This window comes from Hordeum vulgare, chromosome 4H (genome assembly GCF_904849725.1).
Source record: "Hordeum vulgare subsp. vulgare chromosome 4H, MorexV3_pseudomolecules_assembly, whole genome shotgun sequence".
In the NCBI taxonomy this organism is placed as follows: Eukaryota; Viridiplantae; Streptophyta; class Magnoliopsida; order Poales; family Poaceae; genus Hordeum; species Hordeum vulgare.
Window position 1 is genome coordinate 501,809,336 of NC_058521.1, and position 144,179 is coordinate 501,953,514.

The following is a 144,179-nucleotide window of genomic DNA, read 5'->3' on the forward strand; positions in this document are numbered from 1 at the left end:
CTTTATGCTCTCTAAAAACTCTACGTTGTTTCCAATCAGCAATATGTCATCCACATATAATATTAGAAACGCCACAGAGCTCCCACTCACTTTCTTGTAAATACAAGATTCTCCAACCACTTGTATAAACCCCAATGCTTTGATCACCTCATCAAAGTGTTTGTTCCAACTCCGAGATGCTTGCACCAGTCCATAAATGGATCGCTGGAGCTTGCACACCTTGTTAGCATTCTTAGGATCGACAAAACCTTCGGGTTGTATCATATACAACTCTTCCTTAAGGAAACGCATCTGGAAGCACACACGTTAGTATAAAGACAACCCTATGGCTCCTGCCGGTTGCTGTACCATCGACGTGCAAGTCGATATTTCTATTACAACATGATCATCTCATACATCCAATATATCACATCACATCATTGGCCATATCACATCACAAGCATACCCTGCAAAAACAAGTTAGACGTCCTCTAATTTTGTTGTTGCATGTTTTACGTGGTGACCATGGGTATCTAGTAGGATCGTATCTTACTTACGCAAACACCACAACGGAGATATATGAGTTGCTATTTAACCTCATCCAAGGACCTCCTCGGTCAAATCCGATTCAACTAAAGTTGGAGAAACCGACACTTGCCAGTCATCTTTGAGCAACGGAGTTACTCGTAACGATGAAACCAGTCTCTCGTAAGCGTACGAGTAATGTCGGTCCAAGCCGCTTCAATCCAACAATACCGCGGAATCAAGAAAAGACTAAGGAGGGCAGCAAAACGCACATCACCGCCCACAAAAACTTTTGTGTTCTACTCCAGAAGACATCTACGCATGAACCTAGCTCATGATGCCACTGTTGGAGAACGTCGCATGGGAAACAAAAAATTTCCTACGCGCACGAAGACCTATCATGGTGATGTCCATCTACGAGAGGGGATGAGTGATCTATGTACCCTTGTAGATCGTACAGAAGAAGCGTTAGTGAACGCGGTTGATGTAGTGGAACGTCCTCACGTCCCTCGATCCGCCCCGCGAACAATCCCGCGATCAGTCCCACGATCTAGTACCGAACGGACGGCACCTCCGCGTTCAACACACGTACAGCTCGACGATGATCTCGGCCTTCTTGATCCAGCAAGAGAGATGGAGAGGTAGAAGAGTTCTCCGACAGCGTGACGGCGCTCCAGAGGTTGGTGATGACCTTGTCTCAGCAGGGCTCCGCCCGAGCTCCGCAGAAACGCGATCTAGAGGAAAAACCGTGGAGGTATGTGGTCGGGCTGCCGTGGAAATTCGTCTCAAATCAGCCCTAAAACCTCCGTATATATAGGTGGGAGGGAGGGGACCTTGCCTTGGGGCTCAAGGAGCCCCAAGGGGGTCGGCCGAGTCCAAGGGGGGAGGACTCCCCCCCCAAACCGAGTTGGACTTGGTTTGGTGGGAGGGAGTCCCCCTTCCTTCCCACCTCCTCCTTTTTTTTTCTCTTGATTTTTTCTTCTTGGTGCATAGAGCCCTTTTGGGCTGTCCCACCAGCCCACTAAGGGCTGGTGTGCCACCCTCAAGGCCTATGGGCTTCCCCGGGGTGGGTTGCCCCCCCCCCCCCCCGGTGAACTCCCGGAACCCATTCGTCATTCCCGGTACATTTCCGGTAACTCCGAAAATCTTCCGGTAATCAAACGAGGTCATCCTATATATCAATCTTCGTTTCCGAACCATTCCGGAAACCCTCGTGACGTCCGTGATCTCATCCGGGACTCCAAACAACATTCGTTAACCAACCATATAACTCAAATACGCATAAAACAACGTCGAACCTTAAGTGTGCAGACCCTGCGGGTTCGAGAACTATGTAGACATGACCCGAGAGACTCCTCAGTCAATATCCAATAGCGGGACATGGATGCCCATATTGGATCCTACATATTCTACGAAGATCTTATCGTTTGAACCTCAGTGCCAAGGATTCATATAATCCCGTATGTCATTCCCTTTGTCCTTCGGTATGTTACTTGCCCGAGATTCGATCGTCAGTATCCGTATACCTATTTCAATCTCGTTCACCGGCAAGTCTCTTTACTCGTTCCGTAATACAAGATCCCGCAACTTACACTAAGTTACATTGCTTGCAAGGCTTGTGTGTGATGTTGTATTACCGAGTGGGACCCGAGATACCTCTCCGTTCACACGGAGTGACAAATCCCAGTCTTGATCCATACTAACTCAACTAACACCTTCGGAGATACCTGTAGAGCATCATTATAATCACCCAGTTACGTTGCAACGTTTGATACACACAAAGCATTCCTCCGGTGTCAGTGAGTTAGATGATCTCATGGTCATAGGAATAAATACTTGACACGCAGAAAACAGTAGCAACAAAATGACACGATCAACATGCTACGTCTATTAGTTTGGGTCTAGTCCATCACGTGATTCTCCTAATGACGCGATCCAGTTATCAAGAAACAACACCTTGTTCATAATCAGAAGACACTGACTATCTTTGATCAACTGGCTAGCCAACTAGAGGCTTGCTAGGGACGGTGTTTTGTCTATGTATCCACACATGTAAATGAGTCTTCATTCAATACAATTATAGCATGGATAATAAACGATTGTCTTGATACAGGAATTATAATAATAACTATATTTATTATTGCCTCTAGGGCATAATTCCAACACGTATGGTGAACCGCTATGCTAGGAAGTCGGAGCATGATGCTTTTATTGATTGTCATCGTTTGTGTGGCGGTCGGGATCGCGCGATGGTTAACTCCTAACAACCCTTCCCCTAGGAGCATGCGTCTAGCACTTTGTTTTGATTACTAATAAAACTTTCGCAACAAGTATGTGAGTTCTCTCTGACTAATGTGAGTCCATGGTATATACGCACTCTCACCCTTCCACCATTGCTAGCCTCTCTAGTGCCGCGCAATTTTTGCCGGTGCATAAACCAACCATATACCTTCCTCAAAACAGCCACCATACCTACCCATCATGGCATCTCCATAGCCATTCCGAGATATATTGCCATGCAACTTCCACCGTTCCGTTTATTATGACACGCATCATCATTGTCATATTGCTTTCCATGATCATGTAGTTGAAATCGTATTTGTGGCAAAGCTACCGTTACCTTTCATACATGTCACTCATGAGTCATTGCATCCCGGTACACTGCCGGAGGCATTCATATAGAGTCATATCTTTGTTCTAGGTATCGAGTTGTAAGTAAATAAAAGTGTGATGACCATCATTATTAGAGCATTGTCCCATGTGAGGAAAGGACGGAAGCTATGATTCCCTCACAAGTTGGGATGAGACTCCGGACTTAAAATAAAAAGAAAATAAAAGAGGACAAAGAGCCCCCCAAAAAAATGAATGAAAAAAAATGAAAAAAAGAGGCCAAAGAGCCCAACCAAAAAAAGAGAGAAAACGAGAGAAGGGACAATGCTACTATCCTTTACCACACTTGTGCTTCAAAGTAGCACCATGATCTTCATGATAGAGAGTCTCATATATTGTCACGTTCATATACTATTGGGAATTTTTGTTATAGAACTTGGCTTGTATATTCCAATGATGGGCATCCTCAATTGCCCTAGGTCTTCGTGAGCAAGCGAGTTGGATGCACACCCACTTAGTTTCTTTTTGAGCTTTCATAGACTTATAGCTCTTGTGCATCTCTTGCATGGCAATTCCTACTCACTCACATTGATATCTATTGATGGGAACCTCCATAGCCCGTTGATACGCCTAGTTGATGTGACCATCTCCTCCTTTTTGCCTCACAACCACCACCATATTCTATTCCACCTATAGTACTATGTCCATGGCTCACGCTCTTGTATTGCGTGAGTGTTGAAAAAGTTTGAGCAAGTAAAAGTGTGAAAACAATTGCTTGGCTAAGACCGGGGTTGTGCATGATTCAAATACGTTGTGTGGGGAAGATGGAGCATAGCCATACTATATGATATTGTAGGGATAAGTTTCTTTGTCCATGTTATTTTGAAAAGACATGATTTCTTTGTTAGTATGCTTCAAGTATTATTGTTCTTATGTAAATATTGAACTTTTTGTCTTGAATCATATGGATCTGAATATTCATGCCACAATATATATTAGGTAGCATTCCACATCAAAAATTCTGTTTTTATCATTTACCTACTCGAGGACGAGCAGGAATTAAGCTTGGGGATACTTGATACGTGTCCAACGTATCTATAATTTTTTATCGTTCCATGCTATTATATTATCAACTTTGGGTGTTTTATATGCATGAATATGCTATTTTATATTATTTTTGGGATTAACCTATTGACCTAGAGCCTAGTGTCAGTTTCTGTTTTTTCCTTGTTTTTGACCTTTTTCAGATAGGAATTTCAAACGGAGTCCAAATGGAATAAAACTTTCGCGATGATTTTTTGGACCAAAAGAGACCCCCGAAGCTTTGGCAGAAGGCTAGAAGAGCCACGAGGGAGTCACGAGCCCGGTAGGCGCGCCCTACCCCCCGGGAGGGCCTAGCAGGCTCGTGACGTCCTCGTGGGCCCAACTGACGTAATTCCACCACCATAAATTCCTATAAATACAGAAACCCCCCAAAAGAAACCTAGATCGGGAGTTCCGCCACCGCAAGCCTCTGTAGCCACCAAAAACCAATCGAGAGCCCGTTCCGGCACCCTGCGGAGGGGGAATCCATCTCCGGTGGCCATCTTCATCATCCCGGCGATCTCCATGACGAGAAGGGAGTAGTCCACCCTTGGGGCTGAGGGTATGTACAAGTGGCTATGTGTTTGATCTCTCTCGTGTTCTTGAGATGCCATGATCTCGATGTACCGCGGGTTTTCCTACTATAGTTGGATCCTATGACGTTCTTCCCCCTCTCCCTTCTTGTAATGAATTGAGTTTCCCCTTTGAAGTTATCTTATCGGATTGAGTCTGTAAGAACACTTGATGTATGTCTTGCACGTGTCTATCTGTGGTGACAATGGGATATTCATGTGAGTACTTGATGTATGTTTTGGTGATCAACTTGCGGGTTTTTTGACATCGGGAACCTACGCATATGGGTTGGCACACGTTTTGACTCTCCGGTAGAAACTTTGGGGCACTATTTGAAGTTCTATGTGTTGGTTGAATAGATGATTCTGAGATACTGTGATGCATATCGTATAATCATGCCCACAGATACTTGAGGTGACAATGGAGTATCTAGGTGACATTAGGGTCTTGTTTGATATGTGTCTTAAGGTGTTATTCTTGTACGAACTCTAGGATAGATTGAACGGAAAGAATATCTTCGTGTTATTTTACTACGGACTCTTGAATAGATCGATCCGAAAGAATAACTTTGTGGTGGTTTCGTACCCGACAATAATCTCTTCGTTTGTTCTCCGCTATTAGTGACTTTGGAGTGACTCTTTGTTGCATGTTGAGGGCTAGTTATATGATCCAATTATGTTATCATTGTTGAGAGAACTTCACTAGTGAAAGTATGAACCCTAGGCCTTGTTTCCACGCATTGCAATACCGTTCGTGCTCACTTTTATTATTAGTTACCTTGCTGTTTTTATAATTTCATATTACAAAAACCTATATCTACCAACCATATTGCACAAAAACCTATATCTACCATCCATATTGCACTTGTATGACCATCTCTTCACCTAACTAGTGCACCTATGCAACTTACCATTGTATTGGGTGTGTTGGGGACACAAGAGACTATTTGTTATTTGGTTGCAGGGTTGCTTGAGAGAGACCATCTTCATCCTACGCCTCCCGTGGATTGATAAACTATAGGTCACCCACTTGAGGATAAATTGACACTGTCCTACAAACCTCTGCACTTGGAGGCCTGATGACCCACAAGTATAGGGGATCAATCGTAATCCTTTCGATAAGTAAGAGTGTCGAACCTAACAAGGAGGAGAAGGATCTGACAAGTGGTTTTCAGCAAGGTAAAATCTGCAGGCACTGAAATTGTCGGTAACAAGTGATTGTGTGGTGAGATGATTCGTAGCAAGCAAAAAGTAACAAAAGTAGCAACGGTGCAGCAAAGTGTCCCAATCCCTTTTGTAGCAAGGGACAAGCCTGGACAAAGTCTTATAGGAGGAAAAATGCTCTCGAGGACACACGGGAATTTCTGTCATGCTAGTTTTTATCATGTTCATATGATTCGCGTTCGTTACTTTGATAGTTTGATATGTGGGTGGACCGACGCTTGGGTACTGCCCTTACTTGGACAAGCATCCCACTTATGATTAACCCCTCTCGCAAGCATCCACAACTACGAAAGAAGAATTAAGACAAAGTCTAACCATAGCATTAAACTAGTGGATCCAAATCAGCCCCTTACGAAGCAACGCATAAACTAGCGTTTAAGCTTCTGTCACTCTAGCAACCCATCATCTACTTACTACTTCCCAATGCCTTCCTCTAGGCCCAAATAATTGTGAAGTGTTATGTAGTCGACGTTCACATAACACCACTAGAGGAAAAACAACATACAACATATCAAATTACCGAACGAATACCAAATTCACATGACTACTATTAGCATGACTTATCCCATGTCCTCAGGAACAAAAGTAACTACTCACAAAGCATAATCATATTCATGACCAGAGAGGTAATGAGTAGCATCAAGGATCTGAACATAAACTCTTCCACCAAGTAATCCAACTAGCATCAACTGCAAAGAGTAATCAACACTACTAGCAACCTTACAAGTACCAAGCGGAGTCGCGAGACGGAGATTGGTTACAAGTGATGAACTAGGGTTTGGAGATGAGATGGTGCTGATGAAGATGTTGGTGGTGACGAGTCCCCTCCGATGAGAGGAGTGTTGGTGATGACGATGGCGACGATTTCCCCCTCCGGGAGGGAAGTTTCCCCGCCAGGATCGTCCTGCCAGAGCTCTAGATTGGTTCTGCTCAAGTTCTGCCTCGTGGCGGCGGCGAATCCACGAAAAAGCTCCTCCTTGATTTTTTTTCTGGACGAAACCCTTCATATAGCAGAAGAGGGGGGCCAGTGGGCCAGCAGGCTGCCCACAAGCCCTCATGGCACGACCTGGGGGGGTGGCCGCGCCATGCAGGCTTGTGGCCACTTGCTGGCGCCCCTCTGGCGCTTCTTCGGCCCAGTATTTTTATAAATCCGGAAAAAATCCTCGTTAATTTTTACGGTGTTTGGAGTTGCGCAGAATAGGCATCTCAACTTTGCTCCACTTTCAGGCCAGAATTCCAGTTGCCAGCATTCTCCCTCTTCATGTAAACCTTGAAAAATAAGAGAGAAAAGGCATAAGTATTGTACCGTGAAGTGAAATAACAGCCCAAGAAGCGATAAATATCAACATGAAAACATGATGCAAAATGGACGTATCAAGGCCCAACAACGTCTACAAGGAGAAGGTTGCGTAGTAGACATCAATGTTCAACCTATAGAGATCTTCGTAGAATATGTAGGAACCAATATGGACATCCAGGTCCCGCTGTTGGTTATTGACTAGAGAGTGTCTCAGGTCATGTCTGCATAGTTCTCGAACCGGCATGGTCTGCACACTTAAGGTTCAGTGACGTTTCGGTATAGTTGAGTTATAAGTGTTAGTGACCGAAGTTTTGTTCGGAGTCCCAGATGAGATCCCGGATGTCACGAGGAGTTCCAGAATGGTCCGGGAACAAAGATTGATATATAGGAAGTTGGTGTTTGGATTCTGAAAGGTTTTCGGGCATTGCCGGCAGTGTACCGCGAGTGAAGAATGGGTTCCGGGGCCCCACTGGGTGGGCCCACCACGCCCCAAGGGGTCCACGTGGGTTTATTGGATGCACAATAAGGTATAATGGGCTGAAAAAGTCATCCAAGGAAAGCCCATGAGGAAAAAGTGGAAAATCCAAAAGAGGTGGGAAAATAAGGAAGGAGTCCTAATCCAAGTGGGATTGGAGGACTCCTCCCTTCCCCACTTCGGCCGACCCAAGGAGGTCTTCCTTGGCGTGCCAAGGCTGCCTCTCCCCTCCTCCTATATATACTAGAGGTTCAGGGCTTTTGAGACACAACTTTGCCACGTGCTGCCCTCTCCTCTAGATCATAGTTCTTCCTCTAGATCGGTTTTCTACGGAGCTCGGGCGGAGCCCTGCATGTATAGATAATCACCATCACCGACGCACCGTCACGCTGCCGGAGAACTCATCTACTTCCCCGTCTCTCTTGCTGGATCAAGAAGGCGGATATCGTCATCGAGTTGTACGGTGCGGGACGCGGAGGTGCCGTCCGTTCGGCACTTGATCGGGACGGATCGTGGGACGGATCATGAGACGGTTCGTGGGACGGTTTAAGGGATGGATCGTGAAGAGGTACCACTACATCAACCGCGTTTATTAACGCTTCCGCTTAGTGATCTACAAGGGTATGTGGATCCAATCTCCCTCTCGTAGATGAACATCACCATGATAGGTTTTCGTGTGCGTAGGATTTTTTTTGTTTTCCATGCAATGTTCCCCAACAGTAATATTCTCCAAATTTGGCTTGCGATATACCGTTTGAAAGGTACGGACACCCTGGTAACAACCTAGGTTGAATTTTTGTCAAAATGTTCATGGTTTACGAGCAGTTTTGAAAACCGTTTTTGTTCATACAAAAAACGTGAATCGTATATTTCATCCTATTTTAAACCATTTGTCGGAATGAGGCAAATGAGATGGCGTTGAATAGCTGCTGCAAATCCCCTCATTTCATACATTGAAAGTTTTTCCAAATTCCGTACGGTTAAACAAGGAAATTCAAAAATGGCGAAATTTCTAAAACCGGACAGCCGGGTTCGTATTTTAGGGTTAATTTGAAAACGGCTAGTCCAATGAATGCAAATGATATGGCGTTGAAAAGCTTATGAAAATGCACAATTTTTCATATAAAAAGTTCCTTCCAACTATGAACGGTTAGAAGTAACTTAGAAAACGGCAGAAGTTGTACCGAGTTTGTATTTTCGCGCTAAATCTCAATGGTTTCTCGGAATGGAGCAAATGATATGGCGTTCGAAAGCTTGAACAAATGTGAAACTCTTATATGTAGATTATTTTTTCCAATTGCTCACGGTTTGAAGTCAGTTTTAAAAATGGCTAATTTTTTTGGCTATATTTTTTACAAACTTTATCAGAATGGGGCAAATGATATACCGTTCAAAAGCTACGAAAAATGCGATTTTTTTCATGTAGATGGTTTTCTCGGATTCCTAGCTGTTTTTAAGCAATCTCAAAAACGGTGACATCATGCATTGTGCCTTTATCGCGAAACAAAGCCTGAAAAAATGCACCGCGTTAAGAATTCGACCTTCTCGCCATGTCCACTTGAACTTCACTCTATTTTACTTTGGGTTGCTTTACACGACGAACTACTCCATTATTTTATTTGGACCTTCTTAGTTTTTTATTTTGAACTTCTATGTATTTATTTTATAAACAAGGAATATAAAATACCAAACTGATGCATCTTTTATAGTGGGACTTCTTCTTTTATTTCTTTTAGTAACAAAAAAACTTCCTAGGTTTGTAATAAACATCGAGCATCTCCTTTATTTAAATGTGATCTTCTAGGTTTTTTTGAAATGGGAAAAATCCTAGTTTTGTAATAAACATCAAGCAACTCCTTTATTTTAATGTGTTATTTTAATCTGATTTTTTCATAAACTTCGAACTTCTTGAAAGGAGGTGTGATAGCTTCAAGGGGCGATGCAACATTTGTTATGTTTTTTTCATACTCACGACGCTTCAAAAGATTTTCATATGACATTCATGCAGTGTAGTAGCTGAACTTCCTTTTGTTTTCACGTTGATCTTCTATCACGTATTTTCTTTTCTAATTTCAAACCCATTCGTTGGTGTTACACAAATCATATTCCTTTTGTACAAACTTCCCTCACAATATTTTTTTAACTTTCTTTGACCGAGGACTTGAACTTATAACAACAAAAAATTTGGACCTTGCCTTTTATTAACCATTTTCAAGTTTATTTTTGCATAAGTAAATACAATGTGAACCTCCTTTACAAGAATTTTTGAACTTCCTAGACTGACCACCTGAACTTCTAGCAAAACTCTTCCTTTTATTTTTTTTCTTATATGAAACACATTCTATGTAGTAGTTGAACCGCTAATTGTTTTCAATTTGAACTTCTCAAACACTATTTGAAATAACCATTAGAATCCATCAAAAGGCATAACCATGTGTGTTGATTTTTTTCTTCTAATTCTTGGGGTTTAGAAGTTTTTTTGTTGGCCCTTTATTTTAGTTGAACCGTTGTGTAATTTAAATTTGAACTTCTACTCTCTTTTTATAAACATGGAAATTTGGTTTACGTTATAAATTTCCTTGAACTGCTCTATTTTCTAAAATTGACCTTCTTTTTAAAACCACGAAAAATGTTTTGTTTTTGTAAAGGAAAAATCCTAGGTTTGTAACAAATATTGGACCGGTCCGTTATTTCAATTTGAAATTCTTGATATTTTTTATTTAGAAATGGTGCAAATTCTTTTTGATGAATTTTGAATTGATCTATTAGTTAAATTTGAACTTATTATCATTTTTATTTTTGAACTTCTTGTTTTTCATTCTTTAATAATGAGGAAAAATTGTTTTTTTATAAACATCGAACTCCTCCTTTTTTTAAGTTGGACTTCTTGGGATTTTTCAAGTTTTAATTTTAACATATAACCGTTCATATTTATTTATTTGAAGTTCAACAAAAACTTAGTTCTTTTTTGGACATCAAAGTTATGTTTTGTTTCAATTTCGGCTTCTTGCTTTTTCATGATACAAATAATTCACTTTTTATAAACATTGGCCTGCTATGTATTTTAAATTTGAAATTCTTGGTTTAGTATCAGAGATGGAAATGTCTACTCTTGTGTCTTTTAAATTATAAGATTTTTTGGGTTTTGTGAACATCTAGGGTTTATTTTTGGGCAAACCCTTTTTTATAAAATGCCTTTTGGCTTGTTTTTTAACGTCAATTTTTCTTTTCTCTATTTTTCAACCTTCAAAATTTCATATAAGTGAACTTTTTCAAAACATATTGTTTGAATTTCTTGGAGGTATTCCTCGTCAACAATATGTATTTATGTTTCTGATATTAGAAATAACACGCACTGTGAGGGAGGGTCAAATTTTGTCAACCATGAATTAGATGGACCTTGTCCAGCGCAACAATTGGACTTCACTTAATTTCAGATTCCATCTCCACCATCATTACGGTTGCTGAAGCCACCACATTGACGGGGAAACATCATCGCTTGCATGAGGCATGGTTTCCATTAGTAGCTAAGAGAGATTTGTGTGTTGGGCAGATCTACTCAGAAGATCACCATTGCTGCTTTTTGTTTCACCCTGAACGTGGTTTGGCTAGAGCATAGGACGGAGGAGAGGCGAACTTGTGCATGTCAGTGAGATTTGTAGAGGTCGGTGACAGGAGCCACACCAGGTAATAGGTAACACACGAAGGATGGCGACCATATGGTCGGCTTGTGGTGATTATGATCTTGGGGAAGCCGAGGCTGGGGCTGGAGGGTGGCGATAGTGAGAGACCTCCACAGAGGAGCACGAGCAGCTATAGGTAAAGGGAGCCACCGCTGGTTGTGTGTCTGGAGGCCGGGGATGGCATTGGCTCGTGGCAGCGCCGGAGTTGAGGTGCAGGAGATCACGATGATGGGGAGGAGAGGACGAAGCCATGGCACACCAAACGGATGCGAGCAGGCATGACGTGGTTGTCGTCAATGAGTTGGTCGACGGACGAGGAGGTGGAGACAGCCTGACCCAAATATAGAGGGTCGAGTGGGGGGGGGGGGTACTTGGGGAGACCTGCGGTGGTGCTTAGGCTGTGTGGGTGTGGCATGTAGCGGTTGAATGGTTGATACGTCTCTAACGTATCTATAATTTTTGCTTGTTCCATGTTCTTATATTATCATTCTTGGATGTTTTAAATCATTTTACTACAATTTTATACTATTTTTTAGATTAACCTATTAACCTAGGGCCTAGTGCTAGTTTCTGTTTTTTTCGTGTTTTTGAGTTTTACAAAAAAGGAATATCAAATGGAGTCCAAACGAAATAAAAATTTACGGTGATTTTTATGGACAGGAAGAAGCCCAGGGAGCGTTGGAGTTGGGCCAGAAGAGCCATGACGCCACCACAAGCCTAGGGGGCGCCCCCCTAGGGCACGCCCCTGGCTTGTCCTCACCTCGTGGCCCACCTTGACTTGTTTCCGACGCCAAAAATTCTTATAAATACCAAAACCCCCAGAAAGAAACCTAGATCGGGAGTTTTGCTGCCGCAAGCCTCTAGAACCATGAAAAACCAATTGGGAGCCCATTCCGGCACCCCGCCGGAGGGGGAAACCATCACCGGAGGCCATATTCATCATCCTGGTGGTCTCCATGATGAGGAGGGAGTATTTCACCCTCGGGGCTGAGGGTATGTACCAGTAGCTATGTGTTTGATCCCTCTCTCTCGTGTTCTTGAGATGGCACGATCTTGATGTATCGCGAGCTTTATTAATATAGATGAATCATACGGAGTTTTCCCCTCTCTATATTCTTGTGATGAATTGAGTTTTCCCTTTGAAGTTCTTTTATAGGATTGAGTCTTTAAGGATTCGAGAACACTTGATGTATGTCTTGCGATGGGATATCCGTGGTGACAATGAGGTGTTTTATTGATCCACTTGATGTATGTTTTGGTGATCAACTTGCGGGTTCCGTGACCTTGGGAATCTATGCATAGGGGTTGGCACATGTTTTTGTCTTGACTCTCTGGTAGAAACTTTGGGGCACTATTTGAAGTTCTTTGTGTTGGATTGAACATGATGAATCTGAATTTGTGTGATATATCATATAATCAAGCCCATGGGTACTTGTGGTGACATTGGAGTATCTAGGTGACATTAGGGTTTTGGTTGATGTGTATCTTAAGGTGTTATTTTAGTACGAACTCTAGGGTTGTTCATGACACTTATAGGGATAGCTCATAAGATTGATCGGAAAAGATAACTTTGAGGTGGTTTCGTACCCTACAATAATTTCTCGTTTGTTCTCCGCTATTTGTGACTTTGGAGTGAACTCTTTGTCGCACGTGAGGGATTTATATATGACTCAACTATGTTAGTATTGTTGAGAGAACTTGCACTAGTGAAAGTACGAACCCTCCGCGTTGTTTCTAAGCACTGCAATACCGTTTGTGCTCACTTCTACCATTTCTTACATTGCTATTTTTATATTTTTCCGATTACAAAAACATATATCTACCATCCATATTACACTTGTATCACCATCTCATCGCCGAACTAGTGCACCTATACAATTTACTATTGTATTGGGTGTGTTGGGGACACAAGAGACTCTTTGTTATTTGATTGCAGGGTTGCTTGAGAGAGACCCTATTCATCCTACACCTCCCACGGATTGATAAACCTTAGGTCATCCACTTGAGGGAAATTTGATATTGTCCTACAAAACTCTGCGCTTGGAGGCCCAACATGAGTTTACAAGAAGAAGGTTGTGTAGTAGACATCTATGGTGCGCTGGGCCGGTAGTGGTGACTCGCCAACGGTCTATGGGTGGAGGCACATGGGGTTTGGTTGGCGGCCATGGGGGCGAGGGGAACGGGAGTTTTTTTTTGAGAGGTGGAAGACGGGGTGGTTGGGCTGGTTCTTGGGAAGTTTGGGTACGTCTCAATCGGGCCCTATATAGGCCGCTCGGATCGGAATAACTATTATTATCCTAGGATTAGAATAGTGCTACCCTATATATATACACATCTTTTTCTGTGCATTCAAAGAGAAGAAGTCACTGGTAGCTGAGCTATCATGGGTTAAAGGAAGGGAGGAACTCGCCTCGCAAGCAGAGCTCCTATGATGTTATGAAAGGAAGAAGATTTCGGTGTTGGAGTCTAGTTCAGGGGCTACTGAGGGAGTCCAAGATTAAGGGGTCCTTCGGCCACCTGCCTATTCTCATGGGTCGGACTCCCATGATTGTTCGACCATCAGTAGAAGCATCCAAATCAAGATGGACTCTTGCGAAGACTTGGAATAGAATCCAAGGCGGTATAGTAATCGACATTTTCCTTCACGGTTTTAACCAACCTTTTGTAAACCCTAGTACCTCTAGCGTCTATATAAGACAAGGGGTCGTAGCTCGTAGCACACATTAAGCTCATTATGATTATGGTTTAGACCACAACATCTGATCGCGTAGTAGATCAACTTTGTACTCTATATTATTCCATCAATAACAACAAGAGGAGGACATAGTGTTTTACCTCCATCAATAGGGCCCAAACCTGGGTAAAACACAATCTTCATCGTCTCTTGTTACCCATCGACCCCAGAACCACAGTTCGGACCCCTACTCGAGATCAACTGGTTTTGACACCGGCTCCCCCCACTAATTAAAATGTTAGCTAATTAAAATAATTATTTTAATCTAATTACTCACTAGCATGTGGGCCCAATCCCCTAATTAATATGTTTAGTTTAAGTTTAAAACTCTGTTAACCCCACTGTCTATGACAAACGGGATCCAGTTGTAAGGTTTGACCTGAGCCAGCTGGGTTGATGATACTTGTGATCTACGTTGGGTCTTCCATGAAGACGAAGGGGTTATAGCATCACAATCTAGGTAAGTATTTCCCTCGCTTATTAAATCAAGGTTTATAGAACCAATAGGAATATCAACCACAACCGTCTTTAGTGGCTGCACACAAAAGAACAAACAACTTGCACCCAACGCGGGCAAGAGGGTTGTCAATCCTCTTGCTCTTGTTATTTGCAAGCGAGTGAGGTGTGTAGATATTTGTAGATAGCAAGATAAAATAAAAACAAGTAAATGGCAGCATGGTATGAAGATTTTATCAATATGTTGTGAATTTTCCCCGGGGCCATAGTTTTCCCCAATGGCATCTCTCATGAAAAATAACATACGGTGGGTACACAAATTACTGTTGGGCAATTGACAGAAAAGTGGATAGTTATGTGATATTCACGACAATGATCATGTGTATATAGGAACCACGTCCATAAACAAATAGGCAGACTCCTACCTGCACCTATTACTATTACTCCACTCGTCGACCGTTATCCAGCATGCATCTAGAGTATTAAGTAAAACAGAGTAATGCATGGAGAACAATGACATGATGTAGACAAAGTAAACTCAAGCAATATGAATACACCCCATCATTTTGTCCTTAGTAGCAACAACACAAAGATGCATATTGTCCCCTTCTGTCACTTGTATATAGAAATTCGCCAGGTTGAACCTACGACAACACACCTCTCTCATCAAATAAATATCGATCTAGTTGGCCAAACTATTTCAATAAACCGGAGAGAATCATGAAGCTATCATATCATGCACATAAGAAGCATATAAGTATTCAGATGAGACTCAAATATTTATCATGAATAATCTGAACATAAACCCACAATTCATCGGATCCCAACAAACGCACCGCACAAAAGGAATTACATCATGTGGATCAAAGTGAAGATGCGATGATCATTGTATTGAATATTAAGAGAGAGAAATTGCCATCTAGGTACTAGCCATGGACCCGTAGGTTTGTGGTGAAATATTCACACATCATCATGAGGGCAACAAGTTTGACGAAGAGGGCCTCCGTGATCGATCCCCCCTCCGGCAGGGTTTCCAGAATAGAGCTGCAGATGGCCACCCATCAGAAGAGAGACTTGCGGTGGCGTAAAAAGTGTTTTGGGACTCCTTCTGATATTTTTAGGGTATAGGGCAATTTAGAAGCTAGAAAACAAAGCCAGGAGGGCCACGAGGGAGGCACAAGCCATCAGGACGCCCCCAGGTTACATCTTGTTTCCTTATGGGCCCCTCGTGCAGCCTCCAGCCTTCTTACGATACTCCTCGGTCTTCTTTTGGTCTAGAAAAAATCACCAAAAAGTTTCAGGTCAATTGGGCTTCATTTGGTATGGAAAACCTGAAAAGTGAAAAACATGGAGAAAAGAACAACTCGCACTCGGCACTTGGGTCAATAGGTTAGTGCTAAAAAAATATGAATTGGTAAATAAATGCCCAAAAAGTGTTCTAAAATGATAATATATCAACACAGAACAATAAAAAGTTATAGATACGTCGGAGACGTATCGAGCATCCCCAAGGTTAATTCCTGCTCGTCCTTGAGTAGGTAAATGATAAAAACTAAATTTTTGATGTGACATGCTAGCCATGATGTAACCTTATGCATGTATGCTCATTGAGAAATGATGAATTAGCAAATATTAACACATGATACTTATAGGTATAAGAAGCAAAATCATTGATCTTTCAAAATATACGATCCTCAAAGGTTGTTTTACCCCTATCCATCTTATTATATTAGCAAGGCGGGGCTCCATATTCACCACATTAATACAAATGTCAAGCACCACGGTGTCCAAGTCAGGCGATTGAACCATAATTTTTCAATATGCATCAACTTTTTATTGTTCATGCAATACATGATTGTGAACCATTGGACATAGCATAAAGGTGGAATAGAATATGGTGGTAGGTTTCAAAGGGGTAAAAGCGGAGAAGATATTCTCACATCAATTAGGTGTACCAACGGGTTATGGAGATGCCTGTCGATAGATATCTATGCAAGGAGTAGGGATTGCCATGAAAATGACACACTAGAGATATAAGTGTATGAAAGCTCAAGTGAAGCTAAGTGGGGTGTGCATCCAACTTTCTTGCTCATGAAGACCTCGGGCATTTGAGGAAGCCCGTCATCAGAATATACAAGCGAAGTTGATGAAAAGGTAATTCCCACTAGCATATGAATGATATAACATGACACTCTCTATATGGAGAACAAGGTGCCTTTTTGAGGCACAAGTGCGGTAGAGGATAGTAGCAAAGTCTCTTCTCTCTCTTTCTCTCATTCATTTTTTCTTTTTCATATTTATTATTATTATGGTGGGCTCATTTGGCCTCCCCCATTTTTATTTTCTCACTGGTAGAATGCTCGAATAAAGATAATCATCACACTTTTATTTATTTACAAATCAATATGAAAACTGATAGGACAATATGACTATGTATGAATGCCTCACACTATACCACGATGTGCAAAGATCTAGAGTGACATGTATCAAAACTATGATGAACAGTGTCCTTCCAACAAAATACTATGTCAGCTCTATATGATCATGCAAAGCATTATGATGATGAACAAACTAGTCATGTGAAGTGACGATGTCATTGGCATGGCAATATATCTCGGACTGGCTATGGAAATGCCATGATAGGTAGGTATGGTGGCTGTTTTGAGGAGGATATAAAAAGGTTTATGTGGAACAGAGCGTGTCATGTCATGGGTTTGGATGCACCGCCGAAAGTTGCACCGATCCTCAAGGTGAGAACGGGCAATGCACGGTACCGAAGAGGCTAGCAAATATGAGGAGGTGAGATTGCGTATGTCCATGGTGTCACATTAATCATGAAGAAATCATGTACTTATTTCAAAGTTTTACTAGTTTTATAACAAATCAAAGTACTACTCGCATGCCCCGAGGGAGAGGGTTGGTAGGAATTAACCATCGCGTGATTCCGACTCAAAACAACACTTCATGTCATGGGGTTTGGATGCACCGCCGAAAGTTGCACCGATCCTCAAGGTGAGAACGGGCGATGCACGACACCGAAGAGGCTAGCAAATATGAGCAGGTGAGATTGCGTATGTCCATGGTGTCACATTAATCATGAAGAAATCATGTACTTATTTCAAAGTTTTATTAGTTTTATGACAAATCAAAGTACTACTCGCATGCCCCGAGGGAGAGGGTTGGTAGGAATTAACCATCGCGCGATTCCGACTCAAAACAACACTAGGATTTCAACGACGAATGGAAATGCTCACACATCATCACCATGACCTTTAAAAAAATTATGAACAAGAAGTTTAACATTTTTTAATATCGACACCTCTCTAAATTAATAATAATGCACTCACACCTTTTTCCTCTCACCACATCAATGTCATTACCCCACAACTTCTCTATATGTGCTACATGATGGTTTTAATTATCACTCATTGAATACCCATTATTTTTGATCTAGTCTTATGACCCATACAAATTACCGCCACTATTTATATAGCTCTCAAACAAATATAAGTGAAGAATGAGAGCATAATATTTTTATAAAATCTACATGTCACCATCCTCAAAAAGATATAAGTGAAGTACTAGAGCAAGTGCTAAGCTCAAAAGATATAAGTGAAGCACATATAGTATTGTAACAAATTATGACTATGTGATATCTCTCTCAAATAGGCATGTCCAGCAAACAATGATTGTGGTATACTGAAAGTAAAAGCAATGAAAAGAAAATGATGCTCCAAGCAAAACTCATATCATGTGAAAAATAAAAATATAGCTCCAAGTGACATATCGATGGATTGAGACGAAAAGAGGAAATGCCTTCTAGGGCATTCCCAAGCTTAGACGGTTAAGTATTCCTATAATATTACCTTAGGGTGCCTTTGGAATCCACAAGTTTAGGTTTTTGATGCTCCTCAATCCTTTGTCCATCTCGATAATACCCAAAACTTGAAAACTTCAATCACATAAATCTCAACAAAACTTCGAGAGATCCGTTAGTGTAAGCAACATATCAAATGCTTTTAGGTGTTGTATAAGTTGATACTTATTTTATTTTAGCATAGGGCACTATATTATAACTTCTCCATGGCTTATACCCCCAGATACAATCCATAGCATCATCAAAACAAGCAAACTATGCAAGTGAAAACAAAATGTGACTAAAACAGAACAGTCTGTAGTAATCTATAATGAACTTATACTTATGTAAATCAAAACATTCTGAAAAATAGGAAGACCTGAGGAATTTGCATAGAAATACTGTGTAAAATATTCGTCTTGAAAATACATCGAGTAGAATCAGTGAAATTCTGCACTCGACGTCAAAGTTTCTGTTTTTGCATCGTATCAATTATACTCATCAAGCAAATCATCCCAAATGTTTTACTTGGCACAAACACTAATTAAAACATAAGAACACACTCATTACATAGGTAATAATCATGTTATCAAAAACAAACGGCAAGTAAAAAGAAAAAATAAAGATAACTATTGGGTTGCCTCCGAACAAGTGATATTGTTTTATGCCCCTAGCTAGGCATACTAGTCGTCAACCCGTGCTCCTACACGGGCTAGTTATTTTTCCAAAATTCCTAAATACTAGAAGCCATTAATAGTATTTTGATCCAGGCTTACTCAATCAATTTTTCTTTTGTATTCTTAAGTTTACTAAAAATAAATTAAATTTATTTTGTCAACATGATCAGTAAACAAACTAAAAGCATTGCATGTTTCTCATGCATTTCCATGTTATCCAATTCTTGCGAGGACGTATATTGTGAATTCTTCTACATGAATTTAGACATGGGGTACTCGACACATATCAGATTTGCCACTGTTATCAACTGAGATGACCATTGGATCAGAACTTAAAGTGTGATGTGAATTAAAGGCCAAAGAGAATAATAGGTACAATGAAGCTTCATCAAAGTCAAAAATGTTGGAATTACTTACAAACGTGATAGGATAATCGGGTGCTACTTGCTCCCGAGGAATAGCGTAACATGTATAGAAATCTTCATTGGCTTCCCAACAATAGTATTATGATCATAGTCAACACAGAGTAGCATAATTGTGGTGTCCACTGACAGGCGCACACCTATAAGTCCTCATCTCAAATTCATGTGCGCATTAAAAAATCAAAAGAAATAGTTGAAGTAGGTATTAGTTTAGAGTTAATTATAATTAAATGGCACATATATGTTAATGAGGAATAACCCTATCAACCATCGCTAGTACACATTTACATCACTACATAATAAACAGCTCTACAACAGTTTTCAGTTCTCAATCTCTCTAGCAAAAGGTACGTTTAATTGAAGATAATCATAAAACTATATAGATTTTACCATTTGAACTACAAATAATATATCTTTAGAATGAAATGAGAGATAGATGTAGATACAAGGTAGATCTGTGAGATGGAGATAATGCATAAAAAATGTCGTTCGCGGATCAGTAATTGTGTCCAGTATCCCTACCATTTCTTCATATACGGGAAAATCTATTAAGCATCCCAATATGGTTTAGAAAAATATATGTAAAAGAGATCCTCCATGTTTGTTTTTTCAAAACAGCAAGGTCACTAAATATATGGTAAAATATATTTCATCAGCCCATGGCTGCTTCCTAGGATCAAATAACTATGGGAAGCATAAAAATATATGGGAGTATTTTGTTTTTATAAGAAAAATAGTAATATGGTATGGTGCTTGATGAACATATATAAATTAAGTAGGTGTTCTATAATGATTTAATCAAACATGTACTAAAAGCTAGATAAAGTTTTCCTTTTCTCACCACATATAGAAGTTCTACAGAATCTAGATTTGCACACCTATATATTCTTATAATTTAAAATATTTATCATCTAATATGTGAATGAATATACAGGCAATAAGAGATGGATTCAGCAGAAAAATTATCCCATGCCCACGACGAAAATCTTGTGCTTGTCCATCATTTCTGTATATAGATGGTGGGTAAAAATATGTGCTCATTGGGAAGCTGAATGTTTCCTATCAAAGCTCCACCGAGTGATGTGTTGGAGATAACAACTTTATGTAGGGTCATACGGGGTGTTAGCACCAAACTTTGGGAGTAAAATCTATCTAGAAGAGCAGGAAAAACGAACCACAGACTCTAGGTGCCTATATATATATATATATTATCATTGTTGCTGAATGAGTCGGCATTTCCTAATTCAGAACCAATGGGACTCCTTTCCCTGTCAGACCGGCACAAATTATATTAGACATTATGACCATATATGATTGAATTATCTGTTGGTCAAATTAATTAATCTAGAATGTTCTTTTATTCAGCTGCCAGCTGATGACTGTTTTTTTCATAATACGCACACTTATAAGAATAAACATGATGTAAATTTTCTGTTAATTCAGCACCATATCCCATATGATAGTGTAATTGAACATATAGAAATATGTAAAAGGTTCCTACTAACTCATCAAATACTAACCTAAGAGATTCGCAACTTTTTCCAAAGAGGTATATGTACTTGGAAACTGAATGTAGGCGTAATTAAGGACAATAAAACCGAACCCTTTCTGAGCCCTCTCACGCATCCATGGATTTAGACAGTCAGATTGCGTGTCTCGGTCGCCCCTGACCGTCCAATGCAATTTCTCTCTCGCATGGGCTATTACTGGGCCGGTTCGGTTCGTCCTTGTGCAGCTATTCCCGTAGCCAAATCCACAACTTGTCATTCACTGACATTCTTCAACGTTGGATGCAATGAACGTGATTCTTCTCTGCCCCTCTAAACGAATGGTTCTAATTTGTGTATGCGTAGCCTCCTCCCCTTCCCGCACGCGCCTCAGACTCCACATCCCCGATCCTCCGCCGCTGCCATCACCCATCGTCACCGCAGAGAGAAAGCGCTTACGATGGCAATGGCCGACCAAACTGATTGCCAAGCACACCATGTGTGAAGTGGAGCCGCTCGGATTTCTGCCCATCTAAATCGAGTCTCCAAATCTTGTACGAAAAAAGGGATCATGGCGATGACGGCCGCCGGAGTCACTTCCTCCATCATCGACAGGTCTATGTACCTCTCCTCCTTCTGTGCAGCCCTTATTTTCTACGAACTTCTTACTCGATCTGGTCTCCGAGATGGTCTAACCGGAGAGGAAGAGGAGAGGCTGAGAACATGTGTGTCACTATCGTGCAGGAAGGAAGACGATGTATCCAAGCCTGCCGCTGCCGCCCCCACGCAGGAAGAAGTTCCCTCAGATGTTTCCGAGGCCGAAGGAGACCACATGAGAAAGTTCGAGGAGGTCGACTCGGTCGTGGAGGCGAAGGAAGCCCGGGAGAACGTCAACTGATTGTACGTGGAAGGCAACATGCAGGTTAATATCTCTGGCACCCCACCCCTGTATATCCAATATTTGGTAATGTTGATGACCGTTCTGAACATAAGGGCAGGTACTATGTGAACCTGCAAAACCGAATAAGATTATGGCCATCATGTACACTATTATGATTTGGAGAAAGGTGTGATAGCTCCAAACTAATGAAATTTGCAACCCAAACTTATCAAAGAATGGAGATATCACCTCATCCATAAGGTGAAAGCCTCGCTCCCTGTTTTATTACCACGGTCAATTCCGCTGATGCTAATGCCTACATGGACAATATATACTTTGTTTACAAGCCGCCCGACTTGACTGACCGTTGATTTGCTTGGAGCCACAAATTTGTTCATGTTACTAGCATAGAAGATGTGATTTCTGGAACCTTTGGAATTTTTAGAAGCCATTAAGGACAGTAAAATCGAACCCTTTCCGAGCCCTCTCACGCATCCATGGATTTAGGCAGTCAGATTGCGTGTCTCGGTCGCCCCTGACCGTCCAAGGCAATTTCTCTCTCGTTAAGCATACGAGAGAAATAAGAGTAAACATTAGTATATTTTTCTTTGTCGGCTCGATTTTTTATATATTTTGTGAAATATGGAAAAAGTGAAACAAACAATTAAATAACTCACGAAAACATTAGCTATACCACAGGTTCCTGATTGCCCACAACATGCATTGGATCCATTTACCTCTGAAGTATAGAATTAATGGAACAATTAAAGATTTAAAGTTGGACGTAACATGAACAATCAGGGAAGGACATTATAGATAAAATATATAATTAAATAATTAATTGAATTCCTTTGGAATTTTTAGAAGCCATTAATGACAGTAAAACCGAACCCTTTCTGAGCCCTCTCACGCGCGTAACATGAACAATCAGGGAAGGACATTATAGATAAAATATATAATTAAATAATTATTTGAATTCCTTTGGAATTTTTAGAAGCCATTAATGACAGTAAAACCGAACCCTTTCCGAGCCCTCTCACGCATCCATGGATTTAGGCAGTCAGATTGCGTGTCTCGATCGCCCCTGACCGTCCAAGGCAATTTCTCTCTTGTTAAGCATACGAGAGAAATAAGAGTAAACATTAGTATATTTTTCTTTGTCGGCTCGATTTTTTATATATTTTGTGAAATATGGAAAAAGTGAAACAAACAATTAAACAACTCACGAAAACATTAGCTATACCACAGGTTCCTGATTGCCCACAACATGCATTGGATCCATTTACCTTTGAAGTATAGAATTAATGGAACAATTAAAGATTTAAAGTTGGACGTAACATGAACAATCAGGGAAGGACATTATAGATAAAATATATAATTAAATAATTAATTGAATTAAATAATTATTTTTTCTTCTGAATGAGCGTCCGACAATGAATTAACTACTTTTTCCTGCTGAATGAGCATCCGACAATGAATTCATATTATGTCGAGGAGTGTAACAGTTTCGCGGCTAGTCATTACCAAGAGGTTTACTTGAGCATAATTTTTCTGGTGTTTTTTTTGCAAATACTGCTAGGTTGATACCTTGTTGACCTCTTCAATGCATATATGCTCCATGTATGTAAACAGTGCTATCAAAAACAGAGTATAGTTTGTGCTTCTAAGATACATAAATCCTATTGGATCATTGGATGAGCATAATTGAAAGAACTGACCAATGAAAACAAACATGGAGTTGTGCTTGTACTCCCTCCGTTCCTAAATATAAGTCTTTTTAGAGGTTCCACTAATAGACTATATACAGATGTATATAGACATACTTTAGAGTGTATATTCATTCATTTTGTTTCGTATGTAGACCCATAGTGAAATCTCTTAAAAGACTTATATTTAGGAACGGAGGGAGTAAGAAACAAAGAGAAGTATACTGGACAAATCACGTAATGCTAAAACACCTTATCCACTTCCCAACAAAATTGGAGGAGGTCATTGAGTCTGTGCGCAAGTACGTCCCGATATTTGGTGAACTGAATCCCTTAATTGGATGGCACATCAACTACTAATCTCATCTCCTAAAAATAGCTATCTAGACATGCCAGAAATCAAATAATGCACTTCAGCAAAATCACGGAAAACAAAACCTTAAGTTGTACGTATTTGTTGATTAGGGACCAAGCCTAAATTGCAGGACGGACAACATAAAAATCTTGAAAACAAAAACCTACTACAACCTTGTTCCTTGCATAGCTGCAATAGTCGCTTGTTTGCAAATTCACCAACAATGGAGGCTCCCCGAGCTGAAAAAACTACCTCTGCACGATGTTCTGCACTGCGTCGTCCATCATTGTTTGGTCCCGGCATGCATGCTGAGATTGCAAGGCTGGTCATAGTGGGGAGTAACATATAGTAGTATCATGCATATGATACTATTGTATGATACTACCTTCATAATGCATAGTATCATAAACTAGTATCATAGATGACCTCATTTATTGACATGCATGACACATAGTAGCATAACATTTAACATGTTATGGTATCTATCTATGTTACTCTAACCCTCTCTCTTCTTTAATTATCTGCCACATCAGCATGTTTGCTATTCTCAAGTATATGATACCATCTAAGTTACTCCCACTATGACCAGCCTAAAGGCCTTCCCATGAAAGATTGTCCATCGTTGTTTGGTCTGGGCATGCAAGCTGAGATTGTAAATGCCTCCCCATGAATGGTTCTTTGCAGCGTGTTTGGGGCAGTCTGGATTCAGCTAATTTTTTTAATACTGCATTTGTTTATTCTTTTTGAAAAATATTACACAGATTCAAAAAAAATTCAATTATATGCCTACCTCGGCGAGGCGAAGCCGAGTGGAGGCTGTCGGCCTACTCCAGGCCCATAGGAGGTAGTCGGCCTACTCCCGGCCGATAAGTGGCCGTCGGCCACGTGGCGACCGACTAGTAGCCGAGCCACGTCGTTTGGCTTGTCGGCCAGGGCGCAGCCGATAAGGCTATCGGCCTGGACGTGGCCGATTAGTGGCCACCCGAGCCAGCCCGAGCGAGCCCCTTCCTCCTCTCCTTATTCCTCCTTCCTCTTTCTTCCTTTTCCCTTCTCCCATTCTACCTTATCTCCTTTCTCTCTTTCTCCTCCTTCCTTCTCCCCACACAAAAAGTCTACCATTTCCACGTTTTAAACCGTACTTTTATTGTGTAAGGAGGAGGGCCGCCAAACTATCTGTCTCACTCGCGATGGGGTAGTTTGTGGTGCTTGTTTTGAAGCTTTTTTGGTGGTGGTGGTGGAGGTTGAGGTAGAGGTTATAGTGGTGGTGGTGGTGGTGGTGGTGTGGGTGAAGTTGGTTGTTTTGGTGGAGTTGGAGGTGGTGGTGGCGGTTGCTCGTTCGTGATTATTCTCGGTGTTCGTCAAGAGTCGTTCGTCGTTTCTGCGCACGCTTCAAGGGTAATTTTTTTTGTAGATTAGTGTATTAAGTAGTTTATAAACTTTTAGGTGCTCCTTTAGATTAGGATATATTTAGTTTAGAAAATTTAGTTGTTTAACTAGTTTTAGGTGGTCCGGTAGATTAGTATAAATTTAGTTTAGTGAATGAAGTAGTTTAATTATTTTTAGGTTCTCCGATAGATTTGGAAAATATATTTCGGTTTGTCCTTCTTCTAATTTTTTTCCTTGTTGAATAATATGTTAGGTCAGCAGAGATGTCTGATTTAGTGACGTTATGTTTGCACTATGGTCCTGGTACCGTTCAAACAAATGAGATGGGAGCTATCTTAGTGAATTTCAGTACACAGAGGTGCAGGTGTCCTCCCCTAAAACATGGTCTGTTAGTCACTTGACAGAATGGCTTGCACGATGTTTAGGGTTCAATACTGAAACACACACCGTCGGTGTTCATGCATTATGGACCCGGTCCAGTGCTAATATTTTCTGGTATTTGAAGCATATAGAGTGGGACGACCAGTGGGTGCGCTTGCTACAATCTTGCGAGCATAGGGGATGTCATCCTGTGGCCTTACTGATCCCCGTGCTAAAGCCGGTCACTGAACCTGAAGTGGAACGTAGCTGTGAGTATGGTGAGAGCAGTGTAGGGATGCATGATTCACAGTCAATTCATGCGTCCCATGCTGGGGATGATGTTTACGAAGCAGGCCAAAGTAGTCACGTAGAAGGGGGAGATGCAGATGATTATCTCAGCGGTGAGGCGGATGCCGACGAGATAGATGGGCACATGCAAAACAAGATGCATGAAGAAGATATAGCGGGTGATATTTCCGATGAATCCGCCGAATCAGATGGAGAAGAGCACGCACATGAAGTGCATATTCCTGCATCATGGAATCAGGACTTCTCATCTGCAATGTTGGTGAACGACGGTCATGATTCTGCCTGGCAGTATCACCATAACAACATTGCAACAGGTGCCCTCTACCCAAACAAACAAGCTCTGAAGGATGCCATCCTTAATTGGGCAATGTCCACTCAAAGGGTATTTGTAGCTCAAGTTTCTTGTCCGGATAAGTTGACAATGGTTTGCAGAAACCAGGGTTGTCCCGCAAGGGTGCATGGGTATCTCTCTAAGTACGACACAAGCTGGGTCATAAGTGACTTAGTTAGTCATAATTGTGTTATTCCATGCATCCATCAAGATCATCCCAACCTTACTTCCACTGTGATTGCTCGCTTGCTTTGCAGCGAGATTGTGGAGTGCAAGGCGATGGAAGTGAAGGCTATCCAGAAAAAAGTCTTGGAGGACTAAGCAGAAGGCACTGGAGACCAGATGTGGTTCGTATTTTGATGCATATGACTCTGTTGTTCGGCTCCTGCAGACACTGTAGAACCGGAATCCTGGCACGCATGTTGACATCCAAGACTTGTACCTGCCAGAGTTCCCAACAGTTAGGGTGTTGCATCGGTTGTTCTTCTCTTTCGGTGCCTGCATCGAAGCTTTCAGACATTGTCGACTGGTGATATGTGTTGATGGCACATTTCTCACTGGCAAGTACAAGGGTCAGATCCTCACAACCATAGGTCAAGATGGGCAAAATCAAGTTGTCCCACTTGCATTTGCTTTTGTGGAGAGCGAGAACATCGAGAGTTGGACATGGTTCTTCACGCAGTTGAAAATAGCTGTTGTGCAAGATAAGCAGAATGTGTGCATCCTTCATGATAGGCATGTAGGTATACTCAGCGCGATCAAGACATTTTCAAACCCTGCTCCCAGTGAACAAACTCCTTGGCAGGACATTCAGAGTCGTTGGTGCATGCGCCATCTAGGGCAAATTTCTTCTCGCAGTTTAGAAATAAGAACCTCATTAATCTATTTAAGAAACTCTGCAAGCAGAACCAATAATGGAAATATGAGCTGATACATAACAGACTAAATGTTTGCACATAGAGACATGTTAGGGACAGGAGAGCTGCAAGAGATGCTGCTGTCAGGGCACATGTTGAAGCAGTAGTTGCACAACTAGCAACTGGATCTGCTACCGTGGAGGAAGAGCCGGTTGGGCTTTGTGACTTGCCAGGATTTGACCCTCCTGGTACAAGGAGAAGGCTAGCGAGGACGATTAAAACCTTTGATTAGTGGATAGAGCATGAGCCATTGGAGAGGTGGTCTCTGTTGCATGACACACATGGAGCCAGGTACGGTGTCATGACTACCAACCTGGCTGAAACATATAATTTTGTTCTCAGAGGAAACAGAGCTTTGCCACTTACAGCGATTGTCGAGGGAATTTTCTATGGCACAGTGAAGTATTTCAAGGAAATACATCAAATTGCTGCGGAGCATATGACAAACAATCCGAACACACGTTACTGTGAAAGGGTTATGAAGTACATGGATGAAAAGATGAAGAAAGCCCGATCACACAGTGTTGTCGCCATTGGAAATCTAGACCGAAGGTTCGAGGTTCGCTTAGCTAACAACAAATTCGGATGTGCAAATGAGATGAGAACACACGAGGTGAAAATTGGAAATGAATTGTGGCCAACGTGCGAATGCACATGCAACAAACCAAAGTTGCTTCACCTACCTTGCTCGCATGTACTTGCTGCTTGCAGGCTCATAGGTCTTGACGCAATCTTTTTTGTGTCTCCGTATTTTCTGAAAGAGGCTATCCTCAATACCTGGATAGGTGAATTGATGGGTTTCCGATCAATGGGTAACTTCAACACTGTTGAGCCTGCTCAAAGACGATACATTCCACATCCTGCGCATATGCGTACAAGTAGAGGGAGGCGACAGAGTCAGCGCATCCGGAATGACATGGATGAATCTGAGGCCGGCGGGCGCACCGTGCAATGCATTCTATGTAATGAATTTGGGCATAGGGATCCTGATTGTCCCACCTTCGTCACTGCAAGGGGCACTAGGCGTGGACGAGGCAGCCGAGGAAGAAGAGGAGGAAGAGGGAGGGCAAGAGGAGGAGGAAGAGTTTAAAATTTATGTAATAGCACTACATTTAAGTTTGTACTAGCACTATGTTTTAAGTTTGGACTAGCACTATGTTTTAAGTTTGGACTATCACTATGTTTTAAATTTGGACTATCACTATGGTTTAAGTTTGGACTACCACTATGTTTTTAGTTTGTATTAACACTATGTTTTAATTTTATACTATGTGTTGCACTATGTTTTGTATTGTATAGCAATGGAGGGAATGTATCTTCTTAATTCGGACGTTGATAGTAAGCATCGTGCTTCGCTATTAACTGAGCAGAAGCTCATACCACTAGTCACTCGTACTGCTAAGGTGGACTGGAGTATACATCCGATGTGGGTTGAAAGGTAAATGTTTTTATCTTAAACTTTAATCATTGTATTAAATATGCATTGTAAGTAACATAAATTTTTATGATTGGTGGATATGCAGACTCAAATGGGCCGGGCTTTTACCGTTCGCACGTCTAGTTGAGGCCACTGAGACGTCGAGGCACCTCAGCATTGACTCTTCTTTGCTCACTTGCTTAGTGGACCGATGCAGGCCTGAGACCCACACGTTCCACTTCTGATGGGGTGAGATGGCTCCTACTCTGGAAGATGTCTCAGTGTTGCTCGGACTTCCGTTGGCGGGAAATGCCATAGGACCGTTGGAGGACCCGTCATATTGGCAACAAACTTTGGCAGCACGTTTCTTCAATATATATGATGGGGCTCCAATACTGGCGTCAGAGCCGCACGGACTTAAGTATGACTCGTTACAACATTTTAGGGTTAGTTCCTACCTCGCATATCTTTCAAAGGTAAATGTTTCAAGTTATGATATTTCCAGGTTATTCACAAGTCCCTTTCTCCTTACATGATTGCAGATCGAGAGATTTCTAGGTTATTCACAAGTCCCTTTGAGTGCTATACAGATTACTCGTAGCCTGGAGGCGTACCTATTGTGGCTTCTCGGGAAGGTGATGTTCACATAGAACCATGTCACTACTTTGAGTGCGCGTTACATCCCCATTGCACTGGAAATCGCGACTGCTGAGTCGCCGGAACAGATCACACCGAGGAGTTGGGGATCTGGGGTATTAGCTGCTACCTACCGAGGTATGTGCAACGGTTGTCAGCTTTCCACGGCCAAGTCGGCCATTCTTGGTTGCCCGCTGTTTTTACAACTGTGGTCCTGGGAGAGGTTCTCTATTGGACGACCAAACATAGATGTGGACCACAGTTTTCATGTGGGTAACATGCTTGATGGTGATAACACATATACTACCAATAACTTGAGATTACACATATACTACCAATGCTTGATGGTGAAAATATGGCGGGAAAGAAGTACTTATAAGAAATGGCGGGAAAATATGCTTAGTTGGTTCTTCGTGGATAACACATATACTACCAATAACTTGAGATTACAGACAAAGTAAGATACACCTTGCCGGAATTAAAATACAACTTGCTGAAATTAAGATACAACATGCTGATACAACTTGCTGAAATTAAGATATAACTTGCTGAATTTAAGATTCAACAATTTTAGGATACAATAAAATAAATCTACTGAGTCCAGCGTGGATATTTTACTTTTCCATCACCGGCTTCTTCTGCTGCCTTGGCCGCACGAGCCCTTTCTCTCTTTCTCTCCCTCTCAGCTTCACGGGCATGTTCCCGATGTCTGTAAACCTCGTCCAGCCGAAGTTTATCTTCTTGGTTTTTCCTTTTCATCTCATCAATAAAGGCCCTCTACTCCACACAGTACTCTTCCCACTCTTTCTTCTGCGCTTCTTTCTCCTCTGCTTCAGCCTTCTCGCAGCGCTCTTGCAAGTCCAAGCTAGCCCATGCACGACGACCTCTTTCACGAATCTCGGTCACCGCCCAGCCCGGCATTTTCGTGTCAATCCAACGATAGTACATGCAGAGAGGAGGAGGAGACTACAAAAAAAATATATCAAGTAAACAATAATATCAACAACATATTTACTCTCGATAACTTGAGCATACCGGAGGCCTGAGGTACGCAGAAATAGATTCGGGCGGATCAGATTCATAATTGGCACACATGAAAAACTTCATGCCCAACCAATCTGAAAAATCCGTCACCTCCTTCACATTGCAGAGATCACCGCACGAACATTGAACTGCTTCCACCCCCCGAGGGAAACTCGCACTCTGCATTTTCTTAGGCCTGATGCTCTGATCCGAGCAAGGCAAACTCATATTGACTGGATGATGGAGGAAGGCAGTGCTAGTGTTCTCAAGTGAGGCTGGATGATGGAGGAAGGCAGTCCAATGCCTCCTTTTATAGGCTCATATAACCAGGAAGATGGCGGGAAAATGAGGAGAGAAATGAGGCGGGAAAGATATGGCGGGAAATAAGAGGGTAAAAAGTTGGCGGGAAAGGTGGCGGGAAAAGAAACAGGCAAAATTTGGCGGGAAAGGTGGTGCGAAAAATTTGGCGGGAATGGAGAGGTGGAAATATTGGCGGCAACGGAGGAGGGAACGAAATGGCGGGAAAGATTGGGGGAATATGGGCGGGAAATGGAGCCGAGAAAATAGCTAAGGTTGAAAAAAAATTCCGATGCACCTATTGGCTTAGCCAAGACCAATTAGTCCTGGCACGGACTTATTGGTCTTGGCTAGGCCGCTAGGAACGCTGATTAGTCCCTATCATCCACCCACTGGCAGGTTGACAGGCCTGTCGGCCTAGCCAAGGCCGACTGGGACTAATTGGTCTTGGCTAGGCCGATTAGTCCCTATCGGCTTCGCCTCGGTCGAGGCAGGCATATAATTGAATTTTTTTTTGAATCTGTGTAATATTTTTCAAAAAGAAAAAAATGCAATATTAATTTTTTTGAAGCTTGCATAGGAAGGGGATCCCGAGGAGGCCGCTTAGATGAATTTTAGATGATTCTCATGAAGACTCGAGGAGGGACATGGGATCGAATGTCGAGGCCGGCAGAAGGAGAGGAAGGCTCGGGGGAGGAAGTTGCCTACGGGGGAGAGATGTTTCAGGGATATATTTTCTGCATTCCCTCAAAGAGTATTTTGTTTGTTTTGACCAAACCATGACGTGAAGAGTTTTCTAGGAGTAAAAAATAAAGTTCACGTGGGACAACTCATAAGGACTCTATGATATATATTTATCTTTACCTAATAATAAAGAGGCTATCGCTTCTGTCGGAAAACCCGCCGCGGTGACTTTACAAAAAAGCCCTTGTTGTTTATGACATTCAACCCACAGTCCCTTCATAAGTGGATCTGAGAAAACGCTTCATGTTTTCAAAAAGCCCCTATATTTGTAAGAATTTCAATCCCAGCCTCTGTTAAATCTTATCCAGACTCTACAGCCGCGGCGAGGTGAGGGGCGGTGCAGGAGAAGGGAGGCCGCCTCCATCTAGCCGTCGCCGGCCGTGCTCGCGTGGGGGGAGGGAGGCCGCCTCCACCTGGCCATTGCTCGTCGTGCTCGTGCAAGGGGAGGGAGGCTGCCTACATCTCCATCTGGCCGCCACCGGCCATGCTCGAGCGGGAGGAGAGGGCCTCAATGCAGAGAAAGCACCACCGGCCATGCTCGCGCGGGAGGAGAGAGCCTCGATGCGAAGGACGCAAGTCGCGTTCGATTTCGAGGGTGAGATTCCTCCAATTTTCAGTTGCTGCCCACGGTGTATTGACTTGCTTTTTCTACTATTTTTGTGTGGGGAAAAGAAAAATTCAAAAAGAGAATACAAGAGAAAGTGCGAGAGACTAAGATGAATTTATCTGTGTGCTACTTCGGGCATATGATGTTGTGAACTACTATTGCTGCCATTTGTGTTATTGTTGAAGAGAGAAAGTTGGTGATACGTCTCCGTCATATCTACTTTTCCTAACTTTTTGCCCTTGTTTTGGACTCTAATTTGCATGATTTGAATGGAACTAACCCGGACTGATGCAGTTTTCAGCCGAATTGCCATGGTGCTGTTTCTGTGCAGAAATAAAAGTTCTTGGAATGTCCTGAAAATTTACGGAGATTTTTTCTGGAATAAAAGAAAAATACCTGCGCAAAGATCCACCGGAGGATGTGGACCAGTGGGCCACAAGCACACAGGCCGCGGCCACCCCCCTGGCCGCGCCGTGAGGGCTTGTGAGGCCCATGTGGCACCACCGCCCCCAAACTCAGCTCTATATCTTCCGTCTCGCCCGGAAAAAATCAGAGAGAAGGTTTCATCGCGTTTTACGATACGGAGGCGCCGCCACCTCCTGCTCTTCATCTGGAGGGCAGATCTGGAGTCCGTTCCGGGCTCCGGAGAGGGGAAATCGTCGCCATCGTCATCATCAACCTTCCTCCATCGCCAATTCCATGATGCTCTTCATCGTTCATGAGTAATCTCATCGTATGCTTGCTAGACGGTGATGAGTTGGATGAGATCTATCATGTAATCGAGTTAGTTTTGACGGGGATTGATCCCTAGTATCCACTATGTTCTAGATTGATGTTGCTACTACTTGGCTATGCTTAATGCTTGTCACTAGGGCCCGAGTGCCATGATTTCAGATCTGAACCTATTACGTTGTCGCCAATATATGTGTGTTTTAGATCCTATCTTGCAAGTCGTAGTCACCTACTATGTGTTATGACCCGACAACCCCGGAGTGAGAATAGCCGGAACCACTCCCGGAGATAACCATAGTATGAGGAGTTCATGTATTCACCGCGTGTTAATGCGTTGGTCCGGTTCTTTATTAAAAGGAGAACCTTAATATCCCGTAGTTTCCATTAGGACCCCGCTGCCACGGGAGGGATGGACAATAGATGTCATGCAAGTTCTTTTCCCTAAGAACGTATGACTACATACGGAATACATGCCTACATTAGATTGACGAACGGGAGCTAGTTACATATCTCTCCGTGTTTTAGCTGTTACATGATGAATCACATCCGTTATACTCATCCATCACTGATCCACTGCCTACGAGTCTTTTACTACTGGTCCTTGCTACGTTACTTTGTCTAGGCTTGTCCCTTGCTACAAAAGGGATTGGGCCACTCTGCTGCTACTACTGTCACTTTGCTGCTACTGTTGCTACTGCTGTTACTTTGCTGCTGTTGCTACTGCTGTTACTTGTTGCAGGATCGTTTCTGACACTGTTGTCGGGGAAGAATAGTTGCTCGTCAATGTACCTTTTTCTGGCGCCATCGATACAACAGTTAGGAATAGTCTGCCGTCAAGAGATTGTTTCTGGCACCGTTGTTATCATACTACTTTGCTACTGATACTTTGCTTGCAGACACTAATCTTTCAGGTGTGCTTGAATCTGACAACTCAGCTGCTAATACTTGAGAATATTCTTTCGCTTCTCCTTGGCGAACCAACAAATTTGGGTTGAATACTCTACCCTCGAAAACTGTTGCGATCCCATACGCTTGTGGGTTATCAAGGCTTTTTCTCGCGCCGTTGCCGGGGAATCACAACTATATTCTCTGAGTCACTTGGGATTGTCGTCTGCTGGTCACTATGAGGAATCCGAAAGATCGAAGAACTGAAATCTTGCCTTCCACTACGAGGAGAGGTAAGGAACTGCCATCTAGCTCTGCACTTGATTCACCTTCAGTTTTGAGTAAGTTTGTGACTTCGCCTCCTGTTAGAAATCTTGATATGTCGCCTGTGCTTGATGATGCTACTTCTGCTGCCCATGATGCTTATGATGCTATGCTTGATACTATGCCTGATGATGCTATTCTTGATACTATGGCTGATACTGCTTTGCCACTAGGTGCCCTTGATGCACAAATTGCTAGAGTTGCTTCTAGACGTGATGATACTTCTGAAACTGCTGATACTATTGAAGTAGAACCTGCTACTATGCCTGAATTGCCTGTTATGCCTGATATGTGTTATGTCATGGAAGGAGAGATAGCTGAGGGCTTTCTTGCATGTAAGGATAGCTACGATGTTGAGAAACTTCTGCGCAAGTGGAAAGAAAAATCTCTGAACGCTAGGATGAAATACAACCCAGAGTTTGCTACTTCGCCTATCTTTGTGACCGATAAGGATTATGAATTCTCTGTCGACCCTGAGTTAATCACTCTGGTCGAATCTGATCCTTTTCACGGTTATGAGTCTGAAACGATTGTAGCCCATCTTACCAAACTTCACGATATAGCCACCCTATTCACTAGTGAGGAAAAGATCCGCCACTACTATATGCTCAAGTTGTTTCCTTTCTCGCTAAAGGATGATGCTAAGACTTGGTTCACTTCTCTTGATCCTGGTTGTGTGCGTAGTCCCCAGGATATGGTCTACTACTTCTCTGAAAAATATTTCCCTGCCCATACACAGCAAGCTGCCATGCAGGAAATATACAACTTTGCTCAAGCTGAAGAAGAGAGTCTCCCACAAGCTTGGGGGAGGCTTATCCAGCTACTGAATGCTTTGCCTGATCACCCTCTTGAGAAGAATGAAATACTTGATATCTTCTATAATGGACTTGTCGATGCTTCCAAAGACCACCTAGATAGTTGTGTCGGTTGTGTTTTTAGGGAACGAACCGTAGAACAAGCTAAGATTCTGTTGAATAACATCTTATGCAATGAGAATTCTTGGACTATTCCCGAACCACCTCCTAAGCCAACTCCGAAGAAAAGAGGTATTCTATTCCTCAGTCCTGAAGATATGCAAGAAGCCAAGAAATCTATGCGAGAGAAAGGCATTAAATCTGAAGATGTCAAAAATCTACCACCTATCGAAGAGATCCATGGTCTCGATAACCCGATACAGGTAGTAGAAGTAAATTCTCTACGTAGGTTTGATGAGAGTGATATTCCTTTTGATAAACCTGCTAGCTTATGCATGGATGAATTTGATAACTTCGTTGCCAAACAACAGAGTTTCAATGATTATGTTAGCAGACAATTGGAAAAGAATGCTCGTATGCTTAATCATTTAAGTGCTTGTGTGGACAGAAACGTCAATGATCTTAAGCTTCTGAGTAAACATGCCTCTATGGTTACTACTCAGGTAGAACAAGTACTTAAAGGTCAAAATGACTTGCTCAATGAGTTGAATGACAATTCTGTCAGAGTCGTTACTAGAGGCGGTAGAATGACCCATGAACCTTTGTATCCTGAGGGTCATTCGAAGAGAACTGAACAAGATTCTCAAGGAGTTAGCACTGATGCACCTAGTCATCCTAGAAAGAAGAAGAAAGATGATAGGAACCTACACGCTAGCAACCCTGTTGCTGCTACCCCTGAGAGTCCAAACAATGTCTCTGTGTGTGATGCTCAAACACAATCTGGTGATGAACATGAGCCTAATGATAATATCAATAGTGATGTTCATGTTGATGCTCAACCTAGCAATGAAAAGGATGTGGAGATTGAACCTGTTGATCTTCATAACCCACAGCCTAAGACTAAGAGATAAGATAAGAATGACTTCGCTGCTAGGAAGCATGGTAAAGAAAGGGAACCATGGGTTCAGAAACCTATGCCCTTTCCTCCCAAACCATCCAAGAAAAAGGATGATGAGGATTTTGAGCGATTCGTTGAAATGATTAGACCTGTCTTTCTGCAAATGCGTTTGACAGATATGCTCAAAATGTCTCCGTATGCTAAGTACATGAAAGATATTGTGACCAATAAGAGGAGGATACTTGAGGTTGAGATTTACACCATGCTTGCTAATTATACCTTCAAGGGTGGAACTCCTAAGAAACTAGGTGATCCCGGTGTGCCCACTATACCTTGCTCCATTAAAGGCAACTACGTGAGAACTGCGTTATGCGACCTTGGAGCCGGTGTTAGTGTTATGCCTCTATCTCTTTATCGTAGACTTGAACTGGATAAGTTGACACCCACTGAAATCTCTCTGCAAATGGCTGACAAATCAACTACTTTCCCTATCGGCATTTGCGACGATGTGCCTGTTGTGGTTGCTAAAGTCACTATCTTACGAGACTTTGTTATCTTGGATATTTCTGAGGACGATGCCATGGCTGTCATCCTCAGAAGACCCTTTTTAAACACTACAGGGGCTGTTATAGATTGCAACAAAGGCAATGTCACTTTCCATGTCAACGGTAAGGAGCATGCGGTGCACTTTCCGAAGAAACAATATCGAGTACATTGCGTCAATGCTATCGAAAAAACTTCATCGATTCTTATTGGGAGCATTGAATGCCCTATTCCTCGTGTCAAGATGAAGTATGATTTGCTTGTTGGGGAGATACACATCCCCATTGAGGTGACCTAGTGACTATTCAAAAATTCTCCGTCTTCTATTGCGATTCGAAAAGTTTTCTCGAGGGGATTTGATCAACCCCATTGACAGATTTCTTTCGATGACCATGAGATGGATGAATCAAGGAGTCACAACCTCTGTTCCAAGATTTCACCTTCGGTTGCTTAGAAGAAAAATGATAGATTTAGTTTAGTTTTCCCTGTTTTCTGTTTTAGCGTCCGGTAGAAAAGTACCCCGAAAATAAAAGTTCTCCGAACGCTGTGAAAATCAAGTATGATTTTTCCTGGATTTTTTGAAAAATACTGGGACAAAGAGTCTGTCTGGGGGCCACACCAGTGGGCCACAAGCCCTAGGGGCGCGGGCACCCCCTGGCCGCGCCACCTAGGCTTGTGGGGCCCACATGCACCCCCTCCACTCATTCTTGCTCTCATCTGCTTCTCCTACCTCCAGAAAAAATCGTTTCGCAGCTCAAACCCGTGTTCTTGCTCCTCTTGCTGGGATTTTCGATCTCTTTGCTCAAATCACCGTTATCCGAACTGTTTTGGGGAAATTACTCCTTGGTAAGTGACTCTTCCATTGGTCCAATTAGTTTTTGCTCAAGTGCCTTATACTCCGCGTATTTTTTCTGCCTTGGTGACCATGTTCTTGAGCTTTGCATGCTGATTTTAGCTGGTCCCAAGTAGTTTTGATGCGTAATATGGTCTCTAGGAACTTGTGGGAGTAGTTGCTACAAGTTTGGTTTAGCCTTGTTCACCTTTCCTTAGAATCACTGAAAATTTCAGAAAAGGAAGATGTTCAGGAGAAACTTTCATGGTGGTTCCTCAAGCAAGAGAGGTCCTCGTCTTGCGATTCGGGAGCCTGATCCTTACCAACCAAGGGACGCGCAGGTACAACCATGTGAATGGCCTTCTGATGAATTTATGATTGAGGCAGGTTTCAAAGATGAGTTTGATGCACTTGTTCACAACGTCAGACTCGAAGAATTCATCTCCGATAAATGTGAACATTATGTTGCTCTCAGTGCCTCTTTTGTTCGTAGATTCAAATTTTTAGCTGGCCGTGAGACATCAGTACTGTTTGATCTCTATGATAAATCGTATACCATGGATTTAGAGGATTTCAATAGAATTTGCAAAATATCTTTTTGGGGTAGCCTCAATGATCCTCCTAAATCTTTCGTTAGAGATTTTTGCTCTGGTATTACTGTTGGAGAAACTAGAGACATTACGCAAGCTACCATGGGGAGTATTCATTTTCCTGCCTTGCATTACTTTGCCCTTTTCATAGGCAGATGCATTAATGGCAAGATTGAGCATTGTCACCTCTGCGCACCCGACCTTAGTATCCTTAAGAGCGCAGTGACGGGTGACAAAAGCTTAAACATGGGAGCTATAATAGCAAGGAGGCTGAATAAGAATGCTATTGAAGGGGATTTCTTTGGTGGGATCTATGCCACTCGCATAGCAAATTTTCTTGGAGTACCCATCCTCGAAGGAGATCCCCCGCTCCATACAGCTTTCCTTGACCGCGTCGCTTTGACACGTTACCAGTTCCTTGAGAGGGATGACGAATCCCTCCTATACCGTTTGATATTTAACCGGTAGCGTGTTTTCCATATTACCCTTCCTGCTCCTGCCTTCTTTGACTTTCACGTAAAACGGAGATATTACATAACCAGAGGAGAGGTAGAGGAGTATGAGAGGGAGGCAAAGGCTGCTTGTCTCCGTGAGGCAGCTATTCAGGCAGTGGCTACAGCGCTCCCGTATAACCCCCATTATGATTTTGGGTTTCGCCAGGACCATCCTTGGCAGTAGACCAAGTTAGGCCAAAAGCCTAAGCTTGGGGGAGTACGTGTTCGCACCGACTTTACATTCTTGTTTATGCTTTCACTTTGTTAGCTAGTGTTCACACTTTGCCACTGTATCATCCATGCTAGTTTATTTTCTTTTTCTCGTTTTCTTTTCGTGTGTCTGTTTAGTTTGAGAAAAACCAAAAATATTTTCTTTTTCTTCTTTTGCTTGTTGAGAGCTTTCCCGTGTAGATAGTTTTCTTTTTCTTTGGGTCAAGGTAGAAGATATTGGTTACAATGTTTAGTGGCCCTCGCATGCATACCTGTTTAGCTGTTAAAGAGCCATATTACTTTGTCTTCTCCTTTGTGTTTGCCTGCAGATTCCAGCTTTAGTCCAATGCACGAGCACACTTATTATTGTTCACATCATTCGGTCGTGCAAGTGAAAGGCAATAATGACGATATATGATGAAGTGACTGAGCCTGGAAAAGCTGGTATGAACTCGATCTATTTTGTTTTTGTAAATATGACTAGCTCATCATGCCTGATTCAGCTTTGTTGTGAGAGGAAACATGTTTGCAATGACAACTTAGAGATAATAGTTGCTTATGCCATGCTTACTTAGCTAGGAGCTTATAATGGTTTGTCTTGGATGCCCACATGAATGTTGAGATGACTATGATGTAGTATGATAGGATGGTATCCTCCTTTGAATGTTTCAAGTGGCTTGACTTGGCACATGTTCACGCATGTAGTTGAAACAAAATCAACATAGCCTCTATGATGTTCATGTTCATGGTGATTTATGTCCTACTCATGCTTGCACTCAATGTTAGTTAATCTCAATGCATTTTGATGACTTTTGTCACTCTCTAGTTGGTCGCTTCCCAGTCTTTTGCTAGCCTTCACTTGTACTAAGCGGGAATACTGCTTGTGCATCCACTTCCATAAACCCAAAGTTGTGCCATATGAGTCCACCATACCTACCTATGTGCGGTATCTACCTGCCGTTCCAAGTAAATTTGCATGTGCCACTCTCTAAATCTTCAAGAAATAATCTGTTTTGCATGCCCGAACCGCTGATGTGGTGACACGGGGCTATTGATATCTTCCATGCTAGGTGTGTTATCCTCGATATGTGTTTATTCACTATCATTCACGAGAAAGGGGCCGGTAATTGGAATTCCCAGTTCCATGCTCAAATCGAAAAGATAATTACAAACAAAACTCCCCCAGGATTGATGTTGGTATGGACGGTACCCGAGGATTCGGCTAGCCGTGGAGTGTGATTGATTGGTGGGGGTGAGTCAAAACTTTACTTTTCTGTTTGGGAACCGCCTATAGCATGTGTAGCGTGGAAGATGTTGAGAACTCTTAGTCATTGCGTTGACAATGAAAGCATGCCACCCAAAATTATTATCTCTGTTTTCAAAGCTTGAGCTCTGGCACCTCTGCAAATCAATGCTTCCCTCTGCGAAGGGCATGTCTATTTATGTTCCTGTTGAGTCATCCTCCTCTTACAAAAGCACCAATTAGAGAGAGCCTCTGTCATTTTTATGCTTTGCTATTAACTGTGTTGAGTATGACTGTGACTGCATCTTCATTGCCTTGAATTACAATGTTTAGTCAGCCCTTGGTCTTTGAAGGTGCTCTGCATTTATGTTTTGCGGTCTCAGAAAGAGCTAGTGAGATACCACCTGTTCATACTGCTTCATGTTGTTTTGATTGAAGTGTTGACGTTTGAGACTTATTATTATTTTCTCGCTAGTTGATTATGCCATTGATATGAGTTTACCGTGAGACCTAGATGTCATTTTCTTATGTGGTTTGCTTGTGATCTTGCTGAAACTCTGGTTATGAGTTAGACACAGTTGCAACAACAAGATCAAACAGAGTTCGTCAAAGTTTTTCTTTTGTCTCTTTCAGTTTGTCAACTGAATTGCTTGAGGACAAGCAAGGCTTTAAGCTTGGGGGAGTTGATACACCTCCGTCGTATCTACTTTTCCGAACTCTTTTGCCCTTGTTTTGGACTCTAATTTGCATGATTTGAATGAAACTAACACGGACTGACGCTATTTTCAGCAGAATTGCCATGCTGTTGTTTTTGTGCAGAAATAAAAGTTCTCGGAATGTCCTGAAAATTTACGGAGATTTTTTCTGGAATAAAAGAAAATGCCTGCACAAAGATCCACCGGAGGAGGTGGACCAGTGGGCCACAAACCCAAAGGCCGCGGCCACCCCCCTGGCCGCGCCGTGAGGGCTTGTGGGGCCCACGTGGCACCACCGCCCCCAAACTCAGCTCTATATCTTCCGTCTCGCCCGGAAAAAAAAAATCAAAGAGAAGGTTTCATCGTGTTTTACGATACGGAGGCGCCGCCACCTCCTGTTCTTCATCTGGAGGGTAGATCTGGAGTCCGTTCCGGCCTCTGGAGAGGGGAAATCATCGCCATCGTCATCATCAATCTTCCTCCATCGCCAATTCCATGATGCTCTTCATCGTTCGTGAGTAATATCATCGTAGGCTTGCTGGACGGTGATGAGTTGGATGAGATCTATCATGTAATCGAATTAGTTTTGACAGGGATTGATCCCTAGTATCCACTGTGTTCTAGATTGATGTTGCTACTACTTGGCTATGCTTAATGCTTGTCACTAGGGCCCGAGTGCCATGATTTCAGATCTGAACCTATTATGTTGTCGCCAATATATGTGTGTTTTAGATCCTATCTTGCAAGTCGTAGTCACCTACTACGTGTTATGACCGGCAACCCCGGAGTGACAATAGCTGGAACCACTCCCGGAGATGACCATAGTATGAGGAGTTCATATATTCACCGCGTGTTAATGCGTTGGTCCAGTTCTTTATTAAAAGGAGAACCTTAATATCCCGTAGTTTCCATTAGGACCCCGCTGCCACGGGAGGGATGGACAATGGATGTCATGCAAGTTCTTTTCCCTAAGCACGTATGACTACATACGGAATACATGCCTACATTAGATTGACGAACGGGAGCTAGTTACATATCTCTCCATGTTATAGCTGTTACATGATGAATCACATCCGTCATACTCATCCATCACCGATCCACTGCCTACGAGTCTTTTACTACTGGTCCTGGCTATGTTACTTTGTCTAGGCTTGTCCCTTGCTACAAAAGGGATTGGGCCACTCTGCTGCTACTGCTGTCACTTTGCTGCTACTGTTGCTACTGCTGTTGCTACTGCTGTTCCTTGCTACTCTGTTGTTACTTGTTGCAAGATCGTTTCTAACACTGGTGTCGGGGAATAATAGTTGCTCGTCAACGTACATTTTTCTGGCGCCATTGATACAACAGTTAGGAATAGTCTGCCGTCAACAGATCGTTTCTGGCACCGTTGTTATCATACTACTTTGCTACTGATACTTTGCTTGTAGACACTAATCTTTCAGGTGTGCTTGAATCTCACAACTCAGCTGCTAATACTTGAGAATATTCTTTCGCTTCTCCTTGGCGAACCAACAAATTTGGGTTGAATACTCTACCCTCGAAAACTGTTGCGATCCCATACGCTTGTGGGTTATCAGTTGCTGATTGAGATAAAATAGTATGTGGAGAGAAACATATGTGAGAACCTGACCGATCTTGTCACGTTCTTCCCTGCACTATGGAGTTAACATATGAATGAGATACATGGTATGCAGTATTTCACAGGTCCATCAAGAGAATTGATAGAAGGAAGAAGAATAGGTAGCCCAGAGAAACATTTTTGTTCAGGTCCTATTCTATCGCTGCACTCTCTTTCACTTGGTTTAAATACATGCCAACAAGTTAGTCTTTTGTCTAGGCTCTTTCTTGTAGCCATCCCGGTGTCCAAGACCCAACAAGGCCAGGCTAATTCTGGTGCTTTCTTTTTTCCTCCTCTCCACTGTTTAATGGTGGTAGCAAATTTGTTGGTACGCGTAGAAACAACAAGCAGCCTATTGGGTCGTTTCTACTAATACTCCCTCTGTTATTAAATATAAGTCTTTTTATAAATTTCAATAAGGACTACATACACATGTATATAGATGTATTTTAGAGTGTAAATTCACTTATTTTGCTTCATATATAGTGTGATAGCCTGGCTTATTAGGGATGATAGACTACTCATATCAATAAGGAATTCCTTCTTTTCCGGGAGCCCATTTGAATAGAACTCTCAGGTTAAGCATGCTCAGCTTGGAGTAGTTCTAGGATGGGTGACTTTCCGGGAAGTTGATCCCGGGTGCGCATGAGTGAGGACAAAGTGCGCGGAAAAGACTAGTATTGGTATGTGGGGCCAGTCTAGATCCTGCCAGGAGTAACGACTGCCAGGGGGTGTGTCTGGGGCGTTACAAGTTGGTATCAGAGCCGACCCTCGCGATTGCACGAATGTTTGCGGATAGTTGCGCGGTCTTGTTGTTCATGACGTTTGTGACCCGTCGTGGCACACGACATGACGCATGTACTGGTCTGGATGCACAGACGTTTGTGCCAAGAGCGAACGCTCCTGTGGCCCAACGAGGACATCGGTTCCTCTGAGTGGTGGTGTATGTGATAGCCTGGCTTATTAGGGATGATGGACTACTCATATCAATAAGGAATTCCTTCTTTTCCGGGAGCCCATTTGAATAGAACTCTGAGGTTAAGCATGCTCAGCTTGGAGTAGTTCTAGGATGGGTGACCGTCCGGGAAGTGCTACCGGCGAGTGTGTCTGGGGCGTTACATATAGCCCATGTGAAAATCTCTAAAAAGATTTATATTTAAAAATAGAGGAATTATAAAACACTTCACATAGATGCAAACAAATTATCGTGTATGACTGATATGTCGGACTACTAGGCATGGATGTTTCTTTGTGACCGTGCATGATTGACATCAGCACACTTCTGCTCGACCAGCATGTCTCGTGATAGCGAGTATTCCTGACAGTATTGCTTTGAGCATCAATGGCATAAGAAAACGCTGCTGCTTTGCTTGGAATGATGCCTAGGAGCATTGCATCAAATGGGGTGGAGGCAACGTTGAACGCGTCAAGACAACATAGTTGCTTTCCGGTGATGCAATATTCATAATCATTACGGAAATAATTTATAATAGGGGGCAATTTTATTACCCGTTGCAACGCACATGCATGTTTCCTAGTCTTATATTACGGCTAGAAATACTTTTTCTGCTCGATAGATATAGAGGTTGATCTCGACCGTACTAATTCGTCCCCACCATAGATTAATGGCTCGTAAATTCTAATTAATGTGGTAATTTTTTGGGAGTGCCAAATTAGTATAGGTATAAATTGCATAGTTTCAAGTGTTGTCATCTTTGTTCATAAGGGGTGCAATCTCCTTCATAAGCTTGTTTTCCCTAGCACAAAGAACATCAAGCTTTTGTTCTATGGTATCAAGCCTCCTATTGTGTAGCTTGACATTCCCGTGAATCTTAGAGTTAGAATTGAACCCTGTGCCCCCCCTAAAATTAGGCTTCATACTAGTTCTAGCCTCTTTATTAGCTTAGTTTGGCGGTGGCACACTAGCATAGTAGGTTCGTAGTTTGGCGGGTGTGTCTGGGGCGTTACATATAGCCCATGTGAAAATGTCTAAAAAGACTTATATTTAAAAATAGAGGAAGTATAAGACACTTCGCATAGATGCAAACAAATTATCGTGTATGACTGATATGTCGGACTACTAGGCATGGATGTTTCTTCGTGACCGTGCATGATTGACATCAGCACACTTCTGCTGGACCAGCATGTCTCGTGATAGCGAGTATTTCTGACAGTATTGCTTTGGGCATCAATGGCATAAGAAAACGCTGCCGCTTTGCTTGGAATGATGCCTAGGAGCATTGCATCAAATGGGGTGGAGGCAACGTTGAACGCGTCAAGACAACATAGTTGCTTTCCGGTGATGCAATATTCATAATCATTACAGAAATAATTTATAATGTCTTGATTGGTAGGGGCAATTTTATTACCCGTTGCAACGGACATGCATGTTTCCTAGTCTTATATTATGGCTAGAAATACATTTTCTGCCCGATAGATATAGAGGTTGATCTCGACCGTAATAATTCGTCCCCACCATAGATTAATGGCTCGTAAATTCTAATTAATGTGGTAATTTTTTGGGAGTGCCAAATTAGTATAGGTATAAATTGCATAGTTTCAAGTGTTGTCATCTTTGTTCATAAGGGGTGCAATCTCCTTCATAAGCTTGTTTTCCCTAGCACAAAGAACATCAAGCTTTTGTTCTATGGTATCAAGCCTCCTATTGTGTAGCTTGACATTCCCGTGAATCTTAGAGTTAGAATTGAACCCTGCCCCCCCCCTAAAATTAGACTTCATACTAGTTCTAGCCTCTTTATTAGCTTAGTTTGGCGGTGGCACACTAGTATAGTAGGTTCAATGGTTTCTATTTTAGGTCGCCCAAATACACTTCTCATCTTATCATAAGTTTCAAAAGCATTGTTTCCAAGGAAATATTTTTCAAACATAGAATTCTAGACACGTCTATGGAAAAGAGATAGACCAACATAAAAACTTATGAGAAGCAATTTAATATGACTGCAAGGATTAGATCTAGCTTGTATTGTTAGTAATATATCCCAAGATTCTTTCAGAGACTCATCACCCATTTGCTTAAAACTCAAGATTGGGGAACCCTCTACAAACTAAGGAGGAAGATGCATATCCGGAGTGGAGGTAGCCATGGCCTCAAAGAAGTAAACTAGAAAGCGAAGATGCAATCTAGTGATAAGATAACCAAGCAAAGGTAAATATTTTGGATCTTTATTTTTTATGAGAAAAACCAAATATACTAGCAAATAAAAATAGGAACAAGTGAATCAAAATTTATGTGGAGCTATTTTGTAGTTGGTGATGATATTCCTCGGCAACGGCGCCACAAATCCTTCCTGATACTTGTGATCTGCGTTGGGTTTTCCGTGAAGAGGAACGGGTTATAGCAGCACAATGTGGGTATGTATTTCCCTCAGTTATGAAAGCAAGGTTTATCTAGCCAATAGGAATATCTACCACAACCGTCTTTAACGGCTGCACACAAAAGAACAAACAATTTGCATCCAACATGGGCAAGAGGGTTGTCAATTCTCTTGCTCTTGTTATTTGCAAGCTAGTGAGGTGTGTAGATAATTGTAGATATCAAGATAAAATTAAAACAAGTAAATGGCAGCAAGGTATTGAAGGTTTTATCAATATGTTGTGAATAAACCCGGGGGCAATAGTTTTCCGCAATGGCATCTCTCATGAAAACTAGCATACCGTGGGTAAACAAATTACTGTTGGGCAGTTGAGAGAAAAGCGGATAGTTATGTGATATTCACAACAATGATCATGTGTATATGTAACATCCCAAATTTTGGAATGTTAGAATAATTATTAGATTGTTTGTTTGTTTGCTTGAGTGATTGAAACTTGAGTGAAATTTGAAACTTTTCAAAACTTTTGAATGAGAGGGAATAAAATGACTTTCCCCTTCTCCGGTAAATTCAAATTCATCCAATTAAAAGCAATGAGAGAAGATGACATGACTTCTTCAACTATAAAAATTTGAACGGAGTTTTGCATTTGAATTCTTTCAAATATTTGCCCTTGCTTCTTTATTCTTCTTCCCCAAAAAATAATTCCTTGCAAGCAAGAAAGAGAGGAGGAATATGACCCTCCAAAATGACCAGGGGCAATTTTGATATATTTTGAGCCAAGGAAACACAAACTTGGTGGAGAAAATAATTTAAAAAAAAATAAATAAAACCTTAGGGATTTTTTTTGAAAAAAACATTTTTTATAAGTTTTTATTTTGGTGTTGGAAAAATGATAAACGAGTAGGAAATATTTTTCTGAAAATTTTGGTATATAATACCCCATATAAATTATTTTTATTTTGTTTCCTTTTATTCTTTCCCTTGCTATTTAAAAAAAAGAAAATCTTTTTTTGGAAACCGCCAACAGGCGTTAGGAAAGGAACGGGCCGAATCCCCTGGCCGAGATGCAAAATCCCACCGGGATCTCCTCCACCCAGCGCACCCCTTTCTTCCTTTCTTATTTTTTTTCCTTCCTTCTTCTTCCTCTTACCTTTCTTCTCCCGTAACACTTCCTTCCCCAGCGCACGGCACCCTCCATGGCGCCACCTCCTGGATCGCCGGGATCTCCCCGATCTCGCCTCCCCCTTCCTTCCCCCACGCCCCTCGGCCCCCTATATAAGCCGCCACCCCGAGCCCCCCCCCTCGGCCCCCTTCCCCCACGCCACCCCTCGCCCCCACGCACCTCGCTGGAGCCCAACCTCCAGTAGGAAAAACGCCACGCCACCCCGGCCACTGCCGCACCCTCCTGCACCAACCAACGCCATCAACAACACCCTCCCCTCCACCGCGTTCCATTTTTCCACCCAGCGTGAGCCCCTCGCCGCTCCACGCCACCCCCCGCTGCTCGCCGGAGTTCGGCCGTCAACAGAGACTTCCCCGGCCGCCCCTGCTCTCCCCCGACCTCGAAGCACCTCACCGTCACCGCCAATCGACGGAGGAGACCCACCTCCGTCCTCCCCACGCCTCGGACGCCGCCGGATATCGCCGGAGCCCCCTCCCCGAGCACCACCTCTTCTCTGTCTCGCTTGAGAAGAAGCAGCCCCAGCAACTCACCGTGAGACCACCCATCTTTTCCTTAGCCGTTAGATCGTGAGTAAACGGTAGAGATTAGATCAACCGTACCCTTTCAGTCTTTTAAACAAAACCGGGCCGGTTTTTCATTACTTAATATTAGCCGAAGAGGTTTCTGTTAAGATTCGTCCGTTTGTTAGATTTCCCCGCAGCAAACACCCGTAGACCAATCAGAGAGCGCCACGTGTACCCCTGTCCGATTAGATTCATTTTTATTTTCTGTTTTAATTCCAAAAGAGAGAAAGTTCCAATCTTGTTTTGATCATAACTTTTGATCTAGAGATCCAATGATGTTGATTCTTTTTCCAGTAGATCACAATTTCTCTGTAGTTTTTAGAAACTTATAATTTGTCTATGTTGGAAATTTTCAAATTTGAATTGGATCAGATTTAGTTTAAACCTTCTTTTGCTTATTCCTGGAGTTTAAAAATAGCTTTCAATTTGATTCTTTTTGCTACTGATCACTAGTGATCTTAGTTATTGGTGGTTCAAATGTCAGAATTATTTGGGTATTTTAGCTCATTGTTTCTTGTGAAACAATTTCTGTTTCACCTCTTTTAGGATTATGGCTATTTCCTTTTCTATAATTGTTTTAAAATTATTTTCTTTTATATTTCAGAAAGATTATGTGTTGTTTCTGTTAGTTAACAGTAGGTTTGCAACAAGTTTTGTTTTTTATTTTTATATGTTATCATGAAATCAATTCTAGTTCTCTAATAACTTGCAATTGGTTTCTCCACTGTTTCAAATCCCGTTTGGAAATAATTTCAAATAGTTTTGTGAAAAATACTTTATTTTATCTTAGTTAAATTTATATCTTAGTTCCCTGTTATTATTTTCCGTTGGACAAAAACTATTTAGTGTTTGATGTAGTAGAAGACTCCCTAGTCTTATTTGAAGTTTCCTTCGGATTCCTATTCGCTCTCTCTTTTGTTTTGATTGCTAGAATGATTGCTAGTATGAGTGCTTATGTGAATGATATGTTTGTTATATAGATTTCATCGAAGAGTGACGAGTAGTCTATCAAGTTAATTCTCGAGAAATTCTTCTTCGTCAACATCACCAGGCAAGTCACTTTGATCATACTATCACCTATGTTTTATGCATCGTAGTTATACCATCCTATGCCCAATTGCATGCTGAGTAGGTACTTGGAAATTATGGTTACATATTGTAGTATCATGTGGTAGGCACCCAAGAACCCCGTAACTTGGCCCGGGACAACAAATTTCATATTTCTATGCTTGAGTAGACGGGATTCTGGTTGAGAGTTTCTCACGAGTGATGCGAGAATAATTTAATAACCAAGACCGGTTAAGTCAAGACTTTTCAAGACCTTGTGATGCAATGCAACTCTGGGTGAAGGACGGTTGATCGGCTCCCTGGAGAAACCAGTGGATGACCCGGGATGCTGGAGACAGCCATGACATCTTGCGGAAAGCTTCACCCAGGCTCAAAGAGACGGACGGATATTTTCAAGACCCAAGGCTTACCTGCACAGCCACAAGTCATTATGGGCTCTGGCTTGGTTTGACAATGCGGCGACTCTGGACAGGCGGTGCTAGCAGATGTAGAAGAACGGTAGGATTGGATGGGCACCAATAGGGATTCAGAGGGACCCGTTGAAAGACCATGTTTTGATCATCCGGTCTTCAAACACCCTGAAGTGTGAGGACATACACGGAGGCGATCAAATCTTGTGGGGAACGTGTGCAAAACTCTGCAGAGTACTCAAACCTAATCGATTAGCGGTGTCCACGGTCATGGACAACTTGAGCCAAAGAAACTGAAGTTATCTGAAATTCTCAACACAAATAATAATATTGATGTGGGAATTATTGACAACTCGGGTACGAGAATTGGTTGGCGGAACCATCTCGTTAAGAACAAACAACATAGTAATCATTTTTATTTTAACCCTCTCTTGTTGTAGGAGAAAATTTTCTTTACGCTAAAACTTACAACACCACCTGCCATATATGCATATAGTATAGATGATATTTTACCTCCTCTCATATGTGACTTGCCGGCATATTCAATATGCTGACCTACACGGCTGCAACGTCTTATGTTGCAGATATTTTTCTTCGACGAGTGTTCGTACTTGGTTCCTCTCGAAGTTGTGTAGCGCTTTGTGCATGGCATTCACCCAATCCGGATCTCGAAGGGCTTCTTCAACCTTCGAAGATTAAATGCTAGAGATGAAATAATAGTGCTCAACAAAGTTAGCTAATCGAGATTTAGAGCGAGTGAGTCTCCTTGTTTTTATGTCACCATAGATTTGATTCAACGGATGACCTCTGTCCACTCTTGCTCCAACTCTTGACAGCTTCTTCTTGTTGGATGTTGTAGCTTCTTCTTCATCATCATCTTCTTGCATGTTGTCGTTAATGTTGTCATCTCCTTGAGGTGGTGGTGAGGAAGGTTGAGGTGGATCATCACAATGTTCTTCTTCCTCTTCTTCATCATGTCGTGTACCGCTTGTGGATGCTTCCATGTCATTTTGTGGTTTGCCTTGACGCGAAGTAGGAGCTTCCACTTGAATTGATGAAGTGCTTTTCTTCACCTCTATGGGATGAATCTTGCCAATTGATAAGTCTTTCATAGCTTCTGAAGGTTCCTTATCTCCTACATCATTTGGCAATTGTTCGACTTGCGAACCGCTAGTCTCATCAAACTTCACATCTACTGTCTCTTCACCTTTTCGAGTGAAGATATTGTAGACACGGTAAATGTGAGAGTTCGAACCATAACTGAGTATAAAACCTTCATAAGATTTAGGTACAAATCTAGAGCGACAATGCTTATCAAGAATATAGCACTTAGAGCCGAATATCCGAAAGTATCCAACTTGGAGTTTGTTACCGGTGAGTAGCTCATATGCCGTTTTACCGAGAAGCTTGTGTAGGGAGAGTCGGTTTATGGCATGGCAAGCTGTTTCCATGGCCTCTGCCCAAAAGTGTCTTGCAGTCTTGTATTCATCAAGCATCGTTCTCGCCATCTCTATGAGGGCCTGGTTCTTCCTCTCAACAACTCCATTTTGTTGAGGTGTGTAAGTTGCCGAGAACTCATGTGAGATACATTCTTTGTCGAGAAAAGTATCCACATTCGTGTTCTTGAACTTTGTTCCGTTGTCGCTCTGAACCTTCTTGATCTTCACTTCAAACTGATTTTGAGATTTCCGAGCAAAGTGCTTGAAGATCTTTTGTACCTGCGACTTATCATCAAGAAAGAATACCCATGTAAATGTGTAAAAATTATCAACAATGACTAAACCATAAGAATTTCCACCGACGCTCTTGTAAGCATTGGGACCAAAGAGATCCATGTGAAGCAGCTTGAGTGGTCTTCTAATAGTCGTGATGTTCTTCACGGGATGACTTCCACCAACTTGCTTTCGTGCTTGACAAGCACTACAAAGTCTATCTTTGTCAAAGATAACATCTTTAACACCAAGAATATGATCACCTTTGATAAGTTTGTCAAGATTACGCATACCAACATGTCCTAGCCTTCTATGCCGTAACCAACCTTTAGAATATTTTGCAATAAATCAAGAATGTATAAATCAACCTAGACATGTACGGGGTTTGGATATCTTAGATAAATCAACAATGTATAAATCACCTCTATGGAAATCAGTAAAGACGATGTTATGGATGTTGCTATGAAACACTCGGCAGTCAACTTTCATAAATAGCACATTGAAACCAAAGTCTATTAGTCTACATACGGAAAGAAGATTGTAGCCAAGGGATTCAACAAGCATCACATTTTGAATGGAACTATCGTGAGATACGGTCACCTTACCAAGACCAAGTACCTTACCCTTGGAGTTATCTCCAAAAGTCACATACCTTCGAGGTCCACGGTTTGATGTGATCTCATGGAACATGTCTTTATCTCCGGTCATGTTATCAGTGCATCCACTGTCGAGAACCCATTCCTTTCCACCGACCAAGTAGTCTCTAAGGTTCGCCAGAAGACTAAGGTCATGGTCTTCTCATACTCGATGTCAAAGTCTTCATCTTCATCGTAGTAGCCATGCTCCACATAATCATCATCGGATGAAGTTTCCTCATAAAAAATAAGAGTTTCATCATAATTTTGACTATGACAATGTTCATGTTTCTGCATTCGAATGGCTTCAACAATGATATTGTTAATAGTAATGACATCTCCTTTGGAACGCATGAGGTCATGAAGCTCAAATAGGCATTTATCAGAATTAGGATCGGTTGGCTTCATTTTTTGAAAAGCAATGCATTTGTGGACAATGATATCAAGATTTTTCAAGGAATAATTTGGATATCTTTGCTCTAAGTCTTTCCACAAGGTATGAGCACACTAAAAGTTTTGCAAGTGATTAAACACATTTCTTGGTAATCCTCTAATGATTAGATTGACAGTGTTAAGATTAGCAAGCATATCAATTTCATCATTATGAGAAGGATGTATGGGATCAATGGGAGGCGCATAGGGACATTCAACATACTTGCGCAAATGGAACTCATCAAATATATCAAGCATTTCATCTTTTCATTGTATAAATTACTCCCCATCAAAAATAGGCACTGTACAACTAAAACTCCCGGAACTAGTCACACTCATCTTCCTCCAACGGTGATTAAACCAAGGTTTTGGAGACCTTGCTCTAATACCAATTGTGGGATAGATAGAAGATGTGTCTAGAGGGGGGTGAATAGACTACTTGTTAAGATAAAGTTCCTAGCCTAACCCAATTTCAAGGAAGGCACAAATTCAGTAGTTCTAACAAGTCTAGTACACCCTACACATGCTAGTCAACATATATGGCAGCGGAAAAGTAAAGACTTTGCACATGTAAAGGAGTAGAGTTTTGGAGATTAAATGCAAAGAGGTTGACACAACAATTTTTGGCATGGTTCCGATAGGTGGCGCTATCTTACGTCCATGTTAGTGGAGACTTCAACCCACGGAGGGTAACGGGTGTGAGAGTCCATGGAGGGCTCCACCCACAAGGGGTCCACGATAAAGCGGCCTTGTCTATTCCACCACAGCTTCCGTCCACATAGGACTAGCCTGAGTCACAATAGATCTTCACAAAGTAGGCAATCTCCTTGCACTTACAAACATCTTGGTTTAACTCCACAACATGAAATAGGAGGCTCCCAAGCAACACCTAACCAATCTAGGAGGCACCACTCTCCAAAAGGTAATAGATGTGGTAGATCAATGAAATCCTTGCTCTTGTGCTTCTAAGATAGTCTCCTCAACACAAAATCACTCTCTCATAGAATAGGCATGGGTACGAGAGATTGATTTGGTGGAAACCTGTTTGGGGAGGCTAGAGATCAAGTTTCAAATGGTTGGACTGGAATATCTTGGTCTCAACACATGAGTAGGTGGTTCTCTCTGAGAAAATGGATCTGGCAATGAAATGTGTGTTCTGAGTGCTTCTCCCACGAGTGAGAGGTGGGTGAAGGGGTATATATAGGTGGCACGCAAAATACAACCATTACACCTAAAATGGCAAACTCGGTGACACCAAAGTCATAAACTCGGTTGTACAAATTCACACAAAGGTAGTAAATTTTGAATCTCGGTGGGACCGATATACACAACTCGGTGGCACCGAAAAGGTGGCTAACGGTGAGATGGCCAAACTCGGTGGCACCGATACTCAAACTGAGAAATTCTGATTTTGTGTACCGAGGTAACAGAAAGCTGGTCACACTGAATTCAGTAGCACCGATATGGATTCGGTTGCACTGATTTTGTGGGAATGGCTAGGGTTTTTTTCTAAGGTCAAACTCGATGGGTCCAAAATATGAAAGTTGGTGACACCGAATTTGAGTATGTATAATTCGACAGAATTGTTATGTGAAAAACGAGTGAGTATTTTGGTGGCTAACTTTGATCACTTGAGCAATTAGTTCATTTTACTATCTCAGCCCCTTTTATTAGTATTGGCTTTCCTATGGACTCAAAAGTGATTTTGTCACAAATATAAAATGAAGAGTCTTCTAGCTTGAAGCTTGAGCCAATGTTATTCCTTTCTTGCGTCCAGGGGCATCTCCACATAAACCTTTAGCCAAAGCTCTCCATGGACTAATCGTGAAATATCTAGGTAAAAGTGTTAGTCCAAGAGACAATGTATGTTGTCATGAATTATCAAAACCATCAAGGGAGCATATATGCTTTCCATTAGCTAACTGGGTGCTCATTCTAAAGAAAATGGCACCTAGCGCATGTGTGTTGACTACACGCACGTCAACAAAGCTTGCCCTAAGGATCCTTTCTCCCTTCCACGTATCGATCAGATCATTGATTCTATGGCGGGCTGTGAGCGATTATGCTTTCTAGATGTATTCAGGCTATCATCAGATCAAGATGGCCAAAGAGGATCAGGATAAGACGACTTTCATAACCCCTTTTGGTGCTTTGTGTTATGTTTTTATGCCATTTGGACAAAAGAGAGCGGGGGCGACTTATCAGCGATGTGTACAAAATTTCCTCCACCCACATATTGGAGGCAACATTCACGCCTATGTTGATGACATTGTGGTGAAGTGTAAAAATAAAGAAACACTTCTCGATGATCTTAAAGAGATGTTTGACAACCTATAAGTATACTAGATGAAATTAAACCCGACAAAGTGTGTGTTCGGGGTCCCTGTTGGCAAGCTACTGGGCTTCTTAGTTTCAAAAAGAGGCATTGAGGCCAATCCACACAAAAACAAGGCGGTGACTTCACTAGGCAAGCCGGCTAACATAAATCAGGTTCAACATTTGGCAGGACGTATTGCAGCTTTAAGCCGATTATAAGCCGCCTCGGGGAGAAGGCGATACCTCTGTATCAGTTGTTGACAAAAATGGACAATTTTGTATGGACTTGTTGGGGAACGTCGCATGGGAAACAAAAAATTTCCTACACGCACGAAGACCTATCATGGTGATGTCCATCTATGAGAGGGGATTTCCGATCTACGTACCCTTGTAGATCGCACAGCAGAAGCGTTAGTGAACGCGGTTGATGTAGTGGAACGTCCTCACGTCCCTCGATCCGCCCCGCGAACCGTCCCACGATCCGTCCCGCGATCCGTCCCATGATCTAGTGCCGAACGGACGGCATCTCCGCGTTCAACACACGTACAACTCGATGATGATCTCGGCCTTCTTGATCCAGCAAGAGAGACGGAGAGGTAGATGAGTTCTCCGGCAGCGTGACGGCACTCCGGAGCTTGGTGGTGATATAATCTCAGCAGGGCTCCGCCCGAGCTCCGCAGAAACGCGATCTAGAGGTAAAACCGTGGAGGTATGTGGTCGGGCTGCCGTGGCAAAAGTTGTCTCTAATCATCCCTAATACCTAAGTATATATACGAGGGAGGGGGAGGGAAGAGGCAGCCTCAAACCCTCAAGGTTTGGCCGAAATTGGAGGTGGAGGAGTCCTACTCCAATCCTACTTGGAGTAGGATTCCACCTTCCCACTTGGAAACTCTTTCCACCTTGTGTTTTTTCCTTCTCAAACCTTATGGGCCTTAGTGGGAACTTATTCCAGCCCACTAGGGGCTGGTTTATCTCTTCCCATAGCCCATGAGACCCCTTGGGGCATGACACCCCTCCCGATGGTCCCCGGCACCCCTCCCGGCACTCCCGGTACACTACCGATGAGCCCAAAACTTTTCCGGTGACCAAACCAGGACTTCCTATATATCAGTCTTTACCTCCGGACCATTCCAGAGCTCCTCGTGATGTCCTGGATCTCATCCGGGACTCCGAACAACATTCGGTAACCAACCATATAACTCAAATACGCATAAAACAACGTCGAACCTTAAGTGTGCAGACCCTGCGGGTTCGAGAACTATGTAGACATGACCCGAGTGACTCCTCGGTCAATATCCAATAGCGGGACCTGGATGCCCATATTGGATCCTACATATTCTACGAAGATCTTATCGTTTGAACCTCAGTGCCAAGGATTCATATAATCCCGTATGTCATTCCCTTTGTCCTTCGGTATGTTACTTGCCCGAGATTCGATCGTCAGTATCCGCATACCTATTTCAATCTCGTTTACCGGCAAGTCCCTTTACTCGTTTCGTAATACAAGATTCCGCAACTTACGCTAAGTCACATTGCTTGCAAGGGTTGTGTGTGATGTTGTATTACCGAGTGGGCCCCGAGATACCTCTCCGTCACACGGAGTGACAAATCCCAGTCTCGATCCATACTAACTCAACGAACACCTTTGGAGATACCTGTAGAGCATCTTTATAGTCACCCAGTTACGTTGCGACATTTGATACACACAAAGCATTCCTCCGGTGTCAGTGAGTTGTATGATCTCATGGTCATAGGAACAAATACTTGACACGCAGAAAACAGTAGCAACAAAATGACACGATCAACATGCTAGTCTATTAGTTTGGGTCTAGTCCATCACATGATTCTCCTAATGATGTGATCCCGTTATCAAGCGACAACACTTGCCTATGGTCAGGAAACCTTGACCATCTTTGATCAACGAGCTAGTCGACTAGAGGCTTACTAGGGACAGTGTTTTGTCTATGTATCCACACATGCACTGTGTTTCCGATCAATACAATTATAGCATGGATAATAAACAATTATCATGAACAAATAAATATAATAATAACTAATTTATTATTGCCTCTAGGGCATATTTCCAACAGTCTCCCACTTGCACTAGAGTCAATAATCTAGTTCACATCACCATGTGATTCCAACGAATCCAACACCCATATAGTTATGGGGTCTGATCACGTCTTGCTCGTGAGAGAGGTTTTAGTCAACGGTTCTGAAACTTTCAGATCTGTGTGTTCTTTACAAATCTTGATGTCATCTTATAGATGCTGGTACTATGTGCTATTCGGAAATACTCCAAGTATCTACTTTACTATACGAATTTGTTTCACTACTCATAGTTATTCGGATTAGTGTCAAAGCTTGTATCGACGTAACCCTTTACGACGAACTTTTTAACCACCTCCATAATCGAGAAAAACTCCTTAGTCCATCAGTTACTAAGGATAATTTTGACCGATGCTAGTGATTCAATCATGATCACTCTCTGTACCTCTCAACAGACTTTGAGTCAAGGCACACATCAGGTGCGGTACCCAGCGTGGCATACTTCAGATTCTACGGCCAAGGCATAGAAGACGACCTTCGTCTATTCTCTTTATTCTACCGGGGTCGGGTTTTGAGTCCTACTCAAATTCACACCTTACAACACAACCAAGAACTCCTTCTTTGCTGATCTATTTTGAATTCCTTCAAAGATTTGTCAAGGCATGCATCTTGTTGAAACTTCTATCAAGCGTTTCGATCTATCTCCATAGATCTTGATGCTCAACGTTCAAGTAGCTCAATCCAGGTATTCCTTTGAAAAACTCCTTTCAAACAACCTTGTATGCTCTACAGAAATTCTACATTACTTCTGATCCACAATATGTCAACCATATATACTTATCAGAAATTCTATAGTGCTCCCACTCACTTCTTTGGAAATACAAGTTTCTCATAAACCTTGTACAAACCCAAAATCTTTGATCATCTCATCAAAGTGTATATTCCAACTCCGAGATGCTTGCACCAGTCCATTGAAGGATCGCTCGAGCTTGCATACTTGCTAGTATCTTTAGGATCGACAAAACCTCCTGGTTGTATCATATACAATGTTTGCTCAAGGAAACCGTCGAGGAAACAATGTTTTGAGATCCTATGTGCAATATTTTATAAATAATGCAACAACTACTAACATAATTCTAACAGACTTTCAGCATCGCTACGAGTGAGAAAGTCTCATCATAGTCAACTGTTTGATCTTGTCAGAAACATCTTTGCAACAAGTCGAGCTTTTCTTAATAGTGACTTATCACCATCATTGTCTGCCTTCCTTTTAAAGATCCATCTTTACTCAATAGTCCTATGACCATCAAGTAGTTCTTCCAAAGTCTACACTTTGTTTTCATACATGGATCCTCTCTCGGATTTCATGGCTCTCAGCCATTTGTCGGAATCCAGGCCCACCATTGCTTTCTCATAACTCGTAGGTTCACTGTTGCTCAACAAGATGACCTCCAAGACAGGGTTACCGTACCACTCTGCAGTAGTACGCGATCTTCTCAACCTACGAGGCTTGTAGTAACTTGATCCGATGCTTGATGATCACCACCATCAGCTTTCACTTCAATTGGTGTAGGCGCCACAGGAACAACTTCCAGCGCCCTGCTACACACTGGTTGAAGTGATAGTTCAATAACCTCATCAAGTTCTACCACCCTCCCACTCAATTCTTTCGAGAGAAACCTTTCCTCGAGAAAGGATCCGTTTCTAGAAACAAACACTTTGCTTTCGGATCTGAGATAGGAGATGTACCCAAATCTTTTGGATATCCTATGAAGATGCATTTATCCGCTCTGAGTTTGAGCTTATTCGACTGAAACTTTTGTTGGGAAACGTCGCATGGGAAACAAAAATTTTCCTACGCGCACGAAGACCTATCATGGTGATGTCCATCTACGAGGGGGGATGAGTGATCTACGTACCCTTGTAGACCGTACAGCAGAAGCGTTAGTGAATGCGGTTGATGTAGTGGAACGTCCTCACGTCCCTTGATCCTCCCCGCGAACAATCCCGCGATCAGTCCCACGATCTAGTACCGAACGGACGACACCTCCGCGTTCAGCACACGTACAGCTCGACGATGATCTCGGCCTTCTTGATCCAGCAATAGAGACGGAGAGGTAGAAGAGTTCTCCAGCAGCGTGACAGCGCTCCGGAGGTTGGTGATGACCTTGTCTCAGCAGGGCTCCGCCCGAGCTCCGCAGAAACGCGATCTAGAGAAAAACCGTGGAGGTATGTGGTCGGGCTGCCGTGGAAAAGTCATCTCAAATCAGCCCTAAAACCTCCGTATATATAGGTGGGAGGGAGGGGACCTTGCCTTGGGGCTCAAGGAGCCCCAAGGGGGTCGGCCAAGTCCAAGGGGGAAGGCTCCCCCCCAAACCGAGTTGGACTTGGTTTGGTGGGTGGGAGTCCTTCCTTCCCTTCCCACCTCCCTTTTTTTTCTTTTCTCTTTGCTTTTCTTTCCTAGGCACATAGGGCCCTTTTGGGCTGTCCCACAAGCCCACTAAGGGCTGGTGTGCCACCCTCAAGGCCTATGGGCTTCCCCATGGTGGGTTGCCCCCCCCGGTGAACTCTCGGAACCCATTCGTCATTCCCGGTAACTCCGAAAACCTTCCGGTAATCAAATGAGGTCATCCTATATATCAATCTTCGTTTCCGGACCATTCCGAAAACCCTCGTGACGTCCGTGATCTCATCCGGGACTCCGAACAACATTCGGTAACCAACCATATAACTCAAATACGCATAAAACAACGTCGAGCCTTAAGTGTGCAGACCCTGCGGGTTCGAGAACTATGTAGACATGACCCGAGAGACTCCTCGGTCAATATCCAATAGCGGGACCTGGATGCCCATATTGGATCCTACATATTCTACGAAGATCTTATCGTTTGAACCTCAGTGCCAAGGATTCATATAATCCCGTATGTCATTCCCTTTGTCCTTCGGTATGTTACTTGCCCGAGATTCGATCGTCAGTATCCGCATACCTATTTCAATCTTGTTTACCGGCAAGTCTCTTTACTCGTTCCGTAATACAAGATCCCGCAACTTACACTAAGTCACATTGCTTGCAAGGCTTGTGTGTGATGTTGTATTACCGAGTGGGCCCCGAGATACCTCTCCGTCACACGGAGTGACAAATCCCAGTCTTGATCCATACTAACTCAACTAACACCTTCGGAGATACCTGTAGAGCATCTTTATAGTCACCCATTTATGTTGCGACGTTTGATACACACAAAGTATTCCTCCGGTGTCAGTGAGTTATATGATCTCATGGTCAAAGGAACAAATACTTGACACGTAGAAAACAGTAGCAACAAAATGACACGATCAACATGCTACGTCTATTAGTTTGGGTCTAGTCCATCACGTGATTCTCCTAATGACGTGATCCAGTTATCAAGCAACAACACTTTGTTCATAATCAGAAGACACTGACTATCTTTGATCAACTGGCTAGCCAACTAGAGGCTTGCTAGGGACGGTGTTTTGTCTATGTATCCACACATGTAAATGAGTCTTCATTCAATACAACTATAGCATGGATAATAAACGATTATCTTGATACAGGAATTATAATAATAACTACATTTATTATTGCCTCTAGGGCATAATTCCAACAGTCTCCCACTTGCACTAGAGTCAATAATCTAGCCCTCACATCATCATGTGAATTACATTGTAATAAATCTAACACCCATACAGTTCTGGTGTTGATCATGCTTTGGCCGTGGAAGAGGTTTAGTCAGCGGGTCTGCTACATTCAGATCCGTGTGCACTTTGCATATATTTACGTCCTGTCCCTCGACGTAGTCACGGATGAGGTTGAAGCATCATTTGATGTGTCTGGTTTTCTTGTGAAACCGTGGTTCCTTTGCTAAGGCAATGGCACCCGTGTTGTCACAGAACAAGGTTATTGGATTCAGTGCGCTTGGCACCACTCCAAGATCCGTCATGAACTGCTTCATCCAGACGCCCTCCTTAGCCGCCTCCGAGGCAGCCATGTACCCCGCTTCACATGTAGAATCTGCTATGACGCTTTGCTTGGAACTGCACCAGCTTACCGCACCCCCATTAAGAATAAATACGTATCTGGTTTGCGACTTAGAGTCGTCCGGATCTGTGTCAAAGCTTGCATCGACGTAACCTTTTACGGCGAGCTCTTCATCACCTCCATATACGAGAAACATCTCCTTAGTCCTTTTCAGGTACTTCAGGATATTCTTGACCGCCGTCCAGTGATCCACTCCTGGATTACTCTGGAACCTACCTGCCATACTTATGGCCAGGCTAACATCCGGTCTAGTGCACAACATTGCATACATGATAGAACCTATGGCTGAAGCATAGGGGACGGAGCGCATATGCTCTCTATCTTCATCAGTTGCTGGGCACTGAGTCTTACTCAATCTCGTACCTTGTAAAACTGGCAAGAACCCTTTCTTGGACTGTTCCATTTTGAACCTCTTCAAAACTTTATCAAGGTATGTGCTTTGTGAAAGTCCTATCAGGCGTTTTGATCTATCCCTATAGATCTTAATGCCTAGAATGTAAGAAGCTTCTCCTAGGTCCTTCATAGAGAAACTTTTATTCAAGTAATCCTTTATGCTCTCTAAAAACTCCACGTTGTTTCCAATCAGCAATATGTCATCCACATATAATATTAGAAACGCCACAGAGCTCCCACTCACTTTCTTGTAAATACAAGATTCTCCAACCACTTGTATAAACCCAAATGCTTTGATCACCTCATCAAAGCGTTTGTTCCAACTCCGAGATGCTTGCACCAGTCCATAAATGGATCGCTGGAGCTTGCACATCTTGTTAGCATTCTTAGGATCGACAAAACCTTCGGGTTGCATCATATACAATTCTTCCTTAAGGAAACCGTTAAGGAACGCCGTTTTGACATCCATCTGCCAGATTTCATAATCGAAAAATGCAGCTATTGCTAACATGATTCTGACGGACTTAAGCATCGCTACGGGTGAGAATGTCTCATCGTAGTGAACTCCTTGAACTTGCAAAAAACCCTTTGCCACAAGTCGAGCTTTATAAACGGTCACATTGCCGTCAGCGTCCGTCTTCCTCTTAAAGATCCATTTGTTCTGAATAGCCTTGCGGCCCTCAGGCAGTACCTCCAAAGTCCACACTTCGTTCTCATACATGGATCCTATCTCGGACTTCATGGCTTCTAGCCATTTGTTGGAATCCGGGCCCACCATTGCTTCTTCATAATTTGCAGGTTCATTGTTGTCCAACAACATGATCGACAATACGGGATTACCGTACCACTCTGGAGCAGCACGTGGTCTCGTCGACCTGCGTGGTTCGACAGAAACTTGAACCGGAGTTTCATGATCATCATCATTAACTTCCTCCTCAACCGGCATCGCAACGACAGAGGTTTCCCCTTGTCCCGCGCCACCATCCAGAGGGATGAGAGGTTCGACAACCTCGTCAAGTTCTATCTTCCTCCCACTCAATTCTCTCGAGAGAAACTCCTTCTCGAGAAAAGCTCCGTGTTTAGCAACAAACACTTTGCCCTCGGATTTGAGATAGAAGGTATACCCAACTGTCTCTTTTGGGTAACCTATGAAGACGCACTTTTCCGCTTTGGGTTCCAGCTTTTCAGGCTGAAGCTTTTTGACATAAGCGTCACATCCCCAAACTTTAAGAAACGACAACTTTGGCCTTTTGCCATACCACAGTTCGTATGGTGTCGTCTCAACGGATTTTGATGGTGCCCTATTTAAAGTGAATGCAGCTGTTTCTAATGCATAACCCCAAAACGATAACGGCAAATCGGTAAGAGACATCATAGATCGCACCATCTCTAATAAAGTACGATTACGACGTTCGGACACACCATTACGCTGTGGTGTTCCACGGGGTCTCAACTGTGAAACAATTCCACATAGTCTTAAGTGAGCACCAAACTCGAAACTCAGATATTCACCCCCACGATTAGACCATAGGAACTTGATCTTCTTGTTACGATGATTTTCCACTTCACTCTGAAATTGCTTGAACTTTTCAAATGTTTCAGACTTGTGCTTCATCAAGTAGACATAACCATATCTACTCAAATCGTCAGTGAAGGTGAGAAAATAACGATATCCGCCGCGCGCCTCTACGCTCATCGGACCACACACATCGGTATGTATGATTTCCAACAAGTCACTTACAAGCTCCATAGTTCCGGAGAATGGAGTCTTAGTCATCTTGCCCATGAGGCATGGTTCGCACGTGTCAAGTGAATCAAAGTCAAGTGACTCCAAAAGTCCATCAACATGGAGTTTCTTCATGCGCTTTACACCAATATGACCTAAGCGACAGTGCCACAAAAATATGGCGCTATCATTGTTAACTCTAACTCTTTTGGTCTCAATGTTATGTATATGTGTATCGCTATCAAGATTCAATATGAACAATCCTCTCACATTAGGTGCATGACCATAAAAGATGTTACTCATAGAAATAGAACAACCATTATTCTCTGATTTAAAAGAGTAACCGTCTCGCAATAAACAAGATCCAGATATAATGTTCATGCTCAACGCAGGCACTAAATAACAATGATTTAAGTTCATCACTAATCCTGATGGTAACTGAAGTGAAACTGTGCCGACGGCGTTTGCATCAACCTTGGAACCATTTCCTACGCGCATTGTCACTTCATCTTTCGCCAGCCTTCATCTATTCCGCAGTTCCTGTTTCGAGTTGCAAATATGAGCAACACAACCGGTATCGAATACCCATGCACTACTACGAGAGCCGGTTAAGTACACATCAATAACATGTATATCAAATATACCTGATTTTTCTTTGGCCGCCTTCTTATCAGCCAGATACTTGGGGCAGTTGCGCTTCCAGTGACCCATACCCTTGCAATAGTAGCACTCTGTTTCAGGCTTAGGTCCAGCTTTGGGTTTCTTCGTCGGATTGGCAACAGGCTTGCCGCTCTTCTTTGAATTACCCTTCTTGCCTTTGCCGTTTCTCTTGAAACTAGTGGTCTTATTCACCATCAACACTTGATGTTCTTTACGGAGTTCAGACTCTGCGACTTTCAGCATCGCAAACAACTCGCTGGGTGACTTGTTCATCCCTTGCATGTTGTAGTTCAACACAAAGCCTTTATAGCTTGGCGGCAGTGATTGAAGGATTCTGTCAGTGATAGCCTCTTGCGGGAGTTCAATCCCCAGCTCAGCTAGACGGTTTTAGTACCCAGACATTTTGAGCACATGTTCACTGACAAACGAGTTCTCCTCCATCTTGCAAGCATAGAATTTATCGGAGGTCTCATACCTCTCGATCCGGGCGTTCTTCTGAAAGACAAACTTCAACTCCTGGAACATCTCAAATGCTCCATGACGCTCAAAGCGACGTTGAAGTCCCAGTTCTAAGCCATACAAAACTGCACATTGAACTACTGAGTAGTCCTCCTTACGTGCTAACCAAGCGTTCTTAACATCCTGATCAGCCGTAGCTGGTGGTTCATCTCCTAGCGCAGCATTAAGGACATAATCCTTCTTCCCAGCTTCTAAGATTACCTTAAGATTACGAGCCCAGTCTACAAAGTTGCTTCCATCATCTTTCAACTTAGCTTTCTCCAGGAACGTATTAAAATTTAGGGTGACTGTCGCGTGAGCCATGATCTACAACACAAATATATTCAAAGTGGACTTAGACTATGTTCAAGATAATTAGAGTTTAACTTAATCAAATTATTTGCTAAACTCCCACTCAAAAAGTACATCTCTCTAGTCATTTGAGTGGTTCATGATCCACTTACACTAGCTCAAGTCCGATCATCACGTGAGTTGAATATAGTTTCAGTGGTAAGCATCCCTATGCTAATCATATCATCTATATGACTCATGATCGACCTTTCGGTCTCATGTGTTCCGAGGCCATGTCTGCACATGCTAGGCTCGTCAAGCTTAACCCGAGTGTTCCGCGTGCGCAACTGTTTTGCACCCGTTGTATGTGAACGTTGAGTCTATCACACCCGATCATCACGTGGTATCTCGAAACGACGAACTTTAGCAACGGTGCACAGTGGGGGAGAACACAATTTCGTCTTGAAATTTTAGTGAGAGATCACCTCATAATGCTACCGTCGGTCTAAGCAAAATAAGGTGCATAAAAGGATTAACATCACATGCAATTCATAAGTGACATGATATGGCCATCATCACGTGCTTCTTGATCTCCATCACCAAAGCACCGGCACGATCTTCTTGCCACCGGCGCCACACCATGATCTCCATCAACGTGTTGCCATCGGGGTTGTTGTGCTACTCATGCTATTACTACTAAAGCTACATCCTAGCAAAATAGTAAACGCATCTGCAAGCACAAACGTTAGTATAAAGACAACCCTACGGCTCCTGCCGGTTGCCGTACCATCGACGTGCAAGTCGATATTTTCTATTACAACATGATCATCTCATACATACAATATATCAGATCACATCGTTGGCCATATCACATCACAAGCATACCCTGCAAAAACAAGTTAGACGTCCTCTAATTTTGTTGTTGCATGTTTTACGTGGTGACCATGGGTATCTAGTAGGATCGCATCTTACTTACGCAAACACCACAACGTAGATATATGAGTTGCTATTTAACCTCATCCAAGGACCTCCTCGGTCAAATCCGATTCAACTAAAGTTGGAGAAACTAACACTTGCCAGTCATCTTTGAGCAACGGGGTTACTCGTAGCGATGAAACCAGTCTCTCGTAAGCGTAGGAGTAATGTCGGTCCAAGCCGCTTCAATCCAACAATACCGCGGAACCAAGAAAAGACTAAGGAGGGCAGCAAAACGCACATCACCGCCCACAAAAACTTTTGTGTTATACTCGAGAAGACATCTACGCATGAACCTAGCTCATGATGCCACTGTTGGGAAACGTCGCATGGGAAACAAAATTTTTCCTACGCGCACGAAGACCTATCATGGTGATGTCCATCTACGTGGGGGGATGAGTGATCTACGTACCCTTGTAGACCGTACAGCATAAGCGTTAGTGAACGTGGTTGATGTAGTGGAACGTCCTCACGTCCCTCGATCCGCCCCGCGAACAATCCCGCGATCAGTCCCACGATCTAGTACCGAACGGACGACACCTCCGCGTTCAGCACACGTACAACTCGACGATGATCTCGGCCTTCTTGATCCAGCAAGAGAGATGGAGAGGTAGAAGAGTTCTCCAGCAGCATGACAGCGCTCCGGAGGTTGGTGATGACCTTGTCTCAGCAGGGCTCCGCCCGAGCTCCGCAGAAACGCGATCTAGAGGAAAAACCTTGGAGGTATGTGGTCGGGCTGCCGTGGAAAAGTCGTCTCAAATCAGCCCTAAAACCTCCGTATATATAGGTGGGAGGGAGGGGACCTTGCCTTGGGGCTCAAGGAGCCCCAAGGGGGTCGGCCGAGTCCAAGGGGGAAGGCTCCCCCCCCAAACCGAGTTGGACTTGGTTTGGTGGGTGGGAGTCCTTCCTTCCCTTCCCACCTCCCTTTTTTTTTCTTTTCTCTTTGATTTTCTTTCCTAGGCGCATAGGGCCCTTTTGGGCTGTCCCACCAGCCCACTAAGGGCTGGTGTGCCACCCTCAAGTCCTATGGGCTTCCCTAGGGTGGGTTGCCCCCCCGGTGAACTCCCGGAACCCATTCGTCATTCCCGGTACATTCCCGGTAACTCCGAAAACCTTCCGGTAATCAAATGAGGTCATCCTATATATCAATCTTCGTTTCCGGACCTTTCCGAAAATCCTCGTAACGTCCGTGATCTCATCCGGGACTCCGAACAACATTCGGTAACCAACCATATAACTCAAATACGCATAAAACAACGTCGAGCCTTAAGTGTGCAGACCCTGCGGGTTCGAGAACTATGTAGACATGACCCGAGAGACTCCTCGGTCAATATCCAATAGCAGGACCTGGATGCCCATATTGGATCCTACATATTCTACGAAGATCTTATCGTTTGAACCTCAGTGCCAAGGATTCATATAATCCCGTATGTCATTCCCTTTGTCCTTCGGTATGTTACTTGCCCGAGATTCGATAGTCAGTATCCGCATACCTATTTCAATTTCGTTTACCGGCAAGTCTCTTTACTCGTTCCATAATACAAGATCCCGCAACTTACATTAAGTCACATTGCTTTCAAGGCTTGTGTGTGATGTTGTATTACCGAGTGGGCCCCGAGATACCTCTCCGTCACACGGGGTGACAAATCCCAGTCTTGATCCATACTAACTCAACTAACACCTTCGGAGATACCTGTAGAGCATCTTTATAGTCACCTAGTTACGTTGCGACGTTTGATACACACAAAGTATTCCTCCGGTGTCAGTGAGTTATATGATCTCATGGTCATAGGAACAAATACTTGACACGCAGAAAACAGTAGCAACAAAATGACACGATCAACATGCTACGTCTATTAGTTTGGGTCTAGTCCATCACGTGATTCTCCTAATGACGTGATCCAGTTATCAAGCAACAACACTTTGTTCATAATCAGAAGACACTGACTATCTTTGATCAACTGGCTAGCCAACTAGAGGCTTGCTAGGGACGGTGTTTTGTCTATGTATGCACACATGTAAATGAGTCTTCATTCAATACAATTATAGCATGGATAATAAACGATTATCTTGATACAGGAATTATAATAATAACTATATTTATTATTGCCTCTAGGGCATAATTCCAACAACTTTTTCACACAAGTGTCGAAGCCCCAAACTTTAAAGAAACGACAGTTTAGATTTCTCTAAACCTCAGTCCATACTGTGTCATCTCAACGGAAATACGCGCTGCCCTATTTAAAGTGAATGTGGTTGTCTCTAATGCATAACCCATAAACGATAGTGGTAATTCGGTAAGAGACATCATAGCATGCACCATACCAAATAGTGCGTGGCTATGACGTTCAGACACATCATCACACTATGATGTTCCAGGTGGCATGAACTGCGAAACAATTTCCACATTGTCTTAACTGTGTACCAAAACTCGTAACTCAGATATTCATTTCTATGATCATATCGTAGACAGTTTATCCTCTTGTTACGACGAACTTCACTCCGAAACAGAATTGAACTTTTCAATATTTCAGACTTGTGATTCATTAAGTAAATACTCTTGTATCTACTCAAATCGTCATTGAAGTAAGAACATAATGACATCCACTGCGTGCCTCAACACCCATTGGACTGCATACATCAAAATGTATCACTTCCAACAAGTTACTATCTTGTTTCATCTCAATGAAAACAAGGCCTTGCTCATGTGGTGTGATTTGCATGTCACTAGTGATTCAAAATCAAGTGAGTATAAATATCCATCAGCATGGAGCCTCTTCATGCAATTTATACCAACATGACTCAAGCGGCAGTGCCACAAGTAAGTGTTACTATCATCATTACCTCGTATCTTTTGGCACCAATATCATGAACATGTGTAACACTACAATCGATATTCAATAAACCATTGAAGGTGACTATTCAAGCAAATAGAGTAACCATTATTCTCTTTAAATGAATAATCGTATTGCAATAAACACGATCCAATCATGTTCATGCTTAACGCAAGCACCAAATAACAATTATTTAGGTTTAACACCAATCCCGATGGTAGAGGGAGCGTGCGACGTTTGATCATATCAACCTTGGAAACACTTCCAACACGTATCGTCACCTCGCCTTTAGCTAGTCTCCGTTTATGCCGTAGCTATCATTTCGTGTTACTAATCACTTAGCAACCGAACCGGTATCCAATACCCTCATGCTACTAGGAGTACTAGTAAAGTACACATCATGTATATCAAATATACTTCTTTCGACTTTTGCCAGCCTTCTTATCTACCAAGTATCTAGAGTTGCTCCGCCTCAGTGACTGTTCCCCTCATTACAGAAGCACTTAGTCTCGGGTTTGGGTTTAATCTTGGGTCTCTTCGTTAGTGCAGCAATTGTTTTGCCGTTTCACGAAGTATCCCTTCTAGCCCTTGCCTTTCTTGAAACTTAGTGGTTTTACTAACAATCAACTATTGATGCTCCTTCTTGATTTTTACTTTCGCAGTGTCAAACATCGCGAATTGCTCAAGGATCATTGTATCTATCCTTGATATGTTATAGTTCATCACGAAGCTCTCACAGCTTGGTGGCAGTGACTTTGGAGAACCATCACTATCTCATATGGAAGATTAACTCCCACTTGATTCAAGCGATTGTCGTACTCAGATAATCTAGGCACACGCTCAACGATTGAGCTTTTCTCCCTTACTTTGTGGACAAAGAATCTTGTCAGAGGTCTCGTACCTCTTAACAAGGGCACAAGCATGAAATCACAATTTCATCTCTTTAGAACATCTCTTATGTTAGGTGACGTTTCAAAACGTCTTCGGCGCCTTGCTTCTAAGCCATTAAGTATTTTGTACTGAACTATCGTGTAGTCATCAGAAACGTGTATGTCGTATGTTCACAGCATCCACAGACGATGCTCGAGGTGCAGCACACCGAGTGGTGCATTAAGGACATAAGCCTTCTGCGCAGTAACGAGGACAATCCTCTGCAAAGTTTGCTACTATCAACTTTCAACTAAATTTTCTCTAGGAACATATTAAAATAGTAGAGCTATAGCGCAAGCTACATCGTAATTCGCAAAGATCATTAGACTATGTTCATGACAATTAGTTCAATTAATCATATTACTTAAGAACTCCCACTCAAAAAGTACATCTCTCTAGTCATTTGAGTGGTACATGATCCAAATCCACTATCTCAAGTCCGATCATCACGTGAGTCGAGAATAGTTTCAGTGGTAAGCATCTCTATGCTAATCATATCAACTATACGATTCAAGCTCGACCTTTCGGTCTCATGTGTTCCGAGGCCATGTCTGCACATGCTAGGCTCGTCAAGCTTAAACCGAGTGTTCCGCGTGTGCAACTGTTTTGCACCCGTTGTATGTGAACGTTGAGTCTATCACACCCGATCATCACGTGGTGTCTCGAAACGAAGAACTGTCACAACGGTGCACAGTCGGGGAGAACACAATTTCGTCTTGAAATTTTAGTGAGAGATCACCTCATAATGCTACCGTCGTTCTAAGAAAGATAAGGTGCATAAAGGATTAACATCACATGCAATTCATAAGTGACATGATATGGCCATCATCATGTGCTTCTTGATCTCCATCACCAAAGCACCGGCATGATCTTCTTGTCACCGGCGTCACACCATGATCTCCATCATCATGATCTCCATCAACGTGTCGCCATCGGGGTTGTCGTGCTACTCATGCTATTACTACTAAAGCTACGTCCTAGCAATATAGTAAACGCATCTCCAAGCACAAATGTTAGTTTAAAGACAACCCTATGGCTCCTGCCGGTTGCCGTACCATCGACTTGCAAGTCGATATTAACTATTACAACATGATCATCTCATACATCCAATATCACATCACATCGTTGGCCATATCACATCACAAGCATACCCTACAAAAACAAGTTAGACGTCCTCTAATTGTTTTTGCATGTTTTACGTGGTGACCATGGGTATCTAGTAGGATCGCGTCTTACTTACGCAAACACCACAACGGAGATGTATGAATTGCTATTTAACCTCATCCAAGGACCTCCTCGGTCAAATCCGATTCAACTAAAGTTGGAGAAACCGACACCCGCCAGTCATCTTTGAGCAACGGAGTTACTCGTAGCGATGAAACCAGTCTCTCGTAAGCGTACGAGTAATGTCGGTCCGAGCCGCTTAGATCCAACAATGCCGCGGAAATAAGAAAAGACTAAGGAGGGCAGCAAAACGCACACCACCGCCCACAAAAACTTTTGTGTTCTACCCGAGAAGACATCTACGCATGAACCTGGCTCTGATACCACTGTTGTGGAACGTCGCATGGGAAACAAAAATTTTCCTACGCGCACGAAGACCTATCATGGTGATGTCCATCTATGAGAGGAGATTTCCGATCTACGTACCCTTGTAGATCGCACAGCAGAATCGTTAGTGAACGCGGTTGATGTAGTGGAACGTCCTCACGTCCCTCGATCCGCCCCGCGAACCGTCCCACGAACCGTCCCGCGATCCGTCCCACGATCTAGTGCCGAACGGACGGCACCTCCGCGTTCAGCACACGTACAACTCGATGATGATCTCAGCCTTCTTGATCCAGCAAGTGAGATGGAGAGGTAGATGAGTTCTCCGGCAGCGTGACGGCACTTCGGAGGTTGGTGGTGATCTAATCTCAGTAGGGCTCCGCCCGAGCTCCACAGAAACGCGATCTAGAGGTAAAACCGTGGAGGTATGTGGTCGTACTGCCGTGGCAAAAGTTGTCTCAAATCAGCGCTAATACCTTAGTTTATATAGGAGGGAGGGGAGGGAAGAGGCAGCCTCAAACCCTCAAGGTTTGTCCGAAATTGGAGGTGGAGGAGTCCTACTCCAATCCTACTTGGAGTAGGATTCCACCTTCCCACTTGGAAACTCTTTCCACCTTGTGTTTTTGCTTCTCAAACCTTATGGGCCTTAGTGGGAACTTATTCCAGCCCACTAGGGTCTGGTTTATCTCTTCCCATAGCCCATGAGACCCCTTGGGGCGTGACACCCCTCCCGATGGTCCCCGGCACCCCTCCCGGCACTCCCGGTACACTACCGATGAGCCCGAAACTTTTCCGGTGACCAAAACAGGACTTCCTATATATCAATATTTACCTCCGGACCATTCTAGAGCTCCTCGTGACGTCCTGGATCTCATCCGGGACTTCGAATAACATTCAGTAACCAACCATATAACTCAAATACGCATAAAACAACGTCGAACCTTAAGTGTGCAGACCCTGCGGGTTCGAGAACTATGTAGACATGACCCGAGTGACTCCTCGGTCAATATCCAATAGCAGGACCTGGATGCCCATTTTGGATCCTACATATTCTACGAAGATCTTATCGTTTGAACCTCAGTGCAAAGGATTCATATAATCCCGTATGTCATTCCCTTTGTCCTTCGGTATGTTACTTGCCCGAGATTCGATCGTCAGTATCCGCATACCTATTTCAATCTCGTTTACCGGCAAGTACCTTTACTCATTCCGTAATACAAGATCCCGCAACTTACGCTAAGTCACATTGCTTGCAAGGCTTGTGTGTGATGTTGTATTACCGAGTGGGCCCCGAGATACCTCTCCGTCACATGGAGTGACAAATCCTAGTCTTGATCCATACTAACTCAACGAACACCTTCGGAGATACCTGTAGAGCATCTTTATAGTCACCCAGTTACGTTGCGACGTTTGATACACACAAAGCATTCCTCCGGTGTCAGTGAGTTATATCATCTCATGGTCATAGGAACAAATACTTGACACGCAGAAAACAGTAGCAACAAAATGACATGATCAACATGCTACGTCTATTAGTTTGGGTCTAGTCCATCACATGATTCTCCTAATGATGTGATCCCGTTATCAAGCGACAACACTTGCCTATGGTCAGGAAACCTTGACCATCTTTGATCAACGAGCTAGTCAGCTAGAGGCTTACTAGGGACAGTGTTTTGTCTATGTATCCACACATGCACTGTGTTTCCAATCAATAAAATTATAGCATGGATAATAAACAATTATCATGAACAAAGAAATATAATAATAACTAATTTATTATTGCCTCTAGGGCATATTTCCAACAGGACTCACACGACCAACAAAGCTTTTGACGCACTCAAGAAATAGGTGGCCAAGCCTCCGGTTCTAGACGCCCCAGCAGACAAAGAGCCCATGCTCCTGTATATTGGTGCTAACTCTAAGGTAGTAAATGTTTCAGTTGTTGTTGAACGGAAGGAGGAAGGAAAGGAATACCCGGTCCAGCGGCCGGTTTATTTCATCAATGAGTTTTAACCCTATCCAAGCAATGATACCCCCATTAAAAGAAGCTCGTCTTTGGGGTCTTTATGGCGAGTCGGAAATTAAAGCACTACTTTGAGGAACACCCAATCACGGTGGTTTGTTCAGCACCTTTTGGTGACATTATACAAAATCATGAAGCAACTGGACGAATAGCTAAATGGGCGATCAAGCTTGGTCCACATCATGTGAAATACATGCCTCGCATAGCTATCAAGTCTCAAGCATTAGTGGATTTCATCAATGATTGGACAGAGTTGCAACTACCAGAAGATAAGCCGGACAATACATATTGGGCCCTACATTTCGATGGGTCCAGACAGTTAGAAGGATCGGGGGCCGGGATCGTGTTAACTTCTCCACGAGGTAACAAATTCTGCTATGTGTTACGGCTCATGTTTCCATGCACCAATAACATGGCTAAATACGAGGCCTTGCTACATGGGTTAAGAATGGCTAAGGAGATGAGCCTTAGCCGGGTAAGATGTCTGGGCGACTCGGATTTGGTGGCGCAACAGGTTTTAGGGACCTGGGATTCCAAAGATCCTTTGATGGTGGCCTACCGACAAATTGATACTGAAGTGGCGGGTTATGCTCATGTATTCCAAGTCGACCGTATAGATCGTCGTCTCAATGAAGCAGCAGACGCCTTGTCACGATTTGGGTCCCAGCAAAAGTCGGTTCCCCCCAATTGTTTTTGAATATTCTTCATAATCCTTCTGTAAAATTACCATCTGAAGAGCACTTAGCAATACCAGACCTAGAGTCAGAACTAGTGACGGCTTTTCATGCAACACCAGAATGGACGGTGTCGTATTTGACGTATCTTACTAGAGGAGAACGAGGAGGTTGAGTCTCGCCAAATACTACGTTAGTCTAAATCTATGACTATCATTAAAGGTGAGCTGCGTCGGCAGAGTAGTACTGGTGTGTTCCAGAGAGTGTCTCTCCTGAAGAGGCGCAAGAAATGCTAAGTGAAATTCATGCTGGTGATTGTGGACATCATGCCGGCCCAAGATCTTTGGTAGCAAAAGTTTTTTGACATGGTTTCTATTGGTTGACGGCTCATGCAGATGGGGAAGATCTTGTGCACAGATGTGATGGTTGTCAGAAATTTGCACGGCAAGCTCATATACCTGTTGAAGAATTGCACATGATCCCAATCACATGGATGTTCACAGTCTCGAGGCTTGATATGGTTGGACCATTTAAAATGTCACCAGATAAAAATACCCATCTCCTAGTGGCGGTTGATAAGTTCACCAAGTGGGTTGAAGCAGAACCTGTCAGTAATTGCGATGCAGAAACAGTGGTGAAGTTTTTACAGAAGCTAATCTACCGTTTTGGATATCCCCACAGTATTATCACAGACAATGGTAAAAATCCATCAAAGGGGGCTATGGAAGAGTTCTGTGAGAAGGAACATATCTGACTTGATTTGGCGGCTCTGGCGCACCCGCAATCTAACGGGTAAGCTAAAAAGGCGAATCAGAAATTTCTGAGAGGAATTAAACCCCGGCTTATGGTCCCTTTGACGCGAACCCCAGGATGTTGGGTAGAGGAGCTTCCCTCATTTCTTCGGAGCATTAATACTGCTCCGAACAGATCCAGTGGATACACATCCTTTTTCCGGTCTATGGTGCTGGGGCAGTGCTACCAAGTGACATTCGACATGACTCTCCTAGAGTTGCCGCTTATGTCGAGGCCGATGACAAAGAGGCAAGACAAGATTCTTTGGATGCTTTGGAGGAGGAGCGAGATTTAGTGGCGGCAAGGTGAGCCATATACCAACAAGGTTTGCGTCACTACCACAGTCGAAGGGTCAAAATTCAGACCTTTCAGGAAGGCGACTTGGTACTCCGGCTCATCCAAGATCAAACTGGGATGCATATAATTTCACCACCCTAGGAAGGACCATTTACTGTCAACCAAAATCTCCAAAATGGTTCATATTACCTAATTGATTTATGACCCGGTAAGAACACCACTGAAGTAGAAACAACTCGCCCTTGGAACATTGCTCATCTACGGCCTTATTACACATAGAGCTACCGGCTCATTATTACTTGTAAAACATCTACGATATTTTGAATTAATAATGCTCATCTTCTCGTCAAAAATTAAGTGTGATCCTTTGTTATTTAGATTTCATGGGGGATTACAAGATAATATCATCGTGATCCATAAGAATTAAGCCGGCTTATCTAGGGACCACTGGTTTCCGGATTGTTTAGCATTAATAGCATTGTCTTCTACAATCCTATGCGAGGCCTTTCTATTGATCATAGGTCACTCCTACTTCTTGAGCTTGCGTTGGTTTTCCCTTGAAGAGAAAAGGGTGATGCAACAAAGTAGATAAGTATTTCCCTCAGTTTGTTGAGAACCAAGGTATCAATCTAGTAGGAGGTACAAGCAACGCCCCAATAGTAGTACATGCACAAACAATCAAACACTTGCACCCAACGCAACAAAGGGGTTGTCAATCCCTTCATGGTTATTTGCAAGGATGAGATCTGATAGAGGTAAAACTAAAAGTAAATAAATGGCAGCAATATTTTTTTTGGTATTTTTCGTTTATAGATGGAAAACAAAAAATAGATCTGAAAATATAATAGGGAAAATAGACCCGGGGGCCATAGGTTTCACTAGAGGCTTCACTCATGAAGGAAAATAATATGGTAGGTGAACAAATTAGTGTCGAGCAATTGGTAGAAAAGCAAATAATCATGAAGATATATAAGGCAATGGTTATGCATATATGCATCACGTCCATGTCAAGTAGACTGAAACGATTCTGCATCTACTACTATTACTCCACACATCGACTGACTCCTGCCTGCATCTAGAGTATTAAGTTCATGAAGAATAGAGTAACACATTAAGTAAGATGACATGACGTAGAGGGATAAACTCAAGCAATATGATGAATACCCCATCTTTTTATCCTTGATGGCAGCAATACAATAGGTGCCTCGCTACCCCTACTTTGTCACTGGGTGAGGACACCGCAAGATTGAACCCAAAACTATGCACTTCTCCCATTGCAAGAATTACTAATCTAGTTGGCCAAACCAAACCAATAATTCGAAGAGACTTGCAAAGATATGAAATCATGCATATAAGAATTCAAAGAAGATTCAAATAGTATTCATAGATAATCTGAACATAAACCCACAATTCATCGGATCTCGACAATCACACCGCAAAAGAGTATTACATCGGATAGATCTCCATGAAGATCATGAAGAACATGGTATTGAAGAACAAAGAGAGAGAAGAAGCCATCTAGCTACTAGCTATGGACCCGTAGGTCTGTGGTAAACTACTCATGCATCATCAGAGGAGCTATGGAGTTGATGTAGATGCCCTCCGTGATCGATTGCCCCTCCGATAGATTATCGGAAAAGGCTCCAAGATTGGATCTCACAGAAACAGAGGCTTCTGGCGATGGAAAAGTATTTTTTTGGTGTTCGTCTGATACTGGGGGGATATTTGGAAATTTATAGGACAAGAATTAGGGATACGAGGCCTGCAGGGGAGCCACAAGCCAGGGGCGCGGCTACCCCCCTCGTCGCGCCCTGCTGGCTTGTGGCCTCCCGGCAAGTGCCCTGCCCCCTTCTCCTAGTCTCACAGGTTTCTTTCATTCCAGAAAAAATCATTCCAGAGATTTTATTCTGTTTGGACTCCGTTTAATATTCCTTATCTGCAATACCTAAAAACAAGAAAAGAAGAGAAACTGGCACTAGGCTCTAGATTAATAGGTTAGTCCCAAAAATAATATAAAACAACATATTAATGCATATAAAACATACAAAACAGATAATATAATAGCATGGAACAATAAAAAACTATAGATACGTTGGAGACGTATCAGTCACTTGGGGCCTTCTAACTCCATGAGTTTAGCTTTCTTACCCTCTTGATCAGCAAAGACGCCACAAGATGGTTAAACCTATCGGTATGCTTTGGCGACTCCGAAGAAGGTGACTCCATGTACTCTTGGTTAATCAATCCGTTACGGACCCTGAATTAGCAAGGTTAAAACATGGGTATGTAATGTGAGAGTCGACATATTGCAAGTAAGGATAAACCATGGGTTATTATGCCCGCTTCATTGAAGCAAGACTAGAACTTCGAAAGTCGGTCTATTTAACTACGTCTCGCTGAGACGGGTTTTATCGGTGTCATCACTTAGGATTGATAGGCATAAATATGATCTCTTTTCAATAAGTAAGAGGGATAAAGGACAAGCAATGATGGCTCAATTTAAAGGAACACAGATTCAGAACATAGAAGAGTTATCTGGATCGTATGTTCGCAAAACACACAAAGGCGGGTAAAATACATTACAAGGCACTCCAGGCCCAATTGATGGAGACTTATTTTTTTACAAAATTCAAAGACTAAACTTTGTCTTGATCCTTGGCTTGAGATGTCTTTGGATGATCTTCTGTTCGAAGCGCCGGCTCTACTATTTGGAGGACGGCCAAATTCCAGTTACAATGGGCCAAGGATTCAAACATGGCTTCCTCATTAAAAATTGGTGATGGATCGAGGTCAGGACCAAAGGTTTGTTTATGATACTGCGGAGTCAGACCAACATATTTGAATTGAGGCGGTTGAATTTTAGCATTGTTTGAGTCATAAGCAGGATGGTAACTCTTTAAATACATGCCACTTACAAGCTAACTCGCCAATTTCCGGGCGGTTGAGACACTCTGACAATAGTCATGCTCTTCGAAAGGTGAGTCATCGGCTTTCAGTTCCGGAAATCCTTTCAAATATCTCTACCGGGTCAAAGTCAGATGAGTAAGCAAAAGCACAACTCAAAGAATAAGTGGCTTGAGCAAGAGCAGCTGATCTTTTTAGCTCTCCAATCTTCTTGGAATCATGGAAAGAAAAGCCAGGACATCTTTTATGAGCATGACCGGCTCTTTATTTGAGCAACAACTTTTATGATGTAGAAGCTTCCTGTATACAGTTGTTCGGTCAAAACATACACGACTTTAAGCTTTAGCAAGCAATTGTCCTCGAGATTGTGTGTACGACGACCTGCAAAGGAACAAAAAATAATAAGGCGTTGTAATATTGACTGTTGGTGAGCAAAAAGCTGCAAGGCTCCACAAATACTCACCAAAGATAGTGTGAGCCATCTGGTTGAAATGCTCTTAAGCTTGGACAATTCTTCACACACAGTTTTCAGCCTGCTCTCAGCATCAGTGGAGCGTTTTATTAAGGCAGTTTTCTCATTTTCAAAAGATTATCTCTATGACACAAAGTGTACGTTGATTTTCTCAATTTTCTCAAAGGATAGACGGAGTTTTTCTTCAAGCTCTGCTCGGGCGAGTTGTCCCAGTTCAAGAGCCTTGGTCAAATCTGAGATCTTCTATTTAGCAGATTTCAAGTTTTCCTACAAAAAGGATAGAATGATGGTTATGATGACAAGTCCCAAGCAGATTTCACATAAATATGCTTGGCACTTGGGGGCTAATGCATATCAGCTTTTCTTTTGCATAAATAATAAAAGACCCGACTCATCTCAAAAAGATGAGCCCGCCTTGGGGGCTACACGTCGAGCTCAAAGTTCTAGACAAGTTATACAGACCCAACTCAACTCAAGAAAATGGGCCGGCCCTTGGGGGCCACACGTCGAGTTCAATGTTTCGAATAGTCACAAAGACCCGACTCATCTCAAGGAGATGAGTCGGCCCTTGGGGGCTACAAGAGAGTATATGCATATGAGGTGCATATCTTACCTCACACTTCATCTTTATCAAACTCACAAGGCCAGCTTCCATTTGACGGCTTGAAAAAATACGCTCAAGATAACCAACGTATATTTTTTCAACACCAAGGGGAAGAGATTGAAGTTTAGCTTTCCCCTTATTAGATGGGGTGGTTCCTTATTTCGTGGTTTGCTTCGCAAAGTATTAGAAGACCCAGGACCAGCGTAGTCTGACCAAAGGGTAGCTACTTATGTAGCAGTATCACAAGGGATGTCTTGGGAAGGAGGATTAGTGATTGCCGGGTCATCTTCGACACCCAGAGAGGAAGAAATATCTTTCTCAACCTCATGCCGAGGTAGATCAATAGGAACTTCCTGACAATTGTCACCTTGCTTAGTGCCCGCCAAGCCGTCGTATCTAAATCCTTCGAATTAAGAGTAATAGAAAAATTGACAACCTTTCGTGTCTTTGCCCTGGCTTTAGAAAAACAAGAAGACAGAGTAAACTTTAAAGAAAAATCTATATAGTCAGGTCTTGCTACCTCTTGAGCTTGCGTTGGTTTTTCCCTCGAAGAGGAAAGGGTGATGCAGCACAACAGGAGTAAGTATTTCCGTCAGTTTGAGAACCAAGGTATCAATCCAGTAGGAGTATGAAGGCAAGTCTCCAAAGTACCTGCGCAAAAACAGCAAACTTGCACCCAACGCTACAAAGGGGTTGTCAATCCCTTCACGATTGATTGCAAGGTGAGATCTGAAGGTGGAAAGTGCAAGAAAGTAAAAGTGTAAGGCTGAAAATATGATGTGGAGTAGACCCGGGGGCCATAGTGTTCACTAGAGGCTTCTCTCAAGATAGAAAATATTACGGTGGGTGAACGAATTATTGTCGAGCAATTGATAGAACCACGCAAAGTCATGACGGTATCTAAGGAAATGATCATACATATAGGCATCACGTCCGAGACAAGTAGACCGATACTTTCTACATCTACTACTATTACTCCACACATCGACCGCTATCCAGCATGCATCTAGTGTATTAAGTTCATGACAAACGGAGTAACGCCTTAAGCAAGAAGACATGATGTAGAGGGATAAATTCATGCAATAGATATAAACCACATATTTTTACCCTTGATGGCAACAGCACGATACGTGCCTCGCTAGCCCTTCTATGACTGGGTGAGGTCACCGCATGGTATGAACCCAAAACCAAGCACTTCTCCCATTGCAAGAATTATAGATCAAGTTGGCCAAACAAAACCCACAACTCGAAGAGAATTACAAGGATATGAAATCAAGCATATAAAATATCAGAAGAAACTCAGGTAAGATTCATAGATAATCTGATCATAAATCCACAATTCATCGGATCTCGACGAACACACCGCAAAAGAGGATTACATCGAATAGATCTCCATGAAGATCATGGAGAACTTTGTATTGAAGATCCAAGTGAGAGAAGAAGCCATCTAGCTACTAGCTATGGACCCGAAGGTCTATGGTGAACTACTCACGCATCATCGGAGAGGCAATGGTGTTGATGGAGAAGCCCTCTGTGTCCGAATTCCCCCTTTGGCACGGCACCAGAATGTGCCCCAGATGGGATCTTGCGGAGACAGAAGCTTGCGGCAGCGGAAAAGTATTTTCGTGGCTCTCTTCCGTGGTTTTAGATTTTTAGGGAATTTATAGGTGGAAGAACTAGGGCAGGGAGCCACAGGGGGCCCACAAACCTGCTAGGCCCGCCCCCCCTAGGCCGAGCCTGGGTGGCTTGTGACCTCCTCCGATGTCCCCTGCGTTGGTTCTCAAGTCTCCTGCATGTCTTCTGTTATGGAAAAAATCATTCCGCAAGTTTTATTCCGTTTGGACTCCGTTCAATATTCTCCTCTGAAAAAGGTCAAAATCATGGAAAAACAGGAACTGGCACTTGGCACTGAGTTAATAGGTTAGTCCCAAAAAAGATATAAAATAGCATATTCATGCATACAAAACATCCAAAGATGACAAGATAATAGCATGGAACCATAAAAAGTTATAGATACGTTGGAGACGTATCAGCAGGCATATATCAGCAAAAGTTAGGGAGCTTAACCTTGATTAACAATGAAAGGCGGCAACTTCGTGGAAGAAGAGTCGCTAGATGAAGGAAGTGATTCCTGATAATCCGAATCAGCATGATTGAGGGGTTGTTTAAAAATACCAGTCTATGGATGAGAAAAAGTTGTACTATGTGGCACCATGTCTTGGAGTGTTCGAGGAGCGGATTGATCAGATGTACTGGGTAAGGGAGATACGTCTTGAAATGTTGAGGCGGTAACGAACACTTTGCTCCTCTTAATAGAGGTAACTTTTGGCTTACTAGCCAGGACTTTTTATTTCTTCTTCCAAAATGAAGAATAAACGTGCAAGATTTGGACAAATTAAATAAACGTGCGCAAGAAAGTTGTAGAAAGTACTGGGTAAGTACTCAGATGATGAGTTAAGATTCTTATTGGAGGAGCTGGGTTGGGAGCATTAAAAGGCTCCAAACCAACTTGATCACAGATGGCTTGGTTTTCACAAGTAGCTTTTTCACAACCTTACTTACATCATCTTTTGTAAAAACAGTTGTGCTATACCTTTGAGGGTCATCTTCATGACTGGAGTATTTGCACATAAGAGAGTTTCAGCGACTCAATGGAAGGATCATCCAAGATGCCCAGCAACGAGTCAAATCTACTCCGGTCAGACCCTGATATTTGAGAGCCGCCATTTTTTGGAAGACAAAAGCAAACTTATCACGTTCTTCCTGAGAAATCTGGCTAGGAAGCTCAAAATCCACCGGAAGGCGACTTGGTCTGTAACCCGACAGAGGATTTACATTCTCTGGGGCAGTGTTTTTACAGTAGAACCAAGTCTTGTTCCACCCTTAGGATGGCTTGGCAAAGAAACAGAGGGGAAAACACTATTTCTACGCCTTTGAATCGAGATTCCACCCAATTCCTGGCTAAGCCCGTCTGTGCACTCAGTTTGGCAGTCTAGATAGAAAATTTCCAAGAAAAGGGGAAAGTGGGTTCCATGTGTAGATATACCTCACACAAGACTTGGAATTGGCAAAGATTTGATATGGAGTTGGGTGCCAAGTCCATTGGATGAAGGAGGAAATCATGAAGTACATCTCAAAAGAATTTTGACCCGGGAGGCGAGAAGCCTCCGAAAAGATGACCCACAAAAGCCACAACCTCTCCTTCATTAGATTTGGCTCTGTTTCTCCCTGAGGAGCTCGCCATCCGAGTATTTCTTTAGTAGACAATAAACTTGGATTTACGTATTCTTGAAGCAGATCTTGTGAAACTTGCAAAGGCACCCAATTACAGGTAGAAGTCTTCAACATAATGACCTGTTGGGAAATTAGTGGCAAAGTTACGAACAGTTATCCATATTACGAGCAAAGGTCAAACAACACAAAGAGAGGAAGTGCTACAATCCTGAGCCGGAAATTTATTCATATGGCGGGTTAAAGTAACCTAGGAGGTAAAGCCGACAACCTTGGAGGCGCTTCGCTAGTAACCAAAGGTTTTCTTTTACAAAGGCTCTATGGGATATAAGGCAAACATGTTCCACCAAACTTTGTGACAATCATGGATCTAGAAAAGATTTGGAAACGGAAAATTATTAAAACCTAGAGTCATGACAGGGGCAATTGATATGTATCATGAAGGCTTTGGGGAGAAACCAAACTATACTACCAGGAAGAAGAAATTATTCATGATTATTATCATGTTGCGGTAGAAATGAAGGTTGCGAAGCATGAAAAAGTAGGAGTGGTCATGAACTAACAGAAGATTCATCCAGGTCTCTGGTGAACCCCGGGTAATTTAGACAAGGAATTACATAAAAAAAGAGTAAAATACCTTGTAGACCAACGGAGATGTCAAAGTGGCCCGAGTGAAACCAGGAAGCCGCAAGGGATCAAAACAATGACGAACGGTTTTCAAAGGCAAGCCAGTGGAAATGATGTGACTAGAATCTTGGGTTGGAGGAACAACAAGGGGTGAGAAAGTAAAAGTGAAAAAGAAAGGTTTTCATCCATTTTATAATACCCGAAGGGACAACTCCAAGGCGTGGGAATAGGGGAGCCGCGGTAAAACCATTGACGGGATGATGCCTCGGTTTCCGGGATAAGGACTTAGCCTACCGGACACCAAACGACCCATCACCAGAAGACGTCGATTCAAAGACACGTAAGCCAAGAGGTGCGAGAAGCTTTCCCAACTTGGGATGAAATATAAGGTAGATTTGTAGCAGGACACGGGTGTTAATTGACCCGAACTCTATTGTAGGCTTGGGTCCTCTAGCTATATATAAAGGGGAACCCCCAAGCTAGAAAGATCAAGTAAGAAACTCTAGAGAGCTAGGTTAGTGGTTCTGCACCCTTGTAATCGAGATCCCATCAATACAAGCACCAAGCAGGACATATGGTTTTACCCATGGGCCGAACCTGGGTAACTCTGCCTCTCGTTTCCCAATCACCCCTTCGAGTCGCCACACCGCGACAATGGCCTCACCACAAAGTCCTTTATGAGGACATCTGCCATGACAAAACCATGACACCCTCCATGATCAATCCCCTCCTGCACAATGTGGGATTGGAGCTCCAGATGGCCTCATGTCGGAACAAAGATTTGGGGCAGCGTAAAAAGTGTTCTCGGACTTCTTCTCATGTTTTAGGGTATAAGAGAATTTATAAGCCAGAGAATGGAGTCAGGAGGGCCATGAGCGAGGCACAAGCCATCAGGCCCCCGAGGTCGCGCCCTATTGGCTAGTGGACCCCTCGTGCGTCCTCCAGCCTTCTTCCCATTCTCCTTGGTCTTCTTTTAGTCCAATAAATCACCAAAAATTTCAGGTCAATTGGGCCTCGTTTGGTATGGAAAACCTTAAAAGTGAAAAAATGTAGAAAACAACAACTAGCACTAGGCACTCGGTCAATAGGTTAGTCCTAAAAAATAATATGAATTAGTAAATAAATATCCCAAAAGTATTCTAAAGTGATAATATATCAGCATGGAACAATAAAAAATTATAGATACGTTGGAGACGTATGAGTTGAATGCTCACATCATGGTGTTAACATGGTGGTGCAATAAATGTATTTTTGAATTCAAATAAATCCGTTAATTTCAAAATATTATTAAAACTTTGAAAAATCATATAAATTAATGTATAACTCACATTCAAATAAATTATATATGAAAGTTGATTAGAAAAATCCGATGAATCTGAATATGCAATTCGTTCATGTGTCACATGACTCTAGCATGATGAACATGGAACTTTCTCCTCACTTTCATTTGTCTGATAAAGTCCTCACACCCATGAAATATCTCCAGATGTTTTCCTGATCCGTCTACAATGTGTAGTAACCCCAGACTGCATATTGTCATGACATGCATCATGATGCATCCGTTTTCTTTATATTTATTGTTTCTTCCCCCTCTTCTCTCTCGTAGGCCCCGAGACTGATGCTTCTGCCGTGTACGACTACGCTTCTAACATTTGGCCACTTGCAGCAGAGCTTCCAGGCAAGCAACCCGCCTTGATCATTCCGATATCGCTAGTTCTTTCTCCCTCATGCTTGCATTAGACTTTTTCTAATGTATTTGATTGATCCTATTCTGATGCATAGCCTGATCATGTATCCTGCTTTCATACATGCCTACTTATCCTATATGCTTAGTATAGGTTGGTTAGTGAACCATGAGTGACCCCACACTTTGTCCCTGTTGCCCCCGCTTCATCACCGATGGCTCGATCAACGTGGTCCACGTCCTAAGCCCGACATATCATATCACACCCCCTTAGTTGTACGACTCACTGAGTTACTATCGAATGTCGAGGGTGATACTTCATCAAGCATTCTTAATGGAAACCCCATAGTGTAGCTAGTAGGTCGTGGATTATGGGCGGTGATTCCTCCTTCACCGACTCAATAACGACTATGTCGTGCAACACCTCAAGGTGAACCCACGGGGGTGCTTCCTCCCAGGTTACCTTAATGGTTACATCGAGTGGAATCTATCGAGGGTGATTCCTCGGATTCTCCCTTTATGACAAGGACACACATTTACTTTTAACTGTTCCCCCTTTTACTAATGTGGTAGGACCGAAGGGACAAGTGGTACCATGCCAGTTGAGGTGGACCTGATTTCCGGACAGTCTCTAGCGAGTCAGGTCAACCCCGAAGGGCACCCATGAAATAATTATGAGGCGCGGTCGGGCAGGCAGGCCGCCAAGGAGAGGAATGGGACCGACCCTTGCTGCAAGTCCTCGAGACATGGTGACAAGATCAGCGAGATCATTGATCATCACTGGAGCTAACAAAACATTAATGGGTTTGGATATGTGGTCTAAGTAGGCCTTTGGCCTTTTTCACACTAACCACCAAGCGGGAATAAGTGTGGGCACTCTTCGTCATACATTCGCCCGAAAGCTCTTCAGATGCCACAATGAATGGAACGCGCCCGGGTGGCTTGTGTCGTCACTTTGTTTGTATTAGGAGGTTCCAGGACTGACACCGATCATCCTATTTACACGCATGAGTGCAAAAGGTGATGGTTTGAAGACCCCTGAGCACTTCGGAGTTGGCCGACTTGTTAGCCTCTTTTTTTAGCCTAGGAAGGACTACAATGTGTCGATCAGCCAAGGTCGAGCATGACCCAGGAAAGTGTGTTCGGCCAGATTTAATTGAGAGTGTTGGCTAAGTTGGTGCACCCGTGCACGGAGGTCTATCTATTCGAATAGTCGTGTCCACGATAATAGACGCTTAGAGAGTATCCTTATCTTCTATAACTAGATCTGGATACTTGTGATATTAAATTCAAATGTTAGCTCCGGGATTGCTTCCTCGCAGGGAATCTAGGAAGGATCACTGGGCCTAGCTACTACATGCTTGTATATATTTTACTAATCTAAGCTCTTCAAATGTTGTAAGACACTGAAGATGCTATTCTTCGATAGGACTAGGTCCTTCCTCTCTCTTCTGGCATTTCTGCAGTTCAGTCCAAAGATATAGCCCCATTCCTTTGAAACCAATGCATATTTAGCATTGTTCTGATATAATTATTGCAAGTACTTTGCATGAGTACTCACCGCGGCTTTGCTCCCCTTGTCCCTTCTGATATGATTGACACGAACAGACAATTGAGCCTACGAGACAGTTGATCCTGCTGACGACTATTACTACCCAGACGGAGCCTACTACTACGTGGAGGCCGCTGACGACTAGGAGTAGTTAGGAGGCTCCCAGGTAGGAGGCCTTGCCTTTTCGATCTATTTTTCTTTTGTGCTATGCTTCTTAAGGCAAAACTTGTTTCTAATGTCTCTATTGAGATGATGTTGCTTCCGCTCAATCGTATGTACTCGAGCTGATGTATTCAAGCCCTTGAGTCCCCTTGCTTGTAATATAAAGTTTGAATTATTTTATTTGTGTCTAGATTTGTGTTGTGATATCTTTCTGTGAGTCCCTCATCTTGATCATACGTATTTGCGTGTATGATTAGCGTACGGTTAAGCCGAGGCCGTCATAGTGTGAGATCACATTACCATGACACACGCTACTCTGTTGTGCACTCTTTATGATGTGCACCACATTACAAATAGTTCTTAACTATAACCCATGTATGATAAGGAGACTATCACACACATTTTTCCTACTACGTCATTTGCGGTATACCGAGATTCCCAAACGGTCGAACTATCATAATCGTGTAGGATGCATACAACATAACAAACAGTGAAACATTATAAAGCATGTAAGGATACTATCCCAAACATTTAGGTCAGTTCAACCATTTCTAATATTGCCTAAATTACACACGGTTATGCAGACAATAATTGCGTGTGTTGGCGCACATGGTTTGTCTTTCTCAAACATGTCGAATCATGAGGTATATCACACAACTTATGCTTTTATAAACCGTGTGCGATGTAATGACCTCCAGAGAATATTTTTCTGTTAATTTGATTGCCGCAATTTAAAATTCTTTAGAATTTAAATTTGAAAGAGTCTATAACATTTTTCATATCCATCTTATATATAAATAGGTTCAAAAACCAATGCATTATTCCATTTACACGTACATATGTTCAAGAACTACGTCAATAAATAATAATTACATGAGGACCAAATAAAGAATGATGAACCTCGATTGCATACTTGTATTAAATACGGTAAAGAAAGAGGTAAAAGACATTCTGGGAGTTGTACAAGGTGAAGCGGAATGCCCATATTGTGTCCTCTGATATGTCTCCAATGTATCTACAATTTATAAGTATTCATGCCATGTTCACAATAATTCTGTATGCTTTTGGTATGATTTTATTAGAACTAACTCGGACTCACGTTGTTTTCAGCAGAGCTACCGTGGTGTTATATTTGTACAGAAATAAAAGTTCTTGGAATGGGCTAAAAAATTACTGTGATTTTTTGTGGACCAAAAGAGACCCCCGAAGCACCGGAGCTGGGCCAGGAAGTGACCGAGGAGGCCACAAGCCTGCAGTGCGCGACCCCCTAGGTCGCGCCCCTGTGGCTTGTGCGTCCCTCAGGCACCGCCTTGACGTGATTCCAACGCCAAAAATTCCTATAAATACAGAAACCCCCAAAAGTAAACCTAGATCGGGAGTTCCGCCTCTGCAAGTCTTGAGAGCCACGAAAAAACAATCGGGAGCCCGTTCCGGCACCCTGTCGGAGGGGGAAACCATCACAAGAGGCACCTTCATCATCCCGGCGGTCTCCATGAATAGGAGGGAGTCGTTCACCCTCGGGGCTGAGGGTATGTACCAATAGCTATGCGTTTGATTTCTCTCTCGTGTTCTTGAGATGGCACGATCTTGATGCATCGTGAGCTTTAGTAATATAGATGAATCACATGGAGTTTCCCCCTCTCTATCTTCTTGTGATGAATTGAGTTTTCCCTTTGAAGTTTTCTTATCAGATTGAGTCTTTAAGGATTTGAGAACACTTGATGTATGTCTTGTGATGGGATATCCGTGGTGCCAATGGGATGCTCTATTGATTTACTTGATGTATGTTTTGGATTGAACATGATGAATCTGAAATTATGTGATGCATATCCTATAATCTAGACCACGGGTACTCGAGGTGACATTGTGGTATCTAGGTGACATTAGTATTTTGGTTGATGTGTATCTTAAGGTGTTATTTTAGTATGAATTCTAGGGCTGTTCGTGACAATTATAGGGATAGCTCATAAGATTGATCGGAAAATATAACTTTGAGGTGGTTTCGTACCCTACAATAATTTCTCCGTTTGTTCTCCGCTATTTGTGACTTTAGAGTGAACTCTTTGTCGCACGTGAGGTATTTATATATGATTCAACTATGTTAGTATTGTTGAGAGAATTTGCACTAGTAAAAGTATGAACCCCAGGCCTTGTTTCCAAGCATTTATACAATGTTTTTCTTGATGTTTACTATTTTTTACCTTGCTATTTTTTATATTTTCAGATTACAAAAACCTATATATACCATCCATATTACACTTGTATCACCATCTCTTCGCCGAACTAGTGAACCTATACAATTTACCACTGTATTGGGTGTGTTGGGGACACTAGAGACTCTTTGTTATTTGATTGCACGGTTGCTTGAGAGAGACCATCTTCATCCTACGCCTCCCATGGATTTATAAACCTTAGGTCATCCACTTGAGGGAAATTTGCTACTTCCTACAAAACTCTGCGCTTGGAGGCCCAACACGAGTCTACAAGAAGAAGGTTGTGTAGTAGACATCAAGCTCTTTTCTAGCGCCGTTGAGCGGGATGTGAGTGTTTGAAGGTATATCTTTAGATCTTGCAACTAAATATTTTCTTTTCTTTTTTTTCACTTGTTTTCTTTATAAAATAAAACTAAAAAAATGGAATTGAGGTTGTCTCATATGCTTCATCTTTTTAATGTCTTTCGCGAAAATGATGGAAAGGAAAATTGTGCTCAAGTGTTAGAAGAAGAAGTTATTAAAATGTTTGGCACCGAATTTTGAGTGATGAGCATGATTGCAATGTTGTTAGTATAAATTCTTTGAATATCCATAGTACTAATGATGATTGCACTAGTCATGATAAAAAAGATTTCTTATAAGCATGTCAATTTTTGTGGATGCATAGAGTTTGTGTATACAAGCCTAAAAGGGAAGATAGATTATGTAAGAGGCATAAGTATTTATAAACTAAATGGTTGGAAGAGAGGTTATATGTTTGTGCTCAAAGACTTCATATTTCTCATCGTCCTTGTGACTTTGCAATGAAAGTGGTCATTTTAATTTCCAATGTGAATTATTTCATGATCAAATTGTGTCCAAAAATTGTGATAACCTCATTACCCTTGAGCGTCATAATGAACTTAGTCTATTTTTTGGGGTATGAAGAAATGAAACATAAGACTAAGGATGTTCCCGCTTGGGCTCTCATGGAAATGATTGATTTTGATCTACATGAAATATATATGTATTGCGTGGTAAATTGCATTGAGAATCCTTATATTACCTATTACTTAAAGACAAGAAAACAAATAGAAGATGAAGAGAATACTAATGAAGGGGAAGTGCTTTCACAATATCCTCCTATTTTTTCTTATGATGAATCAGATAACGAGGAGGAGATTTTTGTTCCACCAACCTCTTCAAAAAGAAGCTTGGAGGAATCAAATAAACCCACACATGATGCGGTGAAGAAGAAGAAAAGAAGGAAAAGTAAAGGTAAAGAAGTATCTATCCCAAATAATGTTGCTCCCATTACTGATAGTCTTCATGATAATGAATCAAAAATAGTTGTGGAAGATGATACACTTGAGTATGGTTTTGTTATGTCTATTGCTTATTGTGATAATTATAATTGGGAAGATAATAATACTTCTTATAATCTTGAAAACATTTTTGGCACTGCTACCTCTTGAGCTTGCGTTGGTTTTTTCCCTTGAAGAGGAAAGGGTGATGCAGCACAGTAGCAGTAAGTATTTCCCTCAGTTTTGAGAACCAAGGTATCAATCCAATAGGAGTATCAAGATGAAGCTCCGATGTACCTGCACAAAAACAGCAAACTTGCACCCAACACTATAAAGGGGTTGTCAATCCCTTCACGATTGATTGCAAGGTGAGATCTGAAGGCGGAAAGTGCAACAAAGTAAAATTGTAGGGCTGAAAATATGATGTGAAGTAGACCCGGGGGCCATAGTGTTGTCTTGAGGCTTCTCTCAAAATAGCAAATATTACGGTGGGTGAAAGAATTACTGTCGAGCAATTGACAGAACCGCGCAAAGTCATGACGATATCTAAGGCAGTGATCATACATATAGGCATAACGTACGAGACAAGTAGACCGATACTTTCTGCATCTACTACTATTACTCCACACATCGACCGCTATCCAACATGCATCTAGTGTATTGAGTTCATGACAAACAGAGTAATACCTTAAGCAAGATGACATGATGTATAGGGATAAATTCATGCAATAAATATAAACCCCATATTTTTACCCTGGATGGCAACAACATGATGTGTGCCTCGCTACCCCTTTTGTCACTGGGTGAGGTCACCGCATGGTATGAACCCAAAACCAAGTACTTCTCCCATTGCAAGAATCATAGACCAAGTTGGCCAAACAAAACCCACAACTCGAAGAGAATTACAAGGATATGAAATCATGCATATAAGGGACAATGCTACTATCTTTTCCACACTTGTGCTTCATAATAGCACCCTGTTCTTCATGATTAAGAGTCTCTCGTTTTGTCACCACCATATGCTAGTGGGAATCTTCATTAAATAACTTGGCTTGTATATTCCAATGATGGGCTTCCTCAAAATTGCCCTAGGTCTTCGTGAGCAAGCAAGTTGGATGCACACCCACTAGTTCTCCTTTTGAGCTTTCACACACTTATAGCTCTAAGTGCGTCCATTGATGGTAATCCCTACTCTTTCACATTGATATCTATTGATGTGCATCTCCATAGCCCTTCGATATGCCGAGTCGATGTGACCATCTCCTCCTTTTTGTCTCACAACCTCCACTACACTCTATTCCACATATAGTGCAATATCCATGGCTCACGCTCATGTATTGCGTGAGAGTTTAAAAAGGTTTGAGAAAGTAAGAGTGTGAAAACAATTACTTGGTCAATACCGGGGTTGTGCATGATTTAAATTAGTTGTGTGAGGATGATGGAGCATAGCTAGACTATACGATTTTGTAGGGATAACTTTCTTTGGCCTTGTTATTTCGAAAGTTCATGATTACCTTGCTAGTTTTCTTGAAGTATTATTGTTTTCATGTCAATAGCAAACTATTGTTTTGAATCTTACCGATCTGAACATTCATGTCACATGAAAGAAGTGACAAAGGACAAATATGCAAGGTAGCATTCCACATCAAAAATTATGTCTTTATCACTTCCCTACTCGAGGACGAGCAGGAGTTTAGATTGGGGATGCTTGATACGTATCCAACGTATCTATAATATTTGATGGTTCCATGCTATTATCTTGTCAAACTTTGGATGTTTTGTATGGCTTTTATATCTTTTTTGGGACTAACTTATTAACTCAGTGCCAAGTTCCAGTTCCTGTTTTTTTCGTGTTTTGACCCTTTTCAGAGGAGAATATTAAACGGAGTCCAAACTTCCGAAAAGACTTTTTCCGGAACAGAAGATACACACAGGGCGTGAGAACCAGGGGAGGCCACATGCCCCCTAGGCGCGGCCAGGGGGCCCGCGCCTAGAAGGCTTGTGGGCCCCCTGTGGCTCGTCTGCCCTACTTCTTCCGCCTATAAATCCCCAAAAAATCCAAAACCACGAGAGAGATCCACGAAAATACTTTTCCGCCGCCGCAAGCTATTGTCTCCACAAGATCCTATCTGGGGTACGTTCTGGTGCCCTGCCGGAGGGGGGATTCGGATACGGAGGGCTTCTTCATCAACACCATTGCCTCTCCAATGATGCGTGAGTAGTTCACCATAGACCTTCGGGTCCAAAGCTAGTAGCTAGATGACTTCTTCTCTCTCTTGGATCTTCAATACAAAGTGCTCCATGATCTTCATGGAGATCTATCCGATGTAATCTTCTTTTGCGGAGTTTTTGTCGAGATCCGATGAATTGTGGATTTATGATCAGATTACCTATGGATCTTATTTGAGTTTCTTATGATCTCTTATATGAATGATTTCATATCCTTGTAATTCTCTTCGAGTTGTGGGTTTTGTTTGGCCAACTTCATCTATGATTCTTGCAATGGGAGAAGTGCTTGGTTTTGGGTTCATAACGTGCGGTGACCTCACCCAGTGACAGAAGGGGTAGCGAGGCACGCATCATGTTATTGCCATCAAGGGTAAAAAGATGGGGTTTATATCTATTGCATGAATTTATCCCTCTACATCATGTCATCTTGCTTAAGGCTTTACTCTGTTCGTCATGAACTCAATACACTAGATGCATGCTGGATAGCGGTCGATGTGTGGAGTAATAGTAGTAGATGCAGACAGTATCGGTCTACTTGTCTCGGACGTGATGCCTATATGTATGATCATTGCCTTAGATATCGTCATAAATTTGCGCGGTTCTATCAATTGCTCGAGAGTAATGAGTTCACCCACCGTAATATTGGCTATTTTGAGAGAAGCCTCTAGTGAACACTATGGCCCCCGGGTCTACTTCACATCATATTTTCAACCTTACACTTTTACTTCGTTGCAATTTCCGCCTTTAGATCTCACTTTGCAATCAATCTTGAAGGGATTGACAACCCCTTTATAGCGTTGGGTGCAAGCTCGTTTGTGTTTGCGCAGGTACTCTGGACACTTGGCTTGATTCTCCTACTGGATTGATACCTTGGTTCTCAAAACTGAGGGAAATACTTACTGCTACTATGCTGCATCACCCTTTCCTCTTCACGGGAAAACCAACGCAAGCTCAAGAGGTAGCAGGCATCCCCAAGCTTAGGCTTTTTGATGTCCTTGAATTTGGCTTGGGATGCCTTGGGATATAAGATGCAAATTAAGAGAGCACTCATCAATCTCATTAAAGCCTAGAACATCACTTGAAGACTTTGGAATCGCGGGAACACTAGCACCCAAATCACACAAAGCATTGCATTCATAGTTTTTGATCTTGATTTTGATAGTAGGTTCCCACTCATCATGAAGTTTTCTAGGAATAGAAACTTCCAATTCAAGTTTCTCTTCAAGAGAGTTTATCATAGCATTGACGATATGATCGGTAAAGGCCTTGTTTTGGCTATAAGCGTGTGGAGAGTTTAGCATGGATTGCATCAAGGAAATACATTCAATCAAAGAGCAACTATCATAATTGAATTCCTTGAAATCGAAAGCAGTAGTTTCATTACTACTCAAAGTTTTGACATCCTCTACTCCACTTTCAATGCTTTTAGCATCAAGATAGATAGACTCCGAATCATTGGGGCGTTTTTTAACCAAGGTGGATTCATATCCAGCCCCATCATCATTAGGTTTGACACTAGAAAACAAGGATTCAATGGGAGTCACACCAAGCACTTTAAGATCTTCGTGATTCTCATCACGAGAACACGCCTTTTTAAGCCATTCATGTCTAGCACGAATTTGGGCGGTTCTTTCTTTACTCTCATTCATGGAAACACACATAGCTTTCAAAGTTTCATCCATATTGATCTTGGGAGGAGCACATCTAACTTTCAAAGCATCAATATCAATAGACATTCTATCAACGCTTCTAGCCAAATCATCAATTTTGAGTAGTTTTTCTTCTATGGACGCATTGAGAATCTTTTGGGAGTTCATAAACTCTTTGATATTACTCTCTACATCAGAGGGTAATTTATTGTAATTTCCATGAGCATTGTTGTAGAATTTTCCAAATTTATTAGAGGGATTACTAGAAAAAGGCCTAGGAATATAGTTTCATCTAAAAGCATTGTTGTTGCCAAAATATTCCTACCAACAAAATTAACGTCCAAGCTCTCATTCCTACTCTCAGTCAAGGAAGACAAGGGCATATCATTTGGATCTAAAGGAGCACCTTTACTAGCAAAAAATTTCATTAACTCATCCATCTTAGCACTCAACGAGTTAATTTCTTCGATAGCGTGTACCTTTTAACTAGTAGGTGACCTTTCAGTGTGCCGCTGCGAATAGTTTGTCATGATATTGTATAGGAGTTTTGTGGCTTATCCTAATGTGATTTCGATGAAGGCTCCACCGGAGGCAGAGTCCAAGGTATTTCTAGAAGCAAAATTCAAACCAGCGTAGAAGATTTGTATAATCATCCAAACACTCAAGCCATGAGCGGGACAATTTCTAATCATCAGTTTCATCCTCTCCCAAGATTGTGCAACATGTTCATGATCAAGTTGCTTAAAATTAATGATATCATTACGGAGAGAGATAATCTTAGCCGTGGAAAATTTGGATATATAAGCATCTTTGCACTTGTTCCAAGAATCAATACTATTTTTGGGCAAAGATGAAAACCAAGTTTTTGCTCGATCTCGCAATGAGAACGGAAATAGCTTCAATTTAATCACATCATTATCCACATATTTCTTGTTTTGCATGTCGCAAAGCTCAATGAAGGTATTAAGATGGGATGCAGCATCTTCAGTAGAAGGCCGGAGAATTCCTCTTTCATAACAAGATTCAACAAAGCAACATTGATTTCATATGATTCTGCACTAGTGGCGGGAGCAATCGGAGTACTAATAAAATCATTATTATTAGTATTCGAGAAGTCACAAAGTTTGGTGTTTTCAGTCATGGTGACAGATGACCCACAAGTATAGGGGATCAATCGTAGTCCTTTCGATAAGTAAGAGTGTCGAACCCAACGAGGAGCAGAAGGATCTGACAAGTGGTTTTCAGCAAGGAAATATCTGCAAGCACTGAAATTATCGGTAACAAGTGATAGTGTGGTGAGATGATTCGTAGCAAGCAACAAGTAACAAAAGTAGCAACGGTGCAGCAAAGTGGCCCAATCCCTTTTGTAGCAAGGGACAAGCCTGGACAAAGTCTTATAGGAGGAAAAACGCTCCCGAGGACACACGGGAATTTCTGTCACGCTAGTTTTCATCATGTTCATATGATTCACATTCGTTACTTTGATAGTTTGATATGTGGGTGGACCGGCGCTTCGGTACTGCCCTTACTTGGACAAGCATCCCACTTATGATTAACCCCTCTCGCAAGCATCCGCAACTACAAAAGAAGAATTAAGACAAAGTCTAACCATAGCATTAAACTAGCGGATCCAAATCAGCCCCTTACGAAGTAACACATAAACTAGGGTTTAAGCTTCTGTCACTCTAGCGACCCATCATCTACTTACTACTTCCCAATGCCTTCCTCTAGGCCCACATGATGGTGAAGTGTTATGTAGTCGACGTTCACATAACACCACTAGAGGAAAAACAACATACAACACATCAAAATATCGAACGAATACCAAATTCACATGACTACTATTAGTATGACTTATCCCATGTCCTCAGGAACAAAAGTAACTACTCACAAAGCATAATCATATTCATGACCAGAGAGGTAATGAGTAGCATCAAGGATCTGAACATAAACTCTTCCACCAAGTAATCCAACTAGCATCAACTACAAAGAGTAATTAACACTACTAGCAACCTTATAAGTACCAATCGGAGTCGCGAGACGGAGATTGGTTACAAGAGATGAACTAGGGTTTGGAGATGAGTTGGTGCTGATGAAGATGTTGATGGTGATGAGTCTCCTCCGATGAGAGGAGTGTTGGTGATGACGATGGCGACGATTTCCCCCTCCGGGAGGGATGTTTCCCCGGCAGGATCGTCCCGCCGGAGCTCTAGATTGGTTCTGCTCAAGTTCCGCCTCGTGGCGGCGGCGAATCCATGAAAAAGCTCCCTCCTTTCTTATTTTTTTCTGGACGAAACCCTTCATATAGCAGAAGAGGGGGCCAGTGGGCCAGCAGGCTACCCACAAGCCCCCTAGGCGCGACCAGGGGGGTGGCCACGCCTAGCACGCTTGTGGCCACGTGCTGGCGCCCCTTTGTCGCTTCTTCGGGCTAATATTTTTTATAAATCCAGAAAAAATCATCGTTGATTTTTACGGCGTTTGGAGTTGCGCAGAATAGGTATCTCAAACTTGCTCCAATTTTAGGCCAGAATTCCAGCTACCGGCATTCTCCCTCTTCATGTAAACCTTGCAAAATAAGAGAGAAAAGACAGAAGTATTGTACCGTGAAGTGAAATAACAGCCCAAGAAGCGATAAATATCAACATAAAAGCATGATGCAAAATGGACGTATCAACTCCCCCAAGCTTAGATCTCGCTTGTCCTCAAGCGAAAGCCGAGCTCAATAAATATGACCACATGTTTAGGGAGAGAGGTGTCGACAAAACAAAATACAAACATGCATGCATCATGATCATGATTAGAACAGCAGCACAAACATATAATCTCTCATGCTAAAGTGACAATTCCTTCACAAAGTAAAGTATGGATCAAGAACCTTACCGAGAATTAGCAACCGATAGCATTTAGTCATTGAAGCAATTGCAATTTATCACAACATCAGAAAGAGTCAAATAAGAGCTTGTAAAGGAAATCCACATACTCAATCATCTTTTCATTATCTACAATTGCTACAACTCACGTGGTACTCATGAGATCAAAATTCCAGCTGGACACACAGAAAGATAGGGGCGTATAGTTTTGCCTCCCAACCGCTTACCTCAAGGGTAATGTCAACAATAATAATTCATGAATGCTTACCTCCAAGTTGACATATGAATATTGATCTTTGCCTAGCATATGACGTTAGCCAAGATAAAGGAGAAACAAGCAATTGGTGAAGATCACCATGACTCTTTCAAGGGCAAAAAGTAAAGGTACAAGATAGGCCCTTCGCAGAGGGAAGCAGAGGTTGTCATGCGCTTTTGAGGTTTGGATGCGTGTCCTCTTAGTGCGGAGGAACGTCACTTTATATTGCCTCCTGTGATAAAGAAATTTATTATGCAGTCTGTCGCTTTCATGTCTTCCTCATCACAGGTTCGTACAAAGCTTATTTTCCACACACTAATAGATCATACATATTAGGGAGAAATTTTTATTGCTTGCACCGATGATAACTTACTCGAGGGATCTTATTCAATCCATAGGTAGGTATGGTGGACACTCATGGCAAAACTGGGTTGAAGGCTTACAGATGCACAAGTAGTATCTCTACTTGGTGCGGGAGTTTTGTCTAATATGAGGTGGAAGCAATCGTCACATGCTAAGGGATCTCTAGTCATATAACATTGTTCAGAACCAAGCAAACACAATTCATTATGTTGTCTTCCTTGTCCAACATCTACTTCCAGGCATGCAATAGTTTAGTGAGTATTCACAATCATAGATGGTGTCAGAGATGATATGTTTATATGTGAACCTCTCCTTCTTTATCACTTCCTATTAATTGCAACAATGACCAAGGTCTACGTTTGTCTACCCTCAATAAGTTTCAATCATCATCTCTTTTATATGTGAAGCCATCACTTCTCATAAGATAATTACATGATCTTTCATGCTTTTGATCATGGCAAGAGGCAAAGCCCTTCAACTAAGACACTCTTTATTATATGGCTCACGAGCTCAGATACATCGGGGGTGACACAAAGCAAAACTCCAGACTAAAACACTAAGACTTTTAATCTACTAGAGAAAGAGAAAACTGAAAAGGAACAAACGAAAACAAAGGTAAAGGCAAAAGATGTGATAGTGATACGATACCGGGGAAACTCCCCCAAGCTTGGCAAAAGACAAGGGGATTGCCCATACCCATGCTTAGTTGTTTTTATTTGGAGGTGATGGTGGTGGAGTTGTTGAAGAGGTCTTGAGCTTGTTTAATTTCCACTTGAGCATAAAATTCTGCTCCCTCAGATCATCATTTTCCTCTTCAAGCTTCCACACCCTTTGGCATAATTCCTGCTTACTCTCCTGCAAGAAACGGGAAGGGATAATCAAAGTCATAGGCTTCTTCCTTGAGTCAGGGAGACTCGACTTCTTGAACTCCACATGCGTGTGCCCAGGTTGAGGTAGAGGAGCCTCCTCTTCATCGGAACTTGTTTGTTCCTTCCCCTTGGGATCATAATCTTCTTCCTCATTAGTGATCCAGCCATAAGGATCCAAGTCCCCATAGACTTTGGGGTCAGCAAGGTAATCTGCCACATAGCTTTCCCCCTCTGAATATTGAGAAGACATCTTGCCCTAGATCTGTGGCAGAAAACAAGCTCGAAACAAAAAATAGAGGAAATCTGCGTGATGCAGGGGTCAGACCTCACGGGAGAATATATATTGATTTTTTCCAGACCAGAAGGAGTACTCCGCACGAAAACAGAGTCCGGGAGGCGCATGAGGTGGCCACAAGCCCCCCAGGTGCGGCCAGGGGGTGGGCCCACGCTTGGCAGGCTTGTAGCCTCCTCTCGCGCTTTCCGAACTACTTCCAATTTTTGTATTTTTATCAAATATTCCAAAACGGATAAAATTTCCTACTGCAAAAGTTTTGGAGTCTGTTTTCTTACCGAATCACATACCTTTTCGTTTTCGGAGTCTGAAACAGGCTGATAAATGTCCCTTAGGTATTCTTCCGGAGTTATGGTATTGATGATATTGCTTTCAACATTTATGGGAGTACCTGAGATATAATGCTTGATTCTCTGCCCATTTACAACTCTCGGACAATTACCTTCCGTGTTGTTGATCTTTATAGCACCGGAAAGATATACTTCCTAAACAACATAGGGACCTTCCCATTTAGAGAGAAGCTTGCCTACAAAGAATCTTAAACGAGAGTTATATAGCAAGACATAATCACCTACATTGAACTCATGCTTTTGTATCCTCTTATCATGCCACCTCTTAACCTTCTCTTTGAACAACTTGGCATTCTCATATGCCTGAGTTCCCCATTCATCAAGCGAGCTAATGTCAAATAACCTCTTCTCACCGGCAAGTTTGAAATCAAAGTTGAGCTCTTTGATTTCCCAATAAGCTTTATGCTCTAGCTCAAGAGGTAAATGATATGCTTTACCGTACACCATTTTGTACGGAGACATGCCCATGGGATTCTTATAGGCAGTTCTATAAGCTCACAGTGCATCATCGAGCTTTTTAGACCAATTCTTTCTAGACCCGTTGACAGTCTTTTGCAGAATTAGTTTAATCTCTCTATTGCTTAGCTCTACTTGACGACTGGACTGAGGGTGATAGGGAGACGCAATTCTATGGTTGACATCGTACTTGGCAAGCGTTTTATGGAAAGCACCATGAATGAAATGTGAACCACCGTCGGTCATTTGATATCTAGGGACTCCAAATCTAAGGAAAATAACTTCTTTAAGCATCCTGATAGAAGTGTTGTGATCAGCACTACTAGTGGGGATAGCTTCTACCCACTTAGTGACGTAATCAACAGCAACTAGGATGTGAGTATACCCGTTGGATTTTGGAAAAGGTCCCATATAATCAAAGCCCCAAACATCAAATGGTTCAATGACAAGTGAATAGTTCATAGTCATTTCCTGACGTTTACCGATATTACCTACTCTTTGACATTCATCACAAGACAAGACAAACTTAGGGGCATCCTTGAAGAGAGTGGGCCAATAGAAACGTGATTGCAATACCTTGTGTGCAGTTCTATCTCCCGCGTGGTGTCCTCCGTAGGCCTCGGAGTGACACTTCTGTAGGATCTGTCCCTATTCATGTTCAGGTACACAACGTCTAATAACACCATCTACTCCTTCCTTATAAAGGTGAGGATCATCCCAAATATAATGTCTCAAGTCAAAGAAGAATATCTTCTTTTGCTGGTATGTGAAACTAGATGGTATATATTTGGCAACGATATAGTTTGCATAATAAGCATACCACGATGCACTACGTGAAGCATTGATGACTTTCAATTGCTCATCATGAAAGCTATCATCAATAGGTTGTGGGTCATCAAGAACGTTCTCTAACCTAGACAAGTTATCTGCTACGGGGTTATCAACACCCTTTCTGTCGACAACGTGCAAATCAAACTCTTGTAGCAAGAGAACCCATCTGATAAGTCTAGGTTTAGCGTCCTTCTTGTCCATGAGGTACTTAATAGCAGCGTGATTAGTGTGAATAGTGACTTTGGAATCAACTATGTAAGACCTGAACTTTTCACATGCAAATACGACTGCTAAAAACTCCTTTTCCGTAGTAGCATAGTTACTTTGGGCATTATCTGGAGTTTTACTAGCATAGTGAATAACATTCAACTTCTTATAAACTCTTTGTCCTAGGACAGCACCAACAGCATAATCACTAGCATCACACATGATTTCAAAAGGTAAGTTCCAATTAGGTGGTTGAACAATAGGTGTAGTTATCAAAGCCCTCTTAAGTATTTCGAAGGCTTCCTCACAATCATCGTCAAAGACAAAAGGAATATCCTTTTGCCAGAGATTGGTAAGAGGCCTAGAAATCTTAGAGAAGTCTTTAATGAACCTTCTATAGAAACCAGCATGACCAAGGAAACTTCTTATACCTTTGATATCTGTGGGGTATGACATTTTCTCAATTACATCAACCTTAGCCTTATCGACTTCAATACCTCGTTCAGAAATTTTATGTCCTAAGACGATGCCTTCATTAACCATAAAGTGGCACTTCTCCCAATTCAAGACAAGATTGGTATCTTTACATCTCTGCAAGACTCGATCAAGGTTGCTGAGGCAATCGTCAAAAGAAGACCCGTAAACGGAGAAGTCATCCATGAAAACCTCAACAATCTTTTCACAAAAGTCAGAGAATAAAGCCATCATACATCAAAGGTGGGAGGTGCATTACATAAGCCAAAAGGCATACGTCTATAAGAAAAGGTACCGAAAGGGCAGGTGAAAGTGGTTTTCTCCTGGTCAGATTGTGCAACTGGTATTTAGGAGAAACCAGAATAACCATCTAGAAAGTAGAAGTGTGTGTGTTTAGACAGTCTTTCTAGCATTTGGTCGATAAAAGGCAAAGGGTAATGATCTTTCCTAGTGGCTTTATGCAATTTCCTAAAATCGATCACCATCCTATAGCCAGTAATAATCCTCTGTGGGATCAATTCATCCTTATCATTAGGGACAACGGTAATGCCTCCCTTCTTAGGGATGCAATGCACCGGACTCACCCAATCGCTATGAGGAACAGGATAGATAATACCCGCTTCGAGGAGATTTAGTATTTCTTTTCTTACTACCTCTTTCATCTTAGGATTTAATCTCCTTTGATGATCAGCAACTGGTTTGAAATCAGGATCGGTTTTAATCTTGTGCTGGCATAGAGTGGGACTAATGCCCTTAAGATCATCAAGAGTATATCCAATAGCAGCACGATGCTTTCTCAGAGTTTTTAATAACTTCTTTTCTTCATGCTCTGAGAGGCTAGCACTAATAATAACAGGATATATCTCTTTTTCATCAAGATAAGCATACTTAAGAGTATCTGGCAACTGTTTAAGCTCGAACGCAGGATCACCCTTTGGTGGGGGTGGATCCCCAACGAGTTCAACAGGCAAGTTATTCTTAAGGATAGGATATTGTTCTAAGACAACTCTATCTATCTCATCCCTTTCATCCATATGCATATCATTTTGATGCTCAAGCAAGTATTGCTCTAAGGGATCAGTAGGAGGCACGGCAATAGAAGCTAAGGAAATAGTTTCATCCTTACTAGGCAACTCTTTTTCATGAGGTTGTCTACCAAACATAGAGAAATTGAACTCGTGTGACACACCTTCAAAGCCAACAGTGACAATTTGCTTCTCACAATCAATATGAGCATTGACAGTATTGAGAAAAGGTCTACCAAATATGACGGGACAGAAGCTATCTTGTGCGGTAGCAAGAACGAGGAAATCAGCAGGATACTTCGTTTTACCACACAAGACTTCAACATCTCTAACAATTCCCACAGGGCGGATAGTATCTCTATTGGCAAGCTGAATAGTGACATCAATGGGTTCTATCTCAACAGGTGCAATCTCATCTTTGATTTCATCATATAAGGATTGAGGTATTGCACTAACACTATCACCGACGTCACATAAACCATGATAACAATGATCTCCTATCTTAATAGAAACAACACGCGTGCCAACAACAGGCCTATGTTTGTCTCTAGCGTGAGGTTTAGCAATTCTAGCAGCATCTTCACAGAAGTGAATATTATGTCCCTCAACATCGTAGGACAGAAGATCTTTGATAATAGCAATGCTGGGTTCAACTCTAATTTTCTCGGGGGAGTGTAGGTGTTCTAATGTAGCCTCTACGTATCACAGTTGAAGCTTTAGAATGATCCTTTATCCTAACAAGGAAAGGTGGTTTCTCAATGTAAGCACTGGGAATAACAGGATCATTATAGGCAATGACTTTCTCTTCAACTGGATTGGGTTTAACTACATTGACTTCTAAAGGAGGATGAAATTTAAACCACTTCTCTTTGGGGAGATCAATATGAGCAGCAAATGATTCACACAATGAAGCTACTATCTCAGAGTCAAGTCCATACTTAGCGCTAAAGTCACAAAAAGTATTTGTTTCAACAAAGGATTTAACGCAATCAAACTTGAAATTCATACCTGACTCCTTACCTTCTTCAAGATCCCAATCTTCAGAGTTGCGTTCAATTCTCTCCAATCAATTTCATTTGAAGTCAATATCTCTCTTCATAAAATAACCGGTACAAGAAGTGTCAAGCATGGTGCGATCATCATGAGAAAGCCGAGCATAGAAGTTCTGAATGATGATTCCTCTCGAGAGCTCATGGTTGGGGCATGAATATAACATTGATTTAATCCTTCCCAAGCTTGAGCGATGCTTTCTTTGTCACGAGGACAAAAATTATAAATAAAATTCCAATCACAATGTACTAGATGCATAGGATAAAACTTTTGATGAAATTCCTATTTCAACCAATTGTAGTCCCATGATCCAGTATCATCTCGTATCCTATACCATGTCAACGCCTTATCCTTCAAAGATAAAGGAAAGACCTTCTTCTTGACCTCATCCTCGGGCAAACCTGCAAGCATAAATAAACCACAAACTTCATCTACATAGATTAGATGCAAGTGTGGATGCGATGTTCTATCTCCTGTAAAAGGATTAGCCAGCAGTTTCTCAAGCATACCCAAAGGAAATTCAAAGAAAATATATTCAGTAGGTGCAGAAGGTTGAGGAGAAACTCTTTGTGGTTCCACTCGAGGTGAAGATACCCCGAACAAGCCCCTCAAAGGATTAGTTTCCATAGTGACAAGTGACAATAAATTTCAGCACACTATATAAATGTTTCCTTACCAAGTTCCACTTACCCAAGGCGCTTCATTCCCCGGAAACGGCACCAGAAAAGAGTCTTGATGACCCACAAGTATAGGGGATCAATCATAGTCCTTTCGATAAGTAAGAGTGTCGAACCCAACGAGGAGCAGAAGGATCTGACAAGTGGTTTTCAGCAAGGAAATATCTGCAAGCACTGAAATTATCGGTAACAAGTGATTGTGTGGTGAGATGATTCGTAGCAAGCAACAAGTAACAAAAGTAGCAATGGTGCAGAAAAGTGGCCCAATCCCTTTGGTAGCAAGAGACAAGCCTGGACAAAGTCTTCTAGGAGGAAAAACGCTCCCGAGGACACACGGGAATTTGTGTCATGCTAGTTTTCATCATGTTCATATGATTCACGTTCGTTACTTTGATAGTTTGATATGTGGGTGGACCGGCGCTTCGGTACTGCCCTTACTTGGACAAGCATCCCACTTATGATTAACCCCTCTCGCAAGCATCCGCAACTACAAAAGAAGAATTAAGACAAAGTCTAACCATAGCATTAAACTAGCGGATCCAAATCAGCCCCTTACGAAGTAACACATAAACTAGGGTTTAAGCTTCCGTCAATCTAGCAACCCATCATCTACTTACTACTTCCCAATGCCTTCCTCTAGGCCCACATGATGGTGAAGTGTTATGTAGTCGATGTTCGCATAACACCACTAGAGGAAAAACAACATACAACACATCAAAATATCGAACGAATACCAAATTCACATGACTACTATTAGCATGCCTTATCCCATGTCCTCAGGAACAAAAGTAACTACTCACAAAGCATAATCATATTCATTACCAGAGAGGTAATGAGTAGCATCAAGGATCTGAATATAAACTCTTCCACCAAGTAATCCAACTAGCATCAACTACAAAGAGTAATTAACACTACTAGCAACCTTACAAGTACCAATCGGAGTCGCGAGACGGAGATTGGTTACAAGAGATGAACTAGCGTTTGGAGATGAGATGGTGCTGATGAAGATGTTGATGGTGACGAGTCCCCTCCGATGAGAGGAGTGTTGGTGATGACGATGGCGACGATTTGCCCCTCCGGGAGGGAAGTTTCCCCGGCAGGATCGTCCTGCCGGAGCTCTAGATTGGTTGTGCTCAAGTTCCACCTCGTGGCGGCGGCGAATCCACGAAAAAGATCCCTCCTTTCTGATTTTTTTCCGGACGAAACCCTTCATATAGCAGAAGAGGGGGGCCAGTGGGCCAGCAGGCTGCCCACAAGCCCCCTAGGCGCGACCAGGGGGGGTGGCTGCTCCTAGCGGGCTTGTGGCCACCTGCCGGCGCCCCTCTGGCGCTTCTTCGGCACATTATTTTTTATAAATCCAGAAAAAAATCATCGTTGATTTTTACGGTGTTTGGAGTTGCGCAGAATAGGTATCTCAAACTTGCTCCAATTTCAGGGCATAATTCCAGCTCCCGACATTCTCCCTCTTCATGTAAACCTTGCAAAATAGGAGAGAAAAGGCATAAGTATTGTACAGTGAAGTGAAATAACAGCCCAAGAAGCGATAAATATCAACATAAAAGCATGATGCAAAATGGACGTATCAGTGACTTCAGCAAGCACACCAGCACACAAGCAAACAGAAAGCAAGCAAAAGAAAAGGGCGAACAAAAAAGTTAAATAATTTTGTAATTTTATGTTTTTCAAAAGTGGGGGAGAGGAAAACAAGCGGCAAAAAAGTAAATGCAAGAGATGAGTTTGCGACACTTACTTGGATAAGCTTCACTTGATGCTCCCCGACAACGGCGCCAGAAATTCTTCTTGCTACCTCTTGACCTTGCGTTGGTTTTTTCCCTTGAAGAGGAAAGGGTGATGCAGCACAGTAGCAGTAAGTATTTCCCTTAGTTTTGAGAACCAAGGTATCAATCCAGTAGGAGAATCAAGATGAAGCACCGATGTACCTGCGCAAAAACAACAAACTTGCACCCAACGCTACAAAGGGGTTGTCAATCCCTTCACGATTGATTGCAAGGTGAGATCTGAAGGCGGAAAGTGCAACAAAGTAAAAGTGTAGGGCTGAAAATATGATGTGAAGTAGACCCGGGGGCTATAGTGTTCACTAGATGCTTCTCTCAAAATAGCAAATATTACGGTAGGCGAACGAATTACTGTCGAGCAATTGATAGAACCGTGCAAAGTCATGACGATATCTAAGGCAATGATCATACATATATGCATCACGTCCGAGACAAGTAGACCGATACCTTCTGCATCTACTACTATTACTCCACACATCGACCGCTATCCAGCATGCATCTAGTGCATTGAGTTCATGACAAACAGAGTAACGCCCTAAGCAAGATGATATGATGTAGAGGGATAAATTCATGCAATAGATATAAACCCCATCTTTTTACCCTTGATGGCAACAACATGACGCGTGCCTCGCTACCCCTTCTGTCACTGGGTGAGGTCACCGCACGGTATGAACCAAAAACCAAGCACTTCTCCCATTGCAAGAATCATAAATAAAGTTGGCCAAACAAAACCCACAACTCGAAGAGAATTACAAGGATATGAAATCATGCATTTAAGAGATTAGAAGAAACTCAAATAAGATTCATAGATAATCTGATCATAAATCCCCAATTCATCGGATCTCGACAAACACACCGCAAAAGAAGATTACATCGGATAGATCTCCATGAAGATCATGGAGAACTTTGTATTGAAGATCCAAGAGAGAGAAGAAGCCATCTAGCTACTAGCTATGGACCCGAAGGTCTATGGTGAACTACTCACGCATCATCGGAAAGGCAATGGTGTTGATGAAGAAGCCCTCCGTATCCGAATCCCCTCTCCGGCACGGCACCAGAACGTGCCCCAGATGGGATCTTGCGAAGATAGAAGCTTGCGGCGGCGGAAAAGTATTTTCGTGGATCCCTCCCGTGGTTTTGGATTTTTTGGGGATTTATAGGCGGAAGAAGTAGGGCAGACGAGCCACAGGGGGGCCACAAGCCTGCTAGGTGCGGGCCCCCTGGCCGCGCCTAGGGGGCTTGTGGCCTCCCCTGGTGGCCTCTGCCTTGGTTCTCATGCTCCCTGCGTATCTTTTGTTCCGAAAAAAATCTTTTCAGAGATTTTATTCCGTTTGGACTCCGTTTAATATTCTCCTCTGAAAAGGGTCAAAAAACATGGAAAAACAGGAACTGGCACTTGGCACTGAGTTAATAAGTTAGTCCCAAAAAAGATATAAAAGGCATACAAAACATCCAAAGTATGACAAGATAATAGCATGGAACCATAAAAAATTGTAGATACGTTGGAGACGTATGAGGCACCAACTTGGAGGATGATGATAATAATTGCTATGCTATTGGTGCTATTCATACTATTAATGATGAGAGTGATTATTTTTATGATATACAAAGCCATAAGCTTGGGGATGCTATGTTTGATGAAGATGATATTTTTAGTGCCCCAAGTTTTGATGAGAAAATTTATTATGATGAAATCATGCCTCCTATTTATGATGATTATATTGATGAAAGTGGGTTTGGAAGAGTGTCGACTCTAGGTACTAATGATCCCACTAATTTGGAGGGTGTTGAATCTTGTCATAATAATAAAAGAGGAAAGGTCATGACTTTATTTAGTGATGAGTCCATTATTTTGGAAGAGGCTTTTATTGACTATGACAACAAAAGTTGCTATTTATGATGATTATTGTGATGACATGTATGCTATAAAGAATAATGATAACCATGAAACTTGTCATCATGATTTTCATTTTCAATTGGATTATGCTTCACATGATAGATATTTTGTTGAGTTTCCTCCCACTACTATTGATGCGAATAAATTTGCTTATGTGGTGAGTAGTAAAATTTCTATGCTTGTAGATCATGAAAATAATGCTTTATGTGCTGGTTATATTCTGAAATTACTTCATGATGCTACTGAAAATTCTTATGAGGGGGAACATATGCTTGTATGAATTGCAATAATATCAAGTTTCCTCTTTATGTGTTCAAAGTTTTGAAGTTATGCTTGTTTTGCCTTCCTATGCTAGTTGATTCTTGATCCCAAAAAATGTTTGTTCACAAAATCCCTATGCATAGGAAGTGGGTTAGACTTAAATGTGCTTGTCATGAGATTCATGATGCTCTTTTCCATGTTATAATTATTATTCCTATGTGAGCATCATTAAAATCATCATGCCTAGCTAAAAGGCATTAAAGAAAAGCTCTTGGTGGGAGACAACCAAACACTTTTACTCTCTATTTTGATGTTTTCACATGATTAATCTACTCTCGTAATCATGTTTTATAGCTTTTGTTTCAATAAAGTGCCAAGTAAAGCCTTTGGGATAGTGTGGATGATAGTTGACTTGATTCTGTGCAAAAATAGTAACTTTGCTCTAGGTCCAGGAATTGTGTAAATTCACTGGAACATAATTTTGATCTGATTTTTTTTACACATGCTTTATACACAAATTTCCTGTATTCTCCTAGTTATTCATAATTTTTAGAGACACAGAAGTATGGTTACACTACAGATCATCACAGACTGTTCTGTTTTTGACAGGTTCTGTTTTGCATGCATAGTTTGCTTGTTTTAGTGTTCCCATAGCTTATATTCAGTGATATATATTATGGGAATAGTATAATACAGTAGGTATAATGTGCGAACAATTATGAATATTGTCTTGACAATACCTAAGTGAATGATCATTAATTATTATACTAACCCATCTCACGAAGTTCCGTTAAGTTTTGTGTGATTGAAGTTTTAAAGTTTTGGATGAGATACCGATAGAGGAGAATAAGGGGTGATAAGAACCTAAGCTTGGGGATTCCCAAGGCACCCCCAAGGTAATATCCTAGGAAGACTCAAGGGCCTAAGCTTGGGGATGCCCCGGACGGCATCCCCTCTTTCGTCTTCAATGTTATCGGTATATCTTACTTGGAGCTATATTTTATTCGTCACATAATATGATTTTTGCTTGGAGCATCATTTTATTTTTTTGTTCTCTTTTAGGTGTTATTTATAATATTGTTTTTCAATAAAAAGTTCCAAGAATTGCCTTTAGGATGCTTGCATTGCATGTTTTGATGTGTGTTGTGTATAAATAGAAACTTTTGTTGTAGTGTTCGAATTTTCATATTTTACTGGAACGTGGAAAGTTTCTGAAATATTGACACAGTGTTTTAATATAAATTTTATAGCATGTTATAAATTTTCATAATTTTTTGAGTTACATAAGTACACTGTTTTCAATAATTTCTATAGACTGTTCTCTTTGGACAAATTGTTGTCTTAGTTTTGTTATCGACTTATCCTATAGTTTCCATAGCCTATATTGGTAGATCTAAATTGTGGAAATGATAGTATACATTACCTAATGTTTGAAAATTATTATGAAACTTGTCTTGGCAATACATAAAGAGTTGATTTACTATTATGTGCACTAATCTATCTCACGAGTTATTTTCAAGTTTTGTGTGGATGAAGTTTTTGAGACTAGGTGAAACCATGATATGACAGGATTGAACGAGATACAAAAGCTCAATCTTGGGGATGCCCAAGGCACCCCAAGTAAATAATTCAAGAAGTCTCAAACATCTAAGCTTGGGGATGCTACGCATCCCATCTCTCGTCATCAACAATTATCGGTTAGCCTATGTTGAGCCTAAATTTTTATTCGTTCACATGATACGTCCTATTCTTGGAGTGCTATTTTTCTTTTGCTTGCTTTTTAAATAAAATACTCAGGTCTGAAAATATTTATTAAGAGAGAGAGATAAAGTCCTCACATAGCTACTTAATTGGTCGACTACTCATTGATCTTCACTTATATGTTTTCTAGTAGTTTTGTCATTTACTTTCGTGCTTCACTTATATCCTATGAGTAAATAGTTGAATGAAATGAATATCATAAATCTGAAATAAAAAATGCTTCATATAATTATCACATGGGGAGTAGTGACTTCACACATTATAAGTATAGGTTGTAAAATTTAATGAAAGTTAGCAAACACCGCATTGATCACTTGAATAATTCATGAAATAATATTGATGGAAGAGAGATTCCACATATAAATATACTATCTTGTACATCTTCTATGATTGTGAGCCCCATTAATTATTTTCAAACTTGAGCAAATTAGTTGAAGTTGGACAAGGAAGACAAATTAATGAGTTATGTTTGGGTATATTTGCATAGAAGTTATATTGTTATGGATCCTCCAACATGTGGTGCTTGTTTAGAACCTTTTACTAGCCAACACTTCGTACTAAGTAGAGATACTACTTGTGCATCCAAAAACCCTTAAACCCAGTTTCTTCCCATGAGAGTCCACTATATCTACCTATATGCGGTATTTACCTGTTGTTCCAAGTAAATTTGCATGTGCCAAACTCTAAACCTTCAAATAATATTCTGTATTGTATGCATGAATCGCTCATGTAGTGACTAGGGGTTGTTAGTATCTTACATGCTAGGTGGGTTATTCTCACGATATGTGTTGATTCACTATCATTCACGATAAATTGGCTGGTATTATGGATTCCCAGTCCCGAAAAATGCAAATAATTAAACAAAACTCCCCCAGGAATGTTGTTGGTATGGACGGTACTCGTGGATTCGGCTCACCATGGAGTGTGATTGATTGGTGGAGGGGGAGTAAAAACTTTAACTTTATGTTTGGGAACCGCCTATAATGTGTCTAGCATGGAAGATACCGAGATCTCTCAGTTGTTATGTTGACAATGAAAGCATACCGCTCAAAATTATCATTCATCTCTGTTTTAAAAGCTTGAGGTCTGGCACATATGCAAATCACTTCTTCCCTCTGCGAAGGGCCAATCTACTTACTTTCATGTTATTTACAATTCATGTTGAGTCAACTTATTATTCCAACCTCAGTGTATTAGTTTGAAAGCATCATGTGGTGGGGAAAGATCCAAACATATATATCCACACAAATATATTTGATCATGAATTATTATTGTTGACAATTATCTATATGATAAAAAGTTGGGAGGCGAAACATTAAGACCCTATCTTTCTCTATGTTCGATGGATGCCATTTTTTCTAAAAATATGCTTTGAATGTTACCAATCATGGAAGACTATATGATAGTTGAGTATGTGGAATTTGCAAAATCAAAAGCTCTTACATAGACCATTCCTGAAAATAAGATGAATTGCAATTGTTTGGTGACTGAAAGCATAGTTTGTTAGTTTTGAAGAAACTTTTTGGTCTATACTTTAACATGTGAATAGCTTGCTACTTGATCATGAGAAGTTTTATGAGATGAGCTACTGTTTATGATATATAATGATGCTAGAAAAAGTGATTAGAATTATCATTGATCAAATTTATGCACTATGCTAGCATTCACACTTCATAAATTGTTTCTTTTATCATTTACCTACCCGAGGACGAGCAGGAATTAATCTTGGGGATGCTGATACGTCTCCAACGTATCTATAATTTATGAAGTATTCATGCCATGTTTACAATAATTCTATATGCTTTTGGTATGATTTTATTAAAACTAACCCTGACTGACGCTGTTTTCAACACAACTACCATGGTGTTGTTTTTGTGCAGAAATAAAAGTTCTCGAAATGGGCTGAAAATTTACGGTGATTTTTTATTGACCAAAAGAGACCCCCGAAGCACCGAAACTGGGTCAGCAAGTGACCGAGGAGGCTACAAGCCTGCAGGGCACCCTCCCTAGGTCGCGCCCCTGTGGCTTGTGGGTCCCTGGGGCACCGCCTTGACGTGATTGTGATGCCAAAAATTCCTATAAGTATAGAAACCCTTGAAAAAACCTAGACCGGGAGTTCCGCCGTTGCAAGCCTCCAAAGCCATGAAAAAGCAATCAGGAGCCCATTCCAGCACCCTGCCAATGGGGAAACCATCACCGGAGGCCATCTTCATCATCCCGACGATCTCCATGACAATGAGGGAGTAGTTCACCCTTGGGGCTGAGGGTATGTACCAGTAGCTATGTGTTTGATCTCTCTCTCGTGTTCTTGAGATGGCACGATCTTGATGTATCGCGAGCTTTATTAATATAGATGAATCGTATGGAGTTTTCCCCTCTCTATCTTCTTGTGATGAAGTGAGTTTTCCCTTTGAAGTTTTCTTATTGGATTGAGTCTTTAAGGATTTGAGAACACTTGATGTATGTCTTGCGATGGGATATCTGTGGTGACAACGGGATGTTCTATTGATTTACTTGATGTATGTTTTGGTGATCAACTTGCGTGTTCCGTGACCTTGGGAATCTATGCATAGGGGTTGGCACATGTTTTTGTCTTCACTTTCCGGTAGAAACATTGGGGCACTCTTTGAAGTTCTTTGTGTTGGATTGAACATGATGAATCTGAAATTATGTGATGCATATCGTATAATCAAGCCCACAGGTACTCGAGGTGACATTGGGGTATCTAGGTGACATTAGGGTTTTAGTTAATGTATATCTTAAGGTGTTATTTTAGTATGAATTCTAGGGCTGTTCGTGACACTTATAGGGATAACTCATAAGATTGATCGGAAAAGACAACTTTGAGGTGGTTTCGTACCCTACAATAATTTCTTTGTTTGTTCTCCGCTATTTGTGACTTTGGAGTGAACTCGTTGTCGCACGTGAGGGATTTATATATAATTCAACTATGTTAGTATTGTTGAGAGAATTTGCACTAGTAAAAGTACGAACCCTAGGCCTTGTTTCCAAGCATGTATACAATGTTTTGATCGTTGTTTACTATTTGTTACCTTGCTGTCTTTATATTTTCAAATTACAAAAACCTATATCTACCATCCATATTACACTTGTATCACCATCTCTTCGCCAAACTAGTGGACCTATACAATTTACCATTGTATTGGGTGTGTTGGGGACACAAGAGACTCTTTGTTATTTGATTGCAGGGTTGCTTGAGAGAGACCATCTTCATCCTACGCCTCTCACGGATTGATAAACCTTAGGTCATCCACTTGAAGAAATTTTCAACTGTCCTACAAAACTCTGTGCTTGGAGGCCCAACACGAGTCTACAAGAAGAAGGTTGTGTAGTAGACATCCTCCCCCTCCATGCAGAATGCACTCACCACTCGAGGCCAACCGCTTGTGATGGCGGACCACCCATCCTTCTATGTATTGATGGGGACATCTATATAGTCATTGTGGCCTAGTAGATATAGTTTAACTTTTGCACGTCCACTAATCATATAGCTTAAGAGGGAATCTTGAGTAAACTGCTTTGGGAACCACTACAAACAAAAAAGATTGAGACATTGTAAATTTGGAAGCTAACAACTCATTATGGAGAGTAAAAGAAGGGTAGAGAGTTCTTACTTACCATCCTATAGTTTACTGCCGTCTTGGATAAGGTGTAAAGAAATAGTTTAATTGGCATATTTTGTCCCATTTTATTAACAATCTTTATTAGTTTCCTCACTTGTTGTTGGTTCATGAATATCTCATTGTCCCATACGCAAAAAGGGTCGACGCGTGTCGGTGATGCTAGGTCGACACCTATGGGGAGCAACATTATACCCTTGTGATCGTAGGGCGGGGAAAAACAACATCCAGAGCAGACCAAACGATCAACAACCGGACAGACTTTTTACCCAGGTTTGGGCCGCTTACGCGTAAAACCCTACATCCTACTCGTCTGGTCGTATTAAGCATTCTTTTGTTGTTCGTTTACGGTGATGATAATCGTCTTCTTAGCCAATCTCCAAACAGGTTAACCCCTTGTGAATGAGCTAAGGGCCTCCTTTTATAGGCAAAGGGGTCACCTATAGTGCTCAATGGTAGGTTCACGAGATGTTACAGTGAACCTACAGCGGTGCTTATCCATCTACCGCTATCACATGCATTAAATGCACGTCTTGTCCATGTCAGCTAAGTGCTGGTGAAGACATGTGTCCAGGTATTTCGACACCTGGACGCCCCGCTGGCGCATGGGGAATGCGCTGGAATACGGGGGAGCGGTGGTACTGTGGCAAGGGCGGTCGCCCTCTCGCGCGCTGCCACATCATCCTGGCAAAAGAGTGATTGCCGGGGCCTTGGTGCTTCGTCCTGGCAAGGAATCCTGCCGGGGGCTTCGGCTGTCTTCCCGGCGAGGGGGTCTCGTCGGGGCCTTGTGATAGGTGTGTTCATCACGTCCATTGGATGGACGTGGCCTTGGGTGTCTTCCCGACAAGACAGGCTTGCCGGGGCCTTGGATATCTTGGGGGCGAGTCTTGTCTGGATTCCGCTGTGCCCTCCCGTCAGGGGCTCTTTGCGCCCGTGCACAAGTCTGGGGCACTAGAGACCCCAGTCTTTAGTGCACCGACAGGAGCCCCCGGGCCTGGGCCACACACGCGCGCGGAGCGTTGTTGGGCCAGGCCCAAAGAGGTGTACGGGCTCTTGCGGCTGGATCTGTTGGCGGTTGCCTTTCCCCACGCCGCGCATCGGATACGCGAAGTGGGAGGTCGTGCGCGGAGTGGCCCCTCCGCCTCCTGAAACGCCTCTACCACGCACGTGGCATGCGCAACCATTGATGGACACGTGGCAGTCGAGGCCTTGAAAGGCGTAGTGGTGGCTGGGCCCACCCGTGCATGCATTAGCGCATCAGGGTGGTTCTCTGTTCTCCCGTGAGCTTGGGCGATTGGTAGTGGAGGGTGGTGGCTTCTGGAGTAAGGGAGGCCAACCCCAACGCCTTGTCCTATAAATTGGGAGGGTTTGTGAGGGGTTTTGCTCATCCAACTCCCTCTGATTCCACCAACTCCTCGACCTTGGTCTTCTGAATCTTCCTTTGTCCGCTGGTGGTGCTCGTCCCTAACCATGGTTAGGGGACGAGGTCGGCCACCGTCTGCCATGAGGGCAGCGAGGGGATTGGATCATGCCACAACTTCTAGGGGCGCCGCGGCGGAAGACTTTCCGGACACCCGTGGTGGAGGAAGGGTGAGGGGCCGAGGTCGCCGCGGAGGTCGAGGCTCGGGGAGGCGGAGCGCTACTCCAATGCATCTGACTTCCCAGGGCTTGCTTCTGTGGCGACCCTCCATGTTATTTAGAGGGCCCCACGTGTGCTCGCCGCGGAGGTCGAGGCTCGGGGAGGCGGAGCGCTACTCCAATGCATCTGACTTCCCGGGGCTTGCTTCTGTGGCGACCCTCCATGTGATTTAGAGGGCCTCACGTGTGCTTCTCGACTACTGCGAAGGGAGCCCGAGCGATGCCATCTGTCCTACCTCGAGCGATAGCGACGAGGAGGACAACAATGGCCGCGAGGTCTGTGTTGGGTTAGGGCCACGGGGTGTTAAACTCGGTGTTGACTCCCCGGGCCCTGACCGGACGTAGACCGCACCGTCGTGGCTTGCTCGTGGCTCGCCCCCGCCCACGGGGGCACCTTGCCAGAGCTGCCGTCGATGCCTCGTGTTTGAGGAGGAGGCACCTCCACCAGCTCTGACTTCTCCAGGTGCTCTGCTTGGGCCACCTCACCGGAGCGGGTAATGGTCCCCTGGCTCCGGGAGGAGGCGCACCCTCCGGCTCCGGATCCTTCGCCCCTCCTGTGCCCCGCCCTTCGCACCTTGGCCGGAGGGGGCTAGGCGGCCCCGTCGGGGGCGGTCTCGTTCTTGCTGGATCTGTGCCGGCCCTGGGGGCCGGCCTAGACCGCACCGCGAGTCCTGCCTTTTTGTCTTTTCAAACTTCACTCTCTGCGTAGGTTAATCCTCGTCAAAAGACAAAGTCCTTAGGTTAGGATAACCACGCTTTGTAAGTGAAGTTAAGTGTATCTATTCATATGAATGAAAAAGACTGTTTTCCCTTTTTTGATTCTGCTCTTTGTGTGATTTGTTCTTGCATATCTGGGAGCTTGCCGGCGACTACTGACAAGGCTCCTTGCCATGTTCGGTGCTGTCACAGCCCTAGCTTTCATTTGTTTGCCAAGCATTCATGCATGCATTATAAAAACTTTGATGTTTAAATAGGAAGTGCTCAAAGCCCCAAATGTTTTGATCAATTGACAAGAAGGCAATAAAATTTAATACCTTAAATGGAACCAGAAAAATGTTCCAAAAACTTGGCAAAATAGTGACATAAGGTAAAATTGTCAAACCAAAATTCTAGGTCACAGGAACTTTTTAAAAAGGATTTTTGAGTTGACTAAATAGCTATTTGGAATGGAATTATTTTGGTTCCTTCTATTTTTAAAGTTTCAAAAATGTTGAAACTTTTATGTGGCATTGGACATTATTGTCTCTGTCACCTAATAACATTTTTTTGGGTTTTATATTTGGTCAAACTAATTATTTTAAATCCTAAAAGTAAATGCCAGAAAGAAATAAAAGAGAAATGAAAAAAAAAACAGAAAAACTTACCTGTCGCCACCCTCCTGGCCCAGCCCACCAGAGGGGGGTCTCCCTGTCGTCTTCCTCCTCGTGCCAGAAGGCAGAGGAGAAGGAAGGCACGGCGCCCTCACCACCTCCTGCTCGCGTGGAGTTCCCTCCTACCTCCACTTCACCACCGCACGAGCCCGCTCCTCCCTTATCCTCTCCTCCCCCCTGCTCTCTGCCTCTCCTCTCGTTCTCTGCCCCTGCTCTTTTCGCCGCCATTGCCGGTCCGCCCGAGCTCGTCGCAAGCTCAACCCCGGCCACCCCTCGCCTTCCTGAAGAGCTCTACTCCTCCGCCTCGATGAGCTGCATCACTCCATCATCTCCTCCGAGCCCCCGCAGCGTCGCCATCGTCGCCGTTTCTTCCTCCAGCCATCGAAGGCCGCCGTCCTCGATTCATGACCATCCGCGCCTCCCCGAGCTCGCCGTGTGCCCCTCCGCATCACTATGAGCTCATGCGTCTTTTTTCCCTATCCCCGTGACCTGTTCTCACCGTAGCCGTCGCCCCCTGCTGACCGTAGCGCGCCGCCGCTCCGCCCGTCGCCGCCGTGACCACAGACCACCCCAGCGCCTCAAAACCCTCGGAATGGATGCGGCGCTCTGCCAGCGTCCCCTAGCCGCAAACCGCTTGCCAAATAGTGCCCCGTAGCGCAATTCCGGCCAACTCCGGTGATCCCTCCACCGCGGCTCAGTCGCCGGCGACCTCTCTCCGGTAGCTATTGACGTGGCCGACTCTTAGCGCTAATTAACCCCTTCCCCAGTCGCTGACAGAGGGCCCCACCAGTGAGTGAAACCTCACTTGGTGCGGGTCAGCGCGGGTTTAGTCTATGGGTCACTGACCAGTGGACCCCACTGGTCAGGTTGACCTGGACCCGGCTGGTTGACCTGCTGACGCAGGGATGACATCAGCCTGACACAGTAGTAGTTTTCTGATTTAATTTAATTCCAGAAAATTTCTGAAACTTGCAAAAATCATAGAAATTAAAATATAACTCTGATGAAAATAATCTATATATGAAAAAGTATCAGAAAAATGCAAGGAATCCATTGGTGGCATTTATACACATGTTTGGACATTTTAACCTTGCTGAATATAACAAATTCACAATAGGCTTATAAATGATATAATTGGATTTTGAAAATGACTTATATAGATCAAATAAACTTCTTTCAACCTATGATCACTTGCATTAGATGAAATCAGCATCATGATAACTTGCCATGCTCATGCATCATTGTGAAGCATTTGCCGTGATTAATTTCTTTCGTTTGATCTGTCAATAGACCTTGCGAGATGTAGTTATCACCGGCATCGAAGAATAGCTGAGTTCTTCCGATCAACAGGCAAGCAAAGCCCCTTTGAACATTCCGACAAAATCCTATTCTCTCGCTCCTGCTCTCATTTCTATGCATTAGGACAAAATGATTCAATTGATAGTTGTATTACGATAGCTACACCTATTCCTTTGCATGACCTGATTTTGATCACAGTAAATAGCTAAACCAATGCAACCTAGCATACCTGGTAAATGCTTGAGCCATATGTGCTTTACCCTGTTACGCTTGCTATGCTTAGGTTGAGTTTGGTCCGAGCATCAGAATGATGTAGTGGAATGATCATGTCCTATTGATGAGAGTTAAAGATGTGAAACTGTTCTGGTAAAGGTAGCGATGAGAGGCCATGTAGGAGTACATGGTGGGTTGTCTCATTACCGCAGCATTTAGGACCCGAGATCTTGTGTTGGTGTTCCAAGACTAGCTACTACCGCACATTGGGTTCCGGTAACTCGACCCCTCTCGGCCTATTAACTACTCTCTTCTCAGTCCAGAAGTCGCAGTAGTTCGAAACGTTCATAGGTTGTGGCACGACCTGCTAAGTGGATGAACGGCCCAGTCGGGACCGGCTTGGGGCCCTGCTCACTTCGTTTGAGGCCATGTTGGAAACCTCGGCCGGACTTCCATTATGGGTTCCAACTCAGATAGGCGACTGTCTTGGGCGTGAGTCTTAGTAGGTTAACATCCGTGGCCAACTCCCTCGCTGGGCTTCCGCTTGAAGGTTGCCAAGGTGCTGGTTTTATGTGCACTTGGCGATAAGTGGCGGAAGCATGTGTGACGAAGTACACCCCTGCAGGGTATCTATCTATTCGAATAGCCGCGTCCTCGGTTATGGACTGCATGGATACTTACATGGTTCATAGATAACTTTAATGGTTACTCTAAAATGGTCCAGATCAGTGTGAGTGTTATGGATGGCTTTCTCGTAGGATGACGAGAGAGGATTCATGGTGGCGTATTGATGTGGTGGTTATGTGGACTCGTGTGCGCTCTCTCGTAAGGAGACGAGAGAGATAATAAAACTTTGTTGTAGAATAGGTTAGCCAAAGGTCAAAGCTGGCTTCTCTGCAATAAACCCCACAAATTCCGTTCATTGATACTTGATGCATATGTAGTTAGCACTGATGTAAGACTTGCTGAGTACCTTCATACTCACTGTTGCTTATTCACATTTTTGCAGATTAGACGCCGCTCTCTCTACGTTATCTCTTGACGTTAACATCGATGGTTGGGAACCCAGACAGTGATCTGGCTCCTATGGTAGGGTCGTTGTAGCCTTTAGGCTCTTCCAGCCGCTTTTAGTAGATGTCTGTACCCAGACATGTAAATTCCGCTTGATGCTTGTATGCTCTGAATGTTGGGTCATGTGACCCCTTTGGTTTGTAACATTAAACTATGTTGGCTCTTCGGAGTCTATTAAATAAATGATGTGTTGTAGAGTTATGTTGTGATGCCATGTTGTATCTACACATATCGTGCATATTGTGTGTATGTTTGCAATGCATTGGTATGTGTGGGATTCGACACCTAGTTGTGTGCCTTGAGTAGTACTCCATACCGGGAAATGCCTCTTTGTGCTTCCACCGAGCCTTGGTAGCTTGCTACAGCTCCGGACACATTGATTGACCGGCATGTATCCTTCTTGGTTGCTGTGTCTGTCCCCATGGGGAAATGTCACGCGGTGTAATGGAGTCCCTGTAGCTTGCTACGACTCGTCTACACTCGCTGATGACCAACACCTGCCTTGCTGGGTTATGTATGCCTGTCCCTGTACGGATGTGCCACTTGGGTTCATAACTAGCCATATCGACCCAGGTTCTTTGACATATGATTGCTGGCAATATAGTCATATACGTGAGCCAAAAGACGCAAACGGTCCCGGCCAAGGTAAGGTGGCAACCGGGGTGATTACCGTGCGTGAGGCCACAAAGTGATATGATGTGTACATGCTGGAGTTGTATGGCTTAGGATCGGGGTCCCGACAGGTGCAACCATGGAAATCGCCAAGCGCAGCTCGAGACGAAATCGGGTGCTACATGCTACTTCTCAAACAACAGCGCCAGAAATTTCCACGTTGACGGAGACTTGGCTTGTCTTGGTTATTCCCTTGAAGAGGAAAGGATGATGCCGCACATGAGCAGTAAGTATTTCCCTCAGTTTGAAATCCAAGGTATCAATCCAGTAGGAGAATCTCGTCAAGTCCAGAGTACCTGCACAAACACAAAAGAGCTTGCACCCAACGCTATAAAGGGGTTGTCAATCCCTTCAAGATTAATTGCAAAGTGAGATCTGAAGGCGGAAAGTGAAACGAAGTAAAAGAGTAAGGCTGAAAATATGGTGTGAAGTAGACCCGAGGGCCATAGTGTTCACCAGAGGCTTCTCTCAAAATAGCAAATATTACGGTGGGTGAATAAGTTACTGTCGGGCAATTGACAGAACCGCGCAAAGTCATGATGATATCTAAGGTAATGATCATACATATAGGCATCACTTCCGAGACAAGTAGACCGATACTTTCTGCATCTACTACTATTATTCCACACATCTATCGCTATCCAGCATGCATCTAGTATATTGAGTTCATGACGAACAGAGTAACACTTTAAGCAAGATGACATGATGTAGAGGGATAAACTCAAACCAATGATGAAAATCCCATATTTTTACCCTTGATGGCAACAACACGATACGTGCCTCGCTACCCCTTCTGTCACTGGGTGAGGTCACCGCACGGTATGTACCCAAAACCAAGCAGTTCTCCCATTGCAAGAATCATAGATCCAGTTGGCCAAACAAAACCCACAACTCGAAGAGAATTACAAGGATATGAAATCATGCATAAGAGAGATCAGAAGAAACTCAAATAAGATTCATAGATAATCTGATCATAAATCCACAATTCATCGGATCTCAACAAACACACCGCAAAGAAGATTACATCAGATAGATCTCCATGAAGATCATGGAGAACTTTGTATTGAAGATCCAAGAGAGATAAGAAGCAATCTAGCTACTAGATAGGGACCCGTAGGTCTATGGTGAACTACTCACGCATCATCGGAGAGGTCATGGTGTTGATGAAGAAGCCCTCCGTATCCGAATCCCCCCTCCGGCAGGGCACCAGAACCTGCCCCAAATGGGATCTTGCGGAGACAGAATCTTGCGTCGGCGGAAAAGTATTTTCGTGGCTTTCCTGATTTTTTAGGGATTTTAGGGAATTTATAGGCGAAGGGGCTAGGGCAGGCGAGGCCCAGGGAGCCCACAAGCCTGGGAGGCGCGGGCCCCCCTGGTCGCGCCATGGGGGCTTTTGGCCTCCCGCGGGACTCCCTGCCTTGGTTCCCAAGCTTTCTGTGTATCTTCTGTTCCGGAAAAAATCTTTTCGGAAGTTTTATTCTGTTTCGACTCCGTTTAAAATCCTCCTCTGAAAAGGGTCAAAAACACGGAAAAAACAGGAACTGGCACTTTGCACTGAGTTAATAAGTTAGTCCCAAAAAAAGATATAAAAGGCATACAAAACATCCAAAGTTTGACAAGATAATAGCATGAAACCATCAAAAATTATAGATACGTTGGAGACGTATCAAGCATCCCCAATCTTAACTCCTGCTCGTCCTCGAGTAGGGACGTGATAAAGAGTGAATTTTTGATGTGGAATGCTACCTAGCATAGTTGTCCTTTGTAACTTCTTTCTTGTGACATGAATGTTCAGAACCGTAAGATTAAAACAATAGTTTGCTATTGACATGAAAACAATAATACTTCAAGCAAACTAGCAAGGTAATCATGAACTTTCGAAATAACAAGGCCAAAGAAAGTTATCCCTACGAAATCATATAGTCTGGCTATGCTCCATCATCCCCACACAACTAATGTAAATCATGCACAACCCCGGTATTGGCCAAGTAATTGTTTTCGCACTCTTAATTTCTCAAACCTTTTTCAACTATCACGCAATACATGAGCGTGAGCCATGGATATAGCACTATAGGTGGAATAGAGTGTGGTGGTGGTTGTGAGACAAAAAAGGAGGAGATGATCACCTTGACTCGGCGTATCAAAGGGTTATAGAGATGCCCATTAATAGATATCAATGTGAATGAGTAGGGATTGCCATACAAAGGATGCACGAGAGCTATAAGTATGTGAAAACTCAAAAGGAGAATTAGTGGGTGTGCATCCAACTTGCTTGCTCACGAAGACCTAGGGCAATTTTGAGGAAGCCCATCATTGGAATATACAAGCCAAGTTATAAAGATTCCCACTAGTATATGGTGGTGACAAAGCAAGAAGCTCTCAATCATGAAGAACATGGTGCTATTATGGCACACAAGTGTGGAAAAAGATAGTAGCATTGTCCCTTCTCTCTTTTTCTCTCTTTTTTTTATTTGGGCTCTTTGGCCTCTTAATTTATGTGGGCAACTTTGGCCTCTTTTTTCATTTCCTCACATGGGACAATGCTCTAATAATGATGATCATCATACTTTTATTTACTCATAGCTCAAAGCTTAGAACGATGATGGCTCTATGGGAAATGCCTCCGGCAGTGTGCTGGGATGTGCAACGATCTAGCTTGGCGTATGACGTTGAAACATCTCGCTAGCTATTTTACGATCATGAAATGGCAATATGAGAGTGACGGCACAAGTCATGTGACGGAACGGTGGGAATTGCATGGCAATATATCTCTGAATGGCTATGAAAATGCCATAGTAGGTAGGTATGGTGGCTGTTTTGAGGAAGGCATATGGTGGGTTTGTGCACCGACGAAAGTTGCGCGGTACTAGAGAGGCTAGCAATGGTGGAAGGTGAAAGTGCATCTATACCATGGACTCACATTAGTCATGAAGAACTCACATACTTATTGCGAAAGTTTTTATTAGTAATCAAAACAAAGTGCTAAACGCATACTCCTAGGGGAAGGGTTGGTAGGTATTAACCATCGCGCGATCCCGACCACAACACAAAGGATGACAATCCATAGATCAATTATGCTCCGACTTCCTAACATAGCGGTTCACCATACGTGCATGTTACGGGAATCACTAACTTCAACACAAGTATTTCTAGATTCACAACACCATACTAACATAACTTTTCAATATTACCAAATCCACGTCCCAAAACTAATTGAGAGGAATCAAACTTCTCTTTCTACTCAATGCACATGAAGATGGAAGTTTTTGTATCCTCTTTGGGTACCTATCACCTTTGGGACTACTTTCATAGCACAAACCAACTACCAAGTCACGCACCGCCGTGCTCTGAAAGATCTAAGTGAAGCACAAAGAGCAAAATTATCTAGCTCAAAAGATATAAGTGAAGCACAATGAGCATTCTAGCAAATCCACGATGAGTGCATGTCTCTCTCAAAAGGTGTGCAGCAAGGATGATTGTGACACAACAAAAATAAAAGACTCCTACGATACAAGACGCTCCAAGCAAAACACATATCATGTGGTGAATAAAAATATAGCTCCAAGTAATGTTACCGATGGATTGAAGACGAAAGAGGGGATGCCTTCTCGGGGCATCCCCAAGCTTAGGATTTTTGGTGTCCTTGAATTTGGCTTGGGGTGCCTTGGGCATCCCCAAGCTTGAGCTCTTTCCACTCTTTATCCCTTTGTCCATGAGAACATCACCCAAAACTTGAAAACTTCACAACACAAAACTTAAACAGAAAATCATGATATCATTAGCACAAGAAAACAAACTACCACCTTTTTAGGTACTGTAGAAATCTTGATTTCTATTTATATTGGTGTCAGATTACTGTATTCTCACTTTTACATGGCTAGTACCCCCCCCCCCCCGATACTATCCATAGTTTCATCAAAACAAGCAACCAACTCAACAAAAACAGAATCTCTCAAAAACAGACCAGTCTGTAGCAATCTGTATACTTCGCATAATTCTGGCACCTCAAAAATTCTGAAAAATTACGACTGCCTGGGAAAAAGCCATATCAACCAGAAGAAAAAATAATCAACTCAAAAGGTCTTTCTAAATAAAAATGAAAAATAATCTCGTGAGCGAAAAGTTTCTGTCTTTTTCCAGCAGGATCAAACAACCATCACCAAGACTAGTCATAAACGTTTTGCTTGGCTCAAACACAAAAAGAAACACAAAATACACAATCATAAGAGAATTATGATGGTGTGGACGCAAAAAAACAGAAATAAAAAGGTAAATTCATTGGGTTGCCTCCCAACAAGCGCTATTATTTAACGCCCTTAGCTAGGCATTGATAATTGAATGATGCTCACACAAAAGACAAGAAATGAAGCACAATGAGAGCATCATACAGCAGGTGAAAATCACATCTAAGTCTAACATACTTCCTATGCATAGGCATTTTGTAGGAAAACAGATTGTCAAGACAACCAATAGTTACCATAGGCAAGGAAGAAGAAAGAGACAATAGCAATCTCCACATAATGAGAGGTAATTGGGTAACATGAAAGTTTCTACCACAATATTTTCCTCTCTCATAGCAATTACATGTGGGATCAAAATCAAATTCAACAATATAGCTATCACAAAGGATATTCTTTTCATGATCCACATGCATGCAAAGTTGACGCTCTTCAAAAATAGTGGGATTATCATCAACCAAAGTCATGACTTCTCCAACATCATAATCATCATGAGGGTTAAACAAATTTTCAGGATCATAAGAAAAATTATCACCCCAATCACGATCATTGCAACAAGTAGTGGACAAAGCAAAACTAGCATCGCCAAGCTTAGGGTTTTGCATATTTTTGGCATGATTGTCATTAATAGAATTTATAATGAAATCATTGCAATCATCCTTTTCATTCAAGGAGCCCTCGTGAATCACTTCATAAATTTCTTCATCATGATTATCAGATTCACGCATCTCAAGAAAAACTCCATAAAGATAATCTAGTAAGCAAAACTCACTAGCAATTGGTTCAACATAGTTGGACCTCTTGAAAAGATTAGCAAGTGGATGAGGATCCATATCACTAGATTCTTAGCAAGCGAAGATGCAATCATTTTGAAGGCACATGGTAACACAAGAAACCAAAGCAACAAAAAGGCGAACGGAAAAGGCAAATATTTTTGTAAATTTTTGTTTTTTAGAAGTGGGGGAGAGGAAAACGAGAGAGAAAAAAAGTAAATGCAAGAGATGAGTTTGCGACACTTACTTGGATGAGTTCTTCACTTGATCGTCCCCGGCAACGGTGCCAGAAATCCTTCTGCTACTTCTCAAACAACAGCGCGAAAAATTGGCACATTGACGGAGACTTGGCTTGCGTTGGTTTTTCCCTTGAAGAGGAAAGGGTGATGCAGCACAGGAGCAGTAAGTATTTCCCTCAGTTTGAGAAGCAAGGTATCAATCCAGTAGGAGAATCTCGTCTAGTCCAGAGTACGTGCACAAACAAAAAAGAGCTTGCATCCAACGCTATAAAGGGGTTGTCAATCCCTTCAAGATTGATTGCAAAGTGAGATCTGAAGGCGGAGAGTGCAACGAAGTAAAAGAGTAAGGCTGAAAATATGGTGTGAAGTAGACCCGGGGGCCATAGTGTTCAGTAGAGGCTTCTCTCAAAATAGCAAATATTACGGTGGGTGAACAAATTACTATCGAGCATTTGATAGAACCGCACAAAGTCATGACGATATCTAAGGCAATGATCATACATATAGGCATCACGTCCGAGACAAGTAGACCGATACTTTCTGCATCTACTACTATTACTCCACACATCGACCGCTATCCAGCATGCATCTAGTGTATTGAGTTCATGACGAACAGAGTAGCACTTTAAGCAAGATGACATGATGTAGAGGGATAAACTCAAACCAATAATGAAAACCCCATCTTTTTACCCTTGATGGCAACAACACGATACGTGCCTCGCTACCCCTTCTCTCACTGGGTGAGGTCACCGTACGGTATGAACCCAAAACCAAGCACTTCTCCCATTGTAAGAATCATAGATCAAGTTGGCCAAACAAAACCCACAATTCGAAGAGAATTACAAGGATATGAAATCATGCATAAGAGAGATCAGAAGAAACTCAAATAAGATTCATAGATAATCTGATCATAAATCCACAATTCATCGGATCTTGACAAACACACCGCAAAGAAGATTACATCGGATAGATCTCCATGAAGATCATGGAGAACTTTGTATTGAAGATCCAAGAGAGAGAAGAAGCCATCTAGCTACTAGCTATGGACCCGTAGGTCTATGGTTAACTACTCACGCATCATCGGAGAGGTCATGGTGTTGATGAAGAAGCCCTCCGTATCCGAATCCCCCCTCCGATAGGGTACCAGAACATGCCCTAAATGGGATCTTGCGGAGACAGAAGCTTGCGGCGGCGGAAAAGTATTTTTGTGGCTGTCCTAATTTTTTTTGGGATTTTAGGGAATTTATAGGCGAAGGAGCTAGGGAAGGGGAGGCCCAGGGAGCCCACAAGCCTAGGAGACGTGGGCCCCCCCTGGGCGTGCCATGGGGGCTTGTGGCCTCCCCCGGGACTCCATGCCTTGGTTCCCAAGCTTTTTGCGTATCTTCTGTTCTGGAAAAAACTTTTCGGAAGTTTTATTCCATTTGGACTCCATTTAAAATCCTCCTCTGAAAATGGTCAAATACACGGAAAAAACAGGAACTCGCACTTGGCACTGAGTAAATAAGTTAGTCCCAAAAAAAGATATAAAAGGCATACAAAACATCCAAAGTTTGACAAGATAATAACATGAAACCATCAAAAATTATAGATACGTTGGAGACATATCACTACGTAGCCGCTTGCTCTGTTGATCAGGTTCGCAACTGTTTGAAGGCACTTTGTGGCCGTTCGGGTCATTTGAACGAGTTTGAAACAAAGACAAGGTGCACCGAGCTTTGGGAAGGTCCCAGTACGCGCAAACTCCTCACACAAAGATTTGAAACTTCCGAAGGGAAAAAGCAAAGGATCTATCTATTCCAAATCTGAACCTCAAACTCAAAAAATTATTTTCCTGCGCCGTGATCCATCGTCTGAATCTTTTGCTGGGGCGTCCAAGCCTCCAGCAAGCAAGGAATCACAGTTCCTGGTGGTCTCTTCTCTGGCAAGGGCTTCTTGCCGACGGTCCGTGACCGTCGCTTCGAGGAAGAGCCAGCCAGGGTGTAACCCTTTTGCTTTTCTCTTGTTAGGCTGTGCTTGCGGAGCCCCCGAGCGCGTCTTTGGGCGATGATGTGATGCTCTCACGGACGCAACCTTTGCACTAGACTGCGCGCCGGGGCTTCCGGACCGTGTGGTGCACCCTCAATGACTATGCATCGCTCCATGGAGGTGCGTCCACCGGAGTATGCGCTGGGGCCTCTATGAAGCGCCCACGCACGCCCTCGACAGCTGCGCGTTGGCCCCCTCGAGCGATGCATCGGCCTGACGATGCCGCTCTTGGAGTTTCCGCCTTCCTGCCCCGCTTGTGCGTGTAGCAATGCGCTCGCATAGGCCTTGGGAAGCCGTAGCAGAACAGGGTTCCCGCCGCGGTGCTCCGTTTCCGGAGGAACACGGCATAGTGCCCAAACTTTGATGGAGCCCGCGTTAAGCCTCCTCCGCTCCACGCGTCCTTCCCCAGCCCCCTACCTGGCGCGCCAAAGATGTCGGTGATGCTATGTCTACACCTATGGGGATCAACGTGATACCCTTGTGATCGTAGGGTGGGGAAAAACAACATCCATAGAAAACCAAATGATCAACACTCGGCCAACCTTTTTACCCAGGTTCGGGCCGCTTACGCGTAAAACCCTACGGCCTGCTCGTCTGATCGTATTAAGCGTTCTTTTGTTGTTCGTCTACAGTTATTATAATCGTCTTCTTGGGCAATCTCCAAAAAGGCTAACCCCTTGTGAATGAGCTAAGGGCATCCTTTTATAGGCAAAGGGGTCACCTATAGTGCTTAATGCTAGGTTCACGAGATGTTATAGTGAACGTACAGCGGTGCTCATCCATCTACCACTGTCAGGTGCATTAAATGCACATCTTGTCCATGTCAGCTAAGTGCTGGTGAAGACATGTGTCCAGGTGTTTTGACACCTGGACGCCCCGCTGGCGCATGCGGAATGCGCTGGAACACGGGGGAGCGGTGGTACTGTGGCAAGAGCGGTCGCCCTCTGGCGCGCTGCCACATCATCCCGGCAAAAGGGTGCTTGCCGGGGCCTTGGTGCTTCGTCCTAGCAAGAAAGCTTGCCGGGAGCTTCGGTTGTCTTCCCGACGAGGGGGGCTTGCCGTGGCCTTGTGCTAGGTGTGTTCATCACGTCCGTTGTACGGACATGGCCTTGGGTGTCTTCCCGGCAAGACAGGCTTGCCGGGGCCTTGGATATCTTGGGGGCGAGTATTGTCTGGATTCCGCCGTGCCCTGCCGTCAGGGGCTGTTTGCACCCGTGCACAAGTCTGGGGCACTACAGACCCCAGTCTTTAGTGCACCGACAACGCGTGAATCTTTACTAGTGACATATGTACCTACAAGCAACAAGTTAGTATTATAAGGTAAACTGAAATTGCACAATGATGTAGTAGAGTATTCCATGTCCCAGTATGTAAGATCTTATTACATCCAAAATACTCACATACATGATGTATTAACATCTTTGTTGGGTGACGTAGCATAAATTCAAAATTTTCCTATGCATCTTCAGATCTTCCTATGGAGAGACCAGCAACGAGAGAGGGGTAAGAGCATCTTCATACCTTTGAAGTTCGCTAAGCGGAAGCGTTTCTAGAATGCGGTTGATGGAGTCGTACTCGCAGCGATTCCGATCTAGTGCCGAACTACGGCACCTCCGCGTTCAACACACGTGCAGCCCGGTGACGTCTCCTGCACCTTGATCCGGCAAGGAGGAGGGACAGGTTGGGGCAGAACTCCAGCAGCCCGACGGCGTGGTGTCGATGGAGATACGAGGTCTCCCGGCAGGGCTTTGCCAAGCACCGGCAAAGAGGAGCAGGAAGAAGGGCAGGGCTGCGCCGAGGGAGAGGGAAAAGTCTAATCTCCAATGGCCAAAAGTGCCCACTATATATAGGGGGAGGGGAGAGGGGGTGCCACCCCTAGGGTTCCCACCCTAGGTGGTGCGGCAGCCCCCCCAGATGGGAGGTGCCACGGCTAGAGGGGGGAAGAGGGGGCGGCGCACCACCTGGTGGGCCTTAGGCCCACCTGGCTTAGGGTTTGCCCCCCCTTTTCTCTCCCCTGCGCATTGGGCTGAGTGGGGAGGCACACCAGCCCACCTTCGGGGTCATTTCCCCCCTTCGGTGGTCCCCCGGGGCCACCTCTGGTGGTCCCGGTGGTCCCGGTACATTACAGGTGCTGCCCGAAACTCTTCCGGTGTCCGAAACCATCCGTCCTATATATCAATCTTTACCCCCGGACCAATTCGGAGCTCCTCGTGACGTACGGGATCTCATCCGGGACTCCGAACAACTTCCGGTAACCTCGTATAACAATTCCCTATAACCCTAGCGTCACCGAACCTTAAGTGTGTAGACCCTACGGGTTCGGGAGACAGGCAGACATGACCGAGACACCTCTCTGGCCAATAACCATCAGCGGGGTCTGGATACCCATGGTGGCTCCCACTTACTCCACGATGATCTCATCGGATGAACCACGATGTCAAGGATTCAATCAATCCCGTATACGATTCCCTTTGTCTGTCGGTATAGAACTTACCCGAGATTCGATCGTCGGTATGCCTATACCTTGTTCAATCTCGTTACCGGTAAGTCTCTTTACTCGTTTCGTAGCACGTCATCTTGTGACTAACTCCTTAGTCACATTGAGCTCATGATGATGTTCTACCGAGTGGGCCCAGAGATACCTCTCCGTCACACGGAGTGACAAATCCCGATCTTGATTCGTACCAACCCAACAGACACTTTCAGAGATACCCGTAGTGCACCTTTATAGTCACCCAGCTACGTTGTGACGTTTGATACACCCAAAGCACTCCTACGGCATCCGGGAGTTGCACAATCTCACGGTCGAAGGAAAAGACACTTGACATTATAAAAGCTTTAGCATACAAACAATACGATCTAGTGCTATGCTTAGGATTGGGTCTTGTACATCACATCATTCTCCCAATGATGTGATCCCGTTATCAATGACATCTAATGCCCATGATCAGGAAACCATGATCATCTATTGACTAACGAGCTAGCCAACTAGAGGCTTGCTATGGACACATTGTGATCTATTTATTCACACATGTATTACTGTTTCCTATTAATATAATTATAGCATGAACAATAGACGATTATCATGAACAAGAAAATAAGATAATAAAAATTTTTATTATTGCCTCTAGGGCATATTTCCAACAATCTTATACTATGGGGTGGAGGGAGTATATATAAGCCATGTGATGAAACTAACCTCGATGGAGAACAAAAGTCATTCCCACCATTGTCTTTGGTAATTACATCAAAAGGAATGTTAAGTACGAGAGGCTAAACATCAACCAAGTATATGCATGATAAACACCATGATCACAAAATAATAGCTTCACTGTGCAGGTTTAAGCACGCTAGCTAAGAAAATAAGAAGTGGAGAGGTGAGTTAAGTGTAATAGGCTTAACATTTAACAACAAAAAAATATAATCATTGAAACTGGGAAGCACACTAGTTATTGCTACATAAAAATGGAAAGACATATGCACAATACAACAAGCTTAACAACAAGCAAATATAGTCATTCATAATGGTACTGTTGAAATTGCATAGAACGTAGTTGGGGTGAATATCTCGTACTCACACCCAGTGGCGGAGCTTGAGCTAAAATCATGGGGGCATTGGTGCTTAAAAATCAAATTCTATAACTAAACATCACATTGTGAAAAAACTGAAATAAACATTGGGGGTGTTAACTACACGGGGCTTAACAGGAACCACATATGGCTGTTGAAACTGGTATGATAAAAAAGAACTGGAAAGTACATAATTGCACATATGGAACTTCACGATGTGAATAACTGAAATAAACAAGGCATACTATATAGCAATTGAATCTAGATATATGCCCGCTACAAATAACCGAGCAAGGAAAAAACAGTTAAACTAGACAGGTGCTCACTATAACAGGTTTAATAGCAACCAAAAATTGGCCTTCATAGTGTAATGTTGAAATTGCATACAATGTAGCTGGTGCTTAAACATCAAATTGTATTATTGAATATCAGATGTGATAGAACTGAAATAGGTATTGATGAAATTCAACTGCAAAGTACATACATTTAGCATGAGTGAAATAATTAAACATGACATGCGCCTCCTCACCTGTCATAGATGGGCTCCTTCCCCTTGGAAGAGCATGGATGCATGGCGACCTCCCTGATGTCGCAGATGGGCTCCTTCACCTTGGAAGAGCACGACTGCAGGGTGCCCTTGGAAGAGACAGATAGGGTGCCCTTATCGGCATAGTCGATGAGGACTGACTTGTCAGCTCACGATGCCGAGCCACCTCCATAGAACCTATCCTTCAGAAATGACAATAGAGGCTCCATGGCGATGAAGGCAGGCAAATTATTGAGAGCGAAGCAGAGAAGATTAGCGCTTGGGCCTTGCATGAGGTCGATGAGGGTTGAACCTGAGGGGTTGTGGGTGGGCCACTTAACCTATGAGATAGCACGTGTCAAGCCATCATGGTTTACGAGCTCGATGTGATAACCAACTACATTGATATGAATCCATACGGGAGCCCAATGTCTTGTAGCCTTGACGTCGTCAAATTCCTCATAGGCCACCTCTTCACAGTAGATAGCTTCCCTGCCGGCCTTGGCGGTCACCTCTTCATTGTAGTTAGCTTCTCTGGCGACCTCGGTAGCCACCTTGCCATCATCCAACGGCCAGGCCGTGATATACCTCCTTTGGGCCATTCTCTCCTCGAGCTCCCTTGGAAGCATAGTTGGGATTACACTGCAATGGTCTGTGGTGGGGGATGGGGATATGTGAGGAAGGGGGTATTTAGCAGGCACAATCTAAGAAATTTAGGGCGACGAGGGTACACACATGGGTTGGTAACCTGCACGGGGAGAGCAGGAGAGGTTAACTGTGGAAGCGGGGCAGGGCGACGGCGGCGGCGAGCTAGTTAGGGTTCGAGCGAGGTTGGAGTTGTGTGTGGGGATTGGGGGTATAGGAGGGGCCTAGGTGGTGTTTGGGGAAATGTTGTGGCCACTAGTAAATTTTACTTGGAGGGAGTGAAAACATGGGACAACTGAAATTTATATGAAGGGTTTGAAGTGGCGCGGGAGGATCGAACATTACACACGGCCCAAACATAATATTTGTGTGCAATTCAAAGAGAAAAAACGCGGAACCACCAATTTTTAAATTGATAAAGGTGGGTAGCTATTTTTAAGATTTCTCTAGGCAGGGTTGGTGCAAAGGTAGACTGTACATGGGCATGGCACACGGTTAGAATGTGGGAACCGTGTCTAATGGCTGCATAATCGCACACAGTTGTCTCGTTTGACTCGTCTGCTATTTAAGTTTCTAAACAAAATACTTGTCTACCATTTATATAGCAACATTGGAAAATAAATGCGATAAAGCTAGGGTCGGAGCACAAACACACTTGCATGTGGACCAAATGTATGTCTAAATACGTAATGCACAACTTCCATGTGACACACATGTCTCACATAGCACATGGTATTGTTGGTCTGTGCGCCCCCAACTTCGAGTCGCTGGGGAGGAATGGTAGGTACAATATATAAGCCTATGCAAAATAGGTCTCCGATCTCATCCAACCATATCATAACCAATAGGAATACATCATGATCACCCCCATGTTATTTATGTGGGAGGTATAAAGTGTGTGTGCCCACGGATGTGTGTGTCTCCAAAACTTCACAAGATGGGTGAGACCGCAATCACCTGCTTGTGGCCCCAAGTAATTGAGGTGGTGTGAAATTTCAATACCATATGCATACCTTTTTGATGTGGCAAATTGCCTCTCTCACAACTCGGACATTACCTGACCTCGCGGAGGTTTTGTCCCCTCCGGGCCCAACCCTCTCCCCATGCACCCATGCTTTGAGCCGTCAGGAGGGCATATATATATCAGCACGACCTAGCTATATCGTAACACAAATCAAGACCTAGATATCTTGGTTAATTATTCCCTCCACCACCGACTTCGAGCCATCGATCGAGTGGCCACATATATGTGATGTATATATAGTATACAACCCTCGGCGACAACTAAAGTGACATGCCACGTGGGCACACAGATGATGTGTGGTCCATAATAACACATCTTTTCCACTTCAAAATATCGAGAGGCATATTTACGAATGTGGTGTGGGATGTTTAAATACCAAATGCACACAACTTTGATGTGGCACATGCACACACACATGTGTGTGTATGTCTTTGTGTGTATGCGCTCAAACTTTGGTATGGAATATCACCATGAATATATCATAACAAATACAAAGAAGACTATATCCACCTTGGTCAAATTAACCCATAGTATATGTGTGCTGGTTTAAGTGACACACCACACGGGCCCATAAATTGGCATTTCGTCTATTACCACACACGGGAGAGACAATATCAATGCATGCAGGTGGCCCTAAACACACACACATATAGATGTATGAAAACATTGTGTGATGTTTTCAAATAACAAACACACAAAATTTATCACATGTTTCTCACAAATGAGAATGTCCCCCGTACGGAGGTTTACGACTCATAGTATCCCCAACCTACACACTTCGAGCCAGTGGGAGCGATTCAGTGTGTACGTATGCATTTGATTTTTGTCAAGAATATCAATGCATGTCAACTACGAACATTAACATACCAACAAGAAGAATACACCTTGGTGAAATTAACATCTCTCTACCGATGCTGGTTAAAGTGATGACCCACTTGAGCATGGATGGGTGTGACATCGATAACCACATGAGAGGGTTTTTGAACAAAAACAATGACTACATGAGGCATAGAAATATATATGTAATTAAGTGATTGTTTAATTCGTACACAATTGACAACTTAAATGTAATCTGCTTATATATATATATAGATCATATCATGTGACAAATAAAAATGTAAACAATGACTATGGAAAACTAAAAATATAAGCAAACAACGCTCCAAGCAAAACTCATATCATGCGACGAATAAAAATGTAGATCCAAGTGACATACCGATGGATTGAGACTAAAGAGGGGATGCCTTCCGGGGTATCCCCAAGCTTAGACGCTTGAGTATTCCTAGGATATTACCTTGGGTTCTTTGGGCATCCCCAAGCTTAGGCTTTTGCCACACCTTATTCCTTTGTCCATCGTGATAACGCCCAAAACATGACGACTCCAATCACACAAAACTCAACAGAACTTTGTGACATCTGTTAGTATAACCAACATATCAATACTTTAGATAATATTATTAATTGATTCATATTTTATTTTTTCATAATAGGTACTATATTCTAACTTCTCCATGGCTTATACCCCGTGATACAATCCATAGCATCATCAAAACAAGCAAACTATGCAAGCAAAAAATAGAATATGTCTAAAACAGAACAGTGTGTAATGATCTGTAAAGAACCTATACTTATGTAATACCAAAAATTCTGAAAAAATAGTAATACCTAAGGAATTTGTACAAAAATACTGTGTAAAAAACTAAGCTTAAAAACATATTCAAGTAAAATCACAGAAATTCTACACTTGACGTCAAAGTTTCTGTTTGTGTATTGTATCAATTCTACTTATCATACAAGTCACCCCAAAGGCTTTACTTGGTACAAACACTAATTTAAACATAAAAACACAATCATTACTGAGATGGTCCATTCTTACAAAGATGACAACACTTGAAACTATGCAATATGCCTAGCTAGGGGCGTAAAACAATAGCGCTTGTTGGGAGGCAACCCAATAGTTATCTTCACTTTTGCTTTTCATTTTCTGTTAGTTTGTGTTGTGGTGATTATTTCCTCTGTAATTATTGTGTTTTTATGTTTTAATTAGTTTTTGTGCCAAGTAAAGCCTTTGGGATGACTTGCATGATGACTAGTATTGATACAGTGCAAAAACAGAAACTTTGACGTCCAGTGCAGAATTTCTCTGATGTTACTGGAAAGTATTTTTAAGCTCAATTTTTACAAAGTGTTTCTATACAAATTCCTCCGTTCATACTAATTTTTCAGAATTTTTGGAGTCAAATAAGTATAGGTTCATTACATATTACTATAGATTGTTCTGTTTTAGCCAGATTCTGTTTTTTGCATGCAAAGTTTGCTTGTTTTGATGATGCTATGGATTGTATCGGTGGTATAAGCCATGGAAGAGTTAAGATAAAGTACCCTATGCTAAAATAAAATAAGAATTAACTTGTAACAACATATGAAAGTATTTGATATGTTGCTTATACTAACGGATCTCATGAAGTATTATTGACTTTTATGTGATTGAAGTTTTCAGGTTTTGAGTATTGTCCCGACGTACAAAAGTATTGAGGGGCAGAAAAAGCCTAATCTTGGGGATTCCCAAGGCACCCCAAGGTAATATTCTAGGAATACTCGAGCGTCTAAGCTTGGGGATGCCCCAGAAGGCATCCCCTCTTTTCGTCTCAACCCATCGGTATGTTACTTGAAGTTTTGCTTGGAGCATCATTTGCTTTTGTTTGCTTTCACTTTCAGTTTACCACAATCATTGTTTTATGGACACATCTATTTTACAGAGGTATCACATCATCACAATTTGTTAGAATACTCTATCTGCTTCACTTATATCTTTCTGAGCTTAGTAGTTGCTCTAGTACTTCACTTATATCTTTTTGAGCACGGTGGCGTGTAGATTTTATAGAAATATTATGCTCTCGTTCTTAACTTATATTTGTTTGAGAGATGGATAAATATTGAAGGTAATTTGCATGGGTCATAGTACTATATAAAAAATAATGAGTATACAATGAGTGATGATTACAACCATCATGTAACACATATAGAGAAATTGTGGGTTAATGATATTGATGTGGTGATATGAAAAAGGTGTGAGAACATTATTATTAATTCAGATAGGTGTCGATATTAAGAGATGTTAAACTTTTTGTTCATCTAAAAAAGGCATGGTGATTATGTGTGAGCATTTCTATTCCTCGTTGAAATCCTAGTGTTGTTTTGAGTCGGAGTCGTGCGATGGTTAATTCCTACCAACCCTCCCCCTCGGGGCATGCGAGTAGTACTTTGGTTTATGATAAAACAAATAAAACTTTGCAATAAATATATTAGTTCTTCATGACTAATGTGACACCATGGACATACACACTCGCACCTCCTCATATTTGCTAGCCTCTTTGGTATCGTGCATAGCCCATTCTCACCTTGAGGATCGGTGCAACTTCCGCCGGTGCATCCAATCCCCATGACATGACATGTTGTGTTGCACATAAACCTTTTTACATCCTCCTAAAAACAGCCACCATACCTACCTATCATGGCATTTCCATATCCATTCCGAGATATATTACCATGCAAGTGCCATCGTCACTTCACATGACTAGTTCGTTCATCATCATAATGCTTTGCGTGACCATATAGAGTTGACAAAGTATTTGTGGCAAAGCCACTGTTCATCATATGTTTGTTACATGTCATGCTAGATATTTAAACATCCTGGTACACTGACAGAGGCATTCATTCAGAGTCATATCATCCTATCAGTTTTCATATTGAGTTGTAAGTAAATAAAAGTGTGATGATCATCATTATTAGAGCATTGTTCTAGTGAGGAAATATAAATGGGGGAGGCCAAATGAGCCCACCATAAAAAATTAATAAGATAAAAAGAGAGAAGGGATTTTCTACTATCCTTTACCATGCTTGTGTCTCAAAGTGGCAGCTTGTTCTTCATATAGAGAGTCTCGTGTTATATCATTTACATGCTAGTGGGAATCACTTTTCATAAACTTGGCTTGTATATTACGATTACGGCCTTCCTCAAATGCCCGATTTCTTCATGAGCAAGCAAGTAGGATGCACACCCCACTTAGTTTTAGTGGGGTTTTCATACACTTACATCTCTCGTGCATCATTTGCAAGGCAATCCCTATTCTCGCATCGATATCTGTCGACGTGCATCTCCATAGCTTGTAGGTACACCTAGTTGATGTCAGACTATCTTCTCCACTTTTACCACTTTGAAACCTACCATCGTATTCTATTACACCTTTATGCTATGTCCAATGGTTCACGCTCATGTATAGCGTGAAGAATAAAAAGTTGATGCATATTGAAAAAGTACGATCCAATTGCCTGACTTGGACAGTGATAATCCCCAAGTGCAAGTAATCATCGTAGAAATTTCCAAAAGTGGAAGTGATAAGTATGGAGTGTCGAACCCACAAGGAGCTAAAGGTAAGATCAATATTATCTCAAGTCCTATCTGCCAATGATACGACTCTACGTACGCCAAACGTTTTCTTCCAACTAGAAACGAGAAATAAAACTATGTTGTGGGTATGAAGAGAATAGATTTGTATGATAATGGGGAACTAGAATATAAAAATAGGTGTTGTTTTCATAAAGTTAGAATATATTACAATATATTATAAATAGCGAGTGTGGAATAATGATGGGTCAGTGTGCAGAATTGTCCTAGGCAATTGTTAACAAGATCGGTAATCATTATTGCAATTTTATATGAGTGGGAGGCATAAGCTAACATACTTTCTCTACTTGGATCATATGCACTTATGATTGGAACTCTAGGAAGAATCTTCAACTACTAAGGATCATTAAGGTAGAACCCAACCATAGCATTCAAGCATCAATTCCCCTTTATCCCGTACACGACAACCCCCTTACTCGGGTTTATGCTTCTATCACTCAAGGAACCCACTATAAGTGAATCATGAACGTATTGCAACACCCTACAGCGGGAATCCTTCACATGTGCGCGACACGAAAGGCACAATAGGATAGCACCAAAATAAATATACAACTCACACCAATCTAGATCATCAATCAACCCAAAGGACAAAAGAAATCTACTCAAAACATCATAGGATGGCAACACATCATTGGATCATAATATGTGGCATAGAGCACCATGTTCAAGTAGGGTATTACAGCGAGGTGTGGGAGAGTGGACCGCTGAAAGAAGATGAGGATGGTGATGAAGATGGTGATGTTGATGAAGACGATCAACGCGCCGACGGTTCCCCCGATGGCACTTCGGCGCCACCAAGAGAGAGAGAGAGAGAGGTTCTCCCTCTTGTGCTTCCGCCTCCATGGCCTCCCCTGAGTGGGGAGAGGTTCCCCCTCTGGTCCTTGGCCTCCATGGCGATGGTGGAGACCGCGGGATGATGAAGATGGCCTGTAGTGAAGATAACCCCCTCCGACAGGGTGCTAGAGAGGGCCAAGATTGATCTTTCATGGCTCTAGATGCTTGCGGCGGCGGAACTCTTGATCTAGGTTTATTTTCGGAGGTTTTGGTATTTATAGGAATATTTGGCGTCGAAATCAAGTCCGGAAGGTTCCCGAGGAGGTCACCGGCCATAGGGGCACGACCTAGGGGCCGCGCCCAGCAAGCTTGTGGCCTCCTCATCCACTTCCTGGCCCAGCTCTTCGCTCAAGTATTTTTTATATTTTCCAAAAGTACTCTCCATAAATTTTCATCCCATTCCGAGAACTTTTATTTCTGCACAAAAACAACACCACGGTAGTTCTGCTCAAAACAGCGTAGTCCGGGTGAATTCTAATAAAATCATACCAAAATCATATTTTTTTGTAAACATGGCATGAATACTTCATAAATTATAGATACGTTGGAGACGTATCAACATCCCCAAGCTTAATTCCTGCTCGTCCTCAAGTAGGTAAATGATAAAAGAAATAATTTAAGAAGTGTGAATGCTAGTAAGTGCACAAGTTTGATCAATGATAACTCCAATCACTTTTTCTAGCATCATCATATATCATAAACAGTAGCTCATCCCATTAAACTTCTCATGATGAAGTAACAAGCTATTTGCATGTTAAAGTATATACCATAAAGTTTCTTGAAAACTAACAAACTATGCTTTCAGTCACCAAACAATTGCAAATCATCTTATTTTCAGGAATGGTCTATGTAAGAGCTTTTGATTTATCAAATTCCACATACTCAACTATCATATGGTCTTCCATGATTGCTAATACTCAAAGCATATTTTTAGAGCAAATAGCATCCATCGAATAGAGAGAAAGATAGGGACTTAGTGTTTCGCCTCCCAACTTATTTATCATATAGATAATTGTCAAAAATAATAATTCATGATCAAATATATTTGTGTGGATATATATGTCTAGATCATTCCCCAATACATGATGCTTGCCAAGAGAAAAGGCAAAAATATAAGAAGTGGTGAAGATCACCATGACTCTTGCGTAAAGGTAAGTACTAGAAAGTAAAAGATAGGCCTTTCGCAGAGGGAAGTAGAGGTTGTCATGCACTTTTTATTTTTGGATGTGCAAACCCTTAATGCAAAGTAACGTCGCGTTGTTTTGCCCTTTGTGATAGCAACCTTTATTATGCAGTTCGTCGCTTTTATTTCTTCACCATCACAAGTTCGTACAACGCTTATTTTCCCTTACAATAAAAGATCATACATATTTAGGAGCAATTTTTATTGCTTTTTTCACAGATGACAACTTACTTGAAGGATCTTACTCAATCCATAGGTAGATATAGTGGACTCTCATGGCAAAACTGGTTTAAGGGTATTTGGATGCACAAGTAGTATTTCCACTTGGTGCGGAAGTTTTGGCTAGTATGAGGTGGAAGCAAGCACCACATGTTGGAAGATCCATAACAATATAATTTCTATACAAATATACCTAAGCATAACTCATTACGTTGTCTTCCTTGTCCAACTTCAACTAATTTGCTCGAGATTGAAAATAATTAACGGGTATTCACAATCATAGGAGATTTCCAAGATACTACATTTATATGTGAAGTCCCTCTTCCTTCAATATTCTTTCATGAATTGTTCAAGTGACCAATGCGGTGTTTGCTAACTTTCAATAAATTTTATCACTTGTACTTATTATGTGTGAAGCTATTACTCCCCATGGGATAAGTATATGAAATATTTAATTTCAGATTTATGATATTCAATCCATTCAACCATTTACTCAAAGGATATAATTGAACCACGAAAGTAAATGACAAAACTACTCCAAAACATATAAGTGAAGATCAATGAGTAGTCAAATGATTAAGTAGCTATGTAAGGACTTCTATCTCTTATTATTAGTAAATATTTTCAGATCCAATGATTTTATTCAATCATCCAAACAAAATAAAAGTGGCACTCCAAGAATAGCACGCATCATGCGAACGAATAAAAATTTAGGCTCAACATAGGCTAACCGCTACTTGACGAAGGGAGGTGGGATGCGTAGCTTCCCCAAGCTTAGATGCTTGAAAGTTATTGAAATATTTACTTGGGGTGCCATGGGAATCCCCAAGCTTGAGCTTTTCTATCTTGTTCAATCCTCTTGTATCCCGGTTTCACCTATTCTCAAAAACTTCATCCACACAAAACTTGAAAAGAACTCGTGACATAGGTTAGTGTACATAATAATAAATCCAGTCCTTATGTACTGCCAAGACAAGTTGCATAATAATTTTCAAACATTAGGTACTGTATACTATCATTTCCACAATTTATCTCTACCAATATAGGCTATGGAAACTATAGGATAAGTAGATAACGAAACTATGACACCAATCTGTCCAAACAGTACAGTCTATAGCAATTTATGAAAACAGTGTACTTTCGTAACTCAAAAAATTATGAACATTTAGGACATGATATAAAATTTATATGAAAACACTGTGTAAATATTTCAGATACTTTTCACGTTCCAGTAAAATATGAAAATTCAAACGATACAGCAAAAGTTTCTGTTTTTTACACAACACACATCAAAACATGCAGCGCAAGCATCCTAAGGCAATTCTTGGAACTTTTATTCAAAAACAAGATTAAGAATAATACCTAACAGATAAAAAAATATAATGACGATCCAAGCAAAGGACATATTATGTGACGAATAAAAATATAGCTCCAAGTAAGATATACCGATAATGTTGAAGACAAAAGAAGGGATGCCTTCCGGGGCATCCCCAAGCTTAAGCGCTTGAGTCTTCCTTAGATATCACCTTGGGGGTACCTTGGGCATCCCCAAGCTTAGGTTATTTTCACTCCTTATTCTCCTCATATCGGTGTCTCACCCAAAACTTGAATACTTCCAGCACACAAAACGATAATTGTTGAAGAATAAAGATGGGGTGCCTTCCGGGGCATCCCCAAGCTTAGTTTCTTGAGTCTCCTTGAAATATTTACTTGGGATGCCTTGGGCATCTCCAAGCTTGAAACCTTGTCTCTCTGTACTTTTCTTATATCGATACCTCCCCGATCTTCAAACACTTCATTCACACAAAGCTTAACAAAACCCTCGTGAGATCTGTTAGTATAATAAAGCAAAATACTACCTTAAGTACTGTTTTAAACTCATTTCAAATTCATATCAGCATTATATATACTGTAGTCCAACTTCACCATGGTTCATACCCCCCCCCGGTACTACCCATAGATTCATCAAAATAAGAGCATAATGCATAGAAAACAGAATCTGTCAAAAATAGGACAGTCTATAGCAATCTGGATACTTCATATACTTATGTATATCAAACAATTTTAAAACTTTAGTAAAAAATAAAAACATTGTAAATGAGTATTGTGTAAAAATTTCAGAAACATTTGATGTTCAAGTAAAAAATGAAAATTCATGCACTACAGTCAAAGTTTCTGTTTTTGCACCGCACAAAGCAAACAAGCTATCTAATCATCCTAAAACCAAATCTTGGCACATTATTTTTACGGTACAAAGGATATATAAAAGGGGATAATTATTTTTAAGAAACTTCAACGAAAAATTCTAGATTGTTTACATGAGCATGAACACAAGTGTTCAAGGTCGACCCTCACTTCTCCAATGCACAACTTTCCAATCACTTCTCTTTTTGAAAAACTTCTTAGGCATAAGAGGCAAGTAACTCTTTTTGTATTTTTCATTATTTAAATTTTTTTGTTTGTTTCACCCACAACCACATAAAGCAAAAAATGAAAAACAAAAGCTACTTAGTGAAGAAAGCAAACAAGCATACACGAGAAGACCAACCCCACGCTATTGCTCACCGGTAACGGCGCGAGAAAAGAGCTTGATAATCCCCAAGTGCAAGTAATCATCATAGCAATTTCCAAAAGTGGAAGTGATAAGTATGGAGTGTCGAACCCACAAGGAGCTAATGGTAAGATCAATATCCTCTCAAGTCCTATCTGCCAATGATACGACTCTACGTACGCTGAACGTTTGCTTCTAACTAGAAACGAGAAATAAAACTACTTTGTGGGTATGAAGAGAATAGCTTTGCATGATAACGGGAACTAGAATTTAAAAATAGGTGCTTTTATCCTGAAGTTAGAATAGCCAGTGTGGAATAATGATGGGTCGCTGTGCGGAATTGTCCTAGGCAATTGTTAACAAGATCGGTAATCATTATTGCAATTTTATATGAGGGAGAGGCATAAGCTAACATACTTTCTCTATTTGGATCATATGAACTTATGATTGGAACTCTCGCAAGCATGCACAACTACTAAAGATCATTAAGGTAAAACCCAACCATAGCATTAAAGCACCAAGTCCCCTTTATACCATACGCAACAACCCCCTTACTCGGGTTTATGCTTCTGTCTCTCAAGCAACCCACTATAAGTGAATCATGAACGTATTGCAACACCCTGCAGCGGGAATCCTTCATTTGTGCGCGGCACGGAAGGCACCATAGGAAAGCACCAAAGCGAATATACAACTCACACCAATCTAGATCATAAATCAACCCAAAGAACAAAAGAAATCTACTCCAAACATCATAGGATGGCAACACATCATTGGATCATAATATGTGGCATAGAGCATCATGTTCAAGTAGGGGATTACAGTGAGGTGCGGGAGAGTGGACCGCCGAAAGAAGATGAGGATGGTGATGAAGATGGTGATGTTGATGAAGACGATCATCGTGGTGATGGTTCCCTCGATGGCACTCCGACGCCACCGAGAGAGAGAGAGAGAGGTTCTCCCTCTTGTGCTTCTCCCTCCATGGCCTCCCCCCTAAGTGGGGAGAGGTTCCCCCTCTGGTCCTTGGCCTCCATGGTGATGGTGGATACGGTCCGAATGATGAAGATGGCCTCCGGTAAAGATGACCCCCTCTAACAGGGTGCCCGAGAGGGCCAAGATTGATATTTCGTGGCTCTAGAGGTTTGGGGCGGCAGAACTCGCGATCTAGATTTTTTTCGGAGGTTTTGGTATTTATAGGAATATCTGGCATCGTAATCATGTCAGGAAGGTTCTCGAGGAGCTCACAAGCCACACGGGCACAGCCTAGGGGGGCCGCCCCCAGCAGGCTTGTGGCCTCCTCATCCACTTCCTGGCCCAGCTCTTCGCACCAGTATTTTTTGTATTTTCCAAAAATATTCTTCGTAAATTTTCAGCCCATTCCGAGAACTTTTATTTCTGTACAAAAACAACACCATGGTAGTTCTGCTGAAAACAACGTCAGTCCGGGTTAGTTCTAATAAAATCATATCAAAATCATATAAGTTTGTTGTAAACATGGCATGAATACTTCATAAATTATAGATACATTGGACATGTATCAGAAAGTGTGGTGCTTGACATTTGTATTAATGTGGTAAAGATGGAGCCATGCCTTGCTAATATAATAAAGATGGATGGGGTAAAACAATCTTTGAGGATCGTATACTTTGAAAAATAATGATTTGTTGCTTATACCTATAAGTATTGTTGTGTTAATGTTTGCTAATTCATCGTTTCTGAGTGAGCATACATGCATAAGGTTACATCATGGATAGAATGTGATGTCTACTAGCAACTTTATTCTTGTAGACTATGTTGGCCTCCAAGTGCGCAGTTTTGTAGGATAGTAGGTCAGTAGCAATTTTCCCTCAAGTGGATGGCCTAAGGTTTATCAATTCATGGGAGGTGTAGGATGAAGATGGTCTCTCTCAAACAACCTTGCAATTAAATAGAAAAAATCTATTGTGTCCCCAACACACCCAAAACAATGGCAAATTGTATAGGTGCACTAGTTCGGCGAAGAGATGGTGATACAAGTGTAGTATGGATAGTTGATATAGGTTTTTTGTAATCTGGAAATATAAAAACAGCAAGGTAGCAAGTGGAAAACTGCGAGCAAACCATTGTATAAATGGTTGGTGATAAGGCCTAGGGTTCATACTTTCACTAGTGCAATCTCTTAACAATGCTAATATAAAAGAATCATATGATCATCCCTCAACGTGCAACAAAGAATCACTCCAAAGTTCCTATCTAGCAGAGAAGAATAAGATGAAATTGGTGTAGGTAGTAGAACCGCCTCATAGTTATTCTTTTTTATCAATCTTTTGAGCTATTCCTAAGTGTCACAAACAGCCCTAGAATTCGTACTAGAATAACACCCATGATACATATCAATCAACCCTAATGTCACCTAGATACTCCAATGTCACCTCAAGTATCCGTGGGCTAATTATACAACATGCATCAAACAATTTCAGATTCTTCATATTCAATCCAACACAAAGAACTTCAAAGAGCACCCCAAGATTTCTGTCGGAAAACATAGTATGAAAACGTGCAATCAATCCCTATGCATAGATCCCCAAGGTCATCGGAATCCGCAAGTTCATGCCATAACATATATCAACTGAATCACTTGAATACCCCAATGTCACTACGAGTATCCGCTTGTAATACATACATCAAGTGTTCTCAAACCAAATTATTTAGTCCAACATAACGAGATCTTAAAGGTAAAGATTCAATTCATCACGACAAGGTAGAAAGGGAATAACATCATATGATCGAACTAGATTAACAAAGCCCGTGGTACATCAAGATCGTGACATTTCAAGAACACGAGAAAGAGAGATCAAACACATAGCTACTAGTACAAAACCTTAGCCCCGAGGGTGAACTACTCCCTCCACATCATGGCCTCCGTCAGGATGAGGAAGATGGCAAACGGAGATAATTTCTCCTCTCCGGCATGGTACTGGAACGTCTCCAGATTGGTTTTGGTTCGATACAGGGAGTTGCGCCAATAGAGCGGAAGTTCTCTCTTTATTTCTGGGGTTTATTGTACTTCTTGCAACGTTGGAATCACGCCAAACGAAGCCATGTGGGACCCACAAGCACTACAGGAATCAGGAAATTTGCCATGTGCCCGATCTTTGCCATCTGATGGCTGATGGCAAAAAAGACACTTTGCCGTCAGCTGTCAGCAAATAGACGTCAAAGAACTGGTTGATGGCAGAGATACTCTTTGCCATTAGTGCGTTCTTTGCCGTCCTCTGGCGAACGGCAAAGATGGACAAGGCAGACGACAAAGAAATAGGTGATGGCAAATATGGTCCACGCAAACGACAAAGAGACATTGCACCTGAAGCCGTCACCTTTGCCATCTGCGGCCTCTTTACCGCCCGCCCAAGCCCTCTTTGTCCTCTGCGTGATCCCCTAGGCGGACGGCAAAGGTGACGGCCACTAACGGCGCCCCATTTCCCCACCCCGCCCACCCCATCACCCGATCCCCACTCTCTCTCCCTCTCCCCGATCCCCACCCTCTCCACACCTCTACCTCTCCTTCCCATGCCGCCACACCACCACCACCGCCCCTCCCTCTCCCGGCGGCTCCCCCCTCCATCGTGCCACCCCCATCACTGTGTAGTCCCCCTCCTGATGCTCACTCCCCCTTGTTGAACCCCTCCCTGCAGCTCCCCCTTCACGTTGTCGCCCACTCCTCACATCGGCTCCCTCCCCGTGCCCCCCTTGCCGGCCCCTCCTCCGCGTCGCCCCCTCCCCGTGATGCCCCTCTCCCACGCTGCCCCCTCTCGTGTGCCCCCCTACATCCCTGCGTTGCCCCCTCCCTGTGACGCCCCCACCACCACGCCGCCCCTCCCCACGTCGGCTCCCCCGCGTCGGCCACCTCCCCACGGCTCCCCCGTTCTCCCCCCCCCCCCCCACCATCGGCCCTCTAAGGTCAGTTTTTTCCTGTTTTTTAGTGTTTAGGTTTAGGGTAATTAGTGTTTGGTTTAGGTTAGTGCTAGGTTTAGGTTTAGGTTAAGATAATTAGATGAAGAAGAAGAAAGATGAGAAAAATAAGAAGAAAAGAAGAATAATTAAGTGAAAGAAGAGGATAAAAAAGGAAGAAGAAGAAGAAGAAGAGGGGAAGAAGAAAATAAGAAGAAGAAGAAGAAGAAGAGGAAGAGGAAGAAAAAGAAGAGGAGAGGAGAAGAAGAAGAAGAGGAGGAGGAGGAGGGGAAGAAAATAATAATAAGAAGAAGAAGGATAAGAAGAAAAAGAGGAGAGGAGGAGAAGAAGAAGAGGAAAAAAGAAAAGAAGAATGATAAGAGGAAGAGGAAGAGGAGGAGGAGGAGGAGGAGAAGAAGAAGAAGAAGAAGAAGAAGAAGAAGAAGAAAAGGAAGAAACTGAAGAAGAGGGGAAAAAGAAGAATAGGAAGAAGAAGAAAACGACACCACGACACCATGACACGACACCCCGACACCCTTACACGACACCCTAACACCATTACACGACACCCCGACACC